Source organism: Dipteris shenzhenensis, chromosome 12 (assembly GCF_047967505.1).
Source record: "Dipteris shenzhenensis isolate YYH24624 ecotype China chromosome 12, Dip_SZ_1.0, whole genome shotgun sequence".
In the NCBI taxonomy this organism is placed as follows: domain Eukaryota; kingdom Viridiplantae; phylum Streptophyta; class Polypodiopsida; order Gleicheniales; family Dipteridaceae; genus Dipteris; species Dipteris shenzhenensis.
In genome coordinates, this window is record NC_141607.1 from 39,144,110 (window position 1) to 39,288,288 (window position 144,179).

The 144,179-nt window shown below is 44.2% G+C and overlaps 2 protein-coding genes across 7 annotated transcripts; both read right to left on the reverse strand.

The window, feature by feature from the left end:
• Window positions 1-6,725: 6,725 nt before the first annotated feature.
• Window positions 6,726-74,554, reverse strand: LOC147896197 (uncharacterized). Of its 3 annotated transcripts, none has more exons than XM_087382570.1 (7): window positions 73,932-74,554; window positions 73,366-73,773; window positions 63,326-63,401; window positions 53,050-53,147; window positions 11,230-11,426; window positions 10,720-10,890; window positions 6,726-7,289 (listed from the first exon to the last, which is right to left on the reverse strand). In XM_087382570.1, the coding sequence occupies exons 1-7, from the start codon at window positions 74,382-74,384 to the stop codon at window positions 7,268-7,270; spliced, it is 1,425 nt and encodes a 474-aa protein (XP_087238696.1). In that variant the 5' UTR covers window positions 74,385-74,554; the 3' UTR covers window positions 6,726-7,267. The 3 variants fall into 3 exon arrangements, with proteins under 3 accessions (XP_087238696.1, XP_087238697.1, XP_087238698.1); XM_087382571.1 differs by having other exon boundaries at window positions 10,720-10,860; window positions 53,050-53,153; XM_087382572.1 differs by having other exon boundaries at window positions 53,050-53,153.
• Window positions 74,555-109,018: 34,464 nt separating this feature from the next.
• Window positions 109,019-125,229, reverse strand: LOC147896198 (endoribonuclease). 4 transcript variants are annotated; one of them, XM_087382649.1, is made up of 12 exons: window positions 125,108-125,229; window positions 124,919-124,990; window positions 124,711-124,790; window positions 124,367-124,592; window positions 124,190-124,222; window positions 123,995-124,077; window positions 123,778-123,850; window positions 112,041-112,368; window positions 111,618-111,949; window positions 110,276-110,604; window positions 109,847-110,195; window positions 109,019-109,641 (listed from the first exon to the last, which is right to left on the reverse strand). In XM_087382649.1, the coding sequence occupies exons 1-12, from the start codon at window positions 125,183-125,185 to the stop codon at window positions 109,399-109,401; spliced, it is 2,226 nt and encodes a 741-aa protein (XP_087238775.1). In that variant the 5' UTR covers window positions 125,186-125,229; the 3' UTR covers window positions 109,019-109,398. The 4 variants fall into 4 exon arrangements, with proteins under 4 accessions (XP_087238775.1, XP_087238774.1, XP_087238777.1 ...); XM_087382648.1 differs by having other exon boundaries at window positions 109,020-109,641; window positions 111,618-111,955; XM_087382651.1 differs by having other exon boundaries at window positions 109,021-109,641; window positions 109,847-110,177.
• Window positions 125,230-144,179: the final 18,950 nt, after the last annotated feature.

A 144,179-nucleotide genomic window follows, 5' to 3' on the forward strand; every position in this document is an offset into this window, starting at 1 on the left:
ACCTTTATTCTTGGCTCAATTGAGGACGAAAGGTGTTTTAGTACTCTCAGTTACTTGAAGAATAAGCTTCGTATCAAGCTAGATGATAACTTAGATCTTAGCTTGAGATTATACTCTTGTTCTTATGATGTTAGTAGCTTTCCATATGATAGAGCATTAGCACTCTGGAAGTCAAGCTGTAAAAGAAAAGGCTATAATTAGCTTTTTTGGACTATTTAAACTAAACTTTGAGAATTTTCTTCCCCCATTGGATTTGAAGGATATTCATTATCCTTAAACAATTTTATGTTTTGCATACTCTACAATATCCTAAATGCTAGCTATTTCATGTATTTTGAAATTATGTAAAACGGAAAAGACAGAGTTTTCAATATAACTAGTTTTTAGTATATTTGTGAAAATTGAAAGTTTTTTAAATGCCCTACTCTACAATTTTATGTTTTGCATACTCTACAGTATCCTAAATGCTAGCTATTTCATGTATTTTGAAATTATGTAAAACGGAAAAGATAGAGTTTTCAATATAACTAGTTTTTAGTATATTTGTGAAAATTGAAAGTTTTTTAAATGCCCTAGAATATTTAGCCAAGTTTTGAAACAAAAATTATAACAAAAGATATAATTCGCCAATTCTTTGAAACTTTTAACATTAATTTATGAAAAATTTCACCAGTATATTATAATACTATATTTCTATACCTTCGATAAAAACATCCCTGATACACATGGGAGAAGGTGAGAGTTTGGGTACACATATAAACCACATGCAGTTGATTATGAAGCAAATTCAAACTCTAGGTTCAAGAGTTGAAGACAAAAACACAAAGGCTATTCTACTTTTAAGTTTTACATCACAGTATGTAGAATTGGTACTAATCCTATGGGTATGCTGTGAAAATTTTGGGCTCAATGACATCTTATTTATGGTTTTAAGTGAAGAGCGATGGAAATAAGCAACTATGCCTGGTGGAGAGCTTGCACTTGTAAAGGGAGTTCCAAAAGCAAAGATAGTAAGAAGAAATATGTGGTGAATATTGTGGGAAAGCTAGACATTAAAAGAAGTACTGCTATAAGAAGCCAAAGAAGAGTTTGCAGGTTTAGTTGTGCTGCCAGAAGGGTTAATCATGTAAACAATTATGCTTTTTGAGACTTGCAATAAGTTGTTTTTGAATCGACCTAGCCCTGTGTGGGTGGCCAATCTCTTGGTTTGGTGTTTGTTCTGTGTGGGTTGTCTGATACATAGTCATTTCTCTAAAATTGGATGAGGTTAAGCCCTTTGTGGGTAATCTGATGTTATATTGTTTTTGTTGTTATTGTCAAGATTGGTCCTTTTTGTACTTTTCAGTTTTGGTTTTAGCTTTACGTGAGAAATTATCTTTCTTAGTTGCTTTGATTTTGTTCCCCTCCTCAGATTAAGGGGGTATGCAGCTTTCACATGGCACCAACCCACTTATGGAAACTATGTGGTAGCCCAATCGATCGATAGAAGTTTTGCAGCTTTAGTGGAGCATTGCAGTGAGGTGGTCCTCTTCTTGATCTCAAGATACTCTTTTTGGTGGACTTATTAATCTAAGCTCTTAGCATATGAGAGTCATTTTTTTGTGTAGCTCTTTGGTAATCCACTACTAGGTCCATCAATATCACTAGTTTGGTTAACAATGTAGTGGTCTACCATACGTTGAGAGAGAGTGTGAAATGTTGAGAAATTGGGGTCTCTTCTATGAATAGCCAATGTTGAGGTTTTTTCATCATATGTAAATATAGCACGGAGGTTCAAAAGAAGGGGTTTTTAAATAGTAAAATTCATAAATTTTTTGTAAAAGTTTACTTACAAAAGGTGTTTTTTACTTGGGGTATTGAAAATTTTTGTATAAAAAGGGGTCATTTTAAAGGCTTCTGATTTATAGATAAGGGTTTTTAATAATACCCCTTCAATGCACATGGTATATAAGGTTTTCAAGTAGTGACACCCCTCAAGATGACGCAACATGATATGATACAAGAAAATGCTACATGATAGGATGCAACATGATGATGCTATATGATAAAATATTGATGATGACATATGATAGATGTGAAATCAATCCCAAGAAAAGTTTACAACCTATAAATGTAGAATTGCAATGCAACATGGTACAAAATCCATTTTATGTAGAATAAAACATGATACAAAATGCATTTCATATAGAATGCATGCATACAACTACAGAATGCATTTTTGGGATGCAAATGAAAAAATAACCAAACCACTTGTCCCTTCGAGAGAGTCCATGTAATTGCACCCCAAGAGTAATCCCATCTAGCCCCCTTCCTTGTGAGCGCATGGAGCACAAACCATCCCTAGGCCAGGACCTTATGGGGGCCTTAAGATAAGAGAGGAAAATTACCTCTCAAATCCAAATCATAAAAAATGGCCCAACGGACTCCTTCTATAGGCGAGGTACTATCTACTGATGATAGTACCCTTACCATTGGTAATAGGACTGTAACCTTTTGAGAGGTTAATGCCACTATGTAAAATGAAGAACATGCATATTGGGTGAGAAAGAGAAGAGAAGGTAGAAGAGAAAGAGAAGGGACATATCGATCTGTATCTCAGGGAATGAAGAAATGTACTAGCAGGAGGGTTTGATATCCTATTCCTCAGCAATTTTTTCCCTTCCCAACCACTTTGAAAGAGGCTTGTCTACACGTCCCAACATAAAAACCTTGTCGTTTGTTGTTTGGAATGGATACTTCGATCTAAATTTTCTCCTCCTTAGCTAATGAGGAATTTGCAACATTTACATTAATAAAAAGTAAGCCAATGGCTTGCCATAACATGTTTTTCAAACAATCAAGCATTTGAACATCTAAATTTGGCAGTTGCATACCCGTTGGAACTTCCATCTCCTTGAAATGCCTATCCAAGCATGGGCGATACCTCGATGGTAGACGCGAAAGTGCTGATCATCAAGATGGTACCTTACCTTAGAGGTCGATGCACCTATAAGGCCAATGGTAGTGAAATTTTAGATAGCAATGGACCGATCCGCATTCATGAGTATAAATGCCACACTTAAGGGGACTAGGACGTACTTGGACACGATGATCTTACGCTCCTACAACAAGAACATCAGAGGGAGGGGATGGTCCGAGTAATGGATTCCAAATAGGAGGGAAAGTAGGCTACATACAGAGATGGCATAGTGATCATTCAAGAAAAAGCAGAAAGAGTGGAGGACGGTGTCTGGCCCATGAGATGGGGATACAACACAAATTATGTTTGTATGGCATTGCAATGGTACTCTTTGGTCAGACCCAAGGGGTTTCTCAGAGACCTATATATAGATGTAGGATGCAGCAGAGAGATCGTTTGACAACAACGATAGCACAATAACCAAAGAATAGACACAATAGAACAGAATACAAATTTTGTATCAGATACAACTGATGGTGCTGTCCACCCATGCGCTCTCCAATAGAGCTTCGATGGCGATCTAGAGAACTCTGGATGGAGAAGGACTTGAGGTAGGGTATTGGCATTCGATGTAGAGACTTGAGAAGTGGCCTCCTTATATAGCCCTTCGTAGTAGACTGATTCCACCACATTGGTGGGTTGGTGGTGGCACATGCATATTGACTTAGCACATTGTGTGACTAAGTGTGAGGACCCCGCCGTTGGGGGCATTTCCCCCACATACTCATCGGGGGCGTTACCCTCAAACCCTCGCTGGGGGCGTTGTCCCCAAACCCCCAAGATCGGGGCCACTACCCCCCAAACCCCCGAGGAGTACGTTGTTCCTTCTACCATCTCCTAACCATGAAACAATCACCATGAGACCTCATCTAGTGTCAAAACTAGGATCCTACCAATGTCCAGTGCTTACACTATGGCTTCTCCTCATAATGGGGGCCTTACAAAAGAGCACTATGGAGCATTGGTGGTTACATATGAAAGGCAGGCATTGCACATATCATCTTTACATTGGAACACATGAGAGCCTAGAGAGAGGATTACCCACAGTGACAAGATATAGCTAGGAGTTAAATCACAAGAAGGAGATGAGAAAAGATAGCGAGATATGAGGCTCTAGCGCCATAGCTCTTCTCTTTAGATCACTTGAGACCGCTCATATCCATGACGACACAGGAGAAGCATGCACAACATGTGGATACGAGTTCAGTCACATTGGATGGACGGCTAATTTTTCTTGTTGTGTGCTACTTCCCCTCAGAAACATATGTAAATGAGGTCATCATAGAGGGTCATAGCCCATATGAGATGGCACATGATGATACCACGGAGTTCTCAAGGTAGAGAGATCCTCCTTCTAGGTGACTTCAATGCATGCATGGGGGATAGACAGGTGGGCTTACTTGACTTTGGATTAGACCCCCTCAGAGTACCAGGGACAGATGGCTATTATGTAGAGGGCTCACTTGTTTCCCACATGAAAAGGGGACAAGTACGATGGATTACTGATGGGTTCCTAGATTTGTGTCGCGAGTACATGACTTGACTACCCCACCCCCCCTGCGCCCTAACCACTCCTATCCGGCATTCAGCATCTCGACTACCACACCAGCTATAAGACAGGATCCTTCTACCCCCACCTGTGTCCAGATACACTTTGACCATGCCCTTGATGCGGTCTATATGAGCCACTTGTATTACAAGCTACCCATCTCCTTTGGAGACAATGCAGACCTCACCCATGCCTGAGTTATCAATGGTCCAGGGAGTATCTTCCCGACGACGATCTACAACTCCCTAAGTGGAAAGATTCCTAAAACCCATGGTTTGATGATGAGTGCCGAGAAATGAGATCTCGCCTCAAACATGAGTAGGCTTTGGGACACCTACTAACGCCTAAGGTGCAATGGATCTTTCATTGCCTGACACACCGCAAGAGGTGGGCTTTCCTCTGACACAGGATGGATGAGCTGATCCAGTCTTTCTGAGGAGGAGACCCCACTATTGCATGGGAGCTCTGAGGGAAAGCCACCTATCCGCATTATTGACTGAGGGCATACATATGCGGCATTACTTTACGATGTCCCGATCCATGCACCACGTGGTATGTCCTCCCTTCCCAGGCCCACCACAGCCATCTTATTCATTGACTGAGGGCATACATATGCGGCATTACTTTACGATGTCCCGATCCATGCACCACGTGGTATGTCCTCCCTTCCCAGGCCCACCACAGCCATCTTATTCATTGCTCAGAATGTGCGAGCTGCATTGCATCAACTTCAAAATAAAAGAGCCTAGAACCATGAGGAGTTGTAGACTGAGCACTTTGCACATGGACAAGAGTGGCTCCGATCTTAGCACAGATGTTGAATCATGTCTCCTATTCCCATGGATGATATCTACCATATCATAGGGTTAAATCTACTCCAACTATATACTGTATAAACTTCGGGGAAGGGGGAGGGGGGGGTCCAAGAGTTTCCCACCAAGATCCAATTCTATCGCAACCATTTTTTGAGAGCATTAGAGGATGGAGTGATCATCAGCTCTCAAAAATGGAGGACTGACAAGCCTCACGTGCATTGAGGATAACCATATGACAAATGCTAGTCCAGTCCCATTAACTGAGGATTGGGCAAGGAGAGCCATAAGCACACCCAAAGAGCAACCATCTGCAAACTATGTATGCTTGAGGAGGTGGACGTAGAGAAGCACTTCCTATGTACATGATCGTTCTATTACAAGATTTGCCGAGAATACCATTGTCTCTTTTAGGAGGAATATGGTTTTAGGCCACTCTCCCCAACTAATCCACTTCCATGGCCACCTTTGTGTTACCCTAAATCTATTTGAGATACGACGACATAAACAGGCCCTACTATGACAAATCAAATAGTAGGAGGTGATGGTGCCATGAGAGATAGAGATAGACCAAGCAAAGCGACATGTCAGATATTTCTACGCTTTTGAGTCAACTTGTTGGACAGGAGGAGCTAGCTAATATGACGACAAAGTGGATTAGCAGGAAGAGATGGCATGGAACTATGGAGCTAGAGACACAGACTACGCACAATGCAGAGGGACAATGGACGTCCAAGCCATCTCAGCTCTACTCAAATGGAACCGCCAAAGTGGAGGCATAGCTCTACTCAAATGGAACCACCAAAGTGGAGGCGTGACTCTCAATATGGCTCATTGGATACACCGATCCAGTGAACGCGTCCCCCACTGCAATGTGAGACGACCCCACAAATGATATCTTCACATCCCCCACTATGGCACCACAAGCATAGATGACACTTGATCCTAACACTCGATCCCATTTCATGGCACTTCAAGGTAGTGAATTTTGGTGTGCTAGTTTTAAGCTTTGAGTTTCTTAGTATAGTACTCAACAAGGCCCCTAGTGAGCCCTTTGCTTCACCCCACGTTGGCTTGTATGAGTTACTTTTCTAAGTTGTACCTTGTCTCATAGGACCATGAGGCCTCCCAAAGATGTTAATAAGTCTTTCTTTCTCTCTCTCGTGAGTCGTTTTGTCTTGTGGTTTGTACCCTGACATAAAACTCTCTATCTCTATCTATCCAGCTCCTTGGTCTAAAGACTACACTACTCGGGCATTAAAAAAAGTATACTCCCCCACAGCTATCCTTTAAAAATGATCAAGCATGTTGGAACGTATGTAGAGATTACATAAATACACAACCTCTCATGATTCACTAAAGTATAACCCTTATTAACTCATTTGACAGTCCCATGTAGCCCACATTGTAGCTCTTGGCTCCATTACGTTTCAAGAAAAGCCTTGAAACAATAGTTTTGAGTCACATTGCCTTTCAAAACAATTATACCCCTTGCCCAAATTTTGGAAATTCCATAAAGAAAGCTTCTTCACAAAGGAGCGTTGTGCATTTGTGCACATGAATTGATGTGACACATGCCCAGGCGTTTGTTAACATGCATGCAAGCGAGGAGGATACAAGTGATATCTCCAGGAATACAAGTGATATCTCCCAAAATTCAAGGGAAAATCTTGGAGACATTAAAACACACATTTTCCACTAGAACACAATGGCACAGTCTAATTGCTCAGCTGCCACCTTGAAAATAAGATGCAGATCTTAAATTTCTCTTGCCTCTTGGAAAGGCAGCACAAGCAGAGCATGAATTTGATGCTTTGGAATGGATTTTTTCCAACTCCTAAAGAGTGTTAGTCCAAGTCCTGTAGAAAAAATAACATACATTTTGACGAAGTCTGTATGCTCATCTTGAGTGATTCTTCTTTACTTTTGAAGACGGATCCTTGCATCCTAAGTTTCTTCCACATAAGAACTGTCAAAACAAAAAGACATTATATATTGAATTAATATGCTGTCAAGACTATCATCAAATTTTGGAGTATGATAGACCATTGAATAAATTTTGCTGTCAAATACCTCAGTTAGAATATGGCAAATAAACATTATAGTAGACCACAAAAAGTAACAGATATATCCAAATACTGTAAAAGGGCATGGTTGATGGAAAAGAGAAAGTCCCCAAACCAGAATGCAAAAGAAGAGAAAATCAGTAGATGATTGTTTCACAGCCCAAAAGAATTTAACAAGGTTCCTTTGACTTCAGCAAATTTAAACATGCAATTTATATGTGTGCGCTTTTTACACTTCAGATTCATGCTAGACAGAAGAGCAACAGCTTTGACACAATATTTGATGCTGATAATGTTGTCCATCATTTCATCCCAACATCACTCGTCATACCACGGCAGATTCAGTGGTCAAAATGATCAAAACTATTTGCAATCCTAACAATTATTTGCTACCAAATGCAAAAATGATCACGAGTGAAGGAAATTTATGTTAAAAAGCATCAAAAGATCAGGCAAAGGAAAACTTCAATTAAGAATGGCCAAGCTAAATGCTGCGTTATCACTTGACGATTTCTGAGCTTTGATGTCCTCCTTTCCATACCGGGAAAGAGAGAGAGAGAGAGAGAGAGAGAGAGAGGATTTTAATATAGGTACATTTCAAGGAAAGAAAATTATCAGCCCCCCTACTTCATTGATTAGGCATTATGCAACCTCACTCCAGTTTAACAGAAATCTCGAAACAGAGTGCATCTCTTTGAGACTTAATGAACTTCCTCGATCTCCTTTCGAAACATATGTGCATGTACATACATAGATGAGTAAAACCATATTTAGTAAACTATTTAGCATGAACTTTTTGGACAGAAAAGGACCACAGAACTTGTGAAAATGAAACCACAGATTTAGCTGAATCAAGAGCTCTTCAAATGATATGTTCTTTTTTATTTATTTGCCTGAAGTTCCACTTAAAATGGTGGATCCAAGGCAACCATCGCAGTGGGGGACACTCAAAGTCTACAATGAAGGATAGGTAGTATCCCATTCATCACACACCAAGATGAGACCAAAATGTTATCTAAAGTTCAACTTGTTCCTCAACTCTGCAAGAATCTTCCTTCCGTTTATACAATCACTATGAATGAAATGAAGATAGAGTTTGATCAAGGTGTTCACATCATAGGTAAGAAAAAGGAAGTAGTTGCCAGATAATAAACAAGAAAGCCTCTACTCTATTGAGAATAATGTAGGTTCAATTATACATGTAACGTGACATGATTATCACATCATTCAGAGATGTAAGGTACACTCTAAATAAGAAAGGCATTCCGTAAATTCAAGAAATGGTTAGTCACGGTAAAAAATGATGTCGGAAAAAATTGGAAACACAAAGGATTGACCAAGGGGAGGAGTTGACTTGCATAGAATTTGATCGATAGTATAGTTCACAAGGGATTAACCATCAAAAGATGACGATTCACACTCCATCACAAATGGAATTACATAGTGGAAGAATGTCGGAAACATGGTGAGAGAGAGAGAAGAAAAGAGAGAGAGAGAGAGAGAGAGAGAGAGAGCTAGGGAGTGAAGAAATGGTAGACAAAAGTAGAATCCATGAAGGCTTTCATTCATTCATCATCATCACTAAGTATGACAAGAGAAGTGAAGTACAGTACAAGCCTTATATAGGCTACACACTCACAAATTTGCACCATGAAGGGGAAGGTTGCAACATGGCACCATTCTATCGGTCCATCTCCTACGGCCTTGCTTCGTGTCTCACAGACATTCACTCACCATCTCACTCACTCTAGGGCAAGGGCAACCAATCAGATGCAAGTGTTGCATCTCATGCATATGTTTGGTGCATTTTGATTGGGTACACTGTGTCAATGTGCCACATAGGATGGGGCTGAAGCTTTGGCTTCTATGTGACCCATTGGGAAGCTTCTCCCTCCTCACCTCCACACCTCCTCAGTTGGGTGCATTTGCAGTTCAGTTGCTGCATTTTCAGCTGTATACTTTCATTCTAGCCAGTGTTGGCATTTCACTTTGCAGCAATTCACATGTGTGCATCTATTCCTACATGTGTGTGGAGGGCACTGCAGTCTAGCAGGTCTCCCCTTTCTTGTTTTCTTTCAAGGCCCATTATGTTAAGCTTGCTAAGACAAGTTCAACTCTGCATTTCAGGGTCAATGATCAATCCTCCTTAAAATGAGCTCTAGCCCTAGTGTGTTGTGTGCCATCTAATCTTGCCCAAGAAAGTAGCGCACCAACCACCTAAGCTGACCCGTGCACCTTCTGCCAAAGGATCAATGAGAGGCTACATACCAATCCATGACAAGCAAAACCTAGCTGAACACCAAAGCTCGACACACGAGAGAGAGTTTGGTAGCACCCCAAAAACAAGAGCTGTCGCACAATCTCCAAGGTGAGGGCCACCCGTCACTACAAGGAAAAGTCGATCCCAGCGCTATAGTTAAGGTATCATGTGGACTCTACTCTAGAGATCCCCCCCCAGGGCCCACATGAGACAGCTCTCGGAAGAAAACCAACTAACTTGTTCCAATTAATCTTGGAGTCATAAGCTAGATAACAAATCCAACTAGAGCCAAGTGGAGTCTAACCCTCTTCAAACTATCCAAACACCCCTCAACAAAGAAATTGGTGTCATCGGTGTCATCACCAAACTCTGAGTCTAGCAAACCTATGGAGATACTTCATGCACTCATATTTTGGAGATTCAATGTACAAGTTGCTTATTGCTCCTTGAGATCTTATTTGTCCTTTGTGGATGTTAACAGAGTTTTCATTCTTTACAATGTATCAGTTCCTTGTCTTAAACTACCTCCCTTCCTTTAGCAACTCTATCACAGGGGTCTTGGATCGCTTTGCGCAAAAAAATGCAAAAAATATGCATCTACAAGGGTAGACATCTTGGCAACAGAATCAATCCCACACTCTCTCTTTAAGAAAAACCCATGCTAGCACATTAAGCAGATCAAGTCTTGGCCAACACAATATCTCCTTTGGACGCTGCTTGGATAATTGTGCAAGGCATCAGATCTGGCTGATGTAAAATATTACTATGAAGTGCGGTTCTTAGGATGCAAAGGCTTGCCCCTATCTTTGTGTTCAAACATTATTAAGTGATAGGCAAGCACACTGACGCCATCATAATGGACACTCGCATCTCAACAAAGCTCATAGATTATGACCAAGCGGGTTCAAGAACTTCATGCCCTTGGGATTGCATTTAACTTCATAAAGAAAACTTCCAATTTTTTTCGTGATATGCATCTGCACCAGCAAGCCTCATTAGCCCTTTAAAGATTCACCAAACATTGCGGAAGCATTAGGCACATGATATGTGCTATATTACTCAATGCAAGTTACCTGGTATTTGTTTCCATGCTCTGTGCGCCCTCTTCAACATGCTGTTGTGTAAGTATGCCACACTCTTCAAGTCCCTGGGCTTCTTTCCGTTTTATAACCTCATCTTCTAGGAGCCGAATGGTGGCCTGATCATCTGACACCCTGGCATCATCCAATGGTGTGAACCCATGCCTGTTTGTGAACAAAAAGTTCAAAATAGCAAAAATACAATTCTGTCAGCTACAATCACTGGGTCCACAACAGTAGATGGAGTTTCGGAGGGTTTCCAATAATAAACAAACCAAGAAATAGACCATAATATATTTAAATGTGAAGAAGCACTACGGGTAGATGCCTTCTTCAAACATCCATATTCATTATTCCTTTATTGAAATGCATCCATACAAACACCAACAATTGACTACAAAACAGGTCAACAGAATGCCCAGCTTGTGAATACGGAAAAAATCCTGCTAGCTCTATATATTGTACATAGATCACGTACTTAAAACAAGTTTCCTAAAAGCTTACCTGTCTTTAACAAGGACATCTGCACCCTCACTCACAAGAAGTTGAATAGCTTGGGGATTCCCTTCTGCAGCAGCAATATGCAAAGGAGTCCGGTGTGCATAGTCAGCAGCATTTGGATCTACTCCGTGTCTTACTAACCTTCCCATGTATGGGATATCACCACTGGCCGCTGCTCTGCAAAGTTCAATCCCTGCATCCTGCATCATAAACTCTGTTGCTTTAATAAACCACACCCTGCAGAAATGGGTAAAACCCACTTATCCAATCATTGATCATGATGTATCATCTAGCCTCCATGAGTTAAGATCATTATTCTCTCTCTCTCTCTCTCTCTCTCTCTCTCTCTCTCTCCCCCTGTGTGTGTGTGTGTGTGTGTGTGTGTGTGTGTGTGTGTGTGTGTGTGTGTGTGTGTGTCTCTAATAGGGAAATTGTGGGCTAAGGCTCAGACACCCTACCCCATGCTACTCGCTGAGATGAGCATGATACCTCTCGAAGTAGAAGCACTATGCCAATTCATGGCTTCTCTCAACAAAGTTGAGAAGATGGAAGCCAACAGGGTACCTCACAAGGCATTGGAAGCTACACAAACCACTGGATGGCACCCATAAGGGATGAAATGGATGGAATTATAGGGTATAACAGGTGCTGATATACCAGAGGATACATGTGCGATTAGAGAGCTAGTGACATAGAAGATGCTATAGAAACTGTGGCAAGACCCGGGTGCGAAAATGCAGTTCCATAAACAGGAAATCAACCCAATGATAGCTATGGGATGCAAAGATACCTTGGAGAAGACATATCCATGTTGAAAAGGCATCTCAAACGTGCAAAATGAGAACCAGCTCACATGACCTGAAAGTGGAGAAGGGAAGGTGGACAAGAACGAGGGTCCAAAGAGAAGAAAGAATATGCAAAAATCTGCCACATGGGAGAGGTGGGAAATGAGCAGCATGTACACCTAAGATGCTGGGCCTATGCACACATCAGAGAAAGGCATGACGACAGCAGAGGCACCCTGAAGCATCTATTGGAAAGCCAGCTACAAAACTAGGAAGCTATTTGAAAGAAGTTTTGGAACATGGAAACAAAGTACTTGGGCTAGCACACAAACTAGCCCAAAAAGTACTGACTAAATAGCAGTCTATAGTATTCTATTTCACCGGATGTAAGAGATCACTATTTTTTTCCAGTGATCACCAATCCCATCTGAAGGGTCTCAAGAGGACTTTAATACAATCACATCATCTCTCCCTCTCTCTCTCTCTATCTATCTCTCATAATGTATTGAAGATTAGAGTGGGGGGGCTCCCTAAAGGATGGTTCAAAGATGATGACTCTTTCGATGAGACTTTAGCACATGTCAAAGCAGCCATGCCTAAGATTGAATGGAAGGTTGATGATGATAATGATGATGATGATGATGATGATGATGATGACAGAGCAACTAATATCCGGCACTCCAAAAGGACATGCTATTCTTACACTTAAGTCGCAAGATTTATGGACCAAGATATGGATAGCTGAGGAACTTACACGACCTCAATTGAAGAATAAGGCAACCGAATTAGCTGAAGTCAGGGCTGCTAGGAAGGATGGAAAATGGGCAGTTTACCGTGAAGGCATAGCACTAATCAAAGAGTTTAAATCCAAACCAAAAGGCTCTCAGTCTTAAACTGATGTATAGTTGATTATTCTTTCAGACTGTTATGTAGATACTCTAGATAATTGGGGTTGCTTTTGCACTCCCTGGGAGCTGCCATGTGCCTTCCCTAAAGCAGATGTACTAGATGGTTTTTAGCTGTCCCATAGACTTGCTGGTCTCCCATGGACATTAATAGACTTTCTGTCTTTCTTTCTCTCTCTCTAAAGGGTCTCAAGACGACTTTAATACAATCATATCATCTCTCTCCCTCTCTCTCTCTCTCTCTCTCTCTCGGCCATATGACACAAAGATCAGACGCTTATGATACAAAGATAAGACCATGAGGCCCAGTCAGACTCTAGCCAGCAAGTTATTACTGATTTCTTTCGGTCAGATACGTGGAAGAGCAATCCTCAAGGAGACAACGCAACCGAGACCAGGAGAAAGAGATGCGACAAATCTGCCAACGTGTTGACACACGTATGAGGCCAAGACCTACCCTCCATGTTCACCACTCTACGGGGACAAACCCGATTGGGGGCACAGTTGCACTTGTCAAACAGAGGGCCACCCGGCCATAGAGGACCACACAGGTTGATCTACAACAACGCTCTACGAGCCTTGTCTCCTAGTGACATTGACCTCTGCTGGAGCCTTTGTCAACTAAGACCCTTCTATCTATTCTCAGCTGGCCGGTGGATCTAATCCTTGAGATAGCTAAGACCCTTCTATCTATTCTCAGCCGGCCGGCCGATGGACCGACGCCCGACTAGTGGCCCCACCCTCCACGTTAATCTCATTGTATCTAGTTCTTTCAGTTCATAGGCCCTTTAGTCTCTAGTTAACTCTCTCTCTCTCTCTCTCTCTCTCCCCCCCCCCCCTTCCTCCCCCTCGAGCAACCTCATATCAGCACACATGCCACTCCTCGTAAGTTATAACCACACTTTCTCATCACAATTCATCTTTGCCACTATTGCAATGTAAGCTGTCTTTGGTCTCATAAGTCATACTCAGCTTCCAAAATCATACTCATCTCTCTCTCTCTCTCTCTCTCTCTCTCTCTCTCTCAAAGGGGATCGTCTAAAAAGCCGAGGTGTCCACACTGGATACAGAGACCATGGAGACCACGTCCCCACCACAGCGAGAGATGACCCGACAAACACATATATGAGACATATTCACAGCCCACAAGACCATGGCACCTAGTCATATCTTCTGAGTACTAGTTTTTTGAGTTCTTAGAGTTTGAGTTCTCTTAGCATAGCACTCAACAAGGACCTTAGCAATCCCTTTGATTCAGCCCACAGTGGCTTGCATGAATTACCCTTGGATAATACTTTTGTCTCATAGGCCCGCGAGGCCTCCCAAAGACGGAACTACCTCCCTCTCTCTCTCTCTCTCTCTCTCTCTCTCTCTCTCTCTCTTTCGTCATTCTATCCTAGAAACGGCATGTTGGAGATATCATAGTCAAAAAGAGTGTGGTGTGTAGTACTAGGTGATCTAGTACTAGTCTATGTGTGTCTTGTGTGAGTGCCACGTGTCATCATGGGACTTATCCCATATGCACTAGGTGCTAGTGTGTGAGTGAGTAGCCTATATAAGGCTTGTACTTCACTTGTCTTGATATACTTGATGAATGAATGAAAGCCTTTCGTCATGTCTTCATTTTAGCATCATTTCCTCACACCCTAACCTCTCTCTCTCTCTCTCTCTCTCTTCCCCCGCCATGTTTCTAACATGGTATCAGAGCCACCTTCCATAGCTGCCACGTCACCCTAGCCCTAACCCTAATTCTGCTTCAGCCCCCTCAGCCCTGCTCCATTTTGCCCTGTTTCTACCTCCATTTTCTTGCTGTTTTCACCCGATTAGACCCCTTGTTCATTTCCGCCTCTAGCTATCTCTTCCTTTCAGCTTCTCTCGCCTCTATTCACCTCCTCCTTGCACCCGTTTGCATCATATTAGAGTCTTCACAGCCTGCCGTCTCCATCCGGATTGCCTAGGAGCTGTCTCGAGTGCTCTACGTTGTCTAGGCGGCCTCCTTACTTGCTGGTCGACTCATTCTGCCTGCACGGGTCGACCTTCAGGGCCGTTTTGGAAATTTCCATCGCCAAAATCGACATCTTATGTGCTGCTGCTGCATAACCGCCTCCAACAGAGCCACTTGTATGCTGGAGTGCTAGAAATTTCCATCGCCAAAATCGACATCTTATGTGCTGCTGCTGCATAACCGCCTCCAACAGAGCCACTTCCGAGCTATTTCTAGCACTCCAGCATACATATACCAGCCGACTTTTACTGTGGTGACCTGCTGCAGCACTTTGGAGTGCTTTGCTGAGCCACTTTGCAGATTTTTCGACACACCTTTGCATCTGGAGCACCTACAGCTATCGCCTAGCCATCTACATCAACCGCCTTATACATTTCATACCTGCTGTTGCGCTTTGGAACACCTGCTGCAGCACTTCAAACAGTGCTACATCATTTCAGACTGTCCTACGGAGCCATTTCAGACCTGCAGCATTTGGAGCTGTTGTCTCGACCACAAGGGCTCCTATTCTGGTTCAGTTCTACAGTTTGAATCATTCTCTTGCTGTGTTTTCGTTAGGTTTTGCATTTTAAAGCCTCCAAGATCATCGACTAGCTGCTGGAAACATTTATTCACACATTGCTTCAACCGCCTTGCATTCGTGAAGGCTGCTGATCCATTTCAGAGCCCTAGACCAGCCCCTCTATTTGGTGGTTATTCATTTCAGCTTGCTGGCTCTTCATTTGCTGCTGCGAAATCTATTACCTCAGTTTGCTACGATGGAGCCTAGTCCTTGTGGTGAAGATTCATCGGCACCACTTGCATCTACGGATGAACAGCATGACAAAGCATTGGCGCATCTTGGTGTGAGGTTGGTCAACAAATTGCTTCATCAACTTGACCTCACTACTTCAGCTAAGGAGAGCCTAGACAAGCTCAAGAATATTTATGCTACATCTACTGAACCTCAACAAGAAGCTTCAATTGCTATGTTTCATGATCTATTCCTCTCTGATGATGTATAGCACTGTGTGTTTGTGTTGAGTCAAATAAAGGTTCTCAGCCTTGAGTTGTCCCTCTAAATTGAATGTATTTGGAGTCAATAAGAGGTACTCACCCTAGGTTGTCCCCCAAAAATGAATGTATTGTCTTTTACTTTGGTTGATGGTATTGACACCCAGTTCAGAGTAAGGGGGGATGATGAGTAATGGTTTACCCTTGCCGGTCGCAAGCTGACTGAGAAGTCACTATCACACGGGAGGTGTTGGATAGTTGGACTTTCTCTTTGCAGTATTGCGGTGGAGGGGGGATTGGTCTAATCTTTGCGTGTTGGGTCTCACACTCTTTGCTTTAAAGGGGGTTGTTGGAGATATCATGGTCAAAGAGCGTGTTGGTGTGTAGTACTAGGTGATCTAGTACTAGTCTATGTGTGTGAGTCTTGTGTGTAAACTACTCAGTGCTTTCTGACAACTTGGAGATAGGGAGTTACAAACTTTAGAATTTTATAATGTGCTCATGGATGCATTCTAGAAGAGATTGCATGAGAATGTGAGGTCTGGCCAAGCTTGACAATTTGCTGAATATGTGTGGCAATAAAGAGATATACACAATTTGAAATTTGCAAAACTTGCTGACAGTACACAAGTTGAGGGGCTAAGACAACCCCCCCCCCCCCATCCAGGCTCACTTTATTTCTTGAAAAAGAGATACAAGACCAAGGTGCAATGCACCTCCCAAACTTTGAACTCTATGACCTAGACGAACGACTTAGGAACACTGTAGAAAGAGAGAAACAATAGAGAGAATGACTCCATGGCTGAGACTAGAACAGCTTCAGCTCCTAGACATCCCAATCCTCAAGGAAGAAGCCTGCAACAATCACCACTTCCATCCAATCAGCTACACACATTCTGGACCTAGTTGGCACAAGCTGAGCTCCCAGTGAAGCTTAGCTTCTCCAAAGATCATTGCCTACATCTCTTAGATGAGGGGTTTATTGACCCACCAAAGGATCTCCATTGGGCAGTTTCGGGTCTCTTCACATAGACCCCGCATTGAGAGTGGCCGAGCAGAGGGTCTATTCAGGGAGAGGTGCATATGTACCTTGTGTAGCCTACAGGTGTTTACTATGAGATCAGGGGACATTTTTATTGTCTATTCAAGCTCCATGCTGTTATGCAGATTTCTCTCTTTTCCAGATCAGAGATGCTTGGCTGTGTTCATTCATGAGGGCAGCTAGGCATCATGAGCACCTACTCCGCTCTCAGAGACATGAGGAGCAAACCCCGGTGGACTCTTCTCAGAGCATGATCACTAAGTTCTTTCAGTCGGACCACATGGATGCCCGCTCTACAAGTCTCAGACATGATCATGACCTAGAGCCAGTGACACGACAATCTAGGCAGAGAGTTGATGCACAGATTAATCTTGGGGATATTCCCTCCATGTTCAGAGTGGGAGCCAAATCGACAAGTGTGATTGTCACCCTTATCAAACGTAGAGCCATGACCAGGAGACAACGTAGGACTACATTTGTAGGGTACCGACAGCACTCCATATCAGATTTCATGATATCACTCCCTCGTACCTGATGAGGAGAGGGGCCACATTGTCCTTTGAGCACAATTCATTTATGATGGTGATGCCGTAGATGATGATGATGATGATTATTATTATTATTGTTTTGATGTGACTATGTAGGATACAACTTTTTTGCTTTTGTATGGGTGTGGATGCTCGATTAGTAGCTAACCCCTCCAGCTGGATTTGTATTTGGTTTTTTTCACAGTCTCATAGACCTTTCGGTCTTCCGGAGACTTTAATAAACTTTTTTTCTTTCTATTAGTCTCATAGACCCTTTTGGTCTTCAAAAGACTTTTATTAAAATCTCTCTCTCTCTCTCTCTCTCTCTCTCTCTCTCTCTCTCTCTCTCTCTCTGTGCGCGTGCGTGTGCTCCTCCTCCCTGTAGCTCCACTCCCCCTTCCCCACGGCTCCTCCCTCTCTGCAGCTCCGTCTCTCTCCCTACAACTCCGCCTCCCCCTCGTATCTCTCACCTCCGAGCTGGACTGCTCCGCCTCCTACAACCCCTCCGCTTTTACAACTCTAATGTGCAGACTTCGCCTCTCAGCTCCTCCTCTCGCCGCTGTGCTACCCCCATCTAACTGCTCAGCAACTACGTCCACCTGATGGCCTCTCCGCTCGATAGCCCCCTCCACCCAGCACCCTCTTCGCCCGGCAACCCCTCCCACCTGGCTGTCGCTTCATTTGGCAACCTCATTAACCTCATTTGGCAGCCTCGCCACCCGATTACCTGCTCGTCACAGCCTCCACGCGACAGTGCCACCCGGCTGCCCTCCACTAGCAACCTCCACTTGCGGGGCTCCCTCCCTACAAGGCCCCCCCATCACGTGCTACTAGCCCCCTCCCTGGCCGTTGCCTAGCCTTTCCCCGTCACCTTTACCTCTCTGCCGCCAACTAGTCATACCCCGCCTCCCTCTCTAACCTACCCTACACCCCTACCCCTCCCTAGCCTACCCTGCACACACAGCGCCCCCCCCTCTACTTCCAGCCTAACTAACCCATCCCCCCTCTTTCTCTAACCAGCCATACATAATAAACCTAACTCCTCTCTAGTCACCGCCCCGGTCTCTAAGCCGAACTAAATTGAATTGTCCAAAAGAGGGGGGAAGGGGGGGGGGGCAGTTTTTGTAGGATCTCCATATGGATTGTTTTCTAGTTTAGGGCCCCCCCCCTGCAAAACAAGCAAAAGAGTGTGTGTTGATGTGATGTGTTGGTGTGTAGTACTAGGAGATCTAGCACTAGTTTGTGTGTGTCATGTGTGAGTGCCACGTGTCACTCTGGGACTTATTCACTTGTCATGATACTTGATGAATGAATATGAGCCTTTCCATTGTGTCTCCATTTGAGTATCATTTCCTTCCTCCCTAGCCTCTCTCTCTCTCTCTCTCTCTCTCTCTCTCTCTCTCACACACACACACACACACACCATGTTTCTAACATGGTATCAGAGCACGTTAGCCCTGCCCTAATCTGGCCTGCCATGTCATCTCTGCCCTAATCCTAACCCTAATTCTGGTCAAGCTCTTCCCTCTTGCAACCGTCTCAGTTTCCCTCATTTTACCTCTGCCTTTCAGCTGCCCCTACCTGTTAGGTCTTTTGCCATAGCCACCTCATTCCCGCCTCTCTTTGCAACCTTGTTGCGTTCTTTTCTACCTGTCTAGAATCTCCACAGCATACCACCACCATACGGGATCTCTTGGAGCAGTACTAGGCCCTTGACAGCCTCTTGGATTGCTGGTCGGTACCTCACAGCCACAAGCGCCTGCACACAAGTCGTTTTGGAGCTTTTCATCGCCGATTTTAGGGTTTCCAGGCTGCTACATTGGATGCAGACTTTCGAGGCTTTTAGAGGCTGTTTCAACCTAGTTTGTAGCTGCTCTTGGATTTTCAGGTCATCTTAGGGTTGCTGCTGCAGAACCACCTACAGCAGAGGCATTTTCGAGGCATTTCTGGCCTTTCAGCACATCAAAATCATTCGATTCTCTACGTGAAGACTTGCTGCAGCACCTCGGTGCGCTTTGAATAGCCACCTTTGCATTTTGGAGCTATTTCGAGGCCTGTACCACACCTACAACAGATGTTTTCCATTGTGGTGGCCTGTTACATTATTTCGAACTGTTCTAGGAGTCGCCTTCCATGTGGACAGCCTGTTTTTGCACTTCAGAGTGCCCTGGTGAGCTGTTCTGAGGAGTCCAGACCTACAGCAGCACTCAGTTCTACTTTTCAGGGAATCTCCTTGATGCTCTTTGATTTGAGTTCATTGAGTTCTGTGTTTCGCAGTGTATTCTTGCTGCTTTTACATTAGGGTTTGCACTTTAGAGTCTGCCAGATCATCCACAAGCTGCTAGACACGTTTATTCACGCATTTCTAAAGCTCCTGAATAATTTCAAAGCCCTAGACCAGCCTCTTCATTTGCTGGTTATCCTTTTCAGCTTGCTAGCTTTGCTACCTCAGATTGATACTATGGGGCCTCATCCTCGAGGTGAAGACACATCAGCACCAAGGATGAACAGAATGGCAAAGCAATGGCACTTATTGGTGTGACGTTGGCCTACAAATTGCTTCATCAACTTGACCTCACTCCTTCAGCCAAGGAGACCCAAGACAAGCTCGAGAATATTTACGCCACATCTACTGGACCTAAGCAGCAAGCTTTAAATGCTATATTGCATGATCTATCCCTCTCTGAAGTGGTAGACAATGCTTAGCTCTATGTGTTTGTGTGTTGAGTCAATAAAGGTTCTAAGCCTTGAGTTGTTCCTCTAAACTGAATGTATTTGTCAATAAGAGGTACTTTGCCATGGGTTGTCCCCCAAGAAATGAATGTATTGTCTTTTACTTTGGTGTAATGGTTTTGACCACCCAGTTCAAAGTAAGGGGGAGTGACGAGTGATGGTTTTCCCTTGCCGGTCGCAAGCTGACTAAGAAGTCATTATCACATGGGAGGTTTTGGATAATTAGACTTGCTCTTTGCAATATTGCGGTAGAGGAGGGATCGATCTACTCCTTGCATGTTGGGTGTCACACTCTTTGCTCTGAAGGGGGGTGTTGGAGATATCATAGCCAAATGATGTGATGTGTTGATGTGTAGTACTAGGAGATCTAGTACTAGTTTGTGTGTGAGTCATGTGAGTCATGTGTGACTGTCACGTGTCAATATGGGACTTATCCCATATGCACTTGGTGCAAGTGTGAGTGTGAAAGTCTATATAAGGCCTGTACTTGACTTGTCATGATACTTGATGAATGAAGCCTTTTGTTCTCAAGTTTGATGGCACAAATTATCCCATGTGGGCATACATGATGGGGCAAGTTTTGGTTGCCAAGAATTTGTGGAATATTGCTTCAGGCGCTAAGTTAGGCCTACTCGTAATGCTGCTACTGGTACTATAGGTACCGCCACTCGTACTATAGGTACTGCCTCAGGCTCATCTGGTGATGGGTCTAACGATACTTCTGGTGCAGCTACATCTTCTACTACAAGTACTTTGCCTCCTACTCAGGAGCTGATTTAGTGGGATGGTAGTGATGCCAAAGCACATGCCTTAATTGCTCTTTCAGTTAAAGGGACATTATCCCTCATATCCGGTCTTGCAAGACAGCAAAGCAAGCGTGGGATCAGCTTGAATCCTTATATCAGGAGTGGAATGAGGCGAGGGTTACCTATCTCTGCAAGCAGTTGAAGGGCTTGAAGCTTGAAGAGGGTGGTAATACGGATGCCTATCTTACCAGTTGACTAACATTGATGAGGTGGTGCCTGATTCTCGTCTTGTTTCTAATACCCTTGATGGGTTGCTTGACTCTTGTCAGAGCTTTGCTACTACATTGAGGTTGGTTGCAGGTGGCAATGCCAACCATTATTCCTTTGGCTAGCTGGTTGCCCTCTTACTTCAGGAGAAACAAAGCCGTGCAAACCGCAATGCTTCTATGGCTAGTGATCAAGCCTTGCTGCCCAGCATAAAAACAAAGGCAAAGGCAAGGTTTCAACCGGTAAACCTCCTCATTCACATGCTGGTCACTACCATGATGCTGCTTCTTCTGGGGATAAGAAGAAAAAAAAAAGATGCAAATATTGCAGGAAACCTGGGCATGACATTTCTGAATGCAAGAAGAGAATGGCATCTGAGAAGAAGAAGAAAGAGTTTGGTCTTGCAGTATCTGGTTCTCCTAGTCCAGATGATCGACATGAGTCAGCTAATTTTGCACATGATCAGCATTGGGATTTTCTTGTTGCATGTCAATATAATCATGATGTTCATGATGCCTGCATGACAGTTTCTGATATATCTAATGCCTGGTTCTTTGATACTAGTGCTAGCACGCACATTACTTCTTGGAGGAAGTTATTCAGCTCACTTGAGCATGCATCTAAGGGGGGGACAGTTACATGTGCCAACAATGCATCATATACAATGAAAGGCATTGGGCAAGTTACTATTACTTTTGTTTCTGGTTTCTGGTGTTCGAGTCACTCTAGACAATGTGCTTTATGTTCTAGGCATTCGCAAGAACCATATCTCTGTTTCAGCCGTAGCTACTTGTGGCTATCAGGTTCTCTTTGATGGTGTTCGATGTGCGGTCTATGATGCTACACATGCCTTTACCATGGTATTGACTAGGACACTGACTAGAGGGCTGTATAGACTTGATGCCTATGACAGATGCTTGGATGATGCTGGACTTGCACTTGCAGCCTGCCCTGCAGCTCCCCCTGCTGCCACCCCTCGCCCATCCACTCCCCCGGCGCTGCTCTTCTGCCCGCAGCTCCTCCGCCCTGCAGCTCGGCCCGCTGCTCCAACTCCCCTCCTGCTTGCTGCCTCCCCTCCTGCTGCTCCGCCTCCCCTCCTAGCTGCTCCACCTCCCCTCCTGCTCGTTGCCCGCCTCCCCTCCTTGCTGCTCCACCCTGCAGCCCGCTGCCCACTTCCCTGCAGCTCCACTGCCAGCCACCCTCCCCACTCCACCCTCATCCATTCTCTTCCACCCTCCGTCTTGCAGCCCCGCCTTCATCCCCCTTCAGCCCCATCCTTCCAACTCCCCGCCATTTTCGGCCCCCAGGACTAGGTGTGCCTCCCGCAAGGGGGGGGGGGGGCTCATGCTCCCGCTCCCGCTCCTACACTAAGACCTACACTGAACACGGGATCAGCCCAAAAAAAAGAAATGGGGAAAGGTGGCGAAGATACGGATAAAGCCGCCAAGAAAGACAACAACAAAAACAAGAAACAAACACAACTGAAACTCGAGGATGTCAGCTTCAGTTCTAGCTTCAGTCTCAGCTTCGGTCTCAACTACATCCTCATGCTCTCGGATGCTATGTACCTCCATCAACAAGTTCTCCCAAGCCTCTGATGGGTCAACAACACATGCCCTAGTGGAAACTGAAAGGACTATGGCATGAGAGTGTGGGGATGAGACGGGAGGCTAGGTGATGACTGGGTGAGATGGGTGCGATATGGAGATGATAGTGGCCTAGAGGAGGCGATCCCAAAAGGGTGTGGGAACGTGGGCTGACTGAGAGGCAAAGGGGAGAAAAAGGTCGAGTAGTACAGAACAGTGCATTACCCCTCCAAAGTAAATGTCATAATCCGCAAGAGAACTGTAGCAGGAGAAGAAGGGAGAGATGGAAGAGATGGTGTCAGTGGCAACCCCTCTATCCTAGGGGAGGGTGGAGCAATCGATGTCATGGGTAGGGGTATATCAGTTCCAGTAGCTGTACCTGCGGATGTAGAGGCTGTGGATGGAAGTGGAGCTGAAACTGAAACTCAAACTGAAACTGAGGATGACGCTGAAGCTGAAGCTGAAGCTGAGGCTAAGGCTGGCGCTGAAGCTAATGTAGCTGAGACGGAAGCTGAGACTGAAGCTGAGGCGGAGGCTGAGTTGGACCCCGCCTTTTCTTTGCTGTCAACTTCGAGTCCGCTGCGGTTGTGGCATGTGTTCACATCCTCGAGTTTCAGCTGTGTTTGTTTCTTGGCTTTGTTGTCATCTTTCTTGGCGGCTTTATCTGTATCTTTGCCACCTTTCCCCATTTCGTTTGACTGACCCGTGTTCGGTGCAGATCTTAGTGCAAGAGCGGGAGTGGGAGATGGAGCGTGAGCCCGCCCCCCCCCCCCCAATGACGGGAGGTACCCCCAGGGGGCTGAAAAAAGGCGGGAGAGGAAGGGAGAGATGGAAGAGATGGTGTCAGTGACAACCCCTCTATCTTAGGGGAGGGTGGAGCAATCGATGTCATGGGTAGGGGTATATCACAGCCAGTAGCTATAACTGTAGAGGCTGTGGACGGAAGTGGAGCTGAAATTGGAACTGGAGCTGACACTCACACTGGCACTTAAGCTGAAGGAGCTATCACGCTTTGCACGGGAGCAGACACGCTTCTCCCACGAGAAGGCGCATCTCATACAAGAGCAGTCTCACGCTATCCGAGACCAGGTTGATCTTATTCAGGGACTTAGACAGGAGATCTCATAGGTCCGACAGGAGGTCACTGCTATACGCACAGTCCCAAGGAGCACCCTAGTTGTGGAGGCACAAATTGCGAGCATGCAATCTGCCATCGAGGAGACGTCCAAGTGGGTCAACATAGCCAAACAGGAACCTGCAAGGGTGACCGTTTCGGCTACCCTCTTGGAGCAGCAACAGAGAGCCAATAAGGTTCTCAACATCAAAGTACGTGCGATCCCACACACTGAGGCTACACCGATGGCAAATGCAACGGCCTTCGTGACCACTACTCTAGGGACGACTGAGCACAGGTTTGAGAGAGCATGGCGGGTAGGAAGGGACCCCAACCAATAGCAGCCCCTTATCATACGGTTCCATGATGCTCAGGTCAGCCTTACGAGACCAGCCAGCAATCTTCATGGATGAGGACCTCACTCCAGTACAGGTTGAGGAGAAAGAAAGAAAGAAAGAAATTTTATTAGAGTCTTCGGAAGACCGATTGGTCTATGAGACTAAAAGAAAACCTGATACAAATCATAGTGAGGGTGGAGCTACTAAAACGAGCATCATCACCCGTGCTGAATCCTAAGTCTGATCATACATAATCAAATACATCTGGACGTGACAATGAAAAGAAAAAAGATTGGAGCGGAGCAGAATCCTCCATATGTCATGTCGCCCTAGCTGGTGCATAGCCGGTGATGAGATGCTGGCGTCCGTCAAGGGGTGCCGTGCGTCTCGATCTCCTGGACGAGGCTCGACGCAAGACCAGAGCCACCGTGATTCTCGTGGGACATATCCCGGGTCTAAACAATGACAGGAGGTCCCTCAGAGTGATCTGTGTGTCCCCTCGATGTCTCGTGTGTTGTGCTGCGGTCGTCGGACTGCTCTAAGAGGTGTCTGATGATGTGGCCAAGCCCCATCGCGTGAGTAAGTACTCTCTGTGTCAGACCCCCTCGTGAGTGAAGGCCGCGAGGCATCTCTGATCTGGGTAGGCGAGGAATCTGGAAAGGAGCCTGGAGCCGTCTCTGAAGAGACAATGGTCGCAACCTCAAATCTCGTAGTTTGGGCACTTGAAAATAAAATGCTCCTTCGACTCAACCTCCTGACAGTCGCACAATATGCATATGCAATGCTCCCTAGGGATTCCCTCTCCTCTGCTGCTCTCTATGCAGAGGCGATGTGATGATACCCGAAGTGAGTGAGGCATATGAAGCTCAGTGTACCCCGGTGGTGTGATGAATCCCTCCTCCGAAATACGAAGACAATAATCTATGTAGAAACACTTCACTGGAAGCTCCCTCGGCTCCAACCAGGTCCTAAAGGTGTGTAGCTGCAGGAGATCCTCTTGAATGACCTAGCTAGTGTGTGGCCCGCCGATCGGGATGGTGGGTGGGAGTACCAGAGAGGCATCTAAATTGTACTGAAAAGGAGGTATCCTATCGATGTGAAACCCTAGTATCACAAACCATCTATGAATCCGTGCATACCAGCATCAGCAGCGGGATCAGGCCCACAAGGAGGGAAAGTGGGCAGTAGAACGAGATGGATGACTCTTTATAGGCCCCCGTCGAGCACCCACCTCCCCTCCCACATAGGGGGGCGAGGTCCATGAGACTCACATATCCAAGACCCTATCTTGCACCATCTGAAACTGTGATGGTACCTTATGGTCAGAACCAGGAAATTTCTCAGAATCCTATACAAGTCACGACATAGTTTTTTATACAAAGACACATCAGAGTCCAAAGCGCCCACTACCAATAGTCAGAGGGTATACATGGGAGTCTGGCTACAGAGATGAGACAAGGGATACATGAGGGGTTCAAGGGTTAGAAGAAGTCACAGTCCTTTACAAATCCACACTTTTAGGGTCGATGGAGCAGAGAGATGCACATTCCAGGTTTCTTTGGATCCGGATTCGGCACATGGACAGCCAGGATCTGTTCATAGTTGTTTGCTACTTCCCCCCTGAGACCTCCCACTTTGCTACAGATATTCGCGGTGAGGATGAGATATCTCCATTTGCTGCTCTTTATCAATCCATTGTTGACTTCTCTAGCCGCGGAGAAGTCCTCCTAGTTGAGGACTTCAACGCGAGGACAGGCGCTCATCAGGCACCACTCCTCGACTTCACAGATGATTCCACTCTACTGCCAAACATTGACCTTAAGAAGGCAGGTATGCTATGGGTTTCAGCTGACATACGAGATCCGTTCACATCTTATGGGTAGATCCTACTAGACCTTGGCAGGATGCATGATCTCATCATTTATAATGGTCTTGACAGATGGCCCACCTCAGGTCGTTTCACATGCTTTACAAATGGGGGAGGCTCCAGTGTTGTTGACTACATCATGGGATCCCTTGCCTTCACATCTCGCATCACTGACTTTACCGTAGCACCTCTACCTCCAGGGGCTGATCATACCTATCTTTTCTTTAGCATTTTCACTCCCCGTCACGCAGCACTTCCCACCCCGCTAAGTTCTTACTCCACCTACCATGATATACGCTTTGATTGCGATCACTCAACTACTTACTATGGTCGTCTGTATATACTTCTCGCCTACATTGACTTCATAGCCCTATTAGAGGATCGTGCTGCCCTAGTCACCCGCTCACTACACGAGGCTGCTCTTCACACTTTCCCCCATACCACCCGCTCCACCCGCCCACCACCCCGTGGGACCGTACCCTATAATAGCTCGTACGATGATGAGTGTAAGACTTTACACCGTCAGCTTAAATTCAAAACCGAAAACAGTCTTCCAAGCGAACCAGAGACGCTATATGCGAGTACCGTCGACTGATACGTAGAAAGAAACTAGACTTTGTTCGCCGGAACGAGGAGGAGCTAACAACTCAAACGACTTTTGGCGGAAATTTCTAGAGGGACGGTCCCCCTCACCACTCATTAACACTCAGGTGTGGTTTAATTATGCACGCACACTCTATGATATCCCAAATCAGCCAACCCCTAACCTCTCACATGCCACGCCCCACATCCTGCACCCTCTTTGCTAGGGGGGGGGGGGGGGGGTAAAGGATGCCGCAATGAAACTTCATAATGACCGAGCGAAGGATCATGAGGGACTATGCACTGAGTTCATTGCATATGGCATTAACCTCCTAGCCCCAATCTTAGCAGCTCCAAAGACACCTTGACGCACTACAGTCTTTTTGTGAGTCTCATGATTTGAAGGTCAACCTAGGTAAAACCAAGGTTATGATCTTCAATACATCCCAAGCCGGCATGCCCCAAGAGCAGTTCGCATTTGATGGGTCACCTGTTGAGGTAGTTTCATCATACACTTATCTTAGGGTCGTCTTTTCCGGACCCCTCTTCACTATGAGACCCGCGATGCAGGCACGCTTGAGCAGAGGATATGCTTCATTGGCTAGACTAGAGAGGTAGTGCTTCTGCTCTCACTTTCAAGATCCACGGACCAAAGGGTTGCTCTTTGACTCCTTGGTCCGTCCAGCGGGGATGTATGGCAATCCATGTTGGGGGCCAGACTTGTCGGATATAGAGTAGGCCACGGTGGAGCGGCTATAGGTTCTCATGTTATCACTGATGATCCGTGGTAAGCCATCCATTCCTCACCAGATCATTCGGACGGTGTTTGGGTCACCCGCATTACAGCTAGATGTTGCATTTCACGTCATCACGTATCTGTACCGAGTCAGGGAGTATGGGGATTACACCTCTCGGTGTAGTAGGCTTCCTTGGCTAGCACTGTCCTCTTCTATGGCACTTGCCACAAGAGGAGACCAAAGGTGCTGGTATGCACGCACAGAGAGATGATTCGAGGGACTAGGGCTCCACATGGACAGACTACCCCCATTCCAGTACAGCATGGATGCTCCGTATTTTGCGCTCCTATCACATGAGGTCAACCAGGTTATCCGTGAGGATCTATTACAGCTACACACATTCCAGACCTGGTTGGGTTCGAGTGATCGTCCAGTGAAGCTGGGCTTCTACAGAGATCACTTATTACATATCACAGCGGAGGGTTTCATTGACCCACCAGGGTACACTCAAATTTACTTACCCCACTCACTGAGGATCTCTCTTGGGTAGTTCCGTCTCTTCACAAAGACTTCGTATCGAGAGCGGCAGAGCAACAAATACCTAGGGAGAGGCGCATATGCACTTTGTGTGACATGCAAGAGGTTGAGACAGAGGAGCACTTCATCTTCGGGTGTCCTGTTTACTATGAGATCCGCATGCGTTTCTACTGCCTCTTTAGAGACAGCTATGGGGTTTTGGCCGGATTCATCTCCTACCCAAACCAGTGATGTTTGGCAAGTTTCATTCATGAGGCAATCAAACACTGTGAGAGAATACTTCGAGCACGCAGATAGGAGCAGACTTTTTCCTTGGTTAATCCCTCTCAGAGCTCTATCACGGAGTTTTTCCAGCATATCACATGGACATCCACGAGACGAGGCCTCGACATGACTATGACTCGGAGCCTGTGGCCCGACAGCTCAGACAGAGGGTTGACATGCAGATTACACTTGGGGACATCCCCTCCATGTTTAGAGTCGGGTCTCGCCCGATGGGGGTCACAGTAGCCCTGGTTAGACGTAGAGCTATGACCACGAGACATGCCAGGGCTGCACCTTTGAGTGGCTGACAGCACTCTATCACCGATTTCATGCCTCCATTGCCACATCCACCCTAATGTCTTGATGGTAATGATGATGATGGGATAGTCGACTACCGACATGACATGACTATGTTGTACTTAGGATTTAGTATTGACATTCTGCATATTTTGCACTTGCATTGGTGTGGATGCTCATTTAGTAGCTCCACTACCACAGTTCGTTTGTACCAGGTTTTTCACAGTCTCATAGACCCATCGGTCTTCCGAAGACTTTAATAAACTTTATTTCTTTCTTTCTCCTCCTTCTCATCATGATGTTGGTCTTCCCCCTCAATATTATGGAGAAGCTCTTCATGTGTCCCACTAAATCTCTCGACTCCAACATCTTGGCTGATTGAAGTCCTCTTGCCTCCACTCTTATTAGAAAATGTAGTATTCCCTCTTCCTCTTCCTATTTCTCTAGAGAAAGAGTCTCTTTTGGTGCACTGCATCATGTATATACTCATGTTTCACATGGTAGTCCTCTCTCTCTCTCTCTCTCTCTCTCTCTCTCTCTCTCTCTCTCTCTCTCTCTCTCTCTCGGTTGGGAGGACACGACAGTTGCGCCAGCGGACAGACTCACACATCCGGGTCCATGACATCTCGTCTCTGCTCTCTGCCCGCCCCACCGAGGTTACCGTTGCCCTCATCCACAGGGCCACCCGCCGCCCCCGACGACCGAGCTCGACTAGGCCGCATGACGTCAGAGGCCAATCATCTATCGCAAGGTTTTTTTCGGCCTCCCATTTGACGACCCCTCTATGATTGGTCTCTAACGATCACCACCTGCACATATACTGTATCTCCCCCTTTGCCCCATTTTTGTTGCCCCCCCCTTCTTTTTTGTATCATTTGGAGGTAGACACATATTTTTGTATCAGGACTAGAACACCGTCCTTCATAACCTCTTTTTTGTAGAAACAGTTGGCTGGCCCGTTTTGAGACCGCCACCGTTATGCTCATTGTATCAGTTATCTTTAGTCTCATAGACCTTCACGGTCTCCTGAAGACTTTAATAAACTTTCTTTCTTTCTTTCTTTCTCTCTATCTCAATGTTGGGAGGACCAAATTCTTTTATAAAATTATAAATACATCAATTGTCCTTTTTATAGTTCATCAATCTGAGCTATAGTTTGAGAGTTATGGCCATCATCACGTCTCCATGAACAGTTTTGCTAGTGAAAGGGTCCTAAAAAGATGCCAAATTTTATTTTTGAGTACACAGTCAAATACAACACAAGAAGTACATTACATTTTATTTTTACATCTCATCAATCCAAGCTACGGTTAGAGAGTTATGAGCACTTTTGTTAACCATCATCATAATAACTTTCCATGGTTTTTGAAAGGTCACCTCCATTTATCATACCTCCCCTTAATGGAGGGGAGATGATAAGGTGAATGTCAAAAGGGGGGGTGAAGTGGATGCTCCAAAAGTGAAGCGACGTAAGTTGCAATGGAGAAGGGCTAGAAATACATAGAAAGTTGATCTTAAATTAAGGTCTTAAAAATACCCATAGGACCCTTTTGTTGGCCAAAGGGTCTCCTGGACTTTTTCTTTGTTGTATTCAACCTCAAGAAATTAAATCAAGTTTGGTTTGAAAAAAGACCATAGGACCATTTGGTCAGCAAAAGGGTTCTTCGCCCTTTTTTTGTTAAACTATGCCTCAAAAGGAATTGCTCATAGGGCCCTTCCACTAGCTAAAGGTTCACTTGGACCGTGGACAATTTTAAGAACTAAATTTATTGATTTATTTTTTATTTAAACGCAACAAAAAAATGCTCATGGGACCCTTTCATCCAATCTCATGGGCTTTTTAAAGACCAAAATTCATTTATTTATTTTCAATTTGAATGCATCCAAAAAAAGCTCAAATGACCCTTTTGCTAGCCAAAAGGTCCTATGAGCTTATTTTTTACTAAAGAGCCTTTAAAACTTATGAAATTTTGTTTTATTCACTCTTTGGGCAACAAATTTTTTTGAAAGGATCCAAGGAGATATTTTTTCTTAGCCAAGATGTAGTCAAAAGTAGTATTTTGCATCCTTCTTGGACCCTTTCGCCAGTAAAAGAGTCCACAGATATGTGACAAGCCTCAAACTGTAGCTCGGATTTGGTGAGATACAAGAAGAAAAAGTGATGTAATTTTTGTGATCCATCTAATAATGCAATCAAATATAATATTCTTCGAGACCGCCAGCAACAGAGTCCTTGGAGACGTGATGGCTGTGAAAAAATGGTCATAACTTTGAAACCATAGCTCAGAATGATGAGATGTAAAAAGAATAAGTGAAAAGTGATGTAGGTTTTTTTCTCTATCTAACCGTGCAATCAAAAGTAAGTTTTTGCATCCTTCTAGGACCCTTTCGCTGGCGAAAGGGTCCATAGAGATGTGATGAACGTACAAAATGGGTCATAACTCTCAAACCGTAGCTCGGATTGCTGAGCTGTAAAAAGAAAATGTTTTGTTCTATCTAGCCATGAAATCAAAATTAAGTTTTTTACATCCTTCTAGTATCCTTTTGCCAATAAAAGGGTCTGTGGAGATGTGATGATAATTAAAAATGGTCATAACTCTCTCTGTCTCTGTCTCTCTCTCTCTCTCTCGTGTGTGTTACTTTTATCATAAGTTATAGGTACTATACAAAAGTATAATACATGTGTAAAATAGTATCCTTTCACCCAAAGATGCAAAACTAGTGTGTGTGGGTGTGTGCGCGCGTGTGTATGCGCGCGCGCTTGTGTATGTGTGGGAGACACCCATGCACACGCACATGGCGCGCACACAAATTTGAGTATGTGATTTGCGTTTGGGACTCATCTCGTTCCACAGACATCCTATGATAATTACAATAGTAAAGGGTGACTCTTGGACTTGGGTAAGACTCCAAGACTTCAAGACGCACATTGCACACGGTTGAGTACTTTCTTCAAAGGACATATATTTCACCCTTTTTCCAAGAAAGAGTAGTTTGGGTGGGTGTTTTTTGAAGCTATCTTGGCAATGCAAGCTCGAAGCTCGAGGGTTTAGACTCGACTAAACCCCCTCCTAACCTGCATAGATTACACATCTCTCTGGGCAAGCACAACCACATAGAAGCTCTCACTCCCTACAATAATCTCTTTGCATAGTGTCTATTTTGGCTATGTGACACATCATCACCCTTGTAGACCGCAAGGAGATGTCCTAGGCAGCCAAGAACCATCTCCTCTCATGATGGTGATGGATGGCTATTCAATGATACATCTGCATCTCTTCTTTGCCTATGGTATCATGGGCATGGATTCTTCTCATATTGGATCCTAGGCAAAATCACATGGCACAACCACCACATGGTAAGGGTCGGCATATGGCATGGCAAGGCCGGCTAATAACATGGCACAATAGCTCCACGCCGGCTACAAGCCGACTCTTGGTCAGCTACAAATTGGCCTAGGTCAAGGGCTGGTCAATCCAGCCTAACTCTTTGCTATGGCTGTATAAGTGGGCATTGCACCTCCACTCTCTATCACACTCACAATTGACTCTTCCATTTTCATCACTTAAAAAAGAGCAAGATGTTCAGGTAGTGTGCAATGATGTGCAATGTGGCACATTGTTCCTTCACCTCCAGCTCAAGAGTTGTGGAAGGCAATACATAGAGGAGAGTGTGGTTTCCAAAGTTTGTACCTCTTGCGGAGCTTCAATTTTCAAACTAAATGGGTTGTGTATGTATAGATCTACATTGTCTCTTCTCTCTCTCCCTCGTATCAACTATACTTAGTAGAGATTGCTTGTGTGTTAAAGCATGGTGAAATCTCTCACATGTTGGAATAAGGGGCCTTAGTGTGGTCCTAAACCCCTCATGGTACCATGGACAAATAAAAGAAAGAGGGGTCTTAGTGGCCCTTGGCATGTGCAGGTGACACGTGGATATGTAGGGTAAAAGAAATCCCATAAGCATAGGATAATCACAGGAATATTGGGATATAAAGAACGGTTTGAGACTCTCCCCATAATCCCAGTCGGCTCTTTTTGGGATGTGGGAGATATGCATGGCTAGGAAGGAGTGGGACCCCTTGTACTATGCGCTTCCTTGGACGCATGGCAGCCATGCAGAGGCTTCCCTACAATGGTATCAGAGTAGGCAATCGGCTTGCAGACTGTGGTTCGTGGAAAGCCACGCACATGCGCGATTCTCTGGCAGCTGCACATGTGGGAAGTGATCACCCTTGTGTGCTATGTACTGATTTGATGAACTATGCATTGGCGGCTCTGGCCCTAAGCTTTTGGCAGTCGTCAAGTGATGCCCAGGTATTGTTGATGGTTGACCCGGCCCGGTTGTGGGTGGTCGCCATGTGTTAGGCTGGCCCAATGGGTGGTCAGTGTATTAGACCTAGTTAGCAGTTCTACATTCGGGTGTTAGGCCCATGGGGGGTGTTGGAATAAGGGGCCTTAGTGCGGTCCTAACCCCCTCATGGTACCATGGACAAATTAAAAAAAACAGGGGTCTTAGTGACCCTTGGCACACATGGGTGACACGTGGATATGTAGGGTAAAAGAAATCCCATAAGCATGGGATAATCACAAGAATCTTGGGATATAAAGAAGGGTTTGAGACTCTCCCCATAATCCCAAGCGGCTCTTTCTCCATAATCCCAACGGGCTCTTTGGGATGTGGGGAGGTATGCGTGGCTAGGAGGCGGGGAGTGGGACCCCTTGTACTCAGCGCTTCCTTGGATGCATGGCAGCCATGCAGAGGCTGCCCTACATCACAAAGCCCACATTTTTTACGAGGCATCTACAATCACAGTTTTGCCCTCCAAATATTCGAAGTCAATATTGTACGGCTGTGCTGAAGTCAACCATCTCTTATGCACGACTGACACGTTAAGCTGTGTAACAATGTATTTGAGAGTCCTATGGTTTGTCTTAACTTTCTACCATATATGTAATGAAGGCATACAAGATTTATCAATTAGACATTTACCTCTTTGTAATCAAACTTTCTGCTTTCAAACGCTATCACCCCATGCTCCTTCCTTTAAACCGGTGCCAATCCTTTGCCTCCATAATGAATGAAAACTTCAGGCATACCAACATTCAAGCATCAGTCATATAAAATTTCGGATCTTTAAAACTCACCTAAGCTTCCTTCGAACACAAGAAGGCATCTTTCTTCAAGAAATTTGTGAAAGGAGCTGCACTTTTTACAAAATGACACATGGATGTGTTAGCACTTAGCCTTGGTATGAGCCTTGTAGGTCAGGTCAACTCTATGAGTTGACTTCTTTGGTCAACCATATGGTTAACTTGGGGGCCATATAGGCCACCCTTTGTATTTTCCTCTTATCCATTTGAGCAGCACTACGTTTTGCTCCAACTTGCTGTTTACTTCCCTCACTCCACTCCCATTCCATTGCCTCTTGCACCCAACAATGGTATCATCGCAAGTTCTCTTGCTCCTACCTGCCTTCCCTCGTGCTCTCCCATTGCTCCTACCTGCCATTTTTCTCCAGCTCAGTCTGGTGCCTCATTCCATTGCTAGAAACCTGTTTTTTGAGCAGAAAAACAGTCCAGCGACTGTTTTTTGACTTTTTGAGGTTCGATTTCAACATTTTATAAAATTTTTTAACTGCCCGCATACAAACGACCCTGTCCCACACCATTTCGACCAAAAAAATTTCGGTCCGTATAGTTGTACGGACATCGATGGACCCAATTATCCCATGTGGTCAAACATTTCCTGGTTGCCAAAATTTTTTGGGGTATTGTCTCAGTATCGGATCCACTTCCTTTGTGGCATCCACTTCTGCTACTGCTACAACTGGTGCAGCTGCTACAACCACTTCTGGATCTACTACCACAACAGCTGTTACAACCACCTCTAGATCTACTACTACCACAGCCACAGTGTTACAACCACCTCTAGATCTTCAACTACTACAGCCACACCTCCTACACCCGAACAGGCCAGATGGGATGGTTGCCAAAAAAATTTGGGGTACTCTCTCAGTATCGGATCTTTGACCTTCCTTTGTGGCATCCACTTTTGCACTGCTACAACTCTTGCAGCTGCTTTAGCCACTTTTGGATCTACTGCCACCGTTGGTGCAGCTGTTACAGCCATCTCTCGATCTACGACTACTACAGCCACACCTCCTACACCCGAACATGCCATATGGGATGGTAGAAATGCCCAAGCACATTCTATCATTGCTTTTTCAGTCAAGAGACATATCATTCCTCACATTCAGTCTTGCAAAACATCAAAGGCTGCGTGGGACATCTTGGCTCACCTTTACCAAGTTCGCAATGAGGCACGTATTGCTTTCTTACGCAAGCAATTGGAGAATGTCAAAATGGAAGAGGGGGACAGCATGGATGCATACATCACAAAAATCAAGGATTTTCAAGAGCAGTTCATTAATGTGGATGAAGATGCTCAAGTAGTGTCCACGACATTCAATGGACTTCCTTAGTCCTACCAGGGGTTTGCTACTACATTGAGGTTGGTTGTCATGGGCAATCCCAACACTTATACTTTTACTTTCGACCAGCTTGTTTCCCTTCTCTTGCAGGAAGAGCAGAGTCACACAAATCGTACTGCCTCTCAAATTGCAAATCAGGCTTTTGTCACTAATCACAAAAATACGGGAAAGAACGGGCAAAATTACAGCAAACCCAAGCCTTTTGGAGGGTCATCTACTGCTGGACACTCATCTAATTCTGCCCCGTCTAATGCAAAGAAGGAAAATAGCAAACGTTGTAATTATTGCCACAAGCCAAGACATGACATTTCTGAACGACGCAATCGCATCGCTTCTTAAAAGAAAAAGCAGCAAAAGGGACTTGCTGACTTGCTGTCACTACTACTGCTGCTGCCCCAAATCATGGTCATGAGGCAGCAAACATTGCTCACCATGAGCGGGCTTTCACAGTGACATGCCAGTACCATCCAAAGAAGCATGCTACACCCTTGTCTGTCTTAGATTCTAGGTCAAATTGGTGCTTCGACACTGGTGCTTCAAAAGGGACTTGCTGACTTGCTGTCACTACTACTGCTGCTGCCCCAAATCATGGTCATGAGGCAGCAAACATTGCTCACCATGAGTGGGCTTTCACAGTGACATGCCAGTACCATCCAAAGAAGCATGCTACACCCTTGTCTGTCGTAGATTCTAGGTCAGATTGGTGCTTCGACAGTGGTGCTTCCAAGCACATCACTTCTTGCAGATCACTCTTTCAAACATTGGGGGCTGCTCCACATGGTGGCACAGTGACGTGTGCCAACAATGCATCATATCCCATGACAAGGATTGGTCAAGTCGACGTCAATTCAGTTTCAGGTGATACGATCACGCTCATGGACGTTTTGTTTGTCCCAGGTATCAAGAAGAACCTCATCTCCATTGCAGCCATATCCTTGAATGGCTTTCGGGTTCTCTTTGATGGTTATAGATGTGCCGTGTATGACACCCGGTACGATGACATCATAGTACTAACTGGGTCACTTCTTCTGGGCTATATCATCTCCATGTTTATGACAAACAGCCTACTATAGAGGCAAATGTGGTGGCTGAATCTGTAATTTCAGATTCCCACTTATGGCATGCAAGGTTGAGTCACCTCAACTACGAAGCTTGGTTAAAAAGCATTCACAAAACATGGTGGTTGCCAACCAGCCTTGGTCAAGTCCTTGCCCCTATCGTGAGACCTCCTTGGCCCTCTAGGCCTTGGTGCTGCATACAAACCTCCCTAGTGCCTATTTCGTCACCTTTCGTCCAACTTGCCCTCTTCTTTCGCCTTCCTCTTCACCAAGCGTCAAGATTCAAGCAGCTCATCGTTGTGCCACCGCTCGTCTCCTCAAGCTCAGCCCTCCATCTGTCCGTCATTCGCGCTCTCCGTTCTCTCCGTCGATCAGCCCTCCATTTGTCCGTCATTCACACTCAAACGTCCGTTGTTCAATGTTCAATTACTATCTCTCTCTCCCATCGCTCCTCGCTAGCCATCGCTCTCCCGCTAGCCCCTACGCTCTCCCGCTAGCCTCTCAACCCACGCCAACCTACTCTCTCTCCCGCTAGCCTCTCTCATGCAACCTACGCTCAGCCTACACGCCTACGCCATCACTCAACCTCTGCTTAGCCTGGTTAGACTAACTCTAGTAAGTAGGCTAGTTAGTAGGCTGGTTAGACTAACTCTAGTTAGTAGGCTAGTTATAGGCTAACTACACTATCAACTAACCAGACTAGAACCAATCACTCTGGTTAGTGTAACCAAACAATCACTCACCCAATTACTCCACCCCAAAAAAAAAAAGGGTGTCACTTGTCATTTTCTGTCTGTCAAAGACAATGTGTACCTATCATAGACAACCGAAAAATCACAGAAAATCCTCCTCCATTCCCCTCCACATTCACCCATTCTCCTCCGCCCAAATTACAGCCCTACCTTCTGCCTCCTCCATTGAGCTCTCCCGCTTCCCGCCTTTTTTCAGCCCCCTAGGGGTACCTCCCGTAATGGGGGGAGGCTCATGCTCCAGCTCCCACTCCCGCTCCTGCATTAAGACCTGCACCAGACATGGGTCAGTCAAACGAAATGGGAAAAGTGGCAAAGATATGGATAAAGCCGCCAAGAAAGATGACAACAAAGCCAAGAAACAAACACAGCGGAAACTCGAGGATGTGAACACATGCTACAACCGCAGTGGACTCGGAGTTGACAGCAAAGCATGGGCGAGGTGGTCCACCTCTGCCTCAGCTTCAGTCTCAGCTTCAGCTTCAGCTTCAACTTCAGTTCTAGCTTCAGTCTCAGCTTTGGTCTCAGCTACATCCTCATCTTCAGCTTCAGCGCCAGTCTCAGCCATCCGAGACCCTATCCTGTACCATCTGGAACTATAATGGTGCCTTATGGTCAGAACAAGGGAACTTCTCAGAATCCTATACAGGTCACAACATAGTCTTTTATACAGAGACATCGGAGTCCAAAGTGCCCACTACCAGTAGTCAGCGGATATACATGAGAGTTTGCCTACAGAGATGAGACAAGGGATACTAGAGGGCTTCGAGGGTCAGGAGGAGTCGCAGTCCTTTACAGATCCACACTTTTGGGAGCCATCCGGATTCGGCACATGGACAGCCGGGATCTATTTATTGCAGTTTGCTACTTCCACCCCGAAATCTCCCGCTTTGCCAGAGATATTCGAGGGGAGGATGAGACATCCCCATTTGCTACTCTTTATCAGTCCATTGTTGACTTCTCTAGCCGTGGAGAAGTCCTCCTAGTTAGGGACTTCAACACGAGGGCAGGCGCTCGTTAGGCACCACTCCTCGACTTCAGGGATGATTCCACTCTACTGCCAGACATTGACCTGAGGAGGCAGGTATGTTACGAGTTTCGGCTGACAAACGAGGACTGTTCACATCTCATGGGCAAGGCCCTATTAGACCTCGGCAGGATGCATGACCTCATTATTTATAATGGTCTTGACAGATGGCCCGCATCAGGTGGCTTCACATGCTTTCCACAAGGGGGAGGCTTCAGTGTTCTGGACTACATCATGGGATCCCCTGCCGTCACATCTCGCATCATTGACTTTACTATAGCATCTCTCCCTCCGGGGGCTGATCATACCTATCTTTTCTTTAGCATTTCCACTCCCCGTCACCCAGCACTTCCTACCCCGCGGAGTTCTTACTCCACCTACCATGATGTATGCTTTCATTGCAATCACTCACCTACTTACTCTGGCCATCTGTACATACTTCTTGCATACATTGACTTTATACCCCTATTAGAGGACCATGCTGCCCTAGTCACCCGCTCACTACACGAGACTGCTCTTCACGCCTTCCCCCACACCACCCGCCCACAGTTGAGATATTGAGCTCCACTCGTGATATGCCAGGGTGACCGTTGTGCATTTATGTCACCGACTTGTTAGTTGCAGATGCGGTTGGTACACCGCCCACGAATAATAGCTGGATGACAGCTATCCTTATCTACTCTAGTTTGTGGCTCAGTTAGTATGCCACCTTAGTTAGTTGAGTTTGGTTTGAGACCCACATATAGGGTTCTTCTATTTCTTTGTACTAGAGTTCTTTTGGCTTTCACAACTAAGAAGAGAAAAATTTATTTTCAGCCTCCACCTGTGTGTGTATTCCCCCATTGTGTATGTGAGAAAGCCGCAAGTGAGACTCCTTCCCTCTCTCCCACTATCTTCACATGGTATCAGAGCCTTGTTCATGGTAAGGAGCTCAAGAAAGCAAACCAAGTTCGCGGTGTCTTGGTAAGAGGACCAGTGTTGCTTTCCTATTTCGAGTTTGGGAGCAAATCTCTGCAGGTAGCACAGCCAGAAGTGCAAGAGTGCACTGTCTCAGATTGAGAAACCCTTCGCGGTGTGGCGAGAGCGCAGTATATGCTGCGGGTGGAGGCGAAGCCCTTGGTGACATTATTTTTCTGATTCGAGGCCATTTTGAGGCCCTTTTTGAAGGCAGAAGTTCTTCGCAAGCACTCAGAAAAAGGCCCTGTTTTTGCTGTGCAACCACTGCTCGGTTGGTCGGTGAAAAGTTACCGCAAAAATTGCATCGTATGCCTGTGTGCATAGATATTGGGAGTTGCAGAATCATGCTTGTTGCCTGTTGATGCAAAATCGTCACTAGGAAGTGACTGTGTGGTCAAATACCACTTTCGTCAGTTTTGCAGATCTGCCCGTGTGAGGCAAAAGCTGTGTTTTTCGCAGTGACAGAATATTTTGCAGTGTTCTGTAATGGCGTCTGATTCTCTTTCACAGATTGTCAATGAAAAGCTTGACAAGAACAACTTCCAGGCATGGAAGTTTAGAATGACGAATTTTCTTATGGGAAAAGGCTATTGGGAGTTCATTACAGGAAATGAAGAAGAACCAGTTCTTCCTAATGTTCCCAATCAACAGGAAATGCAGGCATTTAAAGAATGACATGAGAGAGCCAGAAAAGTTATGTACTGGCTGTCTATCAGTATTTCGGATTCTATGATTGTGCATATTCAGGATGCAAGTACGCCAAAGGAGGCATGGGATACTTTGGCAAAAGTGTACAGCACAAATATGCAAGCCAGGAAAATGCAGCTCAAACAGGAGTTGCACAATGTGCAGAGAGAAAATTTAAGCATAAATGACTACCACATGAAGGTGAAGAAAATTGCAGATGCACGTGCTTCCATTGGGTCGCCAGTGGAAGATGATGATCTAGTTTCTGTGACCTTGAATGGTCTAGGAAAGGATTATCCACAGTTCCGGACATCCATTGCCGTCCGTGAAAAATTTCCTGATTTTGAAGAGTTGTTTGCTCTTCTAATTTCTGAAGAGCAGAGAAATGGGGGTGCATCTTCTTCAGGAGAAACTTCAAAAGAAAATATCTTCTACTCAAATGCTGTAAGAGGTAGAGGCAGAGGTAGAGGAGGCCGATCTGCAGGCCGTGGTAGAAATCAGAATATGCAGCAAACTCAAGAAAACCAGTCCTATGGAGGAGGACGTGGTAACTCTAGAGGCAGGGGGAGCCAAAGAGGCCGTGGTGGATGGCAGAGAGGCCAAAATGCAAACAACAATGTTGAATGCTACTACTGTGGTAAAATGGGTCATATGGCTAAGGACTGCTACAAAAAGCAGAATGACATTATGAATGGAAAATTACAGCAAGGCAATTATGCATCTTCTAGTAGACAGGGTGATGACAGAAATGAGCATCTATTTATGGTGCAGCACATGACCAATTCTGTGACAAGTATAGAAGAACGAAATGATGTGTGGTATGTTGACTCAGGTGCGTCAAACCACATGACAGGTCATGCAGAGTGGATGCAGGATGCAAGGAAAATGGAAAAACCAGGATTTGTGGAGACTGGTGATAATACTGCACATCCTATTGTGCAGATTGGTAAAATTCCTTTGTCTATGCAGGATGGGAAAAAGAAATACCTGTCTGATGTATTTCATGTCCCGAACATCACCAAGAACCTGGTTTCTGTTGGTCAAATGGTTGAGCAGGGCTTGCAGGTCAAATTTAATCCTCATGGATGCTTTGTTGAGGATATGAAAAATAACGGTCGCTTGATAGCAAAAGAAAAAAAGAAAGGCAGGATGTTTACGTTGGATGCGGACATGCCTGAATTAAGTGCAGCAATGTTTGAACATGGGACCGGTGTAGTTGCAGATATTGATATCTGGCATAAACGCATTGGTCATGTTAATATACAGCGACTTAAATCAATGCAAGCCCAAAATATTATTGCAGGATTACCTAAATTCAGGGTTGCAGAAATGCATAAGGTTTGTGAAGCCTGTCAATTTGGAAAACAGGCAAGGAAACCATTTCCTAGGCATGTTCAAGAGAGTAAAAAGCCATTGGAATTAATCCACTCTGATGTGTGGACTACTAAAGCTGCATCTATTGGAGGCTGTCACTATTTTGTCACTTTTATTGATGAAATCAGTAGAAAAGTGTGGGTGTATTTTATGAAAAAGAAAAGTGAAGTGTTTGGGCACTTCAAAGCTCTTAAAGCTATGATTGAAAAAGAAACAGGCCTGCAAATAAAATGCCTAAGGTCAGATGGAGGGGGAGAGTACCTCTCAAATAAGTTTGCAAGGTTCCTGCAGGAGCATGGCATAAAGCAGCAATATTCATGCAGTCATACCCCACAGCAAAATGGACTTGCAAAAAGGAAAAACAGACATATTGGAGAGGTATCTCGGGCCATGCTAAATGAAAAAGATCTACCAGATTATTATTAGGCTGAAGCAGTTGCTACAGCACTTTCATAATGAACAGGACTCCCACTGCAGCAATACATGGCATGACACCAGAGGAGATGTATAGTGGTAGGAAACCAGACATTTCTCATTTGAAAATTTTTTCTTGTATTGCCTATGCTCATGTGCCAGATGAGTTGAGGTCCAAGTTCGATCCAAAAGCTGAGAAGTGCGTCTTTATTGGGTATTCTCTGCAGCAGAAAGGGTATAGATGCTATAACCCATCTACTTGTAAGCTTACAGTGAGCAGAGATGATGTTTTTGATGAGATGAGCAACTGGTATAAACCAGTAAATGTCATGATTGATGTAGATGTACAAAATGGTAATGCTGCACAGAATTCACAACAGCAATCACAAAATATCAGTGGACCTGAAGTGTCCTCTAGCAGTGGTTCACATACTTCGCCATAAACAGGCAGATTGAGATTAAGAGAATCTCCTCAAAGCAATGCAGATAGTGGTACGCAGCTATCACGAAAAGGAAAAGAGAAGGTAGATCAGCCCATGTTTGATATGAATGCAGGTCACTCTTATGTGGATGGTGAATCCAGTGGCTCAGAACAGAGCATTGATGATGAGTTGGGTATTCCTTCTGTTGTTACATCTGGAGTAAGGAAGACCAGGGATGTTTTGAGAGCACCTGGAAGTGAGCCTATTTTGCGCAGGTCTACCAGAGCTAGGTATCCTGTGATTAGGCTGCAATATGATGGATTTACAACCATTCACTATGCCTATATGGTCAAAGTGATACAGGAACCAGAACCCACTTCTTTTGAGCAAGCCATGGGAAATGAAAAATGGGAGAAAGCCATGGATGAAGAAATGGATGCCTTGGAAGCAAATGCTACATGGAAATTGGTGCCTTTGCCTAAAGATAAGAATGCAATTGGCTGTAAGTGGGTTTATAAGATCAAGCACAATGCAGATGGTTCTGTGAATAGATACAAGGCAAGATTAGTTGTCAAGGGATATGCACAGACATATGGCATTGATTATGAAGAAACATTCAATCCGGTTGCAAGGATGGCAACTGTAAGAGCAGTCATTGCTATGGCTGCATCAAAGGGATGGTCTTTACATCAGATGGATGTAAAGAATGCCTTCTTGCATGGTGATTTGCAAGAAGAGGTCTTTATGGAGCAGCCACCAGGTTATGTTCATGCCATTCATCCTGAGTTTGTTTGCAGGTTGAAGAAAGCCTTGTATGGCTTGAAGCAAGCACCTAGAGCATGGTTTGACAAGATAGGACAATATCTTGTCACTATTGGCTTTCAGATTTCCAAGGCAGATTTCTCACTCTATGTGAGAAAAACAGAGAAAGGTATTATGCTGCTTGTCATTTATGTTGATGATTTGATCATCACAGGTGATAGTGATGAAGATATCCTTCATGTGAAAATGCTATTGAAGCAGAAGTTTCAGATGAAGGATCTAGGAGAGCTGCGTTATTTCTTGGGCATTGAGATGATTAGATCACGAAGTGGGATACAACTCTTGCAAAGACAGTATGGATTGGACATGCTTTCCAAATATGGGATGACAGGCTGTAAGCCTATTTTCGTTCCTTTGGAGCAGAATGTGAAGCTGAGCACAGATGCAGGTGAGCTTCTGGAAGACCCTACTATGTACAGACGCATAGTAGGAAGTTTGATTTATATGACTATTACCAGGCCAGATATAAGCTATGCTGTTGGATTGGTAAGTCAGTTTATGCAGGCTCCAAGGAAACCGCATTTGGATGCGGCTAGACGCATACTCAGGTATGTGAAGTCCACATTGCAGTATGGACTATTTTATGAGGCTGGGGTTCAGATACAGTTGCATGGATACACTGATGCTGATTGGGCTGGTAGTACTTCTGATAGACGATCTACTAGTGGATATGTGTTCTCTTTTGGGAGTGCTGCAGTCACCTGGAGCAGCAAGAAACAGCCTACAGTTGCCTTGTCGAGCACAGAAGCTGAGTACAAGGGTGCAGCAATGGCTACACGTGAGGTAGCTTGGTTGCATAAGCTACTTTATGATATGCATCAGTCTACAAATGGGCCAGTTGTCATTTATTGTGACAACATGAGCAGTATACACTTGGCAAATAACCCAGTCTATCATGCTAGAACAAAGCACATTGAGGTGCATTATCACTATGTGCGGGAGAAGGTTTTACTAGGTCTTATTGATCTAGTTTATGTCAGCACAGACGATCAGGTCGCTGACATATTCACGAAGGCATTGGGCACAGAGAAGCTGCGCAAGTTCAGAGACCTGCTTGGTGTGCAAGAATTGGGATTGAGCTCGAGAGGGAGTGTTGAGATATCGAGCTCCACTCGTGATATGCCAGGGTGACCGTTGTGCATTTATGTCACCGACTTGTTAGCTGCAAATGCGGTTGGTACACTGCCCACGAATAATAGCTGGATGACAGCTATCCTTATCTACTCTAGTTTGTGGCTCAGGTAGTATGCCACCTTAGTTAGTTGAGTTTGGTTTGAGACCCACATATAGGGTTCTTCTATTTCTTTGTACTAGAGTTCTTTTGGCTTTCACAACTAAGAAGAGGAAAAACTGTTTTCAGCCTCCACCTGTGTGTGTATTCCCCCATTGTGTATGTGAGAAAGTCGCAAGTGAGACTCCTTCCCTCTCTCCCACTATCTTCACACCCACCACCACCTAGGACCGTACCTGTAATAGATGATACGATGATGAGTGTAAGGCTTTACACCCTCAGCTCAAATTCAAAACCAAAAACAATCCTTCGAGCGAGCCAGAGACGCTACGCGAGTACCATCGACTAGTACGCAGAAAGAAACTTGACTTTGTGCGCCGGAACGAGGAGCTACTGAACATTCTGTTCAGTAACAACTCTAAGGACTATTGGTGGAGATTTCTAAAGGGACAGTCCCCCTCACCACTCACTGGCACTCATGTGTGGTTTGATTATGCACACATACTCTATGATATCCCAAATCAGCCAGTCCCTAACCTATCACACATGCCACGCCTCACATCCTGCACCCTCTTCACTAGGGGGGGTACGGGGTAAAGGATGTCGTAATGAAACTTCATAATGGCCGAGCGAAGGATCATGAGGGACTATGCACTAAGTTCATTGCATATGGGATTAACCTCCTAGCCCCGATCTTAGCAAAGCTATTCAATGAAGCTGTTTGCTTGGGGTTTCCATGCACCTGGACCATTAACACTATCTCACCCATTCACAAGGCAAGGGATCCCATGAGCCCGAAGAACTACAGGACCATTATGATTGGACATGTCATGTCCAAGATTTATGCATCAGTGCTTGATTTGAGGTCAACAGATTTGCGGAGTGTCGAGGACTTAGAGCAGCAAAACAAGCCGGTTTGAGGTGAGATCATGGAACCATGGACCACATTCTCGCGCTTAGATGTATCATCAAGGAGATGAGGGCACGGAAGCAGAGGGTTTATTATTGCTTTGTGGATTTCCGCAAGGCATTTGACACGGTTCCGAGAGCCCGCCTCATACGACGCCTACAGGATTTGGGTTACAACCAGGAGATCATTTGGGCTGTCATTGCACTTTATGAGCGAGTTTCGCGCAGAGTCAGACAGGATCTGGATGAACAGACGAGATCATGAGCACTATTGGGATCAAACAAGGGTGTCCATTATCACCTACCTTCTTTGGCCTCTACATTGACGAGCTCGAGACAATGATGCAGACACGGGGGGGTAGGTTGCTCTCTCGCGGGCACGCCGATCCAAATAATGCTTTACGCAGACGACGTGGCTCTCTTGTCTTCCTCAGCAGAGGGGCTCCAGAGACACCTTGATGCACTACAATCCTTTTGTGAGTCTCATGATTTGAAGGTCAACCTGGGTAAAACCAAGGTTATGATCTTCAATACGTCTCGAACCGTCATGCGCCAGGAGGAGTTCGCATTTGATGGGTCCCCTGTTGAGGTAGTTTCATCATACGCTTATCTTGGGGTCGTCTTTTCCGGACCCATCTTCACTATGAGACACGCGATGCATGCACATCTGAGCAGAGGATATGCTTCATTGGCGAGACTAGAGAGGTAGTGCTTCCGCTCTCACTTTCAAGATCCACGAACCAGAGGGTTGCTTTATGACTCCTTGGTCCGCCCAAGAGGGATGTATGGTAGTCCATGCTGGGGGCCAAACTTGTCGGATACAGAGTGGGCCAAGGTGGAGCAGCTATAGGTTCTCATGTTATCATGGATGATCCATGGTAAGCCATCCGTTCCTCACCAGATCATTCGCACGGAGTTTGGGTCACCCCCATTACAGCTAGATGCTGCATTTCAGGTCATCAGGTCCCTGTACCGAGTCAGGGAGTATGGGGATTACACCTCTAGGCATAGCAGGATACCATGGCTAGCACTATCCTCTTCTATGGCACTTGCAGCAAGGGGAGACCAAAGGTGCTTATATGCACGCACAGAGAGATGGTTTGAGGTGCTAGGGCTCCACATGGACAGACTACCTCCATTCCAATACAGCATGGATGCTCCGTTCTCTTCCCTCCTATCACACGAGGTCAACCACGTTATACGTGAGGATCTACTACAGCTACACACATTCCAAACTTGGTTGGGTCCGAGTGATCTTCCAGTGAAATTGGGCTTCTACAGAGATCACTTCTTACATATCACAGCGAAGGGTTTCATTGATCCACCAGGATACACGCAGATTCACCTACTCCACTCGCTGAGGATCTCTCTTGGGCAGAGTTCCCGGTCTCTTCACACAAACTTCGTATCGAGAGTAGCAGAGCAGAGCGGTTACCCAAGTAGAGGCGCATATGCACATTGTGTGACATGCAGGAGGTTGAGACAGAGGAGCATTTCATCTTTAGGTGTCCTGTTTACTATGAGATCCGAGGGTGTTTCTACTGCCTCTTCAGAGATAGTTATGGGGTTTTGGCATGTCTCCTCTCCTACCCAAACCAACGGTGTTTGGCTGGTTTCATTCATGAGGTGCTTGGACACCACGAGAGAATACTCCGAGCGCGGAGACAGGAGCAGACTTCTTCCACGAATGATATCTCTAGAGCTCTATCACGGAGTTCTTTCAGCCAAATCACATAGATCCCCACGAGACGAGACCTCAACATGACCGTGACCCAGAGCTTGTGACCCGATAGCTCAGACAGAGGGTTGACACATAGATCATATTTGGGGACATCCCCTCCTTGTTTAGGGTCGAAGCCCGACCGACGAGGGTCACAATGGCCTTGGTTAGACACAGAGCTACGACCAGGAGACATACCAGGACTGCACCCTTGAGGGGCCGACAGCGCTCTATTGCTGACCTCATGCCTCCACTATCTCATCCATCCTGATATCCTGCTGCTAATGATGATAATTATGATGATGTTGATGATGACGATGATGCTAAGATTGATATATAGTCGACTATCGACATGACTATGTTGTACTTAGGACTTAGTACTGCCATTTTGCATTTTTGCATTCTACATTGGTGTGGATGCTCGTTTAGTAGCTCCACTGCCACAGCTCATTGTATCAGGTTTTTCAGTCTCATAGACCCATCGGTCTTCCAAAGACTTTAATAAACTTTCTTTTCTCCCACCCATGCATGCACCGGTTAAGCATGTTTGTGAGGGATGCTCGTTGGGCAAAATGCACCATTTCTCATTTCCAAAAGATGGGACGGTTGGTGCATCCAGAAAGCTTCAGCTTGGGCATAGTGATGTGTGCGGGCCGATGTTGACAGCATCTCTCCAGGGCTACCTTTACTTTTCTACCTTTGTGGATGACTACACCAGATTTGCTTGGATATATGATATGAAAGCCAACTCTGATGTGTTCCCATGGCTGAAAATGGCTTGCCATGGCTGAAAATGAATCAGAAAACGAGCTCCTTACTCTACGCACTGACAGGGGGGGAGAGTACATGTCCCATAAATTCTCCGATTTTTTGGCAGCTCGATGTATTATTCATCAATGTACAGTGCCTTATACTCTGTAGTAGAATGGGCTAGCAGAACGGAAAAATCGGTCAGAGATGGAAATGGGCAGGTGCATGCTCAAAGGATAGTCTTTGCCAAATAAGTTTTGGTTGAATGTTGTCATGTGCTCCAACTATGTGCTCAATCGCGCACCCGCAAAGGCACTGAAGACTATCACACCTTACGAGGCATAGCACGGTCGCAAACCTGAAATTTATCACATGCGGGTGTTCGGGTCATTGGCTTATGCTCATGTGCATCTAGTTGTCCTATGTTCCCACTGAGGAGGACTTGGCAGATCTTTTCAAGAAAGCTTTACCGCGGCCCAAGTTTGAGGCATTTCGACATGCTTTACACTAGGCTCCTTTTGTTACGCGAGGGATCACTCTGTACATATCATTGGTTGCTATATCCCTGTGGGACGAAAATGTTCGACCATGATGTAGTTTCCAAGTATTCCTGAGATATTTCCTGCATACTTCAGCCATACCATGGAGGGGGGGTTTTTTACCACTTAGCCCTCGTATGAGCCTTGTAGGTCAGGTCAACTCTATGAGTTGACTTCTTTGGTCAACCATATGGGAACTGATAGCATTGTTTCAATCCAATATCCACTGGGTCTTTGATCCAGTTACAGAAACTCTATTTCTTCGTTAACACAGATCACGGGCGATGGCATTTTTGTTTTCCTCCCAGCCTAACTCTCGTAGATCCCATGTATTCTGATTCTTTCCTTTGTTTTTCTCATGCTTATCCACGAGACCCTCATTTCCCTAGATAGTTCTCCTTGCCAAATGTCATCATTTTAGCCTCTCCACTTGGTGCACCTTTTTTTTACCCCTCTCTTGGGGCACATTTAAAACCACTTGCCCCTTGGCATTATTGCACATTTAGGTGCACCTAGGCCTTAGCACTCAGAACTACCTAGTCAATGTCATTTCACCCTCACCTAGGACCTTGGCAGTTACTTCTCTTGACCATTTCAATTACCCACATTAACTATTACAAAAAATTGGTCATCTAAGAGAAAATGCCCACCGATCTTTCCGAGGTCATGCTATCTCGGCTAGAGCATAACATTCCTTCCCTCTTCAAGCATCAGCATCCTCGATGATGAAATCTGGGAACACTCTCCGTAACTGGTATACGGATTCCCAGGTAGCTTCTGATAGAGGCTGACCATGCCATGCGACCAATACCGTGGGTATCTTCCGATTTCGTATTTGCATTGTTCCTCGGTCCAAGATTCTTGTTGGCTTGCGCCGTGCAATATCCTCTATCTCCTGAAACAAAACCACACCTTCGATTAGTGAGTCACCTGTATGCAAAAATTTCTTTAAGCGCGAAACATGAAAAACCGGGTGCACCTTACACCCCTGTGGCAATTCTAATTTATAGGCTACACTACCTATTCTCTTTAGAATTAACCACGGCCCACAGTATCGAGGTGATAACTTAGCACACTCTCCTGAAGTCAATGACTTCGAGTGCGAAGGAACTCTGAGAAAAACTTTTTCTCCTTCCTTAAAGACTCTTATAGACCGGTTTTCATCCGCATACACCTTGGCTCTATCCTTGGCTCTATCCATGGCCTGGCGGATATTAGCTCTCGCAAATGCTAGCATCTCCCGCATCTGAACTACAAAGTTCGCGGCACTAGGCACTTTCTGAGGTACTCCAACTATAGTTGGATTTGCTGGTCTATAACCATAGTTCAGTTCAAACGGACTGAACCCGGTAGAGGAATGTTTTCTATCATTGTAGGCAAACTCCAACAATGGCAACCACTTGTCCCACGTATGTTTCCTCAATGACACATATGCCCTCAGCATATCCTCTAAAGTTTGGTTGACTCTTTCCGTCTGACCATCCGTCTCAGGATGATCCCCACTACTCATTCCCAACTCAGTCCTTAGTGTCTCGAATACCGCTGTCCAGAAACGACCGGTAAATCTGACATCTCGGTTTGACACTATGGATCTAGGCAATCCATGCAGACGAAATATATGTCTAATGAACAAATCCGCCACCTGCGAGGCACTAACAGACTCTCTAGTCGGAATGAAGTGAGCCATCTTGGTTAGACGATCAACCACCACAAGGATAGAATCATACCCTCCTTGTGTTGTAGGCAGCCCTACAATAAAGTCCATGGAAATGCTCTCCCACTTACTTAGTGGTATTTTTAAAGGCTGTAAAAGTCCGGGTGGCTTCACCCGCTCGGCCTTGCTTACCTGACACGAGAAACACCGTGTCACATATTCATGAATATGCTTTTTCATCTTTGGCCAAAAGAAATCTCGCTTCACGAGATCATATGTCTTCTCGACTCCTGGATGTCCCGCACACGGGCTATCATGGCACTATCGAATGACTCTCTGCCTGAGATCATTCTGACCAGGTACTACAACCTTGCCATTTCTAACTAGCATACCATCTCTTATGGTATATCTTGCATAAGTTTGGCCTTTTCTGGACGCCAGGTCATCCTTTTCATTTTCCCCGGGTTTTAACACATGAGCTTTAGGCCACAAGCTCTGGACAAACTCGTCCACCTTTTGAGTTTCTCTTATCTCGGTCATTAGAGCACTCTCTAATACCGTGAAACTCAGGTTGTGCATAATGCGAGACAACGCATCAGCAACCTTATTGTCTTTTTCTCTTCGGTACCGAATCGTTAAATTAAACTCCTGCATGAGCTCTGCCCACCTAGCTTGGCGGCCTCTCAAGTCAGGCTGTTTACAAAAATGTTTCAGAGTATCATGATCTACATCCACATAAAACTCTGAACCATACAAATAATGCCTCCATGTTTTCAAAGCATGGATAACAGCATACAACTCCAATTCATGAGTTGGCAAATTTCTTTGAGAGGGAGAAAGCTTCTTGCTTTCAAAGGCTACTGGCCTTCCCTCTTGAAGGAGAACTGCTCCTACCGCAATGCGACTTGCATCGGTTTCTAGGAACAACGGTTTCTGGGGATCAACTATTTTTAACACCGGTCCTAAGACGACAGCTTGTTTTATGGTGTTAAAACTTTCTTGTTGATTCTATCCCCAAATAAAAGGTACTTTATCTGAGGTCAGATCAGTCAATGGCGATACTATTCCGGAATACCCTTTGATATGCCTTCTATAAAACTGGACAAATCCCAAGAATGATCGCAACGCGGTCAGACTCTGAGGGATTGGCCATGTTAGTATCGCAGCCACTTTCTTCGGATCCATTTCTACCCCCTGTGGAGTAATTATGAACCCTAAATATTCAAGCCTAACCATACACAGTATAGTTTTCTTCTTACTCACATAAAGACTGGCTTTCCTCAAAGTACACATAAAGACTGGCTTTCCTCAAAGTTCTGAACACTATTCTTAAGTGTTCACGATGCTCAGTAACACTTTTACTGAATATCAGGATATCGTCAATAAAATGTACTACGAACTTTCCGATATACGGACATAGTAAATAGTTCATAAGCATAACGAAGGTCGCTGGAGCATTGGTAAGTCTGAAGGGCATTACCAAAAACTCATAATGACCAAACCTGCTTCTGAAAGCGGTTTTATGCACATCCTCGGCTCTAATCCGGATTTGATGGTAGCCGCACTTAAGATCTATCTTGCTGAAAATCACGGCTCCATGTAATGCATCTAGCAAATCATCAATCCGAGCCATCGGATACATGTGCTTAACAGTGATATTATTCAATGCTATGTAATCTATACAGAGGCGAAACGTATCATCCTTTTTCTTCTTTAATATCACTGGCGAAGCAAAAGGTGAGAAACTTGGTTGAATTTGCCCCAACTTGAGGTATTCTTCCAGTTGTCTACGTACCTCCGCCTCTTCAACAAAACTCATTCTATAGGGAGGTCTATTTACAGGTTCTGCCCCCGGGATCAGTTCAATCTTATGTTGAACTTTCCGCTCTGGAGGTAACCCATAAGGTAGTTCATCCCTAAAACATTCTTACAGGTTCTGCCCCCGGGATCAGTTCAATCTTATGTTGAACTTTCCGCTCTGGAGGTAACCCATAAGGTAGTTCATCCCTAAAACATTCTTACAGGTTCTGCCCCCGGGATCAGTTCAATCTTATGTTGAACTTTCCGCTCTGGAGGTAACCCATAAGGTAGTTCATCCCTAAAACATTCAGAGAACTCCTCTGTTATAAGATTAGCCAGCTTGGCCATCTCATCACTTTGCATAACATCAGTGCTAGCCGAAGAATCATCCACCGGCTCTACCGATGCTGTGCAAAAGAACAAAAACTCTACTTGAGCTTTTCTGATTTCCATCGCGGAAACCAACGGTCCCTGAGGTATATCTTTTTCACCTCGCAAGACATAAAGCACATCATTCATCTTGAATTGATATACGTGCTTTTTCCAATCAATGGCTGGATTCTTCCTAGAATGCCACGCCATACCCTGGGCTATATCTGCATGAGCAAGCTTGGTCATTTCAAAATCAAGCTTCTCAGCATAGTCCTGAATCCGAAGCTCCAACTGGGTAACCCTTTGGTCCCATACTTCAGTTGAACTTCCATCTGCCATTCTGACTGTGTACGCATAGTCAGATGGGCTTGTTTTTAATTTCAGCCTCTTCACGAGCTTGGAGTTAATCACATTGTGAGTTAACGCCGAGTCAAACAACACAATGACATCATGACTGGCCACTTGCCCTTTCATTTTAATTAACTCCGTATCATTAAAGGCCGTATACCCCATTGCTGCGGGCTTAGATAGGATGTTATCAGGTGCACTCGTCACTAACTTAGCAACAGATACACATAACAAACAAGGTACTAACCTCTGAGAAGGTCCCGCCAGTTGCATCTGCATATGTTCCGCATTGGGACTCTCCTGCATTTCCACGTCGCATTCAGATATTATCAATCTACAACTCATTTTTCCATACGAGTGTCTATTCCACTCTAGCATCCTCCCAGCTAAGCTAAAGGCCCCTTTGAATACACCTTTGGATGCATTGGGTTTTTGCCATATCCTCTTGATGCTCTAGTAGTTTTGCTAGCTTGCTGCAATACTTCCCCCAAATATTTGATCTTAATAAAAAGTAAAGATAGATATCAATCACACAGGTCTGAAAGGGATTTATTAGCCATCTCATTCATTCAGCTTACAGTCCTGACATGGTTTCAAATCTGCTCTAGCTTAACAATCGAAATGACAGAAGATTCTTCAACCAAAAGAAGAATCCTATCTTCTACCATGGAAACAACCAAACAAAAATTAAATTTCAGTATGTCCTCATAGATGATTCATTTCCAGAGTTGAGAAATGCCATCAAGGTTCTTGTTGAGCAATGTGTGCGATGTTTTTACCAATGAAGTAAATCAATATTTGTTGGACCATGTCATAGACTTATTATTTCTAATCTACTATTTTTAACTCTTTGTAGATCTGTCAGCTTGGACCTTTAATATACTATTTGCATCTCACTTGGGATATGTACACAATACAGACCAGAACATTACAAACCAATTGTTCAAATTCTTATTCTTTAAGCTAGAGAGAAAGAATCTGAAGCTTCAACAATCCGCTATGTTAAGATTGAGGGTAACAAGAAGACTAGCCATGACAAAGATAGATATGGACATGACAATAAATGATAAATAACAAGGCCACTAAAATTTATTTGGAAAGAGGTAAGAAGTAAGCTGAGAAAGAGAGTGCAAAATTCAGATGTAATGAACTACTGATAGATAGATCCTTACCTCTAAGTGGGTTTTGGCTCCACTTTCAACAAGAATTTGTGCAACAGGGTCATGTCCTGCTTTCAAAGCCTCCAACAGAGGAGTCATTCCAAAATTATCTGCGACTTTCAAAGCAAAAATACAAAATAAATGAGAAAACAAACCTCATGATTTTTCTTCAGCATAGAAGAATTTTGCCATGTATTTATAACTAGAAAATATATGTTATACTCTTATGACATGCATACATGCTTCTACATGGTGACAGAGCCGATTTCAAAAATTCACTGTTTTTAAAAAATATTCCTTGAAACTAAAACACTGAGGGGAACTAAGCAAAATCAACCCAACCTTGTTGCCTTCAATTCAGTTATTCATTTAAAAGGGTTTGAAGCAAATGTGCCCAAGAGAAAATACAATTTTCTAATCTGTGGAAACAATATCAGAAGGTCAAAGTGCAAAGATGGAAGACTAGACAAGCGATATTTTGTTGTTTTCATCTCACATTAACATGAGCTGAACATCCAGTTTAAGTCGATGGGCAACACTAACTCAGCATCATCATGCTGTCAAAATCATCAAATTTGAGCAAGCACACAGCACCCACCTATGAATAACAAAATGATAAAAAAGAATCACTAAGGATGTCAATAAATAATGTTACATGAGAACAACCTTCTGCCTTCTTCAACATCACTTGAATAACAAAGGCTGAGGCTCCAAAAGCCCAGGTTCTGTCAATCAAACATGATATTGAGTGAATCCAATTATTAAGAGAACATAAAAGGAACAGTGATGATATCTCTTGATATGAGAAGGTGAAAAAGCATATAAGAGCGGGAGTCTAGGATAACAAACTTGGAAATCTCCAAAAGCCCAGGTTCTGTCAATCAAACATGATATTGAGTGAATCCAATTATTAAGAGAACATAAAAGGAACAGTGATGATATCTCTTGATATGAGAAGTTGAAAAAGCATATAAGAGCGGGAGTCTAGGATAACAAACTTGGAAATCTACAATAAATTAATCGCAAGAATTAGAGACGTCTAACTCTGCATTCTATGCTATAACTCCAGACTTTCTGTGAGGAGTATTACTACAGATAAAAAGGATGCCAGGGACACTATATACCCATTTAAGCAAGCCATTTCAACATACATTATAAAGTGACTTTGAGTTGCCTGACCAAAAATTGCTGGTATGTGCTTTACTTTTCCAGCTACAATCATTAAATTGTACTCCCCTTCAACTTTGTCGGCAAGGCTGCAAATAGACATGGAACAATGAGGCCAACGGCCACATTTCCTCTCTAGACTCACAGGAAAGGTCTGTTAAACTGGAGTGCCACAGACTTGGAAGACCATATTTGACTTCAAACTATTGGTCCAACATGTCTTATAAGAATTTGGCAGCAAATGCATATAGAATTCCCGAACTTAAGCTTTCATCATTCGACCTCTAGTTCAGTGACTGGCTTGTTCCACATTTTTCGCTTACCAAATTCCAATGAACATGGTCCAGCAGAAACTTGAAGAGAACAAAGAGGAGGAGAGGGAGAATGAAGAATCAGCATATGACATGCGTACTACAATACTAACCAAATCTTCATCCTTCCTGATTAAATTTGATAGGAGAGAAAAGCATCAAAGATAGTAGAAGTGTCACAATCTGTGATGTATTCCTTTCTCTATTTCTAGACTTATGGATGGTTTGATGAATGGACACTTGTGGAAGGGTATGCCCTTTCGACGGGACACTTCCTATGAGGCACAACCCTTGCCCTTTTGACGGGACACTTCCTATGAGGCACAACCCTTCACAAGAGACATCCAATTGAAGAGACATTCCTATTGTAATGTACCCTCTCATCAAGGGTCACACCCTTCACAAGGGGTACACACCTCTTCATGCACATACACTTTGGAGTACACACCTTTTCATGTGTGACTCTTCACTCTCTATATAAGAGAGGCCCAATTGTATGGATGACACACAACGGCTACCCTACAGTCATTCAAGCAATACAATTATTCCTTGTTCTCTCCTATCTCAGTCTCTTTTCTGTTCCTTAGCACATTTCTAAATATAGTAAATCTAGGATTTCTTACAGTGGTATCAGAGCAAAATTCGCTCCTGCCTATAGGAAATGCCCCCCACCTTCTAGCGTCAATCTGATACATCTTTTCCGCTAGAAGGATATCCGTGCACATTGTGCATGGAAGAGATGGAGAGTATGAGCGTAAAAATTTTTCGCGCCAACCTTGCCTAAAGTCATCTATGGCCTCTCCATCTCCCACACATCACGAGTTGATGTGAATGGACACGACAAAAATCGTGTCTTTTCAGGTGCTTAGGCTGTCCCAAAACCAAGGGACGCACCTTTTCCACCATCGGACACACCTTTTGATGAAGAGTCTTGACTCCTCACCCAAGGGACACACCCCATCGTGGACAAAAGGACACACCTATTCATGTAGGGACACCCCTTTTAAAAACAGGGACACACCCCTTCATGAAAAGGTGCACCTATTCCAAGGGTCACACCCCTTCGAATAGGCACCAAGCACCTATAAAAGGGTACCTAGAGGGGTTAAAATGAAAAACCCAGCCCCAAACCTTAGGTTTACCCTAGCTACCCTAGGGTTAATTTAACCCACCATTTAATTTTTGGGCAACCACCCAACCTAGGCAGCCACCAACGAAAAAGGGGTGCACCCTTTGACGTTCCATACGGATTTGCATGCAGGTTCGCCTCCACCGTACGGATTTCCACGCAGCAGCAGCCCTCAGCCCTCGCCATTTCGCTGCCAGCCTGCGCAGGTTCGCTGCCCGCCTTTTCCTCGCCATATCGCTGCCAGCCCACGCCATCTTGCTGCCAGCCTTCACGCGCCATCTCGCTGCCAGCCGTGCCATTTTCGCTGCCAGTTACCTTGCCCTTGCAGCCCCGCTGGTTTTGCAGCCCTGCTCCTTTCCAGCTTGCAACGTGAGCACAGCGCCTGCCAGCCACTCGGTCACCAAACAACCTGCAACCAGATTTTTTGCCATTGACAGCCCGCCTCCCCTTTTCCTGTTTCGCCAGTCTCCCATGACAGCAGCAGCCTGGTGCGCCAGCCCCTATTGTGATCCAGAATCAGGTACCTGCAGCCTGTTGCGCCATTGATAGCCTGCTCTCCTTGGTTCGCTACATTTTCATGCCAGATCAGCAGCAGTTTCAGCCTCCTATCGCGATGACGACAGCCTATTAAAAGGCCAGATCTGCTCCTCGCCACCCATTGCAACATGGACATCCAGACAGAAATCTGCAGGCCTCTTCTACGCAACAATTTGGTAGATTAAATCATTGCCAGGTGGAGTCTTTCCATTCTGCTTTTAAGGATTCTCTTGTCATTATCAAATTACAGCAAATGAAAGACGCTCCCTTAAAGCATGGAAACCCCTGGCAATTCACCCGGCATTTCAAGGACACCTCAGGCATCATCTACCACACAATATCGTGTTCAGATTGCACAACCAGCCCATTTCGGAGCTTTTGCATAGTGGATCTTCTGTGTCACGTGTCCTCCTAGTGATTTGGACCACATCCTATATCTTCTGCGTGAGGCACCTTAGTCACATTACTTCCTCAGCAAAGTACAGGTTGTGTTCCACGAGACACGAAGATACCCAGAACCCAATATTCCTCAAGAGTTTGCTGCCCATCTTTGAAGAGAATTTTACCCCTCACCTTCGGCATCTCCAAGGTACTCTCCACCTCCTTCAGCTCCCAAATATCCTCCTATACAAGTTGTACCTTCTCCAAGACAATATTTACACTCCGAAGGCACTCCTTCTCCTGGATATCCTCCACTTCCGACAGCAGCTCCTTATCCCTTCTCAGATCCGTGGACTCTGCAACCTACTCCTGTCCTCTCACGAGCAGTAACACCACTTTCGGCATCACCACTGTTACCTCAAACAGGACCTCCTTTATCAGACTTCCACAGGTGGTTCCATCCTGCCTCGCCTGCCCCCTCCAACATGAGCACCCTCAGGGAGCAGCCCGAATCTTCCAGGAATGGTACAAACTAGAGCGCAAGTTCGCGCTTTCTCACAGGGATCTCCGATATGTCGCAATGATTGCGTGAAGCCTCTCTAGAGATCAAAGACTCAAGTCGAAAAAAGACCCCTGAAGTCAACGTACAAGGCGAATCACTACTACAACTTCAAATTTCCCAGCTTCAGCACAGCATCCCGACTTGGTCCAAAAAGTCCAACAACTCCAAGATTCTCGCAGTACCACACATACAGAGGATGACATGACGCAACCAGACGACTATGCGGATTCATTCCCACCAGAGGTAGAAAACACTAAGCTACGTGCCCTCTACCGTTTACTTCAAGCTTCCAACACTAAAAGACTTGACATCAAACTTCCGGAAGCCTACACTGGCCAACACAATCGCCGAACAGTTGACCAATGGCTCGCAAAAATGTGCATGTATTTTGATATTGTTGACCTCACTGAAGGCAAAAAGATTGTCTTGGCAGCCTCCCTCCTCAAGGATACAGCTTTTCTATGGTGGCAAAGACGCTTAAAGGACAGCAAAAGTGTGTTAACATGGGAACGTTTTGAACATGTGCTCCGTAAGCAGTTCATACCTGCCAATGCGGACTTCCAAGCACAATCAAAACTCCGACAGTTGGAGCAAACAGGCTCCCTGTCTTCCTACATCTCTCAGTTCACCACATTGGTATTGGAGATTGATGGTTTAACTGAGGATGATCGCCTTCATGCTTTCATCTCAGGCCTAAATCCCTCGTTACGCATTGATGTCCTTAAAGCAAACATCACCACCACAGCTGGCGCTATTGCTTACGCAGAGCACATTACAGATTTCCAAAACACAGGGAAGCAGAGTGCTAATCGCACCCAGAACTCTACAGAAGACTCAGAAATCATATGCTGGATTCCAACAAAAGCACTCCTCCAAGGATCGCGCCTCTTCTTCTTCACAAAGTCATTACCGACATCCCCAACATCAAGGTGCGGCCACTTATAAGAAGAAGAACTCCAGCACAAAAGGACTTTGTACCAACTGTACAGGCGACCATAGATGGTTCGATTGTCCCAAGCGACCAAAGCAAAATTCCAATATGGAACCTAGCACTTCCCAGACAGAAGATGCTACCCCAGCACAAGACAAGAAAGGCAAAGCTGTTCGAATGGCGAATACCATCCACCAGAGCCTTGCCAGCAACCCCGAACCTTCCCTGGCCACTCAAGTACTCTGTGTTCAAGGATCGATTCGTGGAACAACGGTCACTATCCTCATCGACAGTGGCTGCTCTCATAACTTCCTAGCTAGTTCTATGGTCGACAAACTTCGGTTGACCACCAGTCCTAGTCTCATGGACTATCAGATTGAACTCGCAAATGGAACGACTTTCTTATGCAACACCATGATCAAAAACTTGTCTTTTCGCATCTAACATTATACAGATAAGTTGAACTTCGACATCATGCCTCTTTCTCGGTACGATGTCATACTTGGACAACAGTGGCTCTACGACTATGATCCATCAATCAGTTTTCGCAACCATACTATCCAGTTTGTCCACCAGGGAAAACTTATTGAGCTAACTGGTTCTAGGAACTCTCCTTCAACCCCAGTTACCTCTGCCCTATAAGTAAAGAAGTGGGTTTGTAAACGTCAAGTACAGACTTCACTTCTGTTGGTTACGACAGTTGAGGAGACACCAACAAAGGATCCTCCTGAATACCTCAACCCCTACCTGGATATTTTTCCGCAGGAATTGCCAAAGCAGTTACCACCTTGACGACCAATGGATTACCCAATCGAACTTATTCCCGGCAGTAATCCACCGTCGAAACCTCCTTATCGGGTTTCTTACACTCAAAATGAAGAAATCCAAAGACAGGTGACCGAACTACTCGACAAAGGTCACATTCGGCCCAGTCGCAGCCCTTTCGGATCTCCTCTACTACTTGTGGAAAAAAAGAGTAAGTCAATGTGCCTCTGCATCGACTACTGAGCCCTCAACAAGCTCACTATAACAAACAAGTATCCATTGCCTCACATCGATGACCTCTTCGATCAACTTCTACATGCAACACAATTCTCAAAGATTGATCTTCGTTGAGGTTATCATCAAATTCGCATACGAGAAGGCGATGAGTACAAGACAACTTTTCGAACAAAGTATGGACACTATGAATATTTGGTCATGCCTTTTGGGTTAAACAATGCCCCGGCCACATTCATGACACTCATGAACGACATCTTCAGGCCTTTCCTCGATAAGTTCGTCATCGTTTACCTCGATGACATCCTCGTTTTGAGCAGATCCCTGCATGAGCACAAACAACATCTTCACCAAGTTTTTGAAGTTCTCCGCACAAATTCTCTCTTCATCAACATTGAGAAGAGTGACTTCTTCAAAACCCAACTCGAATATTGAGGACATGTTATTTCAGCTCAAGGCATCTCTGTGGATCCCAAGAAAGTCGAGGTAATCCGAAACTGGCCTACTCCTAAGAATGTTCATGATGTCCGCTCTTTTCTCAGATTGGCAAACTTTTACCATACAAAGGTCTATCAGTTTTCCGAAATCGCAGCTCCTATGTCCGAATTATTGAAAAGCACAGCAGTTTTTCAATGGCTTCCCAAAACAGAGTATAGTTTCCAACAACTCAAGCAAGCACTCACTACCACACCAGTTATGGCTATTGCTGACCCAAACCTTCCATTTGAGGTCATGACCGACGCTTCCGACATCGCTACAGGAGCAGTCTTGATGCAAGAAGGCAGAGTTATTGCTTTTGACAGCCATAAACATTTTGATATCCAAACCCGATACCCGGTTTATCATAAGGAGTTTCTTGCCGTTGTACATGATTATCGCTCTTGGAAACATTATCTCATGGAAGCCGACTCAGTAATCAAGACAGACCATCACTCTTTAAAGTATATCTTTACTCAGCCAGTCATGAACGCTCGACAAGCACGCCGGGTTGAGTTTCTGGCCAATTTTCACATGACCATTGAGTACATTCCAGGACTACGCAATGTAGTTGCAGATGCTCTTAGCAGGTTACCTCTAGCATCAGCTATGGTAATCTCTACATTATCTGTGGATGTTCCGAATTCATTCAAAAGGAAGTATTTCAATGATAAAGACTTCGGCACAGCAGTACAAGTTCTTTCAAAAGATCAACCTTCAACTTCCGAACAGAAGATTTTCTCATCCTATTCTTATACGGACGACCTTCTGTATTATCAAGATCGCGTCTATGTACCACATGACAAGGATGTTCGACGTCTTTTGTTAAAAGAGCATCATGTAGTTCCTTATGCTGCCCATCCAGGCATCAACAAGACTTATCGGTTACTCAATGCAACATACTACTAGCCTCAAATGAAAAGCAACGTCATCAAAATGGTTACATCTGGCTTATCTTGTCAACAAATGAAAGCAAGCCGACGACTTCCAACAGGACTTCTTCAGCCTCTTCCAGTTCCAACTGAAAGGTGGGAAAGTATTTCCATGGATTTCATTACAACACTACCACGATCCTCCCGAGGTAACACTCAGATTATGGTAATTGTTGATCGATTGTCCAAAATGGCACACTTTGTTGCTTGCAAAAGCAGTGCAAAAGCTCCAGACATCGCCAAACTCTTCATACAACACATCTTCTGACACCATGGATTGCCCAAGAATATCATATCCGACACAGATCCTAAGTTTACCAGTCACTTTTAGATTTCATTGTTCGAATCTTTGGGTACAACTCTACTGTTCAGTTCAGCCTACCACCTAGAATCAGATGGCCATACTGAAAGAGTCAACCAAGTTCTGGAAGAAATGCTTTGACATTATATTCAGTCACGCCTAGCAGCTTGGGAAGAGTATCTACCACTCCTTGAGTTTGCTTATAATAACTCTTTCCATAGTGCCATCAGCATGACTCCATTTCAAGCAGCTTATGGACACACTCTGATTGTACCAAAGAGTGGCCCTAGCTGATCAACTGGTTCAAGAAATGCAAGACATTCTACTCCAAGTCAGGGATCATATGCGAAAAGCGCAAGAGCAGTATCAACCGTCTGCCAACAAACATAGACGTCACCTGGAATTTGACACTGGTGACATGGTGCTATTATTTGTAGCCCCACATCGCTATAAGACAGTTAAGTCTGTGTTTCCTAAGTTGCGACCAAGATACTATGGACCTTTCCGGATCGTCAAGAAAAATTCACCTTTAAGTTACAAATTGGAATTACCACCATCATGGGGTAAAATCCATCCGACATTTCATATTTCTTAGCTAAAGACGTACATTCCATGCGATGAAGCAGTTCCTGCTACAGGTGATTATGTCCCAGAAATTGAAGACGATTATGTTCTTATTCCTGAGCGTATTCTGGACCATCGACAGCGAGAGACTCGACATCGACTTATCACGGAATTCCTTGTTCTTTGGCGAGATCTGGACGACTCCAACGCTACTTGGCAATCTGATGAAGACTTACAGCAGTACCCTAACATTTTACAGCAGTATTTTCAAAATTTACAGTGATATTTTCTACATCAGTTCACTATCTCCACCGGGGTCTTATTTTGAGTGGGAGGGGATGTCACAATCTATGACGTATTCCTTTCTCTATTTCTAGACTTATGGATGGTTTGATGAATGGACACTTGTGGAAGGGTATGCCCTTTCGACGGGACACTTCCTATGAGGCACAACCCTTGCCCTTTCGACGGGACACTTCCTATGAGGCACAACCCTTCACAAGAGACATCCTATTGAAGAGACATTCTATGAGGCACAACCCTTCACAAGAGACATCCTATTGAAGAGACATTCCTATTGTAATGTACCCTCTCATCAAGGGTCACACCCTTCACAAGGGGTACACACCTCTTCATGCACATACACTTTGGAGTACACACCTTTTCATGTGTGACTCTTCACTCTCTATATAAGAGAGGCCCAATTGTATGGATGACACACAACGGATACCCTACAAACATTCAAGCAATACAATTATTCCTTGTTCTCTGCTATCTCGGTCTCTTTTCTATTCCTTAGCACATTTCTAAATATAGTAAACCTAGGATTTCTTACAAGAAGTTGGTTGCTTTGTGGCTGGTGCGTGCTTGTCGTTGTCAGCCATTACTATTTCTTTGAGCAAACAATTGCATTGAAACTTTAATTCGCTTCGATGATCTAACCCTGAAGCCTCATCTTTAATGTGATCAATGCAAATTTCTGTAGTGGCTCTAATTGTGTGGGTAGGGGACTAGGCTCCAATGAAGATGATGTAGGTTTCCTTTCTATTTTTGGTCCAATACTTTTAGCAAATAAATTCTCTAGCAAAAGATGGTCCACAACCAAACAAGACGATCAAACAATGAACCATTATTGACTTTCTCTAACGTTGATCTGTCATTTGTGTCATTATCGACGGGTATATCAATCAGCATCTACCAGTGGCTGTACATCATTGATAAACATACAGTTGTGCAGACATTTATGGACACGTAAGGATAAAGGTTTTGGTACTCAGTTCATATCAAAGTCAAAAGGGATCAAGAGCAGAGTCTGTCATGAGAAGGCCCTCATGTCTATTTGACTTTCAAGCAAGATTAATCTCAACAATGTAAGTTTGCAAATGTTGAGATTCTTCATCCAAGTTGTATGATGGACATGCGTCCTCCATACGGTGCAGTAAAACCCAAGTACAGTATGCTTAACTGATTACTTGACTAAATTGGCTCCAACAGCACAGTCAATGTTTGAGTCGATACCATGATCATGAGGAAAAGCACATCTTCCTGCAAGGTTGTATCTTTTTACTGCACCCCCATGTCATTATTTGAAGGAGGTTTCAAGTCCATATATCCTCGTTCAATCCTTGTTGTAGTCTCAGTTATACGTCCTAAAACTTTTGCGAAAACGTTGCTGCAACAAGCACGAGCCCAGCTTTGCAAGCCAGTACTTTGACACTTACATCAAATAACCTATGCAAATCAAAATTATCCAGTATAATTGAGCTCTGATATGTCCTTGTTCATACGATAAGAAGACCTTCAAAGATCTTACTGTTCTATTCCGTACAGAAAAGCTTGAAAAAGCATTACACTGTGAGAACCAGGAGTTAGTTACTTGTTATATACAAATCCATGGAAACATGTGAATTGATCACAAGGTAAGTCAAAAACAAAGCAGTAGCAAAAGATACAGAAAAGAAATCATATTGACAGGGATATCAGTTTTCTGATTAGACCTTTCTTATTCACATCTGCACCCTCCTTCACGAGTAAAAAAACACAATTAGTGTGTCCTTTGGCTGCGGCCAAATGCTGCACAAAAACACTAAATAACATAAGATACAAACACATGGAAATACATAATTTCAACATAAGTTAGAGATAGTGCACCTAAGCCTATTGACAAAAATCATCAAAACTTGTAAGAGCACCAGGACATTCCATTTCAAAGAGGCAGAACAGGCATAAAACCATTACTGATATCCAGAATTATACACATCTTGACAACTTATATACTCAATGAAAGACCTCCACAATAAAGTTGTTTCATGCGATCAGTCTTCCTTAAATCCAAATTTTTAGATCTCTGGAACTATCCTATTATATTGCTTTTTGTTGTCTCTGAAAGGTTTACCCACAACCTAACTCTAAGTATGCCAGGGGTGAGGTTTTCATGTTGACATTCACCTTCCAACAATTGCAACTTCACTTTGATATTGAATTCCTAATATTTGAAACAAGGTTATGACTACACCTCAGCCTAAAGGAAGGAGCCCATTGCTGGCCAGCAGATTATCCATCCCAAGCTCCCACGATTCGGGAACGCTAGATGGCACAAATTACCCACTCTGGAAGATGATGATCCAAAGCCACCTTGTGGTGATGGTGATTTAAATGATTATAAGAAGAATACAGCCGACGCCTCAGGACATATATAATATTGCTGTAGGCCATCTTCTGGTGGTTCTAGTGATGCCCTGTAGGCCATGGTATGTGCCTTGTAGGCATAAGTGTAGGCACTTATAGTGTTAGTGCCTTTTAGGCCACATAGGACACTTAGTCCTATGTGACACCTAGGACACTTAGTCCTAGGTCTAGGTACAAGTACTTTGTACTTGTGTGTTATAATCTATCTAAGACTTTGACGTGACGGCTATTCTACTTTGTCTCCTTCATACCTACACTCTCTCTCTTCTCAACGCACCTTCAGTGATATCAGAGCCCAGCTTTGCTTCCTGTGCCTCTTGTCCATACAGTCCGTACAACAGTACGGACGTTCGTACAACCATGTACAGATATCGTACCGTACCTGCTGAGGAGTGGTCGACGTACTGCATCGCGCATTGCCGTACTACATCGCGCATCGTTGTACTGCATCGTCGTACTACATCACGCATCATCGTACCACATCGCCGTACATCTGTGTCACCGTACCTTCAGTGGTACCTGATCCGTACACTGCGATCCGTACATGCGCCCCGTACAGACCAGTACCTGCATCATCTATCTAAGACTTTGACGTGACGGCTATTCTACTTTGTCTCCTTCATACCTACACTCTCTCTCTTCTCGACGCACCTTCAGTGATATCAGAGCCCAGCTTTGCTTCCTGTGCCTCTTGTCCATACTGTCCGTACAACAGTACGGACGTTCGTACAACCATGTACAGATATCGTACCGTACCTGCTGAGGAGTGGTCGAAGTACTGCATCGCGCATTGCCGTACTACATCGCGCATCATTGTACTGCATCGTCGTACTACATCACGCATCACCGTACCACATCGTCGTACATCTGTCACCGTACCTTCAGTGGTACCTGATCCGTACACTGCGATCCGTACATGCGCCCCGTACAGACCAGTACCTGCATCATCGTACTGTCTATACTGACCCACGCAGATCTCCCGTACCTGTAGTACTTCAGATTCCTCGTACCTTCAATGGTACAACGTACGGCCATACAACCGTACAACCATACTTGAGCTGACAGTACAGTCGTACATCATACTTGAGCTGTCTGTACAGCTATTGCTTCTCTCGAGACTGCCGTACAGGTGTTGCACGTGTGAAGTCTCTTGCACGACTTTGGCAAAATTTGGGGCTTTCAATACCTTCAGGAGAGATTCGGGATTTGGTCTGCAATTTCTTTTTGATTGCAGTACATTGAGTCACATTTGCAGGACATTGAGTCATTTTACAAAACATTGAGTCACTTTTGCAGGACATTGAGTCAGATTGCAATAAATTGGGTCACATTTGCAAAATCTCAACAAAATTTTGGGCTTTTCTGCATTTGCCCTCTTTTTGGCCTATTTGCCCTCAATAAATTTGGGGCTTTTGCCTAATTTGCTGTTTTTTGTAGTGAACATTCCCTGTCACAGTCACATTTGGGTCAGATCTGCATTTGCCCTTTGATTTGGGTCTGAAATTTGCAGATATTTGCTGTCATTTTTGAAACAGCCAGCTTTTTGCAGTGATAGCCTTGAGGCTTTTGGGTTTTCAAGTCTTTTTCAAGGTATCACATTTGCTATGGCTGGGAACAATCAAGATTTATTTGGAGTTCTTCGTGAAGATGATAAGTTGAATGGCACAACTATCCGATGTGGTCTTATCTCATGAAACATATTCTTGTTACAAAGCATTTGTGGAATATTGTTTCTGGGGCTGATATGAGGCCAGCCAATGCTATAGTGGTTGCCTCTACTGCTGGTCCTTCTACAGGGGGTACTCCTCCTGATGCCTCTTCCTCTAGCACTCCTGCTGCTGCTCTTCCAACTCAAGAACAGTCACGATGGGATGCAAGAGATGCAAATGTACATTCATGCGTCGCTTTATCATGCAAGAGAATCATTATTCCACACATCCGGTCTTGCAGGACAGCAAAGGATGCTTGGGATAAATTGGCTTCTCTCTATCAGATTCGCAATGAAGCTCGTGTTGCATATTTGAGAAGGCAATTACAGGAAGTCAGTATGAATGAAGGTGAGTCAATGGATGCATACTTGACAAAGGTCAAGGACCTCATGGAACAGCTTGCCAACATTGATGAGGTGGTGCCAAATTCACAGCTTGTCAGTACCACATATCAAGGGTTTGCTACAACCCTTCGATTAGTGGCCACGGGTAATCCAGACCACTATTCTTTTGATCAGCTAGTTACTTTGCTTTTGCAGGAAGAGCAAAGTAGAGCTAACAGACAAGCCATTATTCCTGATCATGCATTTGCTTCACAGCAGACAGGAAGAGGCAAGGCTTCCAAGCCTATTGGCAAGCCAAAATCTGCGCATAGCAGCTGCAATTCCTCCCATGCATCTAAAAATACAGCAGATAAGGCAAAGAAGAAAAGATGCAACTATTGTCGCAAGCCTGGACATGACATTTCAGAATGCGGGAAACGCATTGCTTCGGAGAAAAAGAAAGCAGGATTGACAGTTAATGCCTCACATGCTATTGAATCCCATGAGCCAGCAGATGCTTCACATGCACATGCTCTTCAAGATGATTGGGCATGGGCTGTCCATGGCTCATTTGATCCCTCCAAAGCTGATGCACTCTTTACTGCTAATGATGCTTAGTCTTGGTACTTTGATAGTGGTGCTTCCAAGCATGTCACATCTTGCAGACAGTTGTTTCATTCTCTAGCTGATGCACCTCGAGGGGGGACTGTTACATGTGCTAATAATGCTTCATATGCTGTAAAAGGAGTTGGAGATGTGCAGCTCACATCCATTTCCAGCCATCTTGTCACTCTGACAAATGTTCTTTTTGTGCCTGGCATTTGAAACTCATATTTGGCATGAGAGAATGGGCCATCTCAATTATAGAGCTCTTGCAAAGCTACATACACAACATATGGCAAATGATGTACCTCAGACTCACACAGTTTCCAAACATGTGTGTGAGGGTTGTCTTTTGGGTAAAATGCATCGATTTCCTTTTCAAAAAAATTATCCAAAACTCTCACAAAGGAAATTGCAGCTAGTATACAGTGATGTCTGTGTCCCAATGAGGACAAATGCCATTGGAGGATTCAAGTATTTCATGACTCTCATTGATGATTTCACGAGGTATTGCTGGGTATATCCTTTAAAGGCAAAATCTGAAGTTTTCTTATGCTTTCAGAGATGGCTGAATATGGTTGAGAATGAATCAAGAAACAAGCTTGTCACCCTCAACACAGATAGGGGGGGTGACTATATGTCAAAGGAGTTTGATGCATTTCTATTTTCACCGGGCATTATTCACTCATGCACTACTCCTTACACTCCTCAGCAGAATCCTGCTTCTGAAAGGAAAAACAGGTCCACAATGGAGATGGCCAGATGCATGCTTAAGGCCAAGTCTTTGCCCAATAAATTTTGGCTTGATGCAGTAATGTGCGCCAACTATGTGCTGAATAGATCACCTACACGGGCATTGAAGACTATTACACCTTATGAAGCATGGAAAGGTAGGAAGCCTTCACTTTCACACATGAAAGTTTTTGGGTCTCTTGCATATGTTCATGTACCATCTCAGCTGAGACATAAGCTTGATGACAAGGCAATCAAATGCACATTCATTGGTTACAGCCAGGAGAGCAGAGGGAATAGGTTATATCAACCAAATACTAGGAAGATTATTGTCAGTAGAGATGTGATCTTTGCTGAACATTCAGCTTCTCCTCTTGTGGACTGCAAAGCAAAGCCAGATGTTGACATGTTTGATGCCTTTGAATCTTGGTTACCTCTGCCATCGTCAGAAGAGGATTTTGAGCAGCAACATGAGCCTCCTGCAGGCCCTCCACTAAGCAATAATCAGCCTCAACCTCATGCTGATTTGCAGGTCTATCTTCCGGCACAAAATGATCCCACTACTCATGATGCAATCATTGAAGAAAGAGCTGTCAACAGCAAAGGCAAGTTCCCAGATGGCTTCTTGATACATTGAGGGACAGCAAACAAGATCAGCGTTTTGCTGCCCGGACAAGATCAGGGAATAGACAGCATGGTCACTTTCTTGAGTTTGCCCTCCTTGCTACAGCTTGCAATGAAGAGCCTTTGTGCCATAAAGATGCTTTTGACAGCAAAGAGTGGATGGGATGCAATGAAAGCTGAGTTACAATCTATTGACAAAAATGACACATGGGAATTAGTAGATCTCCCACCTGGCAAGCATGCCATTGGAACGCGGTGGGTCTACAAATTAAAAAGGAAATCTGATGGCAGCATAGATCGATACAAAGCCCGTCTTGTTGCAAAAGGGTATGCCCAACAACAAGGCATTGACTTTGAAGAGACATTTGCTCCCACATCCAGGATTACTACCATTCGATGTGTCATTGCCATTGCAGCCCATCATCATTGGCAAGTGCACCAACTTGACATCAAGACTGCTTTTCTTCATGGGGATCTACAGGAAGAAGTCTATGTCACACAACCTCCTGGCTTTGAGGTTGTTAATTCTGAAAATAAGGTATGCCGGCTTAGAAAAGCCCTTTATGGTTTGAAGCAGGCACCCAGGGCATGGTATGCCAAAATTCATGCACACTTACTATCCCTTGGTTTTCAGAATAGTCCCACAGAACCCACTCTTTATGTCCGTGGGAGTGGATCTGATTTTTTAGTGCTGATTTTATACGTGGATGATATGCTCATCACGGGCCCATATACTCAGCAAATTGTAGCTTTCAAGGCTGATTTGCAGCAGATTTTTGACATGTCAGACATGGGACGGCTCCATTATTATTTGGGCATTCAGTTTGCCCATGTTGAGGGGGGTATCATGATGTCTCAGTCCAAGTATATTGGACAGCTCCTTGATCGTTTTCAATTTGAGGATTGCAAGCCAATCTCTACTCCAGTGGACCCTGGCTTCAAATTCTCAGCTCATGATGGGAGCCCACCATGTGATATCACTCTATATCAGCAGGCTGTTGGATGCCTTATTTATTTATGTCACACCAGACCTGACTTGCAGTATGCAGTATCTCAGCTCAGCAGATTCATGCACATGCCCAGTTCACAGCATTGGCAGGCAGTGAAAAGAGTCTTCAGATATCTCAGAGGCACTCAGGATTTAGCCCTCTTCTATGGTGATCAGGGTTCACTTACCATGCATGCTTACACGGACAGTGACTGGGCAGGATGTTCCGACACCAGAGTGTCACATACTGGCAATTGTTTTTTGCTTGGAAATTCATGTATTTCTTGGCTCAGCAAGAAGCAACCGACAGTTGCCACGTCTAGCTGTGAGGCTAAGTATAGGGCAGCTTTCACCGCTACAATAGAGTGTGTTTGGCTTCGACAGTTACTTACAGATCTTGGTATTTGCCAGACATCCTCCACTATTGTCTACATTGACAGCGAGAGTGCTTTGGCCATTGCGCGTAACCCAGTGTTTCATGCGCGTACCAAGCATATTGAAGTTCACTATCATTATGTTCAGGAGCGGTTGTCAGCAGGAGACATAGAGTTGTCCTATCTTCCCACAGAGGACAACATCGCAGATATGTTTACGAAGTCTTCCGACAGGCTTTACACTTGGTTCCCTTTGTTACATGATCTGACATTCCTTGTACATTCATAGGTGGCTATATCCTTTTGAATGAACATGTGCCACCACTTTGGCATCCTTTGATATCATCTATGTGGTCTTTAATATTTTCCCCCTTTATGGAGACCATACAATGTTGTGTTAGAAACATGGTGTGAGTGAGAGAGAGTGATAGGCTAGCGAGTGGAGAAGTGATACTCAAATGAAGACATAGTGAAGGCTTTCATTCATTCATCAAGTATGACATGACAAGTGAAGTACAAGCCTTATATAGGCTACACACTTGCACCAAGTGCATATGGGATAAGTCCCATAGTGACACATGGCACTCACACATGACTCACACATGAACTAGTACTAGAACAACATTGGCTTTCTCTTACAGGGCCTCAGGTATTCTATGAGAGACTTGACTCCTCTCGGGCCATTTTGGTTCGACGTCATCAGATTGAGTCCTGTTCGTTGGATGTGGTACCACACCTTCCTTTTACAGATGTACATGTCTTGGTGGATACTTCTTGGGAGATTTTAGCGAGCATAGCATCCTGGCATATCTGGAGGGCCAGATGTACAGAGGCTATGGAGGGTACCCAGTTTCATCCCTCGCACACTTTGGCTAGTATCTGGACAGATACCGTACATACTTTGATGGCCATTTGGATGAGGATACAGGGAGACTCCCGTGCAGCCTCAGCTAGGAGGGCTTCTTTCTTCAAGGAATGGAAGGACTCTCCTTTCTTCTCTGAGACTCTTACAGGGTTGAGGTGGCACTTTCAGCCTCAGCCTTGGTTGTTTTCCACCTCACTTTGAAGGGGGTTTTATTTATCCTCATGATTTCATGATGTTGTATTTTCGCTCAGAGCTTGCTCTAGCAAGTTTCTTTCGTACTTAATAGAAGTCTCTTTTTCGTTTAAAAAAAAGAGTGAGACCCAACACACAAAGAGTAGACCAATCCCCCCTCCACCGCAATACTGCAAAGAGCAAGTCGCACTATCCAACAACTCCCGTGTGATATGACTTCTTAGTCAACTTGCAACCGGCAAGGGAAAACCATCACTCGTCACCCCCCTTACGCTGAACTGGGTGGTCAATACCATCAAACCAAAGTAAAAGACAATACATTCTTTGATGGTAATCGAAAGGATTCCATTGACCTAAGATTCTATTGGACATCGAACATCTGCCAACTATAGAAATGTACCCTGGAGCATGGAGGATAATGTCTCAAGGAATTGAGCATGCATAGCTCGAGTTGCAGAAGAGAGAGGCTGGAACGTTTGTATTCTAGTGGATGCACCCACTGTGGAAGGCATGTGCTCATGCTCAGCAGTCTCATCATTGTCATGGAGTAACCCTTCAACATGCTGACGAATCCAATTTTCTGCCTTGCAAGAAAGCCCAATCTAACAAACACAGCTCCCCCGAAACGCACGTATGAATGAGGGGCAAAGAAAGGAAGCCGACTAAGAGAGTTAGGCAGCAAAACCTATAATGAACACCTGATACAGTGTGTTGGGACACTATAATATTGATGGAGAAGCTGAGAGAAGGGTCGATGAAGAGGCTTCAAAATGGAGCCCAAATGAGTCAAATCTGGGCATTAAAGGCCCTTAAAAGAGGTTGTGAAGAGCTACCTTTTTTGCCCCTTTTTTTTTCTTTTAGGGGGGGGTGTCGTAAGTCACCTAAGACACTTAGGACTCCTAACCTAGGACAGCTAAGACAATTAGGACTATTAAGTCACCTCTAGCTAGTGTAACTCAACCCAACCTTTGACTTAGCCTAACCCTAGTTAAGTCAACCAACTAACCTGACCCAGCCTGCTAACTAACCCTTTGAAACTAACCTGAGTCAACCTAACCTTGCAATTAATTGAAGATTAATCTAAGTCTTGGAAACGTAGCGGAATGGGGACGATGGCACAAATCATGACGGTGCAGCGTGGATAGGCGACTGGCGCGGAAGTCCGCGACGGCTCACAGCTGATCTCAGTAGGCATGCGTTGTACACCAAGCGCCTCTACTATGGTCAGCTGAAAGAAAGGCTGATTGCAGCAGCTTTTGTTCGTCAGGTCAGCATCGAGAGGCAGCTGGTACAGCATCGTAAGAGGCATCGTTTGATCGTCAGGCAACTAGTCTGGTCTTTCCAATCTGGAGAGCCACCCTAACGTTTTGTTCGTGGAGCTGGCTAGTGCAGTAGTCGCAGGAGCGTTGTTGGGGTTGACGCCAGTTCGGGCGTCCCATGGGCTTATTCACGTGTACAGTCAGTCATGCCAACAAGCCTCATGTTGCAGTTGAGTCGGAGCAAGAAATTGTGAAGACAAGGGTGGGGGGGAGCTCGGGAGGAGGGGGAGGGCATGGAGAGGGAGAGGGGTCCGGAGGGGGAGGGAGCGGGAGGGAATAGGGGCAGTCCCAGGCCCGCCCTACTGATCAGGCACACCTGGGCTTCGGATCCCCTTCTCCTCAACCGCCGGTGATATGACATCTAATCCTATCTACTCTCCCTCCTATTGAAGAATCTCCCCATATTTTTTCCCCCCTCCCCCTCCTTTCGCCTCTCCCTCACCCCCCATTACCTTCTTTCTCTGAGATTTACACTAGATATTTTTCAGGTCCCATGGGCCGTTTTTGGCCTCCAAAGGAGGCTAACACATCTTCTTCTTCTTCTTCTACTCCCCCCCCCCCTCTCTCTCTCTCTCTCTTACCCTATATCTTCTCTATTTCCCTCTCTTCTCTCTCTTACTTATACACAGTCCCATGGGCCGTTTTTTGCCCCCCAATGACGATATCACTTCTTCTTCTCCCTTCCCCGCCCCCCTCTCTCTCTCTAACCATATATCTTCTCTGCCTTCATCTCTTCTCTCTCTTAATTATACACATTATCATCCCTATCTCACTAACACCCTATGAGTTGGTTGAGGAAAGTACATATGATGAGGGGGAAATACTCCCTGTTATAATTGTTATGACAGAAAAGGAATTAAACATACAATCATGCATTTTGCTTTCACATATGCTGCTATCATGCATGACCAGCTAAAGCTTCAATCTACATAAATTGTCAGATAAGAAGACAACTGTAAATTTATTTCCAAGCATAACAGAGGGGTTTTGAGACAGGGGGAAGAAGACGTAGCAGAAGAAGAAGGAAAAAAAGAAGAAACCCCAAACCAAAACAAAGCCTTCCCCTCCATAAAAACGAAAGAAAATAGACCGACATGAAACAAAGGTAAGAGTAGAAAAGAAAGCGGCAGCGCTGGAAAAGCTACACCACAGGATGACCGGATCTGCAGATTAAGGCAGCTTCAGAGAGAAGTAGAAGTGAGAACCTAAAGGAGAAAACACGGTATGATTGGCAGACTGAAAGAATTCACAGCTCCTAAAGAAACCATCTAACAATTGGGAAGCTACATGAAGGATTCTGAAAAGTTTTGGAAACTTGAGATAACCCTAGTGGTTAAAGATCATTTGTTTTTAACGTATCCAGATGTTGGAGATATAAAGTGATTCATCGCAAAGAGATTAGGACGCTACCGTTCAGGACCTCAGTTTAAATCTGGCTGCAACTGGAATTTATTGTAATCCATCCGCCAGTTCATTACGTTTCCATGTGCACGGGAACAAGAAAAGAAGCGTGGTAATGATAGCAACAGATGAGAATTATCTCACTTGAATAGCATCTGCATGTTTTCTACACGAAATAAAATTTCCATCAAGCTGTAGGGCTATTCAAATATAACTCACCAGGGGTGTTCGACCATCATAATCAGGCTCGGATGGATCAATTCCACTCTCCAGGGCTTTTTGTAGATTTTGGACGTCACCTTGAGACGCAACTTCCCTGATATTTGTGGGCATCGCGCTCGATAAACCTGATGGAAGACTATGCCCCTCCCTTTGATTCCCCAGCTTCCGGACAGCAACTGCCATCTCGTATGCAGCCAAAGCATACTGTCCAGCTTGTGTAGGTCCCAGAATATTGAGCATTTCGGACACAGTCTCGCCTCTTAACTTCTCAGATTCTGCCAAAAGATCACGTAGGCCAGCTAGTTTGGGTTCCATAGCCTCCCTAACATCTGAAAGATCATTAGATTCGCTCGGTGGAGGGGTTATCGCTGTTGCCTTTGCCATCTGCTGATCAGCCAATAACATCTGCACCGCAAATGGAGTCAAGACGACATTACAGCGTGGAAGAGAGAGTAGCCAACTTTGGGAAAATAATAAAGATACCGCTGAATTGAGCAAATCTGTAGCATGACTGAATTGCAACTGTTTCGAAATTCGAGCGCGTCGATAGGAGAATTCCTCACCTGAAGGACAGCATGCCGATTGGAGAGCTCGTCCTCAGAAGCACGAAGCTTTTGCTGCAGGGAATCCAACATTGAAAGCTGCCTAGCCGATAATGCTGCCATAGTGGGCAGCTCAATCCCCTCTAGCAATTTCTGTAGCTCGCTCTCAATTTGCATGCCCATCAAAGAGTACGCTAATACGACAGCAGTTGTGGGCCGCCAGCCTCCCATCCACAAAAATCCGGCTTCCAATGGAGTGCGCCACATGCCTGCAACAACAAACGATGCGTCTTCCCGACAAAGTTTGACCTTCTCGCTCATGTAGGCGCTGTAGTGTGAATAACAAGCCTGGACAAGGATTGCGACCTCTTCCTCCGGCTTAGACTGATGCAGAGCCTCTCTGAGCGCAGAGAGACGAGTTTTCACTTCCTCTAGCCATTGAACGTAAAACTTCTCAAAGCCAAGTATTGACATCCTCACGAGCACTGGGACGCCAAGACGAGCTGCCGGTGCAACCCAGAGCTACATTCCAGAAATGTTACATGCAAACTGCTGGGAAAGTGGCAAACTTGCGTGGGGAAACGGGTGGGTTCGGTGGGGAACGGTGGTAATGACTTACATACTTGAGAGTAACGAAATTGCTTTCATTTGTTTTGAAAAAAAAAATTGCTTTCATTTAAGGAGGAGGTTAACAGATTGGTTGAGGCTTCTTTTCGAGTATTTTGTGGGTCGATATGAAGGAGACTGCAACCGAAAATGTGAACGGCAAAGCAGACTTCCCGGAAGCACACAAAATCTGGTCACAGAAATCGGTGCAGCTCTCTCTCTCTCTCTCTCTCTCTCTCTCTCTCTCTCTCTCTCTCTCTCTCGCTATCTGCAGGAATTCAACTCTTTCCGCCTCCCTCACTCTTTCCGTCTCTTCTCTCGAAAAAGAAGAATTTATCTCTCTCTCTCTCTCTCTCTCTGTGCAGGAACTCAATCCTCTCTATCTCTCTCTCTAACAGAAGGACTCCAGCGCTCTCTCCCCCTGCTACTCACACACACACACACACACCCACCCACCACAAACAAAAATTTCAGCGACTTCGCCGCAGGATATCTGCGCAGAGGCTGTGTATCTCTGGGGAGTTTTTGCCGCAGCAGAGGCAGGAATCATGGAGTGCGAGGGGAATCTCCGAGGGGGGGGGGGGAGAGTCTGCGCGGAGCGGGGCAGGTGGGTGGGGCGGTGGGGCAGGGAGGGAGGGAGGGAGGGAGGGAGGAAAAGGGGAAGAGGGTATTAGAGGGGGAGGGGAGGGGGGAAAGAGGGCGATGGGGAATGGGCGATGGAGGCGGGAGCAGGGAGAAAAGTGAAGGTGAAGAAGGTGAAGAAGAACGCCGCCATAGCCAGAGCTTCGAAGGTGAATGAAGAAGGTGAAGTTTTTTCTTCTTTTATATATATAATATAATATATAATATATATATATTCTATCTAATACATAGCCATAAGTCGCCATGCAGAGCATTTACACATACTACATACCATTCCATCGCATCTAATCTAATTTCATTAATACCTTAATCTCCACTTTTCTACATATTCCATGTACATTTATCTCTCAACAATTCCTCCCCCTTCATATTTATATAACATCATTTAATTAACAATTCATTTCTTCTCCATTTATATACTCCGTATCTACCCCCCTTACCGTATTCCCCTTCGTATAAATCCCCCTTTCCCCCATTATTACCACCTTCTTCTTCTTTTTCTTCATATCTTTCTTTTTGGGAATATATTTTCCATCGCCTTCCTACAGGAATACAATACAGGAAGTCTCTTCATTTTGGCAAGCTCAGAGTCCAATGTTTCTCGCATACATCCTCTTTGGGAAAATCCTAAACATGTCTCTCTCACTCCTTTGTAGGCCCTAAGAAATGTCCCATCCTAGGAGTCCATTGCCTTCCTCCTTCCCACCTATGTTTAACTTCTCCCCGTCAAAGTTGCTTCGACTCAAAGACGAGTACTCACCGCACTGGATCTCACCACCTTAAGGGCCGGCGGAACATGGTGGGGCCAGGTTCTGCTGAAAGAGGGGGTCCGGATAATCGCAACCGCTACAAACTTGCTCACATGTCATCCACACAGCCAACCACCAGCCATCACATCGCTCTTCATTCCTCGCGTGTCAACGACTTCAATACTTGCCCATCACATCAAATTCAAAATCCACCGACATGTTCGCGGCCACTCTGACAGCCTGAAAAGGCCTCCCCATGACCTCTCCCTACCCCATCAAACTATTCTCACCAATCCTTGAGTTCAAACCTTTAAAAATGGGGAGTAAAGGATGAGGAACACAAGAAACAAAAGAATCACTATTTTGCATTGTATCACTCTTTTGCATTGTGGTCCAACTATGATGCTTCTTAATAATTTCATAAGCTTACACAAAATCTTATTTCCATGTACTTTATGTAACATCATGGATATCGTTTCTTCTAAAATTTGTAACTCACAATCTACAACTCAAATGACCATAGTACCAAAGCCAACATAAATTTTCTTTTTCATGTAAATGGCCCATGCCACATAAACAACTAAATCTACGACTTGAAATTTCACATCAAATTTGGGGCGCATTGAGTAGGTTTCGCGGATTGATTAATTCATTTTTTGTGAGCAAGTGGGTAGCTTCTTGGAGAAGCCTCTCCATTGGGTAGCTTCTTACAGAAGCTTCTATTCTCCAGAAGCTTCTTACAGGCTGGTATAAAAGGGTGAAGTAGGGTAGGTAGGGTAGGCTTAAGTAGAGAAGGGGGGCTATGAAAGCCTCTCAAAGACTGTCATAGGCAATAGTCAAGCAGGGAGGAAGGGGGAGAGAAGGGGAGGTCGAGCGAAGAGAGAGGAGAGCAAGAGCGAGGCTAAGGTGAGGGTGTTTTGATGAATGCCCTCAAGCTGAGTTTCGTGATTCTTCAATTTGATCTTTTAGGATAGGTTAATGGACGGTAGGAGGGAGGCGATGAGTGAGTAATTAATAGAAATGAGAGGGAGAACTAAACAAATAAATTGAGCTAAAGAAACTAAACTAACATCGCCAAGCATAACTATACTAACATTGATTGGGCTTGCCCCACGATCATCAAGAGGAGGAAGGGGACAGGAGGGGAGGCATCGTGCAAAGGAAGGGCAGGGTCAGAGGAAAAAAGATCACAAGCAAAGGGGAGAGGAGGCACTGGGCAAGGGGGAGAAAAGATCACGAGCAAAGGGAAGAGGAAGCACTGGGCAAGGGGGCGAAAACATGGCAAGGAGGAGGAAGGGAAGGCCAAAGCAAGGAGAAGTGAGAGAGAGGCAATGAGGGTAGGGAGAGACAAGGCGGAGGGGGAGGAGGAGAGTGAGGGTGGGTAACTAGGGAGGGGGCTAAGTGCGAGGGAGAGCAGAGGGGAGAGGAACTCACTAGGAGGGGGAGGGAGATGGCGAGAAGGGGAGTCACTAAGGGAAGGTTTGGCGAGAGGGGGGATGCACTGAGACAGGGAGGGACTAAGAGGGGGATGCACTGAGAGGAGGATACACTACGAGGGGGAGGGAGAGAGGGGAGGCTAAGCGACAAACGAGAGGCGAAGGAGAGGCTGAGCGATGGAAGGGAGAAGGGGGAGGGAGAGAGTGATGGAAGGGGAAGGCAGAGAAAAATAGGGAGATAGTGAGATTGGGAAGAGGGCGAGATGGTAGAGGGGAACGGGAAGGCTGAGGAGAGGAGGGAGCTAGAGGCTAGCCAATTTTATTTTTATTTTTATTTTTTTTGGGGGGGGATACTTAGGTTAGTTAGGGGAGAACTAATTAATTGATTTCCGTCCAAAAGCTTGTTAGGGGCACATATACCAATCCCATTTGACTTGAGCTTTGAAGATCAATGTGAAGTGTACTTTTTTGCTAATTAATTAGGTTATGCCTGGCCAAACACCCAAGCTTATTTTCAAGTGAGCCAAGCTAATATTATTTAGATGATGAAGTATGGAAATCTCAAGTCTCACCAAAAATTGATCTCATTATGTGGTTAGTGCCACTAGATGTTGAGCCCTTTGTGTTTACCTTGAAACTATTTTGGGTGTGATAGCAACACGTGATACATAGACTTTTTAATGAAAGAGGTAGAGGTGAGAAAACAATGTCAACAATATTATTGCATGAAAGTGTACCTTGAATGAGACCTTTAGCAACCAACAAACTTATCATGTATCCCTTTCCTTACAAGCTCATGTATCCCTTTCCATGTACTCAAATGCTATGTTGGAAGAAATGCATAAAACGTGTACTCTATCTTATGAATTTGCCTCCTCCTTTATATTTCTTTTAGTATTTATTTGCACTTTCAAATTTAAAAAGATTATCTTCTTTTCATATGTCAATTGAATCATGAAAAAATATGAATTAGTAATTGATAATGGGTACCGTTTATTCTAAAATTCATAACTCACAATCTACAACTTGGATGAGCATACTACCAAAGCTAGGATTTTTTTATTTTTGATATGAAAATCCCATGCGACAATAACAATTCAAGTTAAACTTGAAATTTCACATTTATTCATGTTAAGCAAAGTGTACTTGGCACTTAACTAAACCAAACAAATAAATTGAACTAACGTAAACTAAACTGAAGTCAATTAATGAAGCATGTCCCATGATCGCCAAAAGAATGGGGAAGGGAGGGTAGGTGTCAAGCAGGGGAGGGAGTAGGGCGAAAACAGGGTTGGGTAGGGGGGGAGAAAAGGTCACAGGTAGAGGGGAGAGGAAGGTCACGGGTAGAGGGGGGAGAAAAGGTCACAGGTAGAGGGGGGAGATCACACGAAGGGGGAAGGGAGGGGCCAAGCGAGTGGAAGGGAAAGAGGCAATGAGGGAATGGAGAGGCCATACAAAGGGGGAGGAAGAGAGCGAGGGAGGGTGACCACGGACAGGATTGATTACGAGGGAGCGCAAAGGGCAAGGAAAGGTGCTATGAGGGGGAGGGAGATAGAGGGTGGGGGAGGCTGAGCTGCCAAGGGAAGGGGAGGACAAGTGCCTAGACAATGGTATCAGAAGTTTGATGCTTTCATTTGGTTCCAAGGTTTTAGAAGGAGTGAAATTGATCACTGCCTCTACACTAAAAGGGCTAAGGGTAATAGCCTGATAATCCTAGCACTATATGTGGATGATATGCTATTGGCTAGCAAGAATACTTATGAGCTAGATGCATTAAAGGCCAAGTTGCATGAGGCCTTTGATATGAAGGATTTGGGACTTGCAGGTCATATTCTTGGTATGCGCATCACACATGATCGGAGTAGGAAACTCCTTTGGCTTTCACAGAAGGAGTATGTTACAAAAGTATTGCAGCGTTTCAATATGGAGGGGGGGAAGGCAGTGAGTACTCCATTGCCTCCATATGCGAAACTGAGTCATACAGATAGTCCCAAATCAGATGAGGAAAGGGCCATGATGGCCAAGGTTCCTTATGCATCAGCAGTAGGGAGTCTTATGTATGCTATGATAGCTACCGGACCAAACATTGCATTTGCAGTGGGAGTTGTTAGCCGGTATATGGCTAATCCAGGAAAGAGGCATTGGGAGGTAGTTAAGTGCATCATGAGGTACATGAAGGGTACCAAGGAGATGTGCATTTGCTTTGGTAAAGGAGACATCCGTGTACTTGGGTACAAACACAGATTCAGACTATGTAGGGCATGGGGATAGTAGGAGATCCACTTCTGGTTATGTGTTCACCTTTGCAGGTGGTGCAGTGTCGTGGATGTCTCGCGTACAGAAGTGCATTTCTTTGTCTACCACAGAGGCTGAGTATGTTGCAGCCACAGAGGGTTGCAAGGAGGCTATATGGCTTGATCGGCTAGTGAGAGATTTGGGGATTCATACAGGTGTACCGACATTGCATAGTGATTCCATGAGTGCTATTCAGCTAGCATGGAATCCGGTTTTTCATGCAAAGACCAAACACATTGAGGTCAGGTACCATTTCATCAGGGACGTACTTGAGGACAAGCGCATAGAGTTTGTCAAGGTTCATACAGATGATAACCCTATAGATATGTTGATGAAGAGTCTACCTAGTCAGCGGTTTAAGTATTGTCGTGTATTGATGGGCATTTGATAGTATGCTCACTGGTTGTTCTCCCTTAAAGGCACATTGTTCTTTAAGTGGGAGGTTGTGGGGGTTAAAGGTCACTGTGCCTTCACCCCGGTTATGTACAATACTCAAACACATATATAAATGAATGAAAAAGAAGATTAGGGTGTTCTGCACCCACCAAAACTTGTGTGGCTCTCTGTTTCTCTCTCTCCCTCTTTCGTTATTGCTTCCGTTGAGAGCACTCTCATTTTTTAAGCATCCTTGATAACTTTTGCATAAAAAGTCAAAACCTAGCAATCAAGTAGTCAAAACGATCAAGAAGAACATTCTGAGAATGATTGTCTCATTAGATTGAAGAAAATCATGTCGGTGGCCTCCCATAGTTAGGCAAAAGCGTTTCCAAGATCTCATACCACTGTTATTAAAATTAAAATTAAACTTGATCACAAATTCATGATTTGCAAAAACCATAGAAACCAAGAGCAAGGAAATAAGTGGGGAAGAGAAGAGAAAGAGAGAGCGACACTATATGGGGTCCAATTTCCCCCCCCAAATGGTGGCTCCTAGAGTATTTATAATTGTATTTCCAAAAAGTAAAGTGCCAATAATAGTACATCCAAAAGCATCCCTTTTCCACAATTATAGAGATTGCTCAACATAGCTCCACGGGCTCAAAATATCACAAGGCTTAGTATTCCATCATCCACAATTAATAAAATAAATTAGCCATAGCTTAATATCCATTACTTTACAATATGGCTCATGGCCTTTGGCAACCATTTGGTACTTCGATCAACCCAATTCACCTTCACCATCTCCATTCCTCGTTATCCAAGTCATCATCTGTACTCAAGCCACCAATTGTGTAAGTTATGACAATCAAAAATTGTTGAATCATCACACAAACTAATCCCAACACAATTGTACGCTTGATATACTGACATCAAAATACACACCTTATGACCAATTGCAATAACACCAGTAACACTAGTGGTATTAGTATTAACACGGAATTACCCACAATACTAACCATCTAGCCTTGCAAAACACAGGCAGTTAGGCATCCCCAACTAAACCTCACAAAGCATTCATTAGGACCCCCACCGTGTCCAATGTGCACTTATGGAATACTTTGCCATAGTTACACTTGACTAAAATAAAATAATTTCCATAGCAAGAAATATCAAAACTACAATTCTGTAACATTAATGTTTAAAACAAACTGGTGGTTAGAACACCGTGTTATTATAGTTGTCCATGCCTTGAAATTTTATCTCTTGCATGTTGGATGAGCAGATGGAATTGTACTTTAGATTATGGCTAGAAAATCTAACCTTTCAATCATGCAAAGAAGATTTGAGCATTGTAGGTCCTGGTATGTCAAGAAACTCAAAGACAGGAACATGTGTAAGAGTGCTCCACTGGTATAAGTGCACTCATTGTATAAGAACTAGATAATAATTTTAATGCATATCATGTAAGCCCTCTACTTGCGTTGAAAATGGTTTTAAAAAGGTGATTCCTAAACCCCCTATCTTATTAAAACCACTGTGGTCATTATAGTTAATCCTGAATCACTTAAATCATACAACAAATGTGCTGGTTTTAGTTAATCCTCTTATGCAGTTACTCCTATCCAATAAATCATAGACTTATTGTGGTCAAATAGTGCTAAATACCGGTCAGATGCTGCTAGAAAAGTGCACAAAGTGCCCAAAAGTAAATGTGTATAAGAGTGCTCACTAGTATAAGAAGTAGATAACAATTTTAGTGCATATCACATATATCCATTTACTTGCATTAGGAATGTTTAAAAAAGATGATTCCTAAACCACTTATGTTGTAAAACCACAACATTAGTTACAATTAATAATCCTGAATCACTTAAGTTGTACAACAACTATGTTAGTTATAGTTAGTCCTAAACCCCCGCTCTAATTATAGTTATGCTTATCTAGTAAATCATAGACTTATTGTGGTCAACTAGTGCTAAAAGAGTGCTAGATATTGGTCAAAAAGTGCTAGAAAAGTGTGCAAAAGAGCTCAAATGGTGCCCAAAAGTGCTAAAAAGTGGTCAAGAAGATGTTAAAAATACAAGAACTCTGGCAAAGTTGTTTCATTAAAAATAATTAAATATAAAATATATACATACCAAAAAGTGCTGAAAAACCATCAGAATGGTTCGCAAGCTGATGAGTTCTTCCATCAATGGGCTTCTTCTTCCTTTCATTAGGGGGCTGTATCTTTCCTTCATCAAACAGGGGCTGCTTCGCCGATGGGTTCTTCCCTTCATCAATGGGCTTCTTCTTCCTTTCATCAGGGGGTTGTATCTTCCATTCAACAAACAAGGGCTTCTTCTTCCTTTCATCAGGGGGCTATCATCAAAGGGATCTTTTCTTTTTGTGACTAATGCACATGTCGCCTCTTCTTTCTCTAGATAGAGAGTTGTAGCAGGCAGGTAGAGTTGATCTCTCCAGGTCTTGAGCATTGGTATATGAAAATCTATGCGTGCATAAGTTGCATGCAAAAACACTCCAAAGCAAAGTGCATGCATAGGGTGGCCACACGAGTGCCATCATATTTGGCACTCATCTATAATGTGCCCATGGCAGATTGTGCATGTACGACTCCTCTGGTTTAAACTATTTTAGCATATCACAATCTCACCTTGTACATGAGCAACTTTTTATTGATTCCTTCCTACCTCATCTTGAGAGTGCGGATGTTCTCCTTTAGCTCCTCTACTTGGTTCTCAATAATGGTAACAATTCTATCTAATTCTAGCAACTGTAGTTGGACCTCTTAAAATTCTTTGGCAGCTTCAGCATAGGCCTCTCTCAAGATTGCTAGAGTATTCTAGCTATACAAAAGGATGGAGGAATTTGCCTCTTAAAATTTCAAGAGCCATAGCATGCTCCTCCAGAGTGGTATTGTAATTTAACTGTAGGGCATTATGCTTATTTTCCCAATATTGAGCCTTATCTTTCCAATATTGCACATTCTCATTCTCATTGGAGGTCCCCACCTTGGCCGCTCTCTACTTGATTTGCATCCTTCCTACTCTCTTGTATCCCATACATCATTGCCATAGGGTGTGCCTTGTTCCTTCCTAATTGAGATATAAGGTCATCTTTCTCAATGTTCAATTGTATGCTCTGCATGTAACAGAGGCATTCGTAAAGAACTTCCTTTTTTTCTGGCTAAGCTCCGAGTTTTTCTTTCATTTTACTAGATTGGCCTCTACTTGGTTCTCATCCATTCTAGTGTCCAAGCTAATTATGCATATGCTAGACTTGCCTCTCTACAAATTCTCTTCTCTTCCTTTCCTTCTTGATAAAAGACTATTTCAAGGCAAGTGCCCATCAAGTGCACTCCAACTCTAGTAGTCCCATATGTCAATTTCAAGGATTTGCCATCCTTTACATTCGTCAAGTTGTTTAGTACACTCTTGGAGATAGCCCTTGAGAAAGAGACTGGACATTCATTCAGTTGCTCTACCGCTGCTTGAACCTGCCATAGAACTTCACGATTCCTCTCATGTTAAGAAAGAAGTGCCTTATCTCCTTTTAAACAACCTGAAGATTTGCAACATGCTCGAAGCCTTGACTCCACCATCTCTACTAATGTAAGCTTTGAGGAGTAAATCTAAAAGGTCCTTTTTCTTCCATGCCTTCTTCAAGTAATAAGCTTGCACACTGCTCTAGGAATGTTGAGTGCCTTTTTAATTAGGCTTGTGTCAAGTAGAATTTTATTGATTATGACAAACAATATATCCATCCTTCACATTCACTTCTTTTGTCATGTTAATGAAGCTGACAAGAGATCCTAGATCGGGCATTTAAAGTTGGATGGGACTATGTCTCACAATTTAAGGATTGGAGGAAAGTTGGATGGAACTATGTCTCATGATTTCAAGATGGGAGGGGTTGGATGGTGAACCAAAGGGATCCATTAGAGAGTAGGGGATGAATGGTGAGCCAGAGGGATGCATTGGGGAGGAGTGGCAAGATGGCAAGTTTTGGAATTCATTGTGCCCAGAGGAATCCATTGTGAGAGGGATTAAAGTTGCAGGAGGGGATGGAATTTACAAGAAGGCTGAGTGCAATGAAGCATAACTGCAAGGGAGTGTGCTAAGGAGTAAGATGATCACGTGCAAGAGATTGTGCAAGATTGGCATAAACTTAAGTAAAATGCTCCACATTGGGCTTGCATGTAGAGGAAGTAGTTGGCTGGCATGCATTGGACGCAAGTATACGGATCAAATTTTGATTGATTAGGTGAGTACAAGGAATGTGCAAGGGGGTTGTCAAACTATAGCCATGATGAAAATGATTGGGATAATTACCAAGATCACAAAGTAAATAGCTAGCCTACATTGGATGCAAGGGGGAGTGTGCAAGGGTGGTGTCAATTTAATAATGTAAACGAATCACAATTTAAGAATGTAGTGGTGATATGAACTGAAGTCATGATGACAAGCACTGGGCTAGCATGCACCATCAAGCTTGCATGCAGAGTAAGTAGGGTGAGCAGCTAATTACCAGTCTCATGATGACAACCATTGGGCTTGCATGCACAACCAGGCTTGCATGCAAAGTAAGTGGAGCGAGAAGCTAATTACCAGTCATGATGACAACCATTGAGTAGTGAATTACTCATCATGATGGGCATGCATGCACCACTGAGCTTGCATGCAAAGTAACAGAGTGAGAAGTTAATTACTAGTCATCGAAGCTTAATTTGGCAGTCTAGCCATTGGGAATGGATCGACTTGGCTAGCATGTATTAGACTCAAGTATACGACTTGAATTGAGTTTGTGTTTTCAAGAAAATAAATTGATTTGAATTTGGCTTTTGAGTCTTCTTGATCTAGGAAATGAAAATTAATGTTAGGCAGGTGGGCATAGATAGATATTTTGGTACTAAAGGGAAGGAGAACTTTCACTCCCTTTGGTGGGGGTGAACTTTTGTGAGACATTTCTCGCCAACCTAAAATGTCAAGAATGTAAAAAGAATGTGCCATCCGAAACCAATGTTTATGATTGAGAAGATTTTGAGCCACGCCCAACAAACCAATTCAGAATGCCCATACTCGCTACTAGGTTTGAACTAAAAACCTTTGAAATGGAACATCTTTGAAGTGTATCGTGTTTATCAATTTCACCAAGCAAGTATTCTCACTATCAAACTTGATTAAAGCTCATCTTAAGTCTCTTACAACATTGGTAATGCAACTAAATCAAAGCGAGATGAAATAAAGAGGGCTTCTTGCCACTCCATGCCTCTTCAGGAATACCACCATCCAAACTCTTACTAGGTGATCTATTGATCACATGCACTGCAGTCTTCATTGCCTCAGCCCAAAAACCACAAGAAAGACTTGCATTGGAAAGCATGCATTGCAACCTTTCTTGAATGGTACGGTTCATCTTTTTTGCAACTGGATTTTGCTATGGAGTACGAGGGGATGTGAGCTCCCTCTTAATCCCACATATATCACAAAAATGCTGAAAGTCATGAGAGAGATACTCTCCACCATTGTTAGTCCGAAGGCATTTAAGCATTCTACCTGACTGATTCTCAAACAAGGCCAGCCATTTCTGAAATACCTGGAACACATCACTCTTCTGAGCTATGGCATAAGCCCACACTTTCCTAGTTGCATCATCAATGAATGTCACATAGTATTCAGCCCTGCCTAATGACCGTGTAGGCATGGGACCACATACGGCTGAATGCACCAAATCAAGCTTTTCAAACTCTTTCTTTCCCCTTCTTTTATGGGCTAATTTAGTCTACTTCCCATAGAGACAGTGCTCACAAAATTCAAAATCAGAGAAACTCAAATGTGGTACATAACCCAAATGGCATAAGAGTTTCATTCCATTCTGGCTCATGTGCCCCAACCTGTAATGCCACAAAGAAGTGCTTGGCTGCTCGGTTGTTGAAACAACATGATCAAATACCCCTGATACATGTAATGGATATAAAGTCCCACACTTGGCACCCCTGGCCCTTTTGAATTTTCCAACTCTGAAAGCCAAAAGTGGTGTGAAAACCAGCATCATCTAGTTGACCCACTGAAATAAGACTCTTGGTCAACTTAGGCACATGTCTCACATGTTTCAAATTAAATGCAGACCCATTTGCAAAAGAAAACTTTATGTCACCTACTCCCACTATGTCACATGCATAGTCATTTCCAAGATGCACACAACCTGTCTTTCCACTGTCATAAGTGGAGAACCATTCCCTATGGATAGTAACATGGAATGAAGCACCAGAATCCAAAATCCAATCCTGGGAATATGCATCATCTGAAGTGGTAAGCAACTCTGCAGATAAACTAGACATGAAGAGAACATCATTGTCACTATCATGTGTGACTTCATTGATCTCCTCGATCTTCACTTTTCCTTTGTCCTCCCTTGGACTCTCTTCCTTTTGATTTGTACCCCAATTTGCATTCTTTTTCATATCATTTTGCTCTCTTTTCAGCTTATAGCAATCCTTTTTCATATGGCCCTTCTTGCCACAGTGGTAACACTCAATGTTTCGTGCCCTGGATTTGCTACAAGACTTCCCTCTTTCTTGGGACTTTCCCCTAAACTGTGATATACCCCTTTGCACATTTAAGGCTACATCCTTCTTATTGCCGGCCATAGACTTTCGTCTTATCTCCTCGACCAACAAGCTACCCACAACATCATCTAATTTCAGTACTCCACCAGGTGCAGAGTTACTGACAGCTGTTCGGAAGGTATCCCATGAGGATGGCAATGAACATAAGAGAAATATTGCCTTAGTCTCCGCATACAAATTCATCTTCTGAGCCTGAAGCTGGCTGAAAATAATATTGAATTCATTCAAGTGAGAAGCAATGGAGACCCCTTCCTTCATCTGCAGCTCAAACAACCTCTTCATGAGGTAAACTTTATTAGAGGCAGTTTCCGTCTCATAAGTGGCACACAGTTTCTTCCATAAATCTTCCGTAGTCTGCTCATTTACTACTGTGAAATAAACTGACTCTGCAAAGATGAAGTCTAATAGTAGACTTTGCTAATGCATCCAACTCATTCCAATCATCCTCAGACATATTTGCAGGCTTAGCTTCAATCCCTACCAAGGGTTTAATCTGATTCTTTTGAATAAGCACATCCTTATCTGTTCTTTCCATAAAGAAAAGTTCGTCCCATCAAACTTTTTAATGTTGAAAATCTCCTTTTCAAACATGGAAGAGGATGCCATGATGCAAATAAAGCAAAATCCCATATGCTAGTGCCTATGAGAGAGAATCACACCAAATACGAGGTGCACCCAAATGTGTATGCCACAATAGATTGAAATATTACCAAAACTCAAAGCTCAAAGCATCAAAAGATTTAGCTGACTCATGTGCATGTACTATGCATCCATATGAGCAAATCTGGCCCAAAAGAAAATGCCAACTGCAATGGCAATCCAAAATGCCAATAAGTGCCAAATGGCTCAAGCATAAACACCATCCATGGGCATATGCATCAATAATATCTGATCAAAGAGAGCATAACACTATCAGTGCATCACCTATAATGTGTCAAAGCTGTCCCTTAGCATAATATGGCATCCATGTGCAAAGCGTCCATAAAACTAGCATCCCATAAGGAAATCTGGGCCTATCAGCACATCCAATAAGGATCGCAATGCATCCAAATGGCCTATAAATCATCCACTACAACCCAATGCACACCACGAATGAGCGCACATGGCTCAAATTGCAACCAGAGTGATCTGCATAAGGTATGCTTAAGAAATCATGGTCCCACGGAAAAGACCGCTACTGAAAATAGAACCTGAGATGCCTCAAAACATGGACGCCATTACATAATCGGACTCAGCAAGAAAATCTGCAAATATCTCTCTTCTGTCGGAACTCCAAAATCCCAACCGATGAGTGAGAAATGGGAGTCAACACTTATCCATTGCCATGTGGCATAAATCTAAGGTTTCAAAACCTTAGAATGAAAAACTGCATAACAGAGAGACGAAATCGAATACACAGAGATCTATAACTCTGAAAATACTCCACCGAATCGCACAAGAACTGATAGGTAGGGGTTTTTGGGCGTCCGAAATGCAATGGGACAGACGGTTTTGGAAACTGTGGTCTCAATCATTGGGTCCAACACACGGATTGAAAAACGTTTTTAGAAACAGAGCTGTTTGTAGACTCCATCGGAGTATGCATGATGAGCAACATAGAAGTTTTAGGACCTCCTGAGTCCACTGAAACTGACAGATCTGCAAATGGTTGCTCCAAACGTGAGTTCCAACACCCGGGCAGAAAAACATAGGAACTGACACAGTGAGTCAGAAATCCAATGAAATGATCCCAGATTCAAGAATGAAGGTGTTTCCAAGTCCTGAAGTGAAGTGGACACCAAAAGCAAGCATTAGTTACCTCTACAAGATAATACGGAGTCTGTATCATCAAACGGAATAGGGAAAAGCTCAAAAAATGACTTTTTCTTTGAAAACACTTAACAGGCTCTCAAAACCACTTCGCAAAGCCAAAGTGGCTTTTCCAAAGGTTCCTCCAGGGTCCTACACACTCGAATGCAAGTAAAGTCACCCACAAAGCTTCCCACAGAGCTTCTCCTTCCTCCCACAGAGCTGCTGAGCTTCTAGGCATTCACACACGCTCAGCTAGATCACCCGGGCTCTGATACCAGTTGAGAGTGCTCTCAACGGAAGCAAGAACGGAAGAGGGAGAGAGAGAAATAGAGAGCCACACAAGTTTTGTTGGGTGCAGAACACCCTAATCTTCTTTTTCATTCATTTATATATGTGTTTGAGTATTGTACATAACCGGGGTAAAGGCACAGTGACCTTTAACCCCCACAAAAAAATCGACGTTACAACTGTGATTGACAAAAATGGCCCACGTTAGCTTGTTCAAATGTGCACCGATTCTTTTGAGTGGTTGGATCACTATATTCCAAGTTGACGTAAGAAACTTATGGTTATTTCTTTTCACTACCTACTATCAACAAATTGGTAGAAGCAGTCTTTGGATAGGAAGATGCACACCCACGACTAGAGATGACTTAATCTTAAAGCATGAGGATAGAAAAGATTCATATTCTTATAGAATGAATGACATTTGAAGTAATAGTTGCATCATGTGATTTCAAGAATGAAAGTCGTAACAGGGATATTGCTCTCCTAAGCGAAAGACAATGGTTGTTTAATTTGGAAGAAACCAATAGGACTAAATCAAGAATCAAGCACTGCATATGAAACGAGGACAAATAGATGCACTATATGCATGTTATTTCTTCGACAATAATCGGCAATTTCTCTTGTCCGCTTAATAGACACAATCAAGCATAGCGTTGTGATGAGATGACCAATGCATCTCTAGATCCACGATAGGTAGGCAGGTACTATGAGCCTTCTACCCCACGCGTCCGTTTGCGGGTTAGATGCATGGTTCACCGGTTCCACCGAATACTCTCATTTCTTGAAGCACAATGCACTTTAGGCCTAATCCGCAAGGCTTCCTTCCTAAAGGGCTCAGGCCCCCCTTGTTTAGATACATGCGCTAGCGATCATCCCTCCTGAAAAGCTAGGCTTGGTATCCTTCCCACACCTCGCATTCATGATATCTACATTCAACTATGCTTTGGATGATAACTATATTCTTTTATCCTTCTTCTTTCTTTTTACTTAATTTCTTTTCTTAAGTTGCATATGATGAGGTCACTATGAAAGAGAGATTGTACGAGGAATCTCTTTTGAACCACAAAGTTATTAGACAGATGATTGAACGGGAAACAAAAGAAATTTGATTGGGGCTCAACTAAGCAAGCAAAATTTTGGAAGGACAAAGGAGATACATATCTATTCCCATATATTTTTTTCCATATTTTCATTTTTCTTACTCTCATAGAAGTACTCATATTGAAACAAAAAAGAATGGTATGGCGACAGAAGGGAATAATTGAATCTGAAGAAGAGTGATAGATTATATTAAAATATCATGAAAAGGAGAATAAAATATGATAGCCTATATAGGATCTAGGATAATCTTGGTGAGCTAAGAGTATTTTATGATTAAATAAGCATGATTATGTGCATTGATAAGGATGAGAAGATGTATATCATGTGGTATGTATGAAATAAGAAATACAATTGCTTAGAGGCTTGTATCCTCATAGCTTGCTTGAGTAGATGCCAATCCGAGCTTAATTGTAAATAACAAAATTAATATTGTGTGATACATATGGTATGCTTCGATAAAGTATTCTACTAAAGTGAATTGAATTGGATAAAATTAAGATAAGCAAAAGCATATGATATTTTTTGCTAAGGAAGAGGGAAGGCATGATTGTTCGCTGGCAAGCCTTTTGCTCGGGTAATTTCTTTACGAAAATTGCTTTTATAGATAACGACAAATAGTTGGTATGTCAAATAATACCTTCTATGTATTTTCTAGCAGCTGAAGAAAATACACATTGGATGATTACTAGCTACCAAGTTAAATCAGAAACTTTGACGTGTGATTAGACAATGACGTACATTTACCCTTTTGCTGATTAAAGAATAGTATATGTCACTTATTGCCACTTGCATCTTAAGGAAAAAGAGTTATGCTTTGTATTTGCCATTATTTATCAATATCATACTAGTATGGGATGGTATAGATATTGAGGAATGTGACAAATATAATGCGTAGACCTATACCAAAATAACATAAGCAATGAATGGATGTAGCATAGTACTTTCTCTTAGTACAAGATAAGAATAAAAATAAATTTTCATAAGTTTTGAATTGGCTAACTTCATTATCTCTTGGTTATTGATGAGAGCTTAAGATCTCTTGAAGAATTTTTTTGACCATGATGATAGTTGATGAATATCCAAGAGAGTACTCTCTCTACTCGTCGCTGACTCAGAAAGTCAAATACACAATTGAGGTCAGTTGCAATCCAAGCAAGAGGGATGTTACGAAATTGTATTTTTGATATTTCTTGCTATAGAAATTATTGTATTTTAGTTGACTATGGCAAAGTATTCCATAAGAGGTACTAAACACAGTGGGGGCCCTAGTGGATGCTTTGTGAGGTTTAGTTCGGGATGCCTAACTACTTGTGTTTTGCTAGGCTAAATGGTTAGTATTGTGGGTGATTCCATGTTAATACTAATATTGCTAATGTTACTGATGTTATTGCAATTGGTTGCAAGGTGTGTATTTTGCCACCGGACATATATGGCATGTCGATATGGCCCTTTCCCTTAAGCATCAGTTAAACTATAACAAAGCAAAACAGATGCAAAATAAATGGCTGCAACACAGTGCATCAATTTAACTATAACAAAGTAAAACACATGCAACATAAATGGCTGTTTATTTTTTCTAGACCATGAATGATGCCACTGGACATATATGGCATGTAGATATGGCCCTTTCCCTTAAGCATCAATTAAACTATAACAAAGCAAAACAGATGCAAAATAAATGGTTGTTTATTTTTTCTAGACCGTAAATGATGCCACCGGACATATATGGCATGTCGATATGGCCCTTGCTCTTAAGGAGGATCCCTCAAGAGCCATATTGAGAACCTATGCAAAAATAGCAGTACGACACATGATGCAAAATATATGTGAAGTTGATAACAAGTTTGTATATATTAACAAGCTTGTATTCACAAGACTACTACAACTGCTATGCTGGTTGGTGATGCAGAACATGTGGTGCTTCACGAGACCACATCAACCACCATGATGGTTGAGCCCACCAACCAGATCCATGTAAAACATTTTTTGAAGTCCTTGAATTAATCCCAATCCTAAAGACATTAAGTGAAATCCTAAAGCTTAATTAGGATTGTACCCATATAGATATTGGGATTTTTAAAATAAGACCAAAATTTATAACAAGCTTGTATATATTAACAAGCTTATATTACAAAAAGGTGTTCTGTCAATACAAGAATACTCAGCTTAGCAAGTGCTTGAGTTGCTCAGCTTTATAAACTGCTCTACAGTGAGCTACTTAACTCGAACTTCATGAAGATGGATCCATTATACATGACATAAAAAAACTCTCACAAAATTATTTATGTGGCTTCATTCACTTGTGAATGCGGCCCATATAGAATCCACAAATAAAGTTCATCATTGTGGGACTCAAACACGAATCTCATGTGGACGTAATTGGGAAGATTGCCCATCCAAGTAAGGTCTTGCAACTTGGTTCAGCAAGAAGGATCCTACGGTTGGTACTTCTAGTTGTGAAGGAGAATGTAATGCAGCCTTCACAACTACTATATAGTGTGTTAGGCTCTGCAAGTTACTTGCATATCTTGATGTCATTTAGGCAACTTCTACCATGCTCTACATGGATACCCAGAGAGTTTCAGCCATTGCACTTAATCATGTCTTTCATGTGTGTACCAAGCACATTCAGGTACACTATCACTATATCCGAGAGTGAGTGTCAGCCGGAGACATATAGTTGTCCTACGTTCCCATGAAGGATAACTTAGCAGATCTCTTCATGAAGGATCTGCCACAACCCAAGTTTGCAGGCTTTTGACAAGCTTTACCCTTTGTACATTTTGTCACGTGATTCTACTTTCCCTATACTATGGATAATAGGTTGCTATATTAATCACTAATGAACATAGCAACCATGATTTACTTTCCAACTATTATGACTGTAGAATAGAAATTGGTGCAGTCTGAACTTATTGTCACTTGGCTGAGTAAAAAGAACCTAGTTCTTGACCCAACTCAAGAACTTAGTCTGGGCACAATGACAAACCATGCACAGTTGTGGTAACTCCACATTTGTTTGATAATCAACTCCAAGTAGTGAAAGCTTTGCTTTTGCAATATAAAGATACGTTTGCTTAGAGTTACATTGTGTAGTCTCGATGGTGACTCATGTGTCGTGGGGATGGAAGAGATGCTGATGGAGCCTCCACTCCAAGCTACTCCTTGTGAGAGCAATGCAAGGCACGAGCTGTCCGCAAGTGTCACTCAAGCGGCCTCCAGATTGTTGCAATGTGTTTCCACGAGAGAGAGGGAAGGAGGAGAGGGGAGAAGAGAGGGGAGAAGGGAGGGAGAAGGAGAAGGGAAGAGGAGGGTGAAGGGGGATAGAGTGGCAAACACAAAGGCACTACAATGGAAACAAGGGAACACCCAAAACACTCTTGGAAGAGAAGAGGGAGCTTGTATTCCAACTTGTGCAAACAACAATGAAGACCAAAGTCAACCCTTTGGCCTTTTATACATGTCACCTTTTGAAGGGAGGGCCAACCCTTTTAGTTTTAGCACTTTGCCTCTCTTTACAATAAAAGGCTCTTTCGTGGGGTGCCAAGGCATATTGGTATTCTTTCCATCTCTCCCTACTAGCAGAGATAGCGCTTGTGTTAACCATATAAGAGCGCTTGGGCATTAGGACGTGTTCCTAACCGGCGGCTCCCAAATAGCGCTTGTGTTAGCCTTGCACCTTTAAGCCTTAAGCTATTTGGGCTCAAACCCCCTATACGAGGCTCAAAACCTGGAGTGGTGAGGCTTAATTCCCGCAAGACACTTAACCGCAACTTGCAACTGAAGCATACAACTTGTCAGCTGGAACTTGCAACTTGTGCATGTTGCCTGCAATCTTTGGCCTTGGAATATTTGGGGCACAAACTCCGTGAGCTTGTATTGTACTCCTTCCATGGCTGTAACCATTCAAGTAAATCATGTAGCCTTATCACCTCTAATCACTGAGATTACCTGCATTCGGCGACTATACTCTCTGAATGTTAACATGCCCCCCTTCTTATTGCTGATCCGCTCTCCTCGGGTTAGCCGCGCTGGAGGAGCTGTGTGGTGAGGATTGTCTGTAGGACTGCATAGCGGTCCAATTGTCATGGAGTGAGTCGAGTGAGGTACAAGTGATGCTTCCAAAAATGGGTGGCATGCATATCCTCTTATGTGCGGATGTGGTGTCCGTGGAGATTGTAGATGCGGAGGTAGAGGCAGAGATCCTAAATTTGCATAGGATCGATGTCGGATTGAAGACAATTTCATTGTTCCAATTGTGGAGGTGGTCACGACTATGGGTGGGGAGGTCATCGAGGAGTAAGAGGAGGAGGCGATTGAAGTGGACCACTGCCACGACGGTGGGATCGGGTACTGAGCCGTGCATGTCGTTGAATGACTAGAGGCGGAAGCAAAATCCTCCTAAGTCATCTCTTTGGGGAAGTTGTACTTAGGAAAATTGTACAACATATTAGGGTCTTTTGCTAGAGTTCTCTGAATTTTGCCCAACTCCATCACCATTCCATTGGCATATACAGGCGTCAACGCGGACACTGCATTAGTATCACCAAAACTACTCTAGCTTTAAGAAGGGAATGCGCCAATGAGGTTGTAGACCAGCATCTGCATCGGTCCTTGGGACTAGAGCATCAGGGGCAAGGTTGTATCCATCTCGTGTGCTTTGGATGCACGTGTCGCCAGTTGTCAACAGACTAGGTGATGAATTGTGTGAGGGAGCACACCTCTAAGATTTCATATAGATGGAGGTGGGAGCCCTCAAGTTGGCGCTTCCAATGGTGCATAAGCACACTGTCCAACAGCTCCTGAAATGACTACAAGTCGGGGTGCCATTGGACATTTTTGGGTGAGGAGGACGGAGGAGCTTGCAGAGCCTCATCATCTTTAACTGGTATGGGTTCCGCCTCTGTTGTGCCTGTTGGCGTTGTATCATCAGCCACCTGGACAAAATTGGTTGCTTTGAGCAACATGTTGAAAGCCTCTTCAGAGAGGTCAATCAGAGCTATAGAGGAGATGGACGGGGAGGTCCCATGCTATGCGTGGTGGTGTTAGAGGTGTTGGAAGAATATTCGAGCAGTGTTGTTCGAGGAAGGGGAGGTTGGGTGGCTTGCTGGGTGGGTTGGGCGAGATCCAGAGGAGGTGGTGGTGGGAGTTCGACAGGTGGGGTAGTAGAATTAAATATGGCGATGGCTTCTTGGCCTTCCTCCTCGGTGAATTCCTCGAGATATGCTACATGCATTGTTTCAAAATTGCTCACCAAGGCCTCAAGTGAGTCTTGGAGAGCTTGTAGCACCTAGTTGAAGAGGATTATCATGCCGAGGGGGTTGTAAGTGATGGATTGGTATGCTGCAAGATGCCCTTGAGATTGGATTACGGAGGCTCAGCCGTAGGTTTGCATCTAATCAATGTATACTTGCAGACTTTTGGGGGTGCAAACCCACAGGCTGAGTTCCTCGGGCTTTGCGATTTGCATCACATCATCATCCATTGGATAATTAGTGGACTCCATGATGATGTGGCACATGGCTTGGAAATTCAATAGAATGGGATGGGCGGCTAGAGTCTGGAGGTCTGAGGGGCAGAGATGAGAGAGACTAGAGGGTTGGAGATCTAAGGAAAAATAAGACATGGCTAGGATGGGGCGGCAGTGATCGAGGTTACGACAGAGGATTGTTTGGAGGGCGTTAGGAGGGAGTGGAGCTGTGAGGTCTAGGTGGAATATAAGGTTTTGTGCGTGGAGTGCATGAAGTGCATTTGTATTGGGGGATGGTGCGTGGTGCAAGTGTGTAAGTGTGGCAAGCTGTGTAGAGACCTCATTGTACATTCTAAACTCTTGTTGCTCCCAGTCTTCCAAGCTTGAGCCTTCTGATTGACAGGGGGCACGTTCTCATTCATTCTCCTCTGGAAGGGACACTGACAGTGCCCGTTCTTGTGCCAGGAGATCCTATAGTGTTTGGATCTATGTCTTGGCATGTTGTGCCTCTGCCTGCACCTTTTGCTCCAATGTTCTTTGGAGGCCAGACCCCACTTTGTCGGCTTGGTCCATGAGAGTTTGGACCAGGGATTTGCTGGTAGCGAGCTCATCCTTGAGCTTCATCATTGCCAGCTTGAACTCTTCAGCCTTTGTGCAATACTCCTCTGCTCTGCTTATGGCTGTTTGCTTATGGCTTGGGTGAAAACCATTATTATATGGCTATCGTGCATGGAGAGTTGTGCCTGGAGGAGATTTGCTGAGAGCTGTGAAGCATGTTCTTGCCTCCTTTGCAGAATTGTTTGTGCCACCTATGGAAGCTGTGCCATGGCTTCGAATAAGTTTTGCCCCATTAGGTCTACACGCGAGTGCTGCTCGGTTGACATGTGGCTATAGCCACCTACCTGGTGCCCGATACTGGGGTGTGCTGCAAAATTGTAAAGTTTATGCTAGGCTTGCCCATGTAGAGGAGCAGGTGCCAGTGACGAAGGATGTGGTCTCTTGGGCCATTGCTGAGGCCAAGACATGGGGCGTAGTGGGAGTTGCCAACGTGGCTTTGGCTTTTGGGTGGAGGCCAATGGTGACTGTTTCATCACCTAGGAGGTCCTCGATTAAGATGGGCTTCTGTTGAACCCTTTTGCCCTTGTCTTGAGGATCCTCTTACTAGAGTCGTAGTTGTTGGCTCAAGAATTCTTGTATCTAATAATCCTCATATTGCGCGAGCAACTGGCTTGGGTCTCGATTGCGCAAGACGGCTGGCCGGAGTGGCACTGGGCTCTGTCGTTGCTCGCTTGGGCTTGACCTGTGCTTCTTATGGCTCTATCTGAGCTGGTCCTGTGGTGGAATTTTTGGCCAACCCGTAGCCGATAGGTGGATGCTGTTGCAGCATGTGGTATAGAATTGGCATGTAGAGCATTGGGTTGCTAATGACTTCCCCATGCATTTTGAGCTCATCCCTCATCTGGTTGCAGAAATCGATTGCCCAATTTGTAACCTGGAGATCCGCCAACCGCAACAAGATATTGGGCACGATGGACTGATGGTGGTCTGTGTGCCTTACTTGCGTTAGCCACTGCAAGGCTCTTGCCAGCCTTTCCACCTCTGGCTTGAGAATTGTGGTGAAGTGGATTTGGCCTTTGCTTTTCTGTTGATCGTAGTGGCAGACTTTGTTGAGGGCTTCGAGCTTTTTCTTTGTTGCATACTTATCGTTGATGATTAGCAGACTGAAGGTGGCTCATACCACATCCTGATTGAGGTGGTAGAAGTGTGGAGTGCCTGTTGCATCTCGTAGGATGCCCACATTGGTGTTGTAGTTGTACGCGTGGAGGAACTCTCCCAAGAGTTTCATGTCCAGGTGGCATGGGAGGCAGTTTGCCACTTTGCTCAGGCCTGCAACTCTTAGTGCTTCTTGCACCTCTGGCTCCTTAAATGCCACATAAGCTATTGTTGTGTGGTAATGGAGGGTGTAATCATGCCCCTCATAGGCGAAGAGTGAATGGTGCATGCATCTAATTCCTGGAGCGAGACTTCCCCAAGCGGTGAGTGCGCTTGGGAGCACACGACTTTGTATTCTCCTTCTGTGGGAGGTGAGGTGTGCTTTCTTGACCTTGAGGGAGGCGTGCCTGCTATTGTCGTACCCTCCTGGGCGGCCTGTCTCTTAGACACTTCCTCCTCCACTTGCAAATCTTTGATGGGGAATTCAAAGGGCATGCGGATTGTTGCCGAAGGCGTGCTTTGAGAATCGGAGGGGCCAGTGGCCTTTGGAATAGGTCAGGGGTGGAGTACCAGCTCCATTTCGAATTTGATAAATTCATTTTTGGGATCCATGGGGAAGAGTGATGGTAATTGAGTGACGAGGGAATCAGTGGAAGAGGAAGAGTGGGAAGACATAAACAGACTATGCTAGATGGCTGTGGAAGAGGGCAGGGGGTTGTGAGAATTCTTGGCAGAGTTTGGGGGAAACTGCTATGGCGATGACCCGACGGGATAGGGCCTCCTTATATAGATCTCTGTATCCCCACGGTCGGCAGGCTATTCGGCACGCCCCTTATGGAGTGATCTCAACCACATGGTAGGGAACCATACCTCAGTACTTGAGCTTGCGCTTGGTATTGCAGATGCTATAGAGGAGTACCAAATCTCCCTCTGCCTGGTCTTTGTTCTTGAGGTTACGGTCGAACCACTTTTTGTGTCGGGCCTTCTCCACCCAGAGAGAGTAGGCTGCACACAACCTTGTCTCTTCTAACCTTTCAAGGTCAACTAGCCGTTCTGCCAATGCATTCTCTGTAAGCCTTTCCTTAACGGTAAGATGGAGGCTAGGCACTACATACTTTGGCATCACCGCTTCCACCCCAAAGGCTAGGCTGAAGGGCGTATAGTGCATGGCCACCTTATAGAATGTTCTATAGGCCCATAACGCTGCTATGAGCTTAAGCTTCCAGTCGGTACGAGTGGCCTCTACTGTACAAGTTATGATCTTACAACAAGTTTTATTGGAGCTCACAGCCAAGCCATTTGCCCTAGGGTAGTATGGCGTTGAATTCCTATGTATGATCAAAAACTCATTAGTCAAGGATTGCTATCTTTTCGTTGAGGAAATGAGTTCCTCGATCACTTATTAACTCTAAGGGACATCTGAACCGTGCGATAACTTGTTCATATAAGTATTTGGTGGCAGATCTCACATCTGCCTTCAGGGTGGCTCTCCCTTCTACCCACTTGGTGAAGTAATCTGTGGTGGCCAAGATGATGTATTTGGCCCCGATTCCTTTAGCTGCTGGACTTGTGGGTCCAATAAAATCGATGCCCCATTTCTCGAAGGGTTGATCGGTTAAGATTACGGCTAGGGGCATCATGTCCACCTTGTGTGGGATTTGTACACACTGGTAGGGGTCGCACCGTTTGATGAATTTGGCTGCGTCTCCGAAGAGAGTCGGCCACCAAAGGCCAGCTTGGAGCACCTTACGTGCTGTAACATCAGTGGCAAAATGACCTCCTACAATTCCCAAGCGGGCTTCCTTGAACACATCAATGTATTCATGCTCGCACACACATCTTCGTAGGATGCCATTCTTGCTCATGCGGTATAGTTGGCCTGCAATTAGCTGATACGGTGCTGTGTCCTTAATGAGTTTGCGGGCTCTATCTTTCTTAAGAGCTTGGCCAAGGGGTAGGTTGTTAGCCAGGTAGTGACCAATCTCGACGGCCCATTCAGGTATGATGTCAAGGAAGAAGAGAGAAGCGTCAGGGAGGTCATCTTCGACTCTTGCTAGAGCTTCACCGTTTGGGATTCTCGACAAGTGGTCGGCTAGGACATGGGTTTATCCTTTACATACAATGACTATGAAGTCAAACTCCAAGAGGATTAGCATCCACCAGGTGATGCGTCCAGTCATGCATGGCTTGTTGACCAAGTATAACAATGCTTGGTGGTCCACAAAGAAGACAAACTTGTTAGCTAACAAGTAGTGCCCGAACTTCTTGAATGCATAGACCATGGCCAGACCTTCCCTCTTGGTTGTTGTGTAGTTAATCTCGGCCTCATTTAGTTGGCGACTCGCAAAGTACATCGGGTAGTCTAAGTTATGCTCCCCCGGTTGGGCTAACACACACCCGATAGCAAAGTTGGAGGCATCAATATGGAATATCAATGTTGGCTAGTATGTGCATCCAGTTCTGAGAGAATTTCGGCTCGAGAAGAGGTGCATGCCAGAATTCATTGGACTCTTTTTCATCTTCTTCCCTCTCATAGTGTTGGAACAGCTTCAGGGATGTGGTCCGGACAGTTGTGTCAGATTCCGTGACAAAAAGGTGTCCTGACAATGGGTGGGCCTTGTAAGTGTGCAAGTCCACTCGCATGATTTGTTCCTCGTGCCGCAAATAGATGTTATCGGTACAAGCCCAAACATTTGTAAGAAGGCTCTGCCTAGGATAGCCTCATGTCCCGGTTGTCGGGTGAAGTCCATGACTATGAACCTAACGGGGTATGTGAATCGGAATACTTTAATGTTAATGCTAGTAAGGACTCCCTAGGGTTCTGCAGTTCCGCCATCAGCCAACTTCACTACTAGATGGGTTTGCTTGAGTGTAGGTTTTCCCCACTTAACCCAACATTCATTGGTACAGACACTCACTCCCCCCCCCCCATCCAGGATGGCATCAACCTTTTGGTGTTGATAGATTATGGGGATAGCGGTGTTCGTGTCATCACCCTCAAAGTATTGGCATAGGTTATTAATGGGAACCTTGGGTAAGTTCTGCCCCTTTTTCGGTGACGATTGGTTGGCCTTAGGGTTGGCAGGGCCTAGGGGCAGGAACAGTCTCTTCATCCAGTTGGATAGGTCATGCCAAAGGATGGGATTCCCTTTTAGCAGGGAGGCAATCGGCATTTTAACCTTCGTCAATAGGAAGGCAGCCAACCCCACACTATCACAGGGTTCTTGTGAAGCTCTCCTTCCATGGATAGCAGGTCCTCGAAACCGTAAAGGTCTTCTTCTTCCTGTAGGTTTTGTAGTACTGGGTCTTCTTGGAACATTTTCTACATCAGATTTAGAACTTTTAACTAATCGAAGCTAAAAACTTCCTCTTCTTCCTCCTTTTCCAGCACCTTGAGCGATTTTGCCCCTCGTGGCCCATTAGGTGGGCTAGATGGATAGTATCCGAGCCTCTACTAGCCTTGAGTCTATGCTCAAACTTTTCTTGGCAGTCCCATACCAAGTTCTGAGCCGCCTCTATTACACATTGCTTCTCTAGGACTAGATCAGGATAGGTTTCCTTATAGGAGGGCGGGGGTGCTAGGCCTTGGTCCTGCACAAGCTGGTTTACCTGTGAGGTCGGAGGTATCTCAAGGTCACCCTAGGTGGAAGCATGTTCAGAGGCAGACGAGGTGGTGAGGGTGGCTGTCTCCTCATCAGAACCATCCTGGATGAGCACTTGGTCAGACCCATCACCTACCCTTATGGCCTTCTTAGACCAGGTCAACGGATGTTGAGGGATCTTAGGGCCTTGTAGTAGGGGCCCTTTATCTTTCCTTGCCAATTTCCTCATTGCCTTGCCTAATGCCTTGGATTGCGTCTTTGTGATGACTTTTAGGGGTACTGTGGTCAATTGGCCTTGTTCGATACTAAGCAAGTTAAGGCTGGTGCTCTTAGGTGAGGTGACTGGGGTTGTCGGTCTTCTTAAGGAAGAGTCCTTGAATAGATGCTCGATTCCACACCCCGCAAACAAGAGTGTAGGGCTGGTCATGGGCGGAGCAGTGGAGGTAAGATCCCTATAGGGGCAATCCTTTAAGAAATGCGGCCCCTAGCACTTGAAGCATGACATCGGAGGGTTCGAAGTTCCTCTGTAGGGAATTCACTTGCCCTGTGGGGGCCCTGGCAGGTATAGTATTGGATCGGGGGCCTTCGGGCGATAGAATTTAGGTCTCTAGCCCTTGAGTTCACGGGGGCAGCTTGGAACACGGGGACTTGCTGATCCTCTTACAGGAGGTAGTGACTTAGGGTGCTACTTCCTTCCTCATAGGGGTAGCAGTTGAGGGGTCTATGATCTAGATACTCCTCCCAGTCATTGGGAACTTCCTCTACCAATACTTGATTGACCGGAGCTATACAAGGTAGTGGAGGTTGAGGGCCCAGTATGGGTGGTGGTGACGGATCCGGCTAAGTCTTGTACAAAAATTCCGAGGGCAAGACGTCAACTATAGGGCTCCACAGGTTCCACCTTATCGCCCATTGCATGGAACCACCGTGCCCATGCCCCATGACCTACCCCCTCTAGGAGTACGTCCATTTCCATCCATACTTGTTGCACCAATGAATGCAGGCCTTGGCGCATCCGTTCCAATGCCGGCTTCCAATGCCGGCACTAGCAACTACATGGATACCACCACCAGGTCCAGGCCAACCCTGCGTCCCGTCAGGCCCACAGCAACACCGCCCCCACCAGCTGCTCAAACAGTGTAAACTGATGAGGCAATGCGCATCTTGGTGAATGCCCTAGGAAGGGGGGCCACACCACCCCCACCCGTCCTAGTGCTTCCCGTAGGGATTTGAATCCCTCGAGGAGCCAACCCATAGCTATCTCCAAGTTAATGACTAAATTCCTTGGAGAAGGAGACCCGGTCTCCCACGTGGAGCGATTTGAGCAAATTTTGAAGCCTTTGGTGCTCCTGGGGACCTAGAAATCGCTAATGCGTTTGGTCCCAGCTTGGATGGCAAAGCAAGCCAATGGTATAGGGCTCTCACCCCAGAAGAGAAAGTCAACTGGGAGACGTTGAGAAAGGCCTTCATTGTGGGGTTTATCCCCAACGACCATAAATGGAGCCCAATTAACCAGTTGTATGAGGTAAACCAGAACGACAAGGAATCACTTGGGGATTACATTGCCAGGATCAAACATCTCAATGCCCGCTATGAACCGTACGAGTGGATGAGTGACGAATGATTGTTGCCCTGCTTCCTCATCTGATTGGCAGACCCGAAGCTGCACGACCACCTAATGGTGATCAATCCTACCTCCTTTGATCTATGCAGCAAGGTAGCCATCCGTATAAGTGACAACATGATGGACAAGGCGAATGCAGATAAAACCCCAAATCCCTCAGAAATAGCTCCATCAACTAGGTCTTCTAGTGTAGAAATAATCAATAAGGAGACCGACGAGCCCAAGGGCTTGGATATGAGTGAGCTAGCCTCCAATTTGCTAAATTAGCTAGGCCAATAGTGGAGGTTAGGAATCTCCAAGGAGGCGCCAATCAACCCCCACTTATTTCCATGGAGAGACAATGTCTGGTGTGGGGTATGCAATGGCAACCATCCCTCCAATGAGTGTTCGTGCCTGAGGGCAAGGCCGGCACTCTATTGCGCACACTGCCATAGGTGGGGAAACCACAATACCCCCCAATGTTGATTTTCAAGGTCCCTTCCCCAACCCATGTATCAAATGAGACCCCCATTAGCCCTAACGGCTCCGCCCAATCCTCTGAATACACAAGGTGGCCCTTTGGCTAGTTTAAGCTCTCATCCATGGAACTTCATCATCCATGCGTTCCCATTGGGGATGTCTTGCAAAGGAGGAGGGTCTTGGGTCCGTGAAGGTGGTTTTCGTCCCGGTTTTCATTTCGGGAGCTGGATGTTACTGACCTTCCCTTCCTGGTTAAAGAACGTACCTCTTAGCCTGGATGCTACTGAAGGTGCAATGAATGGGGCTTCAAAAGCCCTTGGACTCGAGGGGTCTTGCATTACCTCGTCCAAGCTCTTCGTCTTGTCGGAGCTAGATAGATCTTCCTGTCGGAGGCCTATTATCGAGTGGGAGCTAGAAATCGAGCTTCTGGATCCCCAGCTAGGGCAAAAGGTGGGTTGAGCGTAGCTCAAAGCACAATCTTCCGGCTCGAGATCCTTGGATAAAATTCTCCCGGACCTCAAGTGCATGCACGAGACCTCTAACTAGGCACACTCAAGCTGAACAGTAGTTCTACAATTTTTATATTCTAGATTACCCCAGAGGTATCCCCATGGTCGTAGGGATAACTCTATGGCGACGGTCGTAGGGATAGGTTATCGCACCGGGGGACGGAATACCAGTAGAGCAGCGGGCGGTGGGATAGGAGTAACGCGACGGGCGGCGAGATAGGCATAACGCACTGGTTGATGGAATAGATCATGCCACGTGTTTGGTGGGATAAGATGTAAATGGCGTGCTACATGCTCAGTGAGATAAGACGCAGATGGTATCCCCACGGACGTAGGGATAAGTTGAAGACAACGGTGGGAGGAATAATGGGATCGGTGGGATAGCGACTAATGCGCCGGTCGACAGAATAATTATAGCGATGGGCATGGGGATAGAAAAATAATGACGGTCGGAGGGATAAAATGGTCGGTGGAATAAATATGGCCACGGACGTGGGGATGAGTTTACCGTGCCGGTTGGCGAAATAATTGGACCAATGGGATACGAAAATGGCCATGGACGTGGGAATAACTTTATGGCCACCACGGGTCAATGGTTATCAGGTCGACGGGATAATTAACTCTAACACACATTTAATCAAGGCGATGGGTTAGGCCGTGGTTAGAAGTTAGGTCGATGGAATATGGCTATGGCAGCAGGTCAACGAGGTTTGACCGACGGGATACGGTTATGGCACCAATCGACAGGATAGCTCTAACGCGCCAACTCGTGGGGATAGAGAAACACTACGCCATCGACTAGTTTTTAGTGATTTTTGGGGGATTTTGAGTTTTCGTTCTGGTTTTTCTATGCTAGGGGGGTGCTACACTACCTAGTCTACCTACTCAATGGAAAAAACTTGAAAGAAAAATAACTTTTGCAAGTCAAAATGCAAGATTTCTTGAGGGGTGAGTTTACCACACAAAACCACTTCGAAATTCAGCAAGAATCATCATTTTTTGTTCCATTTTGTGTGTTTAGACATCATACACTCCTTAGCAATCTTACAAACTAAGTTCCTACCAACTCAAAACACTAAAAAACATAAAAAACAAGCTTCAAATAATCAAAAAGACTCTCCAACAGAAAATGATACCTTTTTAAACTTTTCTGTCCAAAACTCTCACTTCTTCACCCTTTCCTTTCCTACAACTCTACTAACAAAGCTCCAAGTTAAGCTTGAAGCCTTGTGCAATGGGTAGGTAACGGAAGAAGACTAGTGCAATGGGTAGGTAACGGAAGAAGACTAGTGCAATGCAAAGGCATACCTCCATTCCCGGCAACAGCACCAAAAATGTGGTCTCGATGACGACTCACGTGTTGTGGAAATGTTAAAGAGATGCCGATGGAGCCTCCACTCCAAGCTACTCCTTATGAGAGCAATGCAAGGCACGAGCGGTTTGGAAGTGTCACTCAAGCGGCCTTCGGATTGTTGCAATGTGTTTCCACGAGAGAAAGAGGGAAGGGGGAGGGGAGAAGGGAGGGGAGAAGGAGAAGGGAAGAGGAGAGTGAAGGGGGATGGAGTGGCAAACACAAGGGCACTACAATGGAAACAAGGGAACACCCAAAACACTCTTGGAAGAGAAGAGGGAGCTTGTATTCCAACTTGTGCCGAGAACAATGAAGACCAAAGTCAACCCTTTGGCCTTTTTTACATGTCACCTTCTGAAAGGAGGGCCAACCCTTTTCCTTTTAGCACTCTCCCTCTCTTTACAATAAAAGGCTCTTGGGCTCGTAGGGTGCCAAGGCATATTGCTATTCTTTCAATCTCTCCCTATTAGTGGAAATAGCGCTTGTGTTAACCATATAAGAGCGCTTGGGACAAGCTTGGCATTAGGAGGTGTTCCTAACGGGCTCCCAAATAGCGCTTGTGTTACCCTCGCGCCTTCAAACCTTAAGCTATTTGGGGCTCAAACTCGTGAAACCCAATCTCCGCATAGTACCCTCCAAGAAGGACCACTCCACCATGTCGTAGGCCTTCTCAAAATCCAAGAAGAGGACGGCAAACGGTTGTGACTCCTCCCTGGACCAATCCACTGCCTCCCACAACATGAAGATGTTTCCCATGATGATGCGCTCTTGGACGAACCCTGTCTGTGTATCATGAATGATGTCAGTAAGATCGGGCCGTAGCCGCAAACTCAAGACCTTGGCGAGAATCTTGTATGCAATATCAACCAAAGTGATCGGTCTCCATTGCCGGATGTCTGACCTATCTTCCTCTTTCGGGATCAAACAAATCGACCCCCTGCTGCTTAGGGATTGAGGGAGGGAGCCCGTATTAAAAATCTCCTGGTAAGCTAGTCGGAAAGGGGCGGAGATGATCTCCCAGAAGTTCTAGAAGAAGGCCGGAGTCAACAAGCCATCCTTGCCAGGATACTTCTGGGTTGGGAGAGCCTTGAGGGCTTCCCAAAGCTCCTCATCCGTGAAAGGCTCCTCTAGACTGCTGCACAAATCTTGTGAGATTACTGTCGGAGCGTGATCCCAAACTACCTCCCGAGCCACAAGACCAGCTGGAGTCATCCTCTATCTGAAAGAGCTATCTGTAAAAACCTGTGGTCAAGTCTAAAATCTCATGCGGGTCAATGTGCATGATGCCCTGTGGATCTCGGAGACGATGCAGCTGCGTGCTTACCGATCGGGACCCAGTGGTATGAAAAAATTGCTTTGTCGTCCTGTCACCCTGCTGTACCCATCGAGCTCGGGAGAAAGAGTGGTAGGAGAACTCAACCCGTCGAATCTTCGTGTCTTGAAGCTCAAGGTGAGCGCTCTCAAACCTGTCACTAAGCCACTGAGATCCTGGGTCCTACTCCTTGAGCCGCTCTATGGAGGCGAGGTCTCTCCTTAGTGCACGCTTGCACTCTTGAAGAGTCCTCCGCCTAAGGGCATGAGCTTGCAACTCCTCACTTCTCCTTTGGATCGCATCGGCCACCCACAAAGCCTAGCCCTCACACGGTGCCGCGCCTCTGACTACTACCAAATCCTTGCCATGACCTGTTGCCATGACCTGTTAATCTCCTCGTCTTGTAGGAGGTCCTCTAGAATGCGGACCCCCTTTTGGGAAAGACCTCGACCTGGCTGCTCTAAGGGAAGTACTATTGGAGAGTGGTCTGACATCGCGGTACCTGCCAAAATCTCCGTAGAGCTCTCTGTGCAGTGCCCAATCCCCAACGTAGAAGCGGTCTAGCCTCTCAAGCAGTCCATCATGTCTCCTCTGTCCGAAAGAGAAGAGGAGGCTACCAGGTATCCTACTAAAATCTGGCTCCTCTGGCTCCCTCCTCAACTAGACAAGTTGTGCAGTGAGGAAGCAGAAGGGGACGTTGTCTTCTCCTTGCTTGGTGGCAAGGGTGTCAAGGAAAGGGAGGGATGGGAGGTTGAAGAACCTGCTGAGGAGGTGGTGGAGAGGGGGGCGGAGGGGGAGGGGGAGGGGGAGAGGGAGGGGGGAGGGGGTGGAGGGAATCTAGGAGGAGGGAGGAGTAGAGAGGGAGTGAGATCTGGAGGGGGAGGGGGACGGGGTGGAGTAGGGGCGACCACAGGCCCCCGCTGATCAGGCTCGCGGGAGCTCTGAAAATGCTCCTCAACCACTGTCGAGCTAACATCCGCAGCTTCTTCCATCGCAGCGTCAAGAGCTCCTGGGGCTTGCTGTTGATGCAAGGGTGAGTGCAAACGCTAAACCTCCATCACGAGAGGATCCTCTAGCGGAGCATTGGCCCTTCTGCTAAGAGAGGTGGATCTCCACATAAGGACTCCTGCTACTGCTCCTTCTGAGATGCCTCTTGAAGAACCCTGTCTCTCTCTCTGCATCTAGCCCTTTGCCTACGACGTTTGCAAGCCTGTTTTCTTGGTTTCTTTTTCTTTTTAACTTGGGTCCAATCCCCTTCTAAAGGGGTCAAAGACTCTTGTTGCTCCTTTCTGGGGGGGTGCTGGGCTCTAGCCTGCTGACTATGCTTGCTCTGCGGGGGTGGAGAGGGAGAAGCTTAGCGTTGGCCGTAAGGACAATCTCTGGCTAGGTGACCCATCTGTCTGCAATGAAGACACTGGCTTGGTACCCCATAAATCTCCACTCGTTGGCGAAGTGTGCCCCCTTCGAGGGTCTCTAGGAGGACTAACTTTGAGAGGAACTCTAGGCTCTCAACCACCAGTCTCATCCTGGAGACCCCATCATCTACTACCACCACTAAAGCGACCGAATCTGACAGAGACTCGAGCACAGTGCCAAATGCCCGACCAATGGAGGGGAGGATGACTATACTCCTTTAGGAGCCTTGGAGAGCAGAGCATAACCGAAAAACGGAGAACATGGTGTGTCGTGTCCATGTCCTCCACTGTAAAGCCATGGCACCAAGGAAAGAGGTACACCAAATGCAGGCCAAGGAGGATGGGACTCTGCTCCACAAGTGTCACGGGAGCTCAACTGGATGAGAAAGATGCCTCTTCCTGAATGTGGTCACCCCCTAGTGCCAAGCTCACTTGGATCCACTCGCACGTCGCCTTGTAGGTATGAGACCCACAATCACCTTATCCTGGAGGGACTAAACTGCATGCTGCACCTGTTGCTTATCTACTGGAGAAAGGATAACCTTGACGGCTTTGGGATTCAAAGATACTACCATTTGAGCCCTTCTGGCCAGACAAGTATCACCACCAAGCTTAGCTTCTTTGAGGTGTAGGCCAATTAACCCAAAGTTGTTCGGGAGGAAGAGGAGAGGTGGAAAAAGGAAAAATGAAAAAAGCTTAGAGAACAGTCAAGAAGTAAGGGCGACAGGCAAGAAATGGTGCAAGGAGGAAGAAACAAATGGTGGGGGGAGACAAAGCGACGAGGGAGGAGAGGAGAGTATACGAGGAGGGAGCAAAGGTGGAGGTGGTAGAGGCGGGAAGGAAGCAAGGTGGGGGCAATGGATGGAGGAGCGGGGGTGAAGGAAAAGGTGCGGGCATGGAGACGATAGCGTGGACGGGGGACAAAGAGTAGCCGGGGAAGAAGCGAGGAAGAAGAGATCGCCGGGGTGGGAGGACGCACGGGGAGGCAAGAAGAGGCGTAGGAGGGGAAGGAGGTGCAAGGGGCAAGCAAGGAGGAAGTGCGAGGAGGCAAGAGACGCGTTGGGCAGGGCGACGGGAGGAGTTACGAGGGGGCAAGCAAGGAGTGGTGAGGGAGACGGAGGCGGGCTGGAGGGGAGGTTAGGCCAGGAGGAGCTGCTGCAGAAGCAGAGGCAGCCTCTCCCTCTCCCGCGTCCATGGTTTTACTTCCAAATTTCTCCTTTCTTTGGCTTGTATGCACTCACATGTTTCCATTAAATTTGTAAGGAGCTTAGTAATTACAGTTGTTTTTTTGCCACTTCTTACAAAGCACCTAAATGCTTCACTTTATTTTTACCATTTCTATCTATCACTTCATTGCTTCCACCATTTTTGCTTCATTCATGATTGAACTTTAATTGTATTTTGCAGGTTCCTCCTGTACTGTCACCAACCATGTTGCTCACCATATACTCAACTGCTACTATGTACATGTACTGCTCTTTACAACACTGCATTCCAACATTTTCCTATTATGCTTGTACAATGCTATGCTTCTGCTTCACCTTTGTCTGTTAACTACCCATCACTCTAACCATTTGCTACTCTTCTAGTCTCTCTCTACCATACTTCCATATTCTTTCGCTTGCAAGTCCTCGGGCATCATAACACTGACCACTTTCTTGATGATGTCGCTTAACCAATGATGTAACTAAACCTCTAGAAGTTGAACTCTTGGCTCATGCCATAGCAATCTATGTACAATATCAAATAATGATCATTATGTCATTGGCACGCATACCTGCCCAAAACTTCAAACAAACTACTGCCCATGACAAAAATTAATGCTCTAAAATAATTAGATAGTTTGGGGAAGTCTTAGCAATACTCCACAGAATTTCCATTTCCATCCCAAGGTTTGACACGCATACCTGCCCAAAACTTCTAATGATACCCATGACAAAATTCTCTGTATTGAATAGCTAGTTTTGGGAAGGCACTGCAAGGAGCTTCTATGTGCCCAGTGCGAACACAGAGCAAATAAAATGATGCAAAAATTTTGCACTGGCAGTGAATCCATGCATCCTCAATTCAGAGCCAATATGTAAGTTATAGAGGTGATTGAAACTGCCCTGAAAGACTACAGTTTCAGAGCTAGAAGATCAATAGTAACTAAATCATCCATGTTGGAATTTTGTCCTACACCCAATACAGGAAGAAAAAGAGGCTCCAAAGAAATGAGTCCAACTGTACTCATGTACTTCTGTGGCTCTTCTTGAGTGGTGCGAGCTGATGATGAGAGAAATCCAGTCAGTGCATGCTTCCAACCTTCTGTTATTGCACCCAAAGAAACCATTTCTGCAACAAAGAGGATACGAACGGCCTACATGACCAAAAATAAATTGCAAACGAATTAGGAAAACGACTGCCATGATATGAGAAGACAAGTAAAATCATTACAGTTGGAGATATATATATATATATATATATATAGATAGATAGATAGATAGAGAGAGAGAGACAGAGACAGAGACAGAGATAGAGACAGAGACAGAGACAGTGATTTTTCCACAGAAGGCAGGACCCACCAGCATATCCTCCCAACATAGGCAAGCTTTATCCAGCATTTTTGAAAAGGCATGCAAGCAGGACTTCAATTCCCACTGAAGATCTGGTTGAAGAGAATCAGATGGAATGGTTTGGGAAGTAGAGCACATTCTGTCAGAACTCTGAAATTTGCAACTCAGAGAAATAGAAAAGAAGGCCCTGCACGTATATCCTTCAACGATGGAGCCATGGCATGCTGAATATTCCCACTGACAATCTTCACCAGATAAGCCACAGAAATCTCTCCTCAATGTGAAGCCTTCATTGTTACAACTAGGCACATGCAGAAGAGGTTCCACTTCAAGTATTGCCCTGTATAATATTGCAGAACTGTCTGTCAACGAATGTCAGAAACAAAAGCCAACAAAAGGTAATTAAATTCAGCTATTAGATAAATATGGCTCACCCACCCCTTTGGCAATGCTGGAACTTGCACATACAAAACTGGAACCTGAGAAGGACACGCCCCACTTGCATCTCCTTCACCACAAACACCTATGAATTTATCCAGCATTGCTTCGATTTCTCTCCTCTCAGTGATCCCAGCCAACAAGGAGCAGTATACTAAGATATTTATCGACGAGTGGATGACACTTGTAGAGAAAATTTGAGCAACAGCTTCACAGTTTTTAAGAGCCTGTTTCATTTCTGAAGCTGCCCCTCCAGAAACAAGAACCATTGTTGGAGGATCAAGCCCCAGTTGTCCAGCCATATATAGCATGCCATCGTGCAGTGTGGCCTGAAAACCTTGGGAACATGGGAGAGAGAGTAAGAGCATGAAATTATAACTATTAGAAAGGTAGTCATTTAACAAGCATAGGGAGTGACAAAACCACAGCTCATACGCAGCATTAATGAGCAGCTCCCATCTCTGTATTTGTTCTAAGATATCGCACCATCTATATCATGATTCATATATACACACTTGAAAGGCAGACTCAGCCAAACCAAAGACTAGCCTCAGCAGCAAGTCTCACTGAGAGAAATGCTCTAAAACCCACACTGCAAAGATTGATGACTGTAGACAGCTAGCAACCACAAAAGAATCATTATGTTGTGCAAGAAAGAGACTGTTCTCAGCAAGGATCTCAAGCGTTTATATACACCTATACCTAGATGAATCCAGGAACATTCCCAAACTCATCCTCTAAAAACACAACATAGTGCAGTTTCAATCTCATGATAGTCACTCATAAGGTTGAAAACCATAAACTTTATCATGCATAGCAGGGACTAGCTACTATGACATATACCTAGATGAATCCAGGAACATTCCCAAACTCATCCTCTAAAAACACAACATAGTGCAGTTTCAATCTCACGATAGTCACTCATAAGATTGAAAACCATAAACTCCATCACACATAGCAGGGACTAGCTGCTATGACATCCCCACTGATGTCATCAGCACCCAACAGTACCATAGTATAAAAATATACTCTCACACATACAAATCCACACATACTTGAGCAAAAAAGTAGTCCAAAATTATTTTCAGTACACGTATTAATACGCCTTAAAGTGAGGGGACAGAAACTGAAAGAGAAAAAGACTGCTCATTAGATGGTGGTGGTGTGTGTGTTGTGGTGGGTTGATAGGGGCAGATGAATGAGCCTTCAGAAAATCAAAACATTTTTAATCTGCTTTTAAATCCATTCCAATGAAGATTCTTGCAACATAACAGAGTGAGTGAGAAAAGGAGTTTGGACTCAAAGACATAATAAGAAAATGCATAGAAGGAGCCATACAAACCTGGCTATATGGTCCAATGCAGCTCGGTGCCCAGCGAGAAATACTCTGAACATGAAGCACTTTCTTCTCTGTATTTTTCGCTGCAATGACCTCCACCATTATGCTTCCCATACTACTACTATTTAATGCCAATCCAACAGTACTCCTAGATGGTACGCCCCTAATACACAATTGTTCAGTAATATGCTGCATATACGTCTGATTCGCCAGTGTAAATGCTCCCATATCATCAATATAAAGGTGAATGTATAGCACATTTCCCCAGCTGAGACCATCCTTTTCAAGCTCTTCATAAACTGATGTGAGCACAAAATCCAGCTCATGCTGTATATCTGCTCCTGCAAAAGCTGCAAACTTTAGGAAACAAGGACCCAAATCAAATCTCAAGCTCAAAATTCACAATTTGTGGTATTGCAGGCTCACCATCATCACCGATGCGAGATCTCATCCAGCAACTTATAGTTGAAAGACTGCCTGCCCATCTTCTGGAAGCAATGTGAAGGTTCAACTCAGATCTATCATGTGCGGAAGGTTCCATATTTGACACAGGACTGTCTTGGGGCTGAAAGACATGTTCTCCACTATTCCCTTCCACTTCTTGAATAAAGTGTGTGGACAGCGACTGTTCTGGCAATGAATCATACATCTTGGACTGTAGATGGAATGCTGTGGGATGAAGCACGCCGACAGGAGCTATGGTATCCGGTGAATGTAATCTGACCTCATACTTATCCAAAACAATCTTGAAATTCTGCGCGACACAACAGCCTTACATCAAAACTAAATACAAGCAGTCATATCCCAGTGATATGCACGCTTGAAAAAAACAACCAAATGGATCACTTGTAGATCTACTAGCACTTCATTTGAATCGATTGTTAACATGAACAGATTTTGAGCTACCAACCTCTCCAAGTGTAACTTTTGGTGATTTTTTTTCAGATTCAGTGGATCCTTACATAGAGGGGATTTACCTTGCTAGGCTTAATGCACATTCTAGGTAACAGGTACCTGTAGAAGCAGGAGTCCTTTGTATGATGGGAGACTCGCCCAGCATCTGCACTGCAGCTAATAGTTGAGGATGATGACAAGGTCCATCATCGAACACAATTTGTTTGGCACAAGGATAGGCTTGACAGATGTGGGCAACATGCACACCAACATTGTGAAGCCCCCTCGTCTACAGAGGGAATGTCAAAACAGTAATGTATAATTTGTCCTTGGTAGAATATCTCGTATATTTAATCTTTAGAAATCCCTTTCTATACCCCGATGCATTGTTCCTATTATTTCTCTAGTGGGTAGCACACCCTTGGGAAAGGACATCATCACTCTTATGACCACCAATGGCCTTAAACCTAAAGGATCTAGATGTGCTGGATAGCAGCAGTGACCAATGCATGGGATGGATTCTTGTTAAGAACCATCTTAGATGTAGTTGACATCAATGCTAAGTGCTCCACTATACGCTCATTCTGCCTTGCTCTGCCCTTCCCTTTTTGCTCATCCTCTCCGTCTCAGCCTCCCTCACCCGCTCAGCTCTCCGCCTCAAGCCCCCCCCCTCACCGCTCAGGCTCTCCACCTCTCTCTCTCTCTCTCACGACCTATCATTGGACAACATGAACAGATTTATTATTTGCAGCAAGCAGTCAGAGAGTTAAGGCTTGAGCTGGCAGAAGTAAAAGCTCGACTTCAAGTTCTAGAGGGACCTGGCAAGCAGGCAGTAATTGCTGAGGTTGTGGACTCATGAATTCTCCTCCTACTCCTCAACTAGTCTCTATAGTCAAAGATATGGTCCATACTGAAGTACAATCAATCAAGAAAGAAGTGATTGAGGAGTTTGACACAAAGGCAAACAAGACTGATATTCAAGAAGAGATCAAAGAACACGAAGCCAGACGTGATAATGCATTGAAGATTAGAGTGGGGGGGCTCCCTGAAGGATGGTTTAAAGATGATGACTCTTTCAATGAGACTTTAGCACATGTCAAAGCAGCCATGCCTAATATTGAATGGAAGGTTGATGATGATAATGATGATGATGATGATGATGATGATGATGATGACAGGGCAACTATTATCCGGCACTCCAAAGGACATGCTATTCTTACACTTAAGTCGCGAGATCTACGGATCAATCTTCTTCAACAATCTTACAAGTTGAAAGGGACTAAGATATGGATAGCTGAGGAACTTACATGAGCTCAATTGAAGAACAAGGCAACCGAATTAGCTAAAGTCAAGGCTGCTAGGAAGGATGGAAAATGGGCAGTTTATCGTGAAGGCATAGCACTAATCAAAGAGTTTACATCAAAACCAAAAGACTCCCAGTCTTAAACTGATGTATGACTGATTATTTTTTCAGACTATGATGTAGGTATTCTAAATAATTGGGGTTGCTTGTGCACTCCCAGGGAGCTGCCATGTGCCCTCCCTAAAGCAGATGCACTGGACGGATTTTTGCTGTCCCATAGACCTGTTGGTCTCCCGTGGACATTAATAGACTTTCTTTCTTTCTTTCTCCATTCCATCGTCCTCTCTGCTCTAGCCTTACCAAACCCCCCACCATTCTTCCATTAGCCCCCAAAATTACATTTGGAGATTTAATATTTGAAGATTACTTCGTCCTTCTGAGTTGATAGTATTCAAGGATGATATCTAATAAAGTATCATTGAATATGCTTTTGCTTTGCAAGAGCACAGCCTACCTTAATGATGCAGAATGGGGACCATTCCAACAAACTATGGTTTACCTTAATGATGTTCCAGAATAATACTCTCTCCATGTGTTGTCCAATTGGTCCCAGGTAATAAGTAACAGTACAATAACCCAAATTAAATAAGACAACCATAAAGGATGGTAGAGTTTGGAAGGAAGTGATGTATAATTTGCACAAAGGATATGACAAAGTTAAAAGATACTCCTTGTCACTTAGTTGCAGGAAACGTCCAAAAAAGTTAGGAAATCCCGTTCCTAACGTTTCCCAAATTAGGGCGTTTCCGAAACTTGGAAACGTTTTGGAAACGCCTAATCTACAAGTGCGCCAAAAGAAAAGCCAACAAGGGCAGGTATTGACAAGAGATGATGGTAGGCTCTTGCATTGTCATGGTGGGTGCATTGCGAAGGCTTCAGAAGTAACAGATGACTCGGAGTAGACGATCTACATGGGTGACGATTTATTCGTCAATGAAATCTACGAATCACATCTTCAAGGATCATCTACTCCATGCCCTCCAAGAATCCAATTGCTTGACCATTGATTGGTCGGTACTCTCCAATAATTGCATTTTTAATAGATTGGCCTCTCAATCCATCAACAATTGGATGGCCTTTGCTTTCTACGATTGCTTGGTGACCCTATATGCACGCTCGCCTTGCGCACACGTCTAATTGCTAGCTTCTGTATGTGAGCAGAAATATACTTCATTCAGCCTACCCTTGCCGTTTCCTATTACTTCAAATGCTGTTTCAGAAACATTTCAAAACTACCACGTCTCTTGCATTTAAACATTTCATGCAACTTTGCCTTTCACGTACAATTTGTAGAAGCGATGTAACAAAGTTACAAATCTTTCTTAAATTAAATGTGCTATCTCTCACGATCTCTGACGTATTCCTTTCTCTATATCTTAGACTTATGGATGGTTTGATGAATGGACACTTGTGGAAGGGTATGCCCTTTCGATGGGACACTTCCTATGAGGCACAACCCTTCACAAGAGACATTCTATTGAAGAGACACTCCTATTGTAATGTACCCTCTCATCAAGGGTCACACCCTTCACAAGGGGTACACACCTCTTCATGCACATACACTTTGGAGTACACACCTTTTCATGTGTGACTCTTCACTCTATATAAGAGAGGCCCAACTATATGGATGACACACTACAGACACTTGAGCAATACAAATATTCCTTGTTCTCTGCTATTTCAGTCTCCTTTCTGTTCCTTAGCACATTTCTAAATATAGTAAATCTAGGATTTCTTACAATGGTATCAGAGCAAATTTTGCTCCTGCCTATAGGAAATGCCCCCCACCTTCTAGTGCCTATCTGATACATCTCTTTCTGCTAAAAGGATATCCGCACACATTGTGCATAGAAGAGATGGAGAAAATGAGCGTAAAACTTTTTAGCACCAACCCCACCTAAAGTCATCAATGGCCTCTCCATCTCCCCCACATCACGAGTTGATGTGAATGGACACGACAAAAATCGTGTCTTTTGATGTGCTTGGGCTGTCCCAAAACCAAGGGACGCACCTTTTCCACCAGCGGACACACCTTTTGATGAAGAGTTTTGATTCCTCACCCAAGGGACACACCCCATCGTGGAAAAAAGGACACCTTTTCGTGTGGGGACACCCCTTTTTAAAACAGGGTCACACCCCTTCATGAAAAGGTACACCTATTCCAAGGGTCACACCCCTTAGAATAGGCACACCTTTTGGCACCAAGCACCCTACAAAAGAGTACCTAAAAGGGCTAACAAGGAAAACCAGCCCTATACCCAAGACCTAACCCTAGACTACCCAAGGGTTCCCCAAACCCATGTTTTAATTTTTGGTAACCACCACCCAGCAATAGGCGCACAAATCAAAACGCGAATTCCTGCAATATGTTTCGCCTTTTCTGCCGTACGTGATTGCGCCATATTCCTGCAGCAAGCTGTGCCCCTCGTCACGCCTCCATCTTGTTTCGTTCTCGTTGGCCTGCACCAGCCGGCTCTATTGCATACCTGCCTGCAAGACCTGATGATCGATCAGATCCCCTTTGCAGCCTCTATTCGTCATCTTGCTGCCTCGATTTCTGCAAACAGCGCCAAGGTGCCAGAAATTCGCCATCTTCTACCGCAAATCAGCCCTGGAAGCAAGCACCCAGCAGCGCCAGATGCAAGCAGACTGCGCCTTTTATCAGGCTTCCATCCTACAATCTACTGGATCGCTTTTGGCAGCCGGCCCTCGCTAGAGCATCGCCACCATACCCGCCTGTGACCAGCAGCCCTTGCTGCCCATCTCTCACGATTCAGACCAGCCTGCCTCTTGCTGCTCATCTCGCCACCCTTGCCATTGAACTGCGGCCTTTTTGCTGCCTTTCTAGTCACACTCAAACAGGCCAAGCCCTGCTCTCCCATGGTACGCAGCAAATAGCACAGTTTCAACGCAGAAGACAGCGCAAGGTTCCACGCAATCTGCCCTCTTTTGCTATTTCGCCTCTGCCACGCCTCAATCAGCCTTGAAAGTCTCACCAGCGCCCCTTAATCGATGGACCTCTGGACAAGAGATTTTCAAGCCTTGCTATGCAACTACTTGGCAGATCTAATCTATGCCAGGTGGATTCTCTCCATTCTATTTCTAAGGATTCTCTTTCATATTTTTATTTGACGCTCAAATTACAGCAAATGAAAGCCTCCTCCTTAAAGCATGGAAACCCCTGGTAATTCCCCAGTCCCTTCAAGGACACCTCAGGCATCATCTACCACACAATATAGTGTTCAAATTTCACAACCAGCCCATTTCGGAGCTTTTGCATCGTGGGTCTTCTGTGTCACGTGCCCTTCCAATGACTTGGACCACATCCTATACCTTCTGCGTGAGGCACCTCAGTTACATTACTTCCTCACCACAGTCCAGGTTGTGTTCCACGAGACACGTAGATACCCAGAACCCGATATTCCTCACGAGTTTCCTATCCATCTTTGGAGAGACTTTTACCCCTCAGCTTCAGCATCTCCAGGGTACTCTCCACCTCCTTCAGCTCCCAGATATCCTCCTATACAGGTTGTACCTTCCCCAAGACAGTATTTACACTCTGAAGGCACTCCTTCTCCTGGATATCCTCCACTTCTGACAGCAGCTCCTTATCCCTTCTCAGATCCGTGGACTCTGCAGCCTACCCCTGTACTCTCACGAGCAGTAACACCCATTTCGGCATCACCAGTGTTACCTCAGACCGGACCTCCTTTACCAAATTTCCACGGATGGTTCCATCCTGCTTCTCCTGCCCCCTCCAACATGAACAACCTCAGGGAGCAGCCCGAATCTTCTTCCAGGAATGGTAAACTAGAGCGCAGGTTCGTGCTTTTCTCACAAGGATCTCAGATATGTCGCAACGCTCGCGTGCAGCCTCTCCAGAGATAAGCTCCTCATGTCCAAAAAAGACCCCTGAAGTCAACTTACAAGGCGAAGCACTACTTCAACTTCAAATTTCCCAGCTTCAGGACAGCATCTCCGACTATTTCAAAAAGTCCAACAACTCCAAGATTCTCACAGTACCACACATACAGAGGATGACGTGACGCAACCAAACGACTATGTGGACTCATTCCCACTAGAGGTGAAAAACACTGAACTCCGTGCCCTCTACCGTTTACTCCAAGCTTCCAAAACTAAAAGACTTGACATTAAACTTCCAGAAGCCTACACTGGTCAACGAAATCGCCGAACAGTTGACCAATGGCTCGCAAAACTGCGCATGTACTTTGATACTGTTGACCTCACTGAAGGCAAAAAGATTGCCTTGGCAGCCTCCCTCCTCAAGGATACAGCTTTCCTATGGTGGCAACGACGCTTAAAGGACGGAAAAAGTGTGTTAACTTGGGAACGTTTTGAACACGTGCTCCGTAAGCAGTTCATACCTGCCAATGCGGACTTCCAAGCACGTTCAAAACTCCGCCAGTTGGAGCAAACAGGCTCCCTGTCTTCCTACATCTCTCAGTTCACCACATTGGTGCTGGAGATTCATGGGTTAACTAATGATGATCGCCTTCATGCTTTCATCTCAGGCCTAAATCCCTCGTTACGCATTGATGTCCTCAAAGCAAACATCACCACCACCGCTAGCGCTATTGCTTACCTAGAGCGCATTACTGATTTCCAAAAAACAAGGAAGCAAAGTGCTAGTAGAACACGAAACTCTACTATGCCCAAAGGTGCTCGCCCTCAAGATAATCCCAAGTTTAGAAAATTTAGAAAAAACTCGAGTAATCAAGGTCAGCCACAGTCTCAAGATCCCCACAAGTCTCAGAAATCGTATGCTGGATTCCAACAGAAGCACTCCTCCAAGGATCGCGCCTCTTCTTCTTCACAAAGTCATCACCGTCATCCCCAACATAAAGGTGTGGCCACTTATAAGAAGAAGAACTCCAGCACAAAAGGACTTTGTACCATCTGTACGGGCGACCATAGATGGTTCGATTGTCCCAAGCGACCAAAGCAAAATTCCAATATGGAACCTAGCACTTCCCAAACAGAACATGCTACCCCAGCACAAGACAAGAAAGGCAAAGTTGTTCGAATGGCGAATACCATCCGCCTGAGCCTTGCCAGCAACCCCGAACCTTCCCTGGCCACTCAAGTACTTTGTGTTCAAGGATCGATTCGTGGAACAACGGTCACTATCCTCATCGACAATGGCTGCTCTCATAACTTCCTAGCTAGTTCTATGGTCGACAACCTTCGGTTGACCACCAGTCCTAGTCTCATGGACTATCAGATTGAACTCGCAAATGGAACTACTTTCTTGTGCAACACCAGGATCAAAAACTTGTCTTTTCGCATCCAACATTATACGGACAAGTTGAACTTCGACATCATGCCTCTTTCTCGGTACGATGTCATACTTGGACAACAGTGGCTCTACGACTATGATCCATCAATCAGTTTTCGCAGCCATACTATCCAGTTTGTCCACCAGGGAAAACTTATTGAGCTAACTGGTTCTAGGGACTCTCCTTCAACCCCAGTTGCCTCTACCCTACAAGTAAAGAAGTGGGTTCGTAAACGTCAAGTACAGACTTCACTTCTATTGGTTACGGCAGTCGAGGAGACACCAACAAAGGATCCTCCTGAATACCTCAACCAACCTTTTTTCCAGCCCTACCTGGATATTTTTCCACAGGAATTGTCAAAGCAGTTACCACCTCGACGACCAATGGATCACCCAATCGAACTTATTCCCGGCAGTAATCCACCGTCGAAACCTCCTTATCGGGTTTCTTACACTCAAAATGAAGAAATCCAAAGACAGGTGACCGAACTACTCGACAAAGGTCACATTCGGTCCCGACCACATTCATGACACTAATGAACGACATCTTCAGGCCTTTCCTCGATAAGTTCGTCATCGTTTACCTCGATGACATCCTCGTTTTCAGCAGATCCCTACATGAGCACAAATAACATCTTCACCAAGTTTTTGAAGTTCTCTGCGCAAATTCTCTCTACATCAACATTGAGAAGAGTGAGTTCTTCAAGACCCAACTTGAATATTTGGGACATGTTATTTCAGCTTAAGGCATCTCTGTGGATCCCAAGAAAGTCGAGGTAATCCGAAACTGGCCTACTCCTAAGAATGTTCATGATGTCCGCTCTTTTCTCAGATTGGCAAACTTCTACCATACAAAGGTCTATCAGTTTTCCGAAATCGCAGCTCCTATGTCCGAATTATTGAAAAGCACGGCAGTTTTTCAATGGCTTCCCAAAACAGAGTATAGTTTCCAACAACTCAAGCAAGCACTCACTACCACACCAGTTATGGCTATTGCTGATCCAAACCTTCCATTTGAGGTCATGACCAACGCTTCCGACGTCGCTACAGAAGCAGTCTTGATGCAAGAAGGCATAGTTATTGCTTTTGACAGCCATAAACATTCTGATATCCAACCCGATACCCAGTTTATGATGAGAAGTTTCTTGCCGTTGTACATGCTTATCACTCTTGGAAACATTATCTCATGGGAGGCGACTCCGTGGTCAAGACGTACCGTCACTCTCTAAAGTATATCTTTACTCAGCCAGTCATGAACGCTCGACAAGCACGCTGGGTTGAGTTTTTGGCCAACTTTCACATGACCATTGAGTGCATTCCAGGACTACACAATGTAGTTGCTGATGCTCTTAGCAGGTTAACTCTAGCATTAGCTATGGTAATCTCTACATTATCTGTGGATGTTCTGAATTCATTCAAAGGGAAGTATTTCAATTATAAAGACTTCGGCACAGCAGTACAAGTTCTTTCAAAAGATCAATCTTCGACCTCCGAACAGAAGATTTTCTCATCCTATTCTTATAAAGACGACCTTCTGTATTATCAAGATCGCATCTGTGTACCACATGACAAGGATGTTCAACGTCTTTTGTTAAAAGAGCATCATGTAGTTCCTTATGCTGCCCATCCAGGCATCAACAAGACTTATAGGTTACTCAGTGCAACATACTACTGGCCTCATATGAAAAGCGACGTCATCAAAATGGTTACATCTTGCTTATCTTGTCAACAAATGAAAGCAAGCCGACGATTTCCAGCAGGACTTCTTCAACCTCTTCCAGTTCCAACTAAAAGATGGGAAAGTATTTCCATGGATTTCATTACAACACTACCACAATCCTCCGGAGGTAACACTCAGATTATGGTAATTGTTGATCGATTGTCCAAAATGGCACACTTTGTTGCTTGCAAAAGAAGTGCACAGGCTCCGGACATCGCCAAACTCTTCATACAACACATCTTCCGACACCATGGATTGCCCAAGAATATCATATCCGACAGAGATCCTAAGTTTACCAATCACTTTTGGATTTCACTGTTCAAATCTTTGGGTACAACTCTACTGTTTAGTTCAGCCTACCACCCAGAATCAGATGGCCAAACTGAAAGAGTCAACCAAGTTCTGGAAGAAATGCTTCGACATTATATTCAGTCACGCCTAGCAACTTGGGAAGAGTATCTACCACTCCTTGAGTTTGCTTATAATAACTCTTTCCATAGTGCCATCAGCATGACTCCATTCCAAGCAACTTATGGACACACTCCGATTGTACCAACGAATTTTATACTTCAACATCGAGTAGCCCTAGCTGATCAACTGGTTCAAGAAATGCACGACATTCTACTCCAAGTCAGGGATCATATGCGAAAAGTGCAAGAGCGGTATCAACGGTCTGCCAACAAACATAGACGTCACCTGGAATTTGACACTGGTGACATGGTGCTATTATTTGTAGCCCCACATCGCTATAAGACGGTTAAGTTTGTGTTTCCTAAGTTGCGACCAATATACTATGGACCTTTCTGGATCGTCAAGAAAAATTCACCTTTAAGTTACAAATTGGAATTACCACCATCATGGGGTAAAATCCATCCGACATTTCATATTTCTTGGCTAAAGACGTATATTCCAGGCGATGAAGCAGTTCCTCCTGCAAGTGATTATGTCCCAGAAATCGAAGACGATTATGTTCTCCTTATTCCTAAGCGTATTTTGGACCATCGACAGCGAGAGACTCGACATCGACTTATCAAGGAATTTCTTGTTCTTTGGCGAGATCTAGACGACTCCGACGCTACTTGGCAATTTGATGAAGACTTACAGCAGTACCCTGATATTTTACAGCAGTATTTTCAGAATTTACCGTGATATTTTCTACATCAGTTCATTATCTCCACCAGGGTCTTATTTTGAGTGGGAGGGGATGTCACGATTTGTGACATATTCCTTTCTCTATATCTTAGACTTGTGGATGGTTTGATGAATGGACACTTGTGGAAGGGTATGCCCTTTCGACACGACACTTCCTATGAGGCACAACCCTTCACAAGAGACATTCTATTGAAGAGACACTCCTATTGTAATGTACCCTCTCATCAAGGGTCACACCCTTCACAAGGGGTACACACCTCTTCATGCACATACACTTTGGAGTACACACCTTTTCATGTGTCTCTTCACTCTCTATATAAGAGAGGCCCAACTGTATGGATGACACACTACAGACACTCAAGCAATACAAATATTCCTTGTTCTCTGCTATTTCAGTCTCCTTTCTGTTCCTTAGCACATTTCTAAATATAGTAAATCTAGGATTTCTTACACTATCTCAGCACTGTAATTAGTGATAGGTGCGGCCACCCTCGTAAAAGGCGCCATCACCATAGCTGGATGCTGTAGTCTCATGGTGAAAACCTGGAAAGTGAGATCGTTGTAATTGAGAAAGACCAACATATTGGGTTTGCATATACAAGAACGCACACAAAAACTCACGTATGATCAAGAAGCATGTGCACCATAGTAAGTAAATGAATAAAGGGTCCAAATTGAAAAAATGTATAACTGTAGAAAAGGTCAATTACAACACACAATGGCTTCTCTACTAGATAGGAGCGCTTGGTCCCAAGGCCCAAGAGTAGGGACAGTAGTCTGCACCCCCCCCTCCCCCCCGCGCTCCGCAACCCCAACAAAAAATTCAGTTGGCCAACCAGTGAACAGCTGAACAATTTGCAGACCAGCTGACTGACCAACTTCTCATCTCAGCTGATCCTGTTGGGCCATTTTCCTGGCTTGGGCCATACCTTGGCCAACCAGGCCCTCTCCATTAGCCCATAACTGTTTCCAAGGCCACTCAGCCTTATACATGCCTCAAGGCTTGCAGCCCTTCCAGGCATTGCTGCTCATGTGGCAGCCAAATCTGGACAGATGTGCTGCCCACGTGACAGCTCTCTTGTGCTGTCTTGCTGCCTATGTGGCAGCCAGCATGCTACCCACATAGTAGCCGCTGGTCCCTCAGACCTGCCCACATGGCACCTCCTACGCATGCCCATGTGCCGGCCCTATCTAATCCTACCACTTGCTGGTCTCTCTCCCCCCCAAACCCGCAATGTCCTCATTCAGGGGCTCACATGTGGGGAGATGAACCCAATATTCCAAAAGCAAATTAAAACAGGTTATCTGATGCTTATGCAAGAGACTCAAGATGGTATTGTGAACCTTTTAATATATTGCGGGGGCTAAGGCATGGTCTACTAAATTATAAGGTAAGTTCGTAATAAAATGTAAAAATATATGATCTACGTCTAGCAAAATAGTTGTATTTCATTGGAGTGTATTAAGCAAAACTCTTGCTCTTGGAGAGAGACTCAAAAGTCCATAAGGGTGATACAAATGAAAGTGGTCTTCGTTCACGGTGACCTAAAGCGCCAATATTTTGCCACTCATAAGGTTCCTGTATTAAATCATCAATATTACTGCATTGACTTTCAAATCAGAACATGTATTTTTTGGCTACAACAAAAAATGTATATAAATTTCAATAATACAGCAGACTGTTTTATGCTGACTCAGAATTCAACAGAACAGTAGTCATCTCTAGGCTGTTTCATGCCTTGAAAAGAGGACAGTCGAGTGTTAGCGTTTCATACTCACCACCTTCACCGCACACATTGATACCATATAGACTGCATCCCAAAATACCAAAGCATTGTTAGTGACGCATTATTGCATACACACCACCAATTGAACAAGAGGCTGATGATACCGAACAGGTGATGTGTCAAGTATACACAAAGATTCGACCAAAAGAGGATCAATAGTTGACTTACTTGTTAAGGTGAGTCAGAAGTGGCTGCATTTCAGCCAAAGATTTACCAAGATGAATATGAGGATTGAGACCAATAGCCGCCACCTATCAATGGTCCAAAATAAGGATATGGAAAGGAAAGCCCTGAAGCTATCAAAGACATACATACAAAATAGTGTCCTATGAAATTTGAATGAGGCCGAATATTGAAGCTCACCTTTACAAGGACTGCTTGAATTCCGCATGCAATCTCCATTCCAGAACGATGGCAAGAGACCCAATCAAACATTAATCACACCACTCTTAAGAAAGCCTGGAACTGCTACGCAATACTACAATATCTAATAGTCAGTGCGGAAGTACATGCAAAAATAATTGGATACCGGTTAATCACCATTTCCTGTAGCAGAGAGGCTTGCTCCTGTCTCCAAAGAAATGCCAAAGAGACCAGTCCTAACCTGGAGCAAACATTCTCTACTCTCATCCTCTGGTAATCAGACGCAATTGCACCGCATGAAACCCCACCCACAGTTGGGAAAGACTTCAGCACTTCTTTCAGTAGCAAAAATAAGTCCTCCACTTCATCCCCATCCGTCAGAGAGTACCTAAGTTCTAGAGCTCTGGTCAATTTCCAAAGCACAGTATTAATTTGGAAAAAACAAAGGCCCTACAAAATCTTTCTTTCCATGCAGGCTACGAGCAGCCATTAGACACAGACAGAAGGAGACAGAAATACACCTAGAACCCCCTTGAATCCGCCTACGAAATAAGGGCAATCCCATACACTGAGCGTACGCAACGACAATCTGATGCCCAACCTGCACCAAGACACTACAGAAATATCAGAAACAAAATGCATCGCTACTCAAACAAGCATTTGGCAATGATCATCCATAAGACATTGAGAGCGTCCAGCCCCAGAAAACCTCTATAACAAAAACGTTACCGTTTGATACATGAAGCTATCAAGTTCATCAACTGAATCATCGAGAGGGAGCAGGTTGGCAAGCGCGACTATCTGAAAAACGACAAGAAACCTAAATCAGGACTGACAAGCATTCCTAGGCACTAAATCCACACAAACAAACTTCGTTTTAGATACAGCGCAAGAGAGAAGAGAGGGGATAGAGAAAACCTCGTGACCGTAATCAAGGCAACGCATCATGGCATAGCAACTGTCTTTGCCGCCACTCACCAACGCCACGACCTTCATGGTGATGCTTCAAGGGAAAGATAAACGCTCAACCAGAGCTTCTGGTGCAATTCATTCAATATATAAATCCACTCTTCAAACTTTTCACATTCCACGTGTCAGCACACAATTGGGTCCCCCACGTTGCACCAAGCGCACCAGTGTGATCATGTACGCTCAACACACATCCCACCCACTGCCCTGATGCATTCCATGCACTGTCGGCTCATGGAAACAAAGATGATGGGAGCCATCCGGTGGTCGTGCAAAGACCTTGCACATTGCAGGCGAAAAGCATCTCATAAGCACCCCATCACCTCTCGCAACTCGATCCGACCCTATTCGACAGCCTTCTGTTTCATGGATGGACATCACTTATTGGGTTAAGGGGTCATGCTTGTGAAAAGGACTTGCACATGGATGAGGAATCAATTGTGGGTGGGATTCCACTACATGCTAAACAAACTACAAAAATGATATTAAATTACTTCCATACACATGGACAAATGAACATCTTGCGTTATTAGGCAGGCAGCATAGTGAGATTAAAACAAAATCCAAGCCGTGGTTGCACCACGTGTCACCCTAATTCAAACTGAGGCCCTGGTTACCTCCACTCTAATTCAAGTTGTGGTCACCTCCTAAAGTTGTGGTCACCTCCTAAAGTTGTGGTCACCTCCTAAAGCTATGGTCACCTCGTAAAGCTCCTAAATAAGGTCGGTTTGCTTTTTGCATGGATACTAACTTTGCGACAAGTTGCTTTCCCATCGTCTCCAGCTTTGCTTTGTCTTTCGTTTGTGCTCTCTTCTAGCCTTTTGAATTCGACAAAACACGGGCTGCCCCTTCTCCACAGTACACCACCTCCCCTTGCCTTGCTTCCTTCCCCTTTTCAATCTCCCTCCCTACTTCGCTTTGCTGTTTCTCATAGCCAAGCCTCTCCATTTCTCCACTTCTCCCGTCGAGCTTGCTTCCCATCTAGCAGCCTTCTACTAGCTATACTACTATACTACTACTAGCTAGATTCTCATCACAAGTCAATTTGCAGTTGGCAGCCACTTAGATACTTGCTGGTGTAATCAAGATCGAGACTCGAATGTAGTGCAAACATTTTCGAATTCTGGGTGGTCCAATCACAAGTATTTGTCCGGCTTCCACCGACCTATCTAAAAGGCATTGAAGTTGTACAATGTAAACTCAACAGCCCAGGTGACACCAGCTGAAGCGCTCCGTGCTCTATGACTAACAAGACGAGCCTGGAAGAGAGTCTTTTGCCTTCATGCTGCACAGCCATCGTTGCTCCTACCTTTGCAATTTTTCTTTTTACAAGAATTGAATGCATTTGAACACGGACAAAAGGAGAGTGATCGCAGGCTTGTAAGACAAAGGTTAGGCCGCTCGTAGAGACAATGAAAGGTTGCATGTGTGAGGGGAAAAAGAGACCTGCACTATAAATTTCATTGGAGGATAAGATTTTCTGTGGGAGGTGGTCATGCATGTAAAAAACAAATGTGTAGAAGGAATTGCAGAAGACATACGTGAGCTCAGGCTACGGATGCTGAAGGGGAGGCCAGCAATGTGGATTGAGCGGCCGAGAAACAAGGCTTGAGAGAGAGAGAGAGAGAGAGAGAGAGAGAGAGAGAGAGAGAGAGTTTAGCGTCACCCAAAAAATAAGAACGGCGCATGTCTAAGGGTGACAAATGCCATCTCCTGCTTCACCTTCTCAAAACACAATTAAGAATGTACCGGCTTTTGTTCAAAATGTTATGCTTCGAGTTTCTGTAAAAATGGAACCTGTACTCCTTAATCCTTTGGAGTCTTAGGGAAGAAAGCAAAAATATGTGCTCCATTTCTCTTTAAATTTGTATCTTGATTGAGCTTAGCCAAGGAGGGAGATAAGGATCCCATAGGAGGGAAGTCCGAATCTCCATCAAGGAGTAGCATCAGCTAGAATTCAGGCAAGACTAGCGACAGGCCTTCCGAGTCTCCTTCAAACATGTGAAGGAGAAAAGGCAAAAGGAGCAAATTTTTGAGATCTAGGACGAGCATGGAACTCTGATTACTAAGGAAGAGGATATAGCCAAAGTGTTTTGCAACCATCTGGCCACCATGGTGGGCATAAGGTATTATTATAACGAAGAACATATGTACATACATATATATATATATATAGAGAGAGAGAGAGAGATAGATAGATAGATAGAGAGAGAGAGAGAGAGAGAAAGAGAGAACATAAACATTTGGAAATACTCTTCGTGCATTACTTAGCCAAAATGGGATTTCAAGATACAAGTAGCATTGAGGCTACACTCTACGCACACATTGCTTTGGCAACAATACGACCCAAGTCTTAGGACTCTAGAACTTTATAGACAACTCTTTTTGACATTTGCCATGGATACTATGTTGAGAGTTCACGCTCAACATCATGTGATCATCCATCACATGATCATATGTGCATAGCACTAACCTTATAGAGTGCTATAAAGGAAAGGGTTAGATCCCCTAACCCTAACCCTAATCCTAAATGGGTTTGTATATATTCTATTTTTTCAACTAAATCTAGTGTACAGTTAGTCATTTGTGGTGTGCTCTCTAGTTGTGCCCTCTCTCCTCATCTCCACTCTTCTCCTCTCCCCTCTTCATATTTTGTCTTGGTATCAGGGCTCCCTTGCCTTCCATTGAGGCATTGTGATCCTTGAGAGACTAAGAGAGATTGTGAGCTTGAGAGTTCTCTTGAGTGTTCTCCCTGAGAGTCCACTTCCAGTGAGAGATCTTCATCCATCCATTTGAGAGAAATTTTTGTACATTTGATTGAAAGAGATTTCCATTCATTTCTTGAGATTTTCTTGTGAGGATTTCAATTCATTCTGTGAGACATTCTGATTGTGAGAGAGAGCTTTGAGATTTGTGAGAGAGAGATAGGGAGATATCTGTCCTTCTGAGAGAAAGAGCCATTGAGAGAAATAGGGAGGGCTCCTTGGCCTTGTCCTTCCTCTGATACGGTCTTCAAGGCCTCTCAAGGTGACTTCTACATCGAGCCTAATGCTCCTCCAACTTCATGCACCACCTCTACCTAGCAACGTGACTCCGAAGACTCTTCTCTATGTGAATTCTTCATCAAGATAAACCTCTATCGATGCTCTCCAATAGTTGCTCTGTGCTCAACTGCGGGCTGCACACTTTGCCTCCTGAGACTCTTCAGCTGCCTCACCTACAATAACGAGACACTAGTGTGTAGACGCCTTCTACAGTGATCTTCAACGACCAAAGCTTCTAAGCTTTACCACTCCCAGTGGATGCCACATAGCCAATGGGCTGCGAACTCTTCAACGCGGCTTCCTAGCAGTGCAACAACACAAGCAACTCTACGGCTGCTCTCCGCCATACGGTCACCGGCCAACGCTAAGGCCAACACTCCTACTCCAAGCTCCTACAGCAACCCAACACAATGACTCCATCCCTGGCCCAGTAGCTTCATCAACCCAATCGGCAGCAGCAGTGACCTCCTACAATCCTCTACAACTAAGGCTCAACACCTCTCCAGCGCCAATTCGTGACCAATCACTCGCTCCAGTGCTCTGGATGACAAGGTTCCTCCTCTGGTCGTCCTCCTTGCAATGTATGGAATGCCCGAAGGTCTCTGGCTCCTAGCTCTTACAGGGCTCCTCCTTCCTGTTTGCAGGCAGCCCAGCCTTCATCGCCACGCACAGCAAAGCTCCAACAACTATAGCCACCCACCGAAAGATTCTGTCAGAATCTTCATAGATTTCGGTAGCCGTCCAGTCTCAACACGTGGCATCTTTCTCATCCTCACCACAACCTCACCTCAAAAGGTTTGGATAAGGTTGGTTAATCCAACCCAAGTAAGGTTTAACCGCGGTTCACCTAACCCAGTCTAGGTTAGCCAAGGTGTGATCACAACAGGTCTTCACGTGGCACTTATCCACTCGCCACATCATCAGGCACCCTATCTAGCCACGTGTCACCTTATCCGCCATGTCAGACTTATATGCCATGTCATCTGCCACGGTGGTAGCCATGTCATCACTCCCACATTAGCAGGCCATGTCACCTACCACATCATCAAGGACACATCACCTATCACGTCATCAAGGACACGTCATCTACCACGTCATCATTGCCATGTCATCTGCTGACATCATCACCTGTGCCACCTCAATAGTGCCACTTCAGCTATCCAATCAGCATTTACCTGTGCAGGCACACACAGTGCTCCACAGTCACTGCATGTGACCACTTCTGCCACCTCAGCACACTGCTTCACTGGCACACCTCTTGCTAGGCACAGTGCCACATCATCACTGCATGTGACTCACAATGACACATCATCATTGAGCGCCATTTGCACTCCTTTTGCCCCTCACCTAGATCAAGTCGTATCTCTTGATCCGCTCCAAAAAGGAAAGTCGCTCATTTTTGTGTGCTTTATGCGCTCATCACATCACGCGCACATTTCGACACAAGTTACACTCACATTTGAGCCTCGCCGACAAAACCGCTTCCTTCATGCACATTTGCCTCTACATCGATGCATCTGACCCATCACTTAAAAGGAACAAAAGAAAAGGTATTATTTGTTGTTCTTTCATTGATCGACGGTTAGTATAGATCTAGATCAGAGTAGACTAGATCCCCATAGAGGGGACGCTTTGAATTTCCCCAAGTTGCCAATCTAGGCCATGCCTGAAATTCCCGACTAGTACCTACTTGGAGTCAGTCCATACGCTCACATATGGTTTCGCATCATTACATTACCTGAAACCTTACGTTCATCAGTTCAGTGAGCAAAGTTCAGAGAGTACAAAGGCATTGCAGATTGTTTTAATGGGCAGACAGAAAGACAAAAAAATGTCATCTACACAGCAGACAATACACCGAATCCGGTTCAACGGACAGGTGTTATCCCTATGAACAATTTCACTGGTACGAAAGGATTAGTGAAAGATGTGCTCTATGTTCTGAAGCGCAGCAAGAACCTCTTGTCAGTAGGTCAAATGACGGAACACAACTACAAAGTCATCTTCGACGGTGATGAATGCACTATCAAATCCAAAAGATGTTAGCTAGTAGCAAAAGGTGTCAAGGAAGGACGCTTATACAAAATGCTAGCTACAATATCAGATAAGCATGCCATGTCAGCTCAACCACAATAGATGCCACTATTTGCAAAATGGCACAAGAGATATGGTCATGTCAACTTCAAGTACTTGTTAGATCTCAAGAATTAGAATATGGCAATTGGGATTCCGAAGCTACAGTTTCTTGGAAAAGTTTGCGAAGCATGCTGCTTCGGCAAACAAAAGCGAACCAACTTTGTCAGAAATACCTCTCGTGCACAAGGTATTCTTGATTTACTTCATATAGATGTATGGGGTTATGCCCAGACCCGCGGCATCAATGGTTCACTTTACTACTTGACTTTCATTGACGACTACAGCAGATATTGTTGGGTCTACTTTCTGAAAGAGAAATCTGAAGTGTTTTCTAGATTTCAAGAATTCAAAGCCATGGTAGAAAACCAGACAGGCAGAAAGATTAAAGTCATGAGATCAGATAGAGGAGGTGAATACATGTCTTCAACATTCATAAACTTTTGCAGAAATCACGGCATATGAAGACAATTCACATGTGCAGATACTCCTCAGCAGAATGCAAGAGCTGAAAAGAAGAATGGGACTTTAGTAGACAGTGCTAGAGCAATGCTTAGTGAAAAGCATCTTCCGAATTAGTATTGAGCAAGAGCAATAGCCACTGCAAATTATTTGCTTGATCGACTTCCTACCGAACCAATACAGGGTATGACTCCTTATGAAGCATTCATTGGACACAAGCCACACATTGGGCATCTCCGCATATTTGGTTGCATAGCATATGCCCACATACATGATGATCATCGCAGGGGATTGGATGTGAAGTCGCACAAATGCATCATGGTTGGCTACAGTGAAGAAAGCAAAGCATACAAATTGTATGATCCCATCAACCGCAAGATCATTATCTCCAAAGATGTAATCTTTGATGAGGAATCAGAATGGAAAACCTCACCTACATAGGAGATAGAAGCATCGACTTCACAATCAATTACAGAATAGGTTGATGAAGAAGAGTAAGAATTGCCAGCAACACCCCAAGCAGAGCCATAGCAGTTCAGACGGTCAACTAGGGAAAGCAGACCTCCTGCCAAATTGACATATGCATAAAAAGGTAAAGCAATTCAGATTGAAACCACCAATTATGCTCTTATGACTACCATCATGGCTACAAAAGAGCCAGTGTACTTTGAAGACACAGTAGACAAGCCAGAATGGCAAACTGCTATGAATGAAGAAATGGATGCTTTGTATAAGAATAACACTTGGGAATTATGTGACCTTCCACCAGGAAAGGAGGCCATAGCAAACAAATGGGTATACAAAGTGAAGTCAAATCCAGATGGCAGTATTCAAAGATACAAAGCCAGATTAGTTGCAAAAGGATTTGCACAACAATATGGCCAAGATTATGATGAGACTTATGCTCCAGTAGCAAAGATGGATTCCATACGGTTCTTGATATCACTAGCGATACTCAGCAAATGGAATGTGTACCAGCTCGATGTCAAGAATGCATTTCTCAATGGTTATCTAGACAAAGAAGTCTACATGCAACAACCAGCAGGTTATGTTGAACCAGGAAAGGAGAATAAGGTTTGCCATCTCAAGAAAAGTCTCTACGGCTTAAAGCAAGTACCCAGAAGTTGGTATAGTAGAATTGACAAGTATTTTGCTGATCTGGGATACATGAAATCCAATGCAGATCATACTCTCTATTACAAAGTTCAAGGGGAAGACTAATTACTATTGCACTTTTGTACGTACATGATTTGATTGTGACAAGAAGCAAGGATAGCTTCATCAAAAAATCGAAACAAGACTTATCTGCAGAGTTCGACATGAAAGATCTTGGACTTATGCACTATTGTCTTGGAATTGAGTTCTGGAGAGATTCAGATAGCACATTCATGAGAGCTCAAGTATGTTGACAGCCTCCTGAAGAAGTTTCATATGGTAGACTGCAAGATTGTAGCCACTCCCATGGAACAGAGTTTGAAACTTACTAAAGATTCAGAAAAGCCTATAGTTAATGACAGATACTACAGGCAGCTCATCGGATCTCTTATATATCTGACAATCACACGACTAGATATTTGTTATGTAGTAAGCTCACTAGCACAGTTTATGGAAAATCCAAAACAGTCTCACTGGAATGCAGCCAAAAGAGTCTTGAGATACATTAGAGGTACAAGACAGTTTGGGATAGAATACAAAGAAAGTCATCCACGGTTGCATGGATATTGTGACAATGACTATGCTGGAGATCATGAGACCAGGAGATCGACACAGGGATATGCATTTTTCCTTGGTCAAGGTGCTATATCATGGTTGTCAAACAAACAGTCAACTGTTTCTTTGTCTCGACTGAAGCAGAATATAGAGCACTCACTATAGGTGCATGTGAGGCTATATGGCTCAGAAGACTATTGTTAGAAAGAGATTATTTTGATGAGTCAAAGCCAACAACAATATACTGTGATAATCAATCGGCTCAAGCATTGGCCAAGAATCTAGTATATCACTCCAGGACAAAGCACATTGATGTCAGAGAGCTCTTCATCAAAGAAAGAGTGTTACTTGGTGACATCATACTGCAGCATTGTGATAGCAAAGAAAATGTTGCAGACATCTTTACCAAACCACTCGGTAAAGAGCTATTCGAGAAACACTGACTAGCTCTTGGTTTGACCAAGAGGAAGGACATTCCCATTAAAGGGGTGTGATGGAATGTAATGCTCAGTCCTTCTTCGATTCCCCAGAATCATCATCTTGAGGGAAGGCCTACTTCATGATGTTGATCTTGAGGGAAGGTGTTGAGAGTTCACGCTCAACATCATGTGATCATGTGTGCATAGCACCATCACATGATCATATGTGCATAGCACTAACCTTATAGAGTGCTGTAAAGGAAAGGGTTAGATCCCCTAACCCTAACCCTAACCCTAAATGGGTTTGTATATATTCTATTTTTTCAACTAAATCTAGTGTATAGTTAGTCATTTGTAGTGTGCTCTCTAGCTGTGCCCTCTCTCCTCTTCTCCACTCCTCCTCTCCCCTCTTCATATTTTGTCTTACTACCCACTGCACTTATAATGGTTTGCACCTGCCCATTAAGAGGATATGTGCCATTACATTGTATCGGACCCTAGTGACACTCTCGACATTCATGGATCCTATGTTTTCTGGCTTTTGACATCCACCTCTTTTGTTAGTTAGGACCCCTCATTGCCTTGCCCTTGTGCATAGAACTATGTTGGGTTGGGCTTCAGTACACAATTTTCATTGGCAGAAAGGAGCTGCGTTGCAATGCCCTCCCTTTGCCCATCTGCTCTTTAGTCATCCATTCCCTTTGCTCACCTAGGGCATTCATTCTAGGCCTTAGTTGAATCCCCAATATATTGATAATAAGATCCAACATTCACCCCAACTCTTGCTCAAGCCATGCCCTCATGGCTTGGATCTCTCTCTGTTGTTCACAGTAGCGAGATGGTGAGTGCCTATCAATCTAGGTACTAGGAGCTTTGCTACATTTGACTAGGAGATTGAAAATTTGTATGGCCTCTAGCTTCGACACCTAATGCATATTGTAGTACTGGTTCTTCGCAACCTTCTCAAGGCCAAGATCAATTTATGTGGGTCCCATGCCTCCTAAAGTTGCAAAGGTTATCTAGTAGCAACCTTCCAAATCTTGATTGCTTTCTTAATCCACAACACTTGCCTAGTGTTGTGTTGAATGGATAGGGAGATGGGTGAGGTGAGTTGCCTCATTTGGACTTTGCTCTCTCCTGAGTAGTGCACAATGAGTAGCTTTTGTTGGCAAGTTCTTGGTATGGTGGGTATCAGTGGTGGTGGTTGGAACCTAGAATCAAATTCATTGGGCTTCTCCTTGGGGATACCCAGTCTCTTTCTTGCTTGTGGAGCTCCTCGATTAGTGGGTGGAGCTCCTCAATTCCTTGCCACTCATTTCATGGCTCGGCTTTTGGGCTTCCTTCTCTACATCTTGTGGACATTGTTGGTCATGCCCCTAACTATCATTCGATTTGGTACTTAGTGTTTTCTCTATGGGAGTTACCTTTGAGAAAGCTCTTGGTGTCATTAAAGTTGATGTGCCTATTGTACTGGTGCCTCCTTCACCCTTGAGGTCTTACTCCTTTCATGCTATGGCTTCTCCAGCTCTTGTGGTTATGTGGGTACCTATCGTGGCTCCTATCGAAACAATCTCTCCTTCACCCTCAATGTTTTGGTCCTTTTGTGGCTTTGGCTTTTTCTACTCTTGTAATTGGGTGGGTAATTGTAGTGTCTCTTTGACTTGCTGCCAGAACTCATCCCTCTGTCTCTAGTTTCCATCAAAGACGGTGGATCCCTCATTCATGAATCTAGCTTGGACTTCTATAAGCTCCACTCTTGAGATCAGAACTTTATCCTAGGTCAATTCGACTCATGCCTCAAGCAGTCAAATTGGGTCCTTAGCTTGATGTTCTCCTTGTCTACCCCATTGATGTGTGCCTGGGCTTGCTTCACCTAGTTTTTTTGGTGTTGGCTCTAATGTTTCATTTTTTAAAGCTCTTTGTGCACTGCTTGTGCGTCCCTCTTTGCTTCATCGGCCTCATGGAAAGTTGTTGCTCATGCCTCTATTGCTTTTGTGGTTTGTCTTGGCATGATTCTTGCAGTCTTCAAAGGATGCTCATGTTGCTCGTAGACTTTTGTTCTCCTCTTTTAATTTTCTTGCCTTGTATTTGGAAATCCATGGTGGCACAAAGTTCTCTACCACATTGATGGATTTCCAAATACGAAATGCAAAGTTGTTGCAATACTCATCGAGCTCCCCTTGTGTGGCAATTGTGACATCAATTTAGGGCAATGGAACATCCACACTTCTTATGGAAGCCATAGATCTATGGGAAAGATTGTGTCGCTCTAGTAGCTTTGACTACTAGTCTTTTCTCTCATGGACCCAATTTTAATTTGTAAGCTTTGATTTTCTAGGATGGTTGTTCAGTTGGTTGGGCCTCTTTCTATCATGGATGCTCTTCCTTTGACTCAATCGGGCGGCTACTCACTCCGATCATTTGCTGACTTGTCAAATAGTCCTTCAAGAATATTTGTTGACATGAGTGGTGGATGGCTTTGGATTCTTTGTTACTATGTGCCAAAAGGCATAAGTGCACACCTACTAATCTTGAATTTGTCTTCTTGGACTTAAGCTTTTCTCTTGATCATTTATTTGTGAAGCCATTAGCTTTTTCTAAGTTTTTTTCTCTCCAAGGGTATCTATACCAACATTCGTGGCGTATAGGTGTTCATCTTGAGTTGTAAACCCTTAGACATGAACCAAAAGAAGCTATTTGTTGCTACATCCTTGACCTTGTTGGTTAGATATCCTTGCCCTTGTAGCCATGCTCCTTCACTAAATAGTTCATCGTAGTTGGTTCTGACAATTGCAACAAAGTTATCCTCTAGGTAGGGGAGCTTCACTATCACAGTCACTTCGGCTTCATTGATGACCACTCAAATTGATGGCTCTTTGCTCAAAATGACTTTGTTTGGACACCGTACAAATTGATGACTTCAATGGCTATGCCCCAATCAAAAGCTTTGTTTCAAGACAGTTCATAAAATTCATTGAGCTCGATGGGATGCAACCAATTGAGGAATGTGATTATCTAGTACCTTTGACTTCTCTACCTTTCTTTTATTAGGGTTTGTTTGGCCCCTCTCTCTTCTTGGTGGCCTTTCACTTTAATGGCCGGTTAGATGCCATTTGATCTAGCTTTTGGAGATTAGATGTTTTGGATTGGGTTTAAGAGGTTATGTAGGTGAGAGAGAGTAGTTTGCACCAAGCTTGAATGAGTAGAATCAGCTCAAATTTTTTGGAGGGTTTATACAGTGGGCATTTATGGCTGAGATGGTTTGCTGGCGCATTTATGGTGCATTTGGTCATCAAATTTTTTTGGAGATGACGCAAGTTGGCCTACACAAAGAGTGATGACAATAAAGAGGACCAAGAGCAATGTCCGAGTACATGAAGCAAGTCAACCAACACAAAAGGGCCATGACCAAGAGGACCAAGGACTCATTTGTATGGGAAAGAGAAATAGGTCGACTAGCCACCACAACAAATGGTAGTAATAGGGAGCAAGACTAAGAGGGCCAAGGGAGGAGGCGAGGAGGGGAAGGGGTGGTGTTGAGCCTAAGCTTAGCATCGCCCCCACTCAAGAGTGATAAGAGAGATGATGTGAGCAGTATAGTAGATGAAAAAAAATTATACAAGAGGCAAGAGAGTAGGAACTCTATCTCTAACCTCTACAATATGAAAAAAAAGCTAAGAGGGTGGTCTATAGTGCCACGAAATTCCAAGTGGTGTCAAATGAAAAATGAGGTGGGGATCACACTAAGGCCCTACCTTTTGGAACGCTAGTGGTGTAAGTGTAAAGTAGCTTGATAAATATTTCCAATAACTTGTAAAAAGGAAATAAAGGTATAAATTGGAAGGAGAGGAAATAGAAAAACCAATTGAAGATGAACGAATAGGAGGAAAGGTGGATCTATGAAAGAAAGGAAAGAAAAGAGGTGAAAGAGGGGATGGAACATTAAATATGACTGTAGACGTGGCCATTTTGGCAAAAGACCCTCATCTAAATAATATCACATGCTTTTAATAAAGGGTGTCATACAAGCCAAAAGACAATATAATTTGCTACCCCTCATGTAAGACCAAAAACTTAATCCACACAAAGTGACAAAGTCACTTAAGACCCTCAAAAAGAGACAAAATCCTATACTTGATACTCATTACAATGACCTAAACCACCACTAATCCTATCACTAACCACCTATTCACATTGTCAACTTGACCAAAGGGTAGTACTAAGAGACAAAGAGAGCCATTATCTCTAGAGAAGAAAAAAGCACTTAGGATCTACTTAAGAGGTAAAAAAACTTGACCCTAACAACACATTAGAAAGCCCTAAACAACCACTAGCTAACATTTAAAATGGTACCAAATGAGCTAACATTTCAATCTTGGACCTGATTAGCATTCACTAAACAAGAACTTACCTTAGGACCCTTACAGTGCCAAAAAGGGAACAATCCAAAGTCCTCATGAATGAGATCAATCTCTCATATACCACCCAATACATCTCTCCCTTTGACTCCTGATAGTGAAAATAAGGTCTGTCCAAATAGAAGCTAGTATATCAGCTGACGTAGATGGCTAGCCACCTAAAACATGTGCACATCTCAAACACAAAATCCACCCACAATGTCATGCTAGATACCACATCTCAAGCTGAACCATTCCTGTGAAGAAGGCAAGGACTCTTGAGTTGGAATAGGAATTTAAAAAAATCATGTTTATCCATGATGTTACGCTCTCTTTAATGCTATACTTTACTAGGAATTTGTGTCATTCTACTACCTCCCTCCATCATGATCTTTACTAATTGCAACAATAGCCTTCATTTGATTTGTAATTGCTCTTTGGGATTGGTGGTCATGAGGTGAACTTTCATGATTACCCCAATGGATTCTACTCAGATAAACTATATGTGTGACCAACACAATTTCATAGCCATTCCATTGGTTCATTTGGGCAATTTGCTTCCTTCTAGATCTTGCAGAGTGATGGTCTTGTTGTCAAAGCACTTCTTGATTCCATATTGTACTACCCATACCCGGTGTAGCTTTTGCTTCATCGCTTATCGTGGGGAATTCTATAATACCATGAGCATCCCATCTTTGTATGTTTGTTTCTTGATGTGGCAATCATCCATGCCTTTTTCCTATGCTAGAATATATTTTTGTGTCCAGGTTGCCTCATAGTTACTTCCTTGATTTGGAGAATTTGTCAAGGTAGTTCTTGAGTGCTTCTTCTTGGCCATTGTATGTTGGAGTACCACCCTTTAAAAACTTGGCATAAGGAACTCCACTGGTACAATTGCTTCAAGAATAAATGCTAGTTAGAAAGGAGTGCATCTTGTTGTGACTGAATGCCAATTGATGGGCCCATAGTGCTATTTGCTATTTGAAGTTTGTGATCCCAATTGTCTCAGTTCTCATGTATTTTGAAGAATGGTTTTGAGCACTTTGTTTGTTGCTTTAGCATGACCATTCACACATGGATAGTATATTTGTCAATTTCTTGTGATAAATTTGGAATTCCTTCACATGATGTTGATCACAAATTGATGAAGTGACTCCCTTGGTTGGACATGTATTCAATAGGAAACTCAAATCTATAGATGATATACTCATACAAGAATCGTGTGATACTTTGGGTGTGATGTCCCTTAGGGTTTTCACCTCGGCCTAGTTGGTGACATAATCGGTCACCACCACAATGCATTTATTTTAACCAACATGTGTGGCCCCTGTGTGGCCACTTTGAACAAACCAAGGAAATCCAATCCTAATTTTTGGATGGTTCCCATGGGTAGGTACGTTGTAATGGCATTTGATGTTGGAAGGTTGGCCTTCCAACTCATTGCCATGCATCATAATTCTTGTAGCATTTTGCAATATCTAGGTATACAATGTTCCATGAAAATCCTACATTGAGGATTGTTCATACTATGATTTCGATGGAGAAATCACCATTTCCCACACCTTGATGGGCTTTATCCATGATGATACCCCTTATCTATTACAGCTGTACTAACATGGATAACCCTCATGTGCTCTTTAGGCCTCTATCCCTAGATCCCATTAAATTATTTAATAGTAGTATGCGTGGTGTTTGCATTACATGTGTGGAAAGACACATCATTGGAGGACCATATTCACCCCTTTTTGTACATGTAGGATCTTAGTAGCACATATTCCTAGGATATGAGGGCTATCCTTCACTATTTGTCCATCTTGCATCTTCAAGGAATGTCATCATTGAGAGATATTCATTGAGAGATATTGCATAATATCTTTGTACTTGATTTCATACGTCTATAGTGCAAATAGGCTAGAATCAAGAAGATTATCATCAATCCCTTTACTAGATTTCTTATCTTTGGTGAGAGACAAGAAATTGGATCCATAATGCGATGAAATGGGTTTATGGATGATCTTGAAGTTGAACCCTTGGAGCAACAGCATCCATCAAATCAATTGTGGGTTCTTGATTCTCTTGTTGGTCAAGTAAAGTAATGCATGATGATCCACATAGAAGACAAATGGGTTGCCTAAGAGAGGGTGCCAAAATTTTTGGACATTTTACACCATCCCAGGGCGAGTCTTGTTTCTTTGTTGAGTAGTTCATATCTGTCAATGAGAACATTGAGCTCATATAATAGATCTAGAAATCCAAGTTCCCTTTGGGATAAGCTAAGATGGAACCAATTGCCATCCTCGATGCATCCACATGTACATGATTCGAGTTTGGATTTTTGACATTTTTGCCATTGCCTATAAGATCCAAAATGACCTTGCTCTACAAGCATCGCTCCCTTCAAACTTTGCAATTGCTCTTGTTAGTTGATGAAGTGGTTTGGCTACTCCAACAAAATTTTTGATGAGATATTTGTAAAAGATAAGGAAACCCACAAGTGAGCATACTTGCTTGACATTGTTCAGCATTAGCTTTTGAAGGGCATCAAGTTTGAATTTTTTAGTCAAGATGCCATTGCCAAAAGTCATGTGTCCGAGTAACACTCTTGAGAAACACAAAGCATACAATTGTATGGGTTAAGGGAAATTTGTGTCTCCTTGAATTTTTGGAATACCTTTTGTAAACATTCCAAGTGTGTTTGCTTTGAATTGTAGATTGAGAAATCATCCAAGAATATCATAAGAAATTCATTGATGTACTCTTGGAAGATTCCCGCCATGAAGTGTTAAAACATGGCTGATGCATAATTCAACCCAAATGGTATTATTTTAATTGAATATCCTCCATCCAACAATCAAATTCATCTTCATGATATTCCTCAGCCAATGTTATTTGATTGTACCCACTATATCCATCCATGAACAAATACATCTTGTGCTCTTCTACCTTGTCCAAGATGGGTTTGTGAATGGCAATAGGAATGGGTCTTCAATGGTCTAGTCATTGAGATTTCAATGGTTTATGTAGACTCACAACTTGCCATTATTCTTTGGAATGATAACAATTGGAAGCAACAAATTGCTTGGGTCGATCTAGTTGGCTAATCTTGGGGCCTTTCCTAGTTTGGCATAGTGGGGTTCATGCTACCAAATGGGTCTTGCATTTGGAATGAGGGTAAATTGGAATTCAAACAACCTTAATGGCACCCCCTTCATATCCATGTATTTTGAAGCAAATACATCATTTTACTCCATGAAGAGTACTTTGGATTCCTTTAGGAATTGATTTGGGACATCTTCCTTGAGGAATTCTTGAAAAATCCATTAGGGACCCTCCCTGCCTTGATCTAGACCAACTTTGATGTTTCTTGTGAACCCACATTGATTTCTTGAATTGGTTGCCTTTGGATGATTAGCTTATCAAACTTCTCTTTCTCCTGCATCATCTTCTATACATTTGGGAAAAGCTCTTTGTCTTCCACTAGCCATTCCATTGCTACCTACATTGTGACAATCATTGCAATTAGCACAATGTTGAGGGCAAGTAGCTTTTTCCTCAATGGTTGATGCATAGGCCTCTTATACCTCTAGACATTTAGGCTTACAATTCTTTTGGATCATGGTTTTGTCCATTGGTATTTGCATGTCCTACCTATCATGGGTGATTGTAAGGGTCTCTCCTCCTTTATCGTGAGGACCTTGCCACCCTTCAATCATGGTAGTCCCAATAGCATGGGGTACCCTTCTTCGCACTCCATGATGAATGTGATTGTGAAGTAGGCTTTGTTGATCTTGATGTTGATTCCACTTATGGTGTAGAGCTGCACAACATGAAGTTAGCCTACTAAACAAGGATGTATAACAAACTGCTCCACAAAGCAACTGCAGTAGAACCCCAAAAAATAAAAAAGTGCTTTTTCAAGAGGTGGATAGAAAATAAGAGGACGAAGACTAATTAGTGATAAGAAAAGACACTAAGGTTTTCTTGAGCACTCTAATCTCCTTGTCCTACTACTAGCTCTAAGTCTTTAACAGTGGGTTTGATGTCATCCATCTTTTCGGCCCTACTTTTTATAGCCTTTCTCAGCAAGTTCTAGGTGTTTTCTAACCATGAACTACTAAGAAACAGAGGCTGATTTGGGGTCAACAAAAGCCACTCTCCCTATCTAGTTCTAAATACTTTTTAATTGGAAAAGCTTGGGATGAGCTTTAAACCATGAGAGGGATCTTTCCCTAAGTCCAAATCACAAACATTAAGGAGAATTTTGTGATCAGAGATGAGAAAACTTGAGAAGAATTTTTTATTTTAGTTAGGGCCACACTAAGAGGAAGAGTGGGAGAGATAAAGAGATAGCTTGAGTCAATATACAATTCACAAGTTGGGTCCACAATGTTACAATGGTCTGCACGAATAAGATTTTTCATGCATTGTTACACATCATGATCATTGATAAAAGATAAGACTTTGTGATTGAGACATTCCATATCACATTTTTCAAAAATGGGTGCTTGATTAGATGGGTGAATAGAGTGGTTAGAGATGAATGCAATGATATGAAAGAAAATATAGTATCGCTAGCATTATAGAACGAGGACAATGTTGCCTGTGCACTGAGAACTCTGGACTCAAAATCCCTAACCAATGCAAACACACTTTTGGAGCATAGAGCAAGCAATCATTGCTAAAAATCCCTTGATAAATCCAGATGAGAAAATTTTTAAAAGGCCCTTCAATGCATAGAAACCATTCATCAATCAAGATTGCTATTTTTGTTGTGTATTATCTAGCTGATTGTTCAAAACAATCATTTGTAGTACAAAGTCATACATCAATTCACCTACCTATTGGTCAAAACCTTGATTTGTAGTAAAAGTCAATTCACCTACCTATTGATTGAGTTGGTTTAAGCTTTAGCAACACATCTTCCTTCTTGAGAACCTTCTATGCAAGAGCTACTACCAAAGTGGTCCTACTACCATAAGAAGAAGATGTCAACCTCGCTCATGTTGGTGAGAAAATAGATGCTAAAGGTCTATCCCAAAAGGAAGGCTCGCCGTCCCCCTTGAGGAGCCTATGATGATACTAGAGTGCAAAAAGAAACACAACAACCTCTTGAAGAGAGCAAAAATCTTAGGTACGAGCGTGGCAATTTTTCTTGATTACAAGCTATACATGGAATCCATGGATTAGTTAAAGATGCATGCACTAGTGGGTTTTTTACCAGTCCCCCGACCCTTGGCCTTGATTATAGAGGCGTGGATTAGAACTAATTGGATACACAAAGGGATGAACATCTCTGTGTTATATTTCTCAAGAAAGGCTACTTTGTTTTTCTATTTAAGAAACCTGAGATGGCAGAGAGATCCTTGGATCATGGCCTATGGGCTATTAGGAATCAGTCTCTTTGTCTAGAATGGTGGTGAACTAACTTCTCTTCTAACAAACAAAGATCCACTAAGATCCATGTATGGGTGGAATTTCCTGCCTATCTGCCTCTTCTCTTTGTAATCAACTTCTTTCTCTTTGTAGCAGGTTGGGCAAGATTATAGGTATTGAAAAGAGTAAATTCATTAACCCCATGGGTAACCCACAAGTGTGTGCTCTAATGGACATGATTGAAGATCTACCTAATGCCCTAGTTATCATGATATAAATGGTTTTGTGCTCAGGGAGCAAGAGCTTGTTTACAGAAACCCACCTAGTTCTTGCTTCTTGTATAGATTGCAAAGTCATAGTGTTAAGAACTATCCTCAGAAGAACGCTGAACCGAAAACAATAGCTACCCTTCTCAAACACCAGCTCCTCCCAAGGAGAGATGGGTCCCCAAAGAAAATCAATAGGCTCCTGCCACTGCTAGTTCTCCTAGGAAGAAAAATGCTTAGGCAACTAATCGGCAAAGGATAAAGAGATTTCTTTTGTATGCCTTTGATGTGCTTATAGATAAAGAGACTAAAGAATGGATAAAGGAATATGAAAACAAGGGGGATGACATGGTTTCAAAAGAAGGTTGGTCAAAAGAATTTGAAGATGATGTTAACGTAAGGGATGATATGGTCACATAACTCTTACAAGAGGAGCACTCTAAAGATGACATTGTTTGTTTAGCAATTGGAGAAGAGGATTTCTTCCTACAAGGCAAAGTATTTACCACCACTGTCCAAAATAAAAGAAGGTAGTATTAGGTTAAGGGTGTTGTCCCTCAGGTTAACAACCCTAATCCCAGGGCTAAAAAAGGTCAAAAGACGAATGGAAGTAAAACCATCTCTTTTATGATTTTAAATGTTAAAGCTCTTAATGATCTTGGAAGGTGTGATGAGCTCACCCATTGGGTGAGAGCCAGTTTCCTTTCTCTTACTTTTTCAGCTATTCAGGAGGTTAAAGTTACTGTTCTCACTTTGGAGTCCAGACTAAAATAGGTTGACAGTAAAATAGGTTACAAAGTAGTAGGGATTCTTTCCTTTTACAAAGAGGGAGTCAAACACATTCTTCTTGACCCTCACAATAGGTGGCTTTCATTTCAATGTAAAATCAAAGGTTCATGATTCAATGTAATTTCTATCTATGCCCCCACTGGTGCACAATCAAGAGTACTTACATTGGAGTCACCTTTAGTGATGGGTGGAAATAGTGTGGTATTAGGTGATTTCAATATGGTTGAGAGTTTGTAGGACAGATGCCTAGGGAAGGGCTCAATTGTCAGGGGATTAGAGATGCATGCTTGGAGCAAATTAAAATATAGCTTGCATTTGGTTGATTCTTCCTCTACAAGGGAATTCTAGGGGATAACGGAAGGTAAGCCATACTTGACAAGATCATCTTATCCTAGGGCCTTATTAGTCAAATAGTAAGATGATAGGTC

Bases quoted from the DNA above. Each gene is read 5' to 3' on its own strand.
- LOC147896198 (XM_087382648.1), bottom strand. From the start codon at position 125,185: ATGAAGGTCGTGGCGTTGGTGAGTGGCGGCAAAGACAGTTGCTATGCC. The intron at 111,956-112,040 runs GTGAGCCTGCAA...CAGCTTTTGCAG, and splicing joins ATCTCGCATCGGTGATGATG to GAGCAGATATACAGCATGAG. The intron at 110,605-111,617 runs GTTTGTATGGCT...CAAGGTTTTCAG, and splicing joins GCATTGGACCATATAGCCAG to GCCACACTGCACGATGGCAT.
- LOC147896197 (XM_087382572.1), bottom strand. From the start codon at position 74,384: ATGTCAATACTTGGCTTTGAGAAGTTTTACGTTCAATGGCTAGAGGAA. The intron at 53,154-63,325 runs GTCTAATCAGAA...TTGCTTTGAAAG, and splicing joins TGCAGATGTGAATAAGAAAG to TCGCAGATAATTTTGGAATG. The intron at 7,290-10,719 runs GTAACTTGCATT...TTGTTTTGACAG, and splicing joins AGCATGGAAACAAATACCAG to TTCTTATGTGGAAGAAACTT.